We start from the raw sequence: 144,179 nt of genomic DNA on the forward strand, positions 1-144,179 counted from the left end.
TAAACAAGATTAATTAGGTAATGTAAATTGGGCCAGGACAATATTCTCTAGGGGTCTGAAATGCATCTGAGAATCATATAAAAAAAGAGACCTGATTGAGTTCTTGTATCTTTAAAGAAATATTAATTAAGAAACAGTGTTCTCAAAGGCCAATTTATTCAGTTCCTTAGGAATTTTGACCCTCGAGTGCTGGTACAACCTGCTACTTTACTATAAAGTGGTTAAGGAAGACTATCTACCTTCCGAGTTTTCTTCTAGACACACTGCGTATCTTACAGCCTGCATCTGTATTGTACCCAAATATCGCAAGAAAAATAAAGAGCAACTCTGATTTAAAAAGTACCTCAAGGCAATACAAAAAAAATGATTTTAATTTCTGATACATATTAAAACATTTCAGTCAGTTCTTCCTGACAGCATAACACGACAGATACACAAGACCTCAAACATGCTTTAAAATGACATTCAGCAAAGTATTGAAAATTTAATAAATAGCAATAATCACACACAAATACATTTTCCATACTCAATCATTAAGCTACTAAAACAGACAGCTAAAGAATAAATAAACAAGAATTGACAATAAAAAAATATGCGGGGTTTGCAATTCATTCTACTTAAAAGAAGGGGGGTCGATCCGAATGATTTCTTAATTTGCTTTTCGACATGTAGCATGATCCCCCCATGAATAAAATATATTGAAAACCACTCTTACAATAATGTAGTCTTTAAATACAACAAATAAATATGAAACCAGCAAAGCAATTTCAAGTTGTAATAAAAATGCTCCCCCCCCAAAGCTATGGAAATATATAGTCATTGTGATAGCAAATGACAGTATTTAAAGTGATAGTGCTTGTGCACTAAACTCATCTGTGACCTTGATATGATTTTAGTGCAAATCCCTAGGGTCCAATACAAGCATAACCCTGTACCAGGGAAGGACATTACCAGTTGGAACTTCTCTTGTACAATTTTTGTACATATTTTATAAAGTTCAAGATTTAATGCATAGTAGAATATCTTCATCTGTTTAATTCTGTCCCTAAATAGAAATGAAAAAAGAAATGATGGGATTTTACCATTTGGCTTGTACCATATTTGAGTATTAAAGTCAACATTAGAAAATCTATAAAAGTTTTGTTTTTGCCATTAATTTGTCTAGCTCTATCTAAATTTCACATCACTGAAAGTTAAATGTAAGAGAAAAATTTTTAGACGAGGTTTTTCCCTTTGACAAGCTCCTATTATGATGAAATCCATTAATATTTAGACCAATGTTACACAAATAAAAACATAGATGAATATAAGGGGCCTTTTTTTGTACATTAACAACCTTAACATCTGTTATATTAAGTTGTAAGATGTATTGGCAAAAAGCATAAAGAGTTCAATGAAAGGAAGGTATTATTTTGTACAAACAAATGTTTTAACATAGGAGAGAGAGACGGACAGTCGGATGAGTTTCAGCAGCCATACTTCTACTGTGGACTACAGTACCAGGATAGAAACAATTAGGAACAAATGGAAGAACATTGCTGAACAATATGAATACATAATGCAATTTTAGCTGCTAAAATAGTAAACTCTAAAGTTCATAGAGTTACAAGTTGTTTAATTTAACCATGCAGGCTAACATATGGTAATAAGAAATCACCCTGCATCTTTTTTTGTTTTTAAATTAAAACCAGTTTAATTGTAAAGTTACAAAACAATGAACGGAGCAATCCCCGCCTTGTACACAACCCCCTGGCTGCGACTCGTACCTAACAAAGTAACAAAGCCTCATCATCACTCGTCTCCTGTTTCAGCGTTGCTTCCAAGCAAGTGTCCGGGATCTGGGCAGTGTGGACGATGCCGCAGCGCTCACAGGGGCCGTCTCGATTACTTGGCCTTCCTCCAGGGTTTGTCGCGCTGTATGGCTGTCTAAACCCTTGTCCTTGCTCTGAGGCAAGATCGAGAAGAGGTCTGGAGCAGTCGTTCACATCCAAGTCTGAAGCTCCATCAGAAACTGGGATCAGCATTTCGACATCATCATCTTCTTCTCTGGCATGTGCCCCATTGTCAAGCTGTCTCAAAGGACTCTGGTTCTGATTTACGGAGCTGGATCGCCCTAACGTAAAACGTACCCAGCGCAGCCCCTGAGTCATACGACTGAGTGCACTTGTGAGCTGGTGACGGGCCGGACTCACACCCGGGGGCTCCACACTTGTCACATCCCTTCCGTTCTCTGTGTGACCGCCTCGGGTACTCTGAGTCGAGGAGCTTCCACTTGCTCCCACTGTTGCTTCGACTGCTGTTGTGGGAGGGACTTTCTGGGGCAAAGGAGCGGCAACCCCACCAGATGCTCCGGCCATATCTCTTCTCTCATTTTCTGTGTCTGTGTCGTCGGACTCCACGGAAAACAGACTTCTGTGAGTGTGATTTCTTTCAGGTTCTCTGCTGTTACTCTGACTAGGGACGACCTCATCTCCATCTGCTGAGACCAAAGCCAATGACCCTGAATGACGTGATCTTGCAAAATTAAAAATACGATTCCAAATGTTGCTGGATCTGCCTGCCATTGGAAGCCTGATTGAAGTAAATCCAAGCTGAGATCGTACTGCTAGCCTCAAGTTTTCCAAAACAGAAGCCTACAAAAAAAAAGAAAAGATCTTAAGATAGCTAACAATGAAGTGTGAAAATAAAAAACACCCTTTGAGTAAGAATGTGTTATGGTTAAAAATGCTATTATTGATTGCTAGGGTCTATGAAGGATGAATTAAATTCTCTCATCTATACAGGTTCATCTTACTACAGAATCTAATCTATAACTTGTACCACTGATGACTTGGTTTAGAATTTCTTGACACTCCACTTTATATATGCGACTTTAAAGTGATGTTTAATATCAATTACAACTGTTTTATTTTAAAACTGTACATTGTAATCCAATTCTAAAAGTGTACCAAAGTTGAAAAACAAAATTATTTGATACTCTAGCTAGGAAGGTAAACTAGGCCCTTTATCTATTCTACGACTTTTAAATTTTTTTTTAAATTTTTTAAAGATTTTATTTATTTATTTGGCAGAGAGAAAGCAGGAGTGTGTAAGTAGGGGAGAGGGAGAAGCAGGATCCCGGCTGAGCAGGGAGCCCGATGCAGCCAGATCCCAGGACCCTGCAATCTTGACCTGAGCGGAAGGCAGTTGCTTAGCCAATTGAGCCACCCAGGCGTCCCCCAACTTTTTTTTTTTAAACACAGAACAAGTTAGATTTGATTTACAAGACTGAAACTTTCTAAAATAAGTGAAAGTGACATTTCACAGTTGGTTCTCAAGGATCTGTTGAATGAATGAACACTGAAGATTGATTTTTACTATCATAAATAAGAGAATTAATTTATAATACAGCACAGGAAACAAACTAAAAAACACAATTTGCTTATAGCACTACACAATGGTATTTGAGACATGTGGACTCTTTTCAGTCTTTAAAGATTAAGTTTTATTTTCTACAGCTTAGCATTATGCATAAATTATATCTTTATTCTTTGAAAATTTGCTTTTTCCTAGATGAATACATTTATGGATTATTTTAAAGACATGCAACATTTATTTAAAACAGTTTTTAAGCTCCATCTAGTGGTTATAAAAAGGAGTATTCAAACTTGGAACAGACAGTTTTCATTTGTGGCATTTGGTATTTAACACACAGTATTTCCAGGTAAGAATGGTGAGTTGATGTGCTCCCATTTCAATGGTGATATAAGTTCCCTCTGCCAAAATGAATAGCTTTTGTCTTTACCTTCACAGAAGAAAAGAGGGAAAGGAAAGGTGTGACAGCATGTGCTCTTCACCTCTTCAAGATGGTTATTAAATTTACTTGTAAAACATAAACTCAGGAATATAATTTAGAGAAAGCAAAGAAACTACTTTCATAGGAATATTTAATAATCTAGCCTTAGTAAACCACAAATCGTCAGTAAGAAGTTTGAATATCAGCGTACATAGATTTGCTAAACAAATCGAGATTTTCCTCAAATTAAGAAGTACTAATTATAAATTTAAAAAAAAAATGGTTCACATCCCTAAGGAACTTCTTCATGCATGTGGTCCTCACCATTCAGCATTCAAGTTCTGAGGCTTTTGTGTGAGCACTGTTACACCCAGCAATGAACAGAAGGCTCTGCAGACAAGCTGGCCTTCTATGCAACTATGTCCCATCAAGATCAACAATGCTGACTTTCACATTACAGTCTGTCACAGCGAGGTGAAGTTCTCTACTTACTTACAAGTCTGCTTAATTAAAATTAATTTAACAGATTCTATAAGGGGATATCGTGAATGTTTTAAGAATAATTTTATATCCTTCTTCAGTTTATGATGCAGAAGAAAGCCTTCTTTAGAAAGCATTTCTAGGGGTGCCTGGGTGGCTCAGTCGTTAAGCATATGCCTTCCGCTCAGGTCATGATCCCAGAGTCCTGGGATCAAGCTCGGCACCAAGCCCCGCACTGGGTTCCCTGATCACTTCCTCCCTCTCACTCCCCTTGCTTGTGTTCCCCTCTCCCTGTCTCTCTCTGTATCAAATAAATGAATAAAATCTTAAAAAAGAAAAAGAAAAACAAAGCATTTCTATTTTTGAATGGGATAGTAATTGAGAATATTTTTCTTTTTAAAATCTTAAGAAAATTTGAGAATTTGTTACCAAAAGTTTTAAACTTGAAAGTTTGATCTCATAAACTGAATAAAATCTAGCTTACTATTCACAAATGTACTTTATTTTAAAACTTTGTTGAAGAATTCCCTCATAAGGGTAAATTATAAACCTAAAGAATGGTGTAGTATGTAGTAAAGAATTAAACCTTACCCCAGATGAGGTCTGACTTTTGCCCTCTACTTCTGGGACAGGATCTCTAAGCCCTTATAATGTCATCTCTAACGGGATGTCCTTGCCAAGGGTCCTGGGCCAGCCAGATACAGAGAATGCTCTGTCTGAGGGGGAGGTTCAAAGCCACACCAGCAATGTGAGGCAGGGTTGGTGTGCTGGGTCAGCAGATCAGCCACCTCTGCAGTTAATCGTACCTATGTGATGGAGCCCCAGCAAAAACTCTGGAGGCCCAGTCTTGGGTGAGCTTCCCTTGTGGCAATATTCTGTGCACAACCATCATACCCCTGCATTGAGAGAGTAACACTGTCTTGACTTTATGGGGAGAGGAGAACTGGTAGATCCATGTTTGGTACCCTCCTGAACCCTGTTCTATGTGTCTTTTCCTTTGGCTGATTTAATCTAGGTCCTTCCCTGTAATAAACCATAACCGTGAGTATAACAGCTTTTTGTGTGTTTTAAGTCCATGCAGTGAATTGTCAAAACTGAAAATCATTTTGGGAACCCCTGAACTTGTAATTTCTACAAAGATGAGACCTGCCTTGTATAGACTGTGCTTCCTCTAACTCCACAACTGGCTACAGGGGGGTGGGGTACAGTGGGAGACGGAGGGAGAGAATCACCAGCAGATTTCCCCACTGAGCAAGGAGCCGGAAGTGGCGATTGATTCCATGACCCTGAGATCATGACCTGAGCTGAAACTGAGAGTCAGACACTTCACCACCTGAGACACCCAGGCACCCCATTCTTATGCTCTTATGAGCCCTGGTATAACTGAAGCATTGAAAAAGAAGGGAAATACAGGAAAGAAAGGAAGAAACAATTTTACTGACTGATTGATTGATTATAGGCTCCAAGCTCTGCATGGAGCACATTCTGGGGCTCAAACTTAAGACCCTGAGATCAAGACCTGAACTGCGATCAAGATTCGGACACTTAACTGGACTGGGCCACCCACCCAGTCATTACTGAAAAAGAAATTTTTTACAAAGTGCTAATAGAAATTAAAAAAATTTAGAAACATTAATAAAGAATAAGTTACTATTTAAAGAAAAGGAAATGAATTCTTAAACACTATAAGATCTAGCTGTGAAGTTTTCCCTCAAGTCAGGTGGAAATGTTACTTAATTGCAACTACTTGTACTTATTAACTGGTTAATCTAGCATGTTACTAATATATTACTAGCATCCTGATTTTAATATTCATTCTTAATCTTCTAGATGTTTAGTTCAAGAAAATAACTTACCAAACTTTACTTCTGAATTTTAATGCACCAAATCATCCTAAACAGTAAAATGCTTAAGAATTGCATAACTAGGGCGCCTGGGTGGCTCAGTGGGTTAAGCCGCTGCCTTAGGCTCAGGTCATGATCTCAGGGTCCTGGGGTCAAGTCCCGTATCGGGCTCTCTGCTCAGCAGGGAGCCTGCTTCCTCCTCTCTCTCTCTCTGCCTGCCTCTATGCCTACTTGTGATCTCTCTCTGTCAAATAAATAAAATCTTAAAAAAAAAAATTAAAAAAAAATTAAAAAGAAAAAAAAAAGAATTGCATAACTAAATCAGAAGAATAAAAAACTGATTTTGTAGCATTTGTTAAAATACAATGAAACAAATAAAATTTCAAGTTCTCCATATATTTAATCCTTGATTTTACTGCAAATATTAAGACAAAAGTCCTTTATTATATACACAAATATAGAATTCATTTTATGAAACAGAAATCATAAATTGCAACATACTTGATTAGGTGAACAAACAGGAAAATCTTCAACTGGTGGAATTAAACCCTGAGCGATCAGTTGTCCATAGGAGGGAGGAGCTTCTCTTCTTAGCAATTCTGCTTCCACTCTTGACAACTGTGTTTCAAATGACCTTTGAGAGAAAACAGGGGGATAAAAAGGGTTAAAAAAAAAAGGCAAGTTAAACTAATAATTTTTTAATCAACGATGAAGATAATCTGAACCTTAGTATTCTGGCCATTTTTTAAGCTTAGTCCACCAACATTTATTGACTATGCAGTTTCTACACTGAAAATACAAAGATAAAGAAGACAGTCTATCCTCATGGGGCTTTATACCAGGAGCCTGGATCACTAAGTTTTAATGAATTAGGAATCCCCACAAAAGGTAAAGGTATTTAGATCTTTAAACCCCTAAGAATATAAAGGGGCTTTGGATTTTGGTGAAAGTAATTATCAAATTCAATACATTTAGTTTACAGATGAGGAAAAGAGTGAAAGGAGTCATTAAGACACTTTCTGGCACAGCTTGTTCTTAAACTCAAGATCTCAGATTCTTCTCTGAGCTCTTATGCTGCAATGTAGTAAGAAGTCTTCTGACCATTTATACTTGTCCAAAGAAAAGAGTCAGCATGATTACTTTGATTCTGTGCATCTATTTGCTTAGCTGCCTGGGACATGATTTTTTTTTTTTTTTTTTTTTTTTTTACAATTTTACAATATTTACAAATTTACAATATTTTTTACAATTATTTATAATTCTCCTGGAACGTAGGGTCACTGTCTCCATAATAGCCTCCTAAGGGACCTCTTTCTCCACCATCAGCTTCTCCCAGGTCCAGTCTATCCTGCACTACACGGAAGAAAACCTTCCCTGAAGGTCACCCTTTAATACTTGACCATTTCTTACTTAACTGAGAACTCTGACACATGGCTCTTATGGTCGCCCACAACATGACACTGGCCCCGTGTTCCAAGTTTTACCTTTTAGCCCTTCATATGTAGCTTTGGCTCCAGACACACTGAACTATATGCAACTTTCTCAAGCAATGTTGGGGATTCCGACTTCTACGCATTTTCCCAGGCGAATTTTTTCAACTACAATACCTTCTCCCTATCTACATTCTACTTACAGATTTCAAAGGGCGCTTCTTCAATAAAAGCCTTTCCAAATCCTCTCATCAAATTGAGTATCTTTCGCCTTTTTTACCACTTTGTTTTATAGCTCTTACATCATCTTATTCCACCCGCCAGTGACTTTCTGCTAACAGTAAAGTGCCTGTGAGATTATGCCTTGTCCATTTTTCTACTCATCTGTATAGTGCTTTGAACATAATAGGTTCTCAAATGTTTGCAATTGCTGATTTCATATGTATAAAAACACAGGGTAAAACTTTCAAACTGAGAACTGCAGCTTGCAAAGTTTCTATAAAACAGATTAATCTGAAAATAGAAACTGGTAATTACAGATTGGCTTTTCTCCCCTTGTAACTCTAAGTATTTACTAGTTGTTGTTTTTTTTTTTTTAAGATTTCATTTATTTATTTGACAGAGAGAAATCACAAGTAGGCAGAGAGGCAAGCAGAGAGAGAGAGAGAGAAGCAGGCTCACTGCTGAGCAGAGAGCCTGATGCGGGACTCGATCCCAGGACCCTGAGATCATGACCTGAGCCGAAGGCAGCGGCTTAACCCACTGAGCCACCCAGGCGCCCTATTTACTAGTTTTTAAAATGTGTTTAGCCTCTTGAGTCCTAATCTTTTCATAGTCATTTCATAAATCATGAAAGATAATTATTTTCAAAAATAATATAAAACCAAAGTCTATTGCTGATCACGCTCAAGTTCTGTTGCAAACACTGGGACCATGTTTACTGTAGCAGGCACAACCACTACAGTTTCGTCTCGATACTGACCTTCGTTCAAACATTCTCAGAGAATAGAGCTTACAGGTACATCCCAACGCAATGACCAGTAACAGGCCGCAGATAAGGCTCCCTATGACGGCTGCAGTTATGACTCTGGTAGGCACAATCACCGGGCAATTCTCCTCATCGCTGCCATCACCGCAGTCATCCTGGGAATCACACACCCAGCTTTCAAACACACAACGGTTGTTTTTACAGTGAAAATTTCCTGGCTGGCAAAAAAAGCAGTTTTTTTCATCTGAGCCATTTGGGCAATGATTCTGGTAGTTGCAGCGATCAGAACGAGGGTAACAGACACCGTTTCGGGAACATGGGAATTCTTCCTTTTGGCACATGGTGCAATTTATTTCATCCCTTCCGTTTGGGCAATGCCAATACCCATCACAGCGCTGCTGTTCTGTGTAACACCCCCAGTTACCCCCACAGGGTATTTCCCAAGGCAAACAGAAGCCATCTACTTGGTAAGTGGCATTAAATCCCCTTGCGGCATTCACTTTGTCGGCACAAAAATGGACCCTGATCTGTCCGGAAGAAGACACAACTGTAAGAGGTGCATGAGAATCAAAAGCCGTTAAGACTCGCAAAAGCTTGTGTGGATTCTCCTCTAATCCATCGTATATTTTGACATAATCGCCATACCCAGTCCCATCGAGTTTAAAGTCGGTGAAGCGTAAAATGACTTTACGATGATCACCCGTGTCTATTAACCAGGTGCAGTTGCTTCCAGGAGGGTAGAAATCTGGATAATTGGGAGAACTGAAAGTACCGTAGAAATATTTGAGCCACTGCCCACAGGTTGGCGTGTCACAGTCGATCTCATCTCCGAGGTCCAGACAGTCAATGTTGCCGTCGCATTTTAAAGATTCGGGGAGGCAAGTGTAAACCTTGGTGAACCGAGACAGACACTGGAACTGGTTGTAGGCACAGGGCTGAAAGGAAGTGGCCGTCGGGGGGTCGGCCTCCCGCGCGCAGACCTGCTCGTCAGACCCATCTCCGCACTCGTCCATGCTGTTGCATTTCCAGGCTTCGGGGATACACTTGCCGTTGCCACAGCGGAACTGATCGCAAGCACAGCTGGGTTCTTCGGATTTCCCTGGGAGGGCATGGGGAGGACGGAGATGGACAGGGAAAGGGGGAAAAAACCACTCTTTAAAAGATACGAACAGCAAGTGGTATTTTTATAATAAACATTAACTAAGTCCCAATGATTGGAGTTTAAAAAAAATCTTATTTTAAAAAATAGGTTCTAATGGCAAATTAATATCGGCTCAACAAATTAATATTGGCTTAACAATTCAATTTATTAAACACCTATTGTTTGTTCCATGAAGACCTCTGTGTTTTGACCTCAAGTGAAGAGCACACAAACCACGGGTTGCTGGAGGGGAGGTGGGTAGAGGGATGGCTTAACTGGGTGGTGGGGAGTAAGGGGGGCACTTGCTGTGACAAGAGCACCCTGTGTTGTATATAAGTGATGACTCACTAAATTCTCCTCCTGAAATCAACTTTATGCTGTGTTAACATGTTAAACTGGAATTGAAATAAAAACTTGGGAAAACAAAGGGGAGGAGAACAATTTTGCTTTTACAGACAGCTATTTTATTGTAGAACATTTAGTAATCTAAGATACATGAGCCAATAGACTATACTGCCTAAAATTTTAAAATAATTTATTGTATAAACAGCATTAGAATGATAGACATATTGAAATAGAGAAAAATTCACCCACAATAATCACCTTTCCAAATCAATTTTTTCATTTTTCATATTCTTTTCTAGTTCTTATATGTATACAATATTTTGCTATGTATCATACAGCATATACTAGTTTTCAATCCTATTATTTAGACCCAAATTTCTGCTAAGATTATCCTAAGATTAACTTTATATATGGCTGGTAATGTTTCATGTATCATAACACAACACTTCCATTTTATAATTCTCTTGTTTTACATAAATGCTGCATGAATCCCAGCTAAAGATAAAAATTTATCATCAAAATAGTAAGGGGAAAGAGAAAAAAACTTGAAATGCCTATAAAATTCTAATTATTGAAGTGTACCATCCTAAACATACACCAATAACGAGGTAGGGGAAGAAAATCAAACATTATGTACTTATGGTCCCCAAAACTAACAATGTTTAAGATAATACTTACTTCTCCATTAACAATTTACTTATTGGTAAAGAGGTGACAGAAAATGTGCTTCAGAAGCTATGTATTACAAAGAGTGGGTTTTTAAGAAAAAAGAGAAAAAGCTGCATATTTGCTGAAAGACGATTACAAATTTTAGAAGATGTAAAATGATTTTCAGCAAAAAGTATATATAATTCTAATACTCTGATTTATACACGTATGTATGATCTGGCCACACTTTTTGAAAGAAAAGATTCAGAGATTCAGAGTAGTATAGGAAGACTTCTGACACTATAAGTCACAGAAGTGAGATGAAATGTCTTTCCTGTGAAGCTGTAAAGACAATGGTCAGACACAAAAATACATTCTGAGTATCAGAGATTTTCAGAGTATCAGTAAACACTTAAGGGAAAAAAAGTTACTTTTAAAATAAGTGCATTTAAATATTTAAAAAGAAAGTTGACCTCAGATTATAAAATTGATCATTTTATTAGAATATACAAAACACTTTTCTAAGACTGTGCTCTAGGGCATCTGAACCTTCTTCAATGTCAATAGCCTTGAGGCTTAGTCACAATTAAATGGATATTGTTTTAGAAGACTGGCCCCAAAGTGACTCAGTACTTAATAAAACGGAATTCTGTTCATTATCGTTCTTCTTTTTTAAAAACACACCTGAAAAATATGCCAGTCTGAAACCCTTTCTAGAGATACTATCATCGGAATGGAACCTGATCCAGACGTGGTCTTGGGAAGAAATATACGGTGGCGGAACTGTGGAACCACAAGCTCTGTAACTTTCAATGTTCTTGTAGGTTTCTATCGTCAACCAGTCCAAACTGCATCTTCTGGACCCCTGAATATCAAAATCCTGAAAACTAGAAATAAAAAGTCAGAAAAGGCTATTAATAAGGGCAATTTTGGAAAAAATTTTATAATAATACAATATTACTGAGGACTTTACTATAAGCCTCCATATTGATTGATTCTCCTGGGTTTTGCGGGCATACAACCGTATCATCAGCAAACAATAACACTGTTTCTATGTTCCTCATGTTTATATCTCTTTACCAGATTCTCAAATAATACTTCTTCATAAGTAATACCCGATTCCAAAATAATGCTAAAAAACCCCCTCAGGTAAAATAGTTGGCACCTTGTTTCTTTTTCTTCTGTTTGTGTTTAGGAAGGATCACTTCTAATTCAGAATATCCTAATTGTCCTGTATTTGAACTAGAAATGCCACTCCGTAATCTGATAAACTGAAGTATACACAGAGAAAGTCAGCTTCTTCTTAGATTAGACTGGTTCATTTGCTTGCTTAGTAAAAAGTTTACAGCTTTCATTTTCAGGAGAGCAAATAGCACGAGGAAAGTAAAAAAAGTAAAAATGAACAAACAATCTTTATCAGAGAAAAAAAATCTCCAAGTTTGTGAATATATTTTTTTTCAGAAGTTCTGTAAAAGTCAAAGATTGACTTGTAGTTCACAAAATATGGGCATGCAAAAGAAGTCAAAAGCACATACAAATTTAGCTACTGCTATGAAAAAAGAGAAACTAAAATACTATTCTCCAATAACATGTCTCCACCAAGAAAGGAATATGTGAATTTATTTTCTTGCCTCTGTCTTAAACTGTGATAATGAAATTAATTTTCCAAGGATTTTTACATCAGGATATTTCCTCTTTAAATAGTCTGAGTAACTATAACAAAGATTGACAGATAATTTGACTGTTTCTAGTTTTTATTATGAACAATGCTTTAAAGAATCCTTATACAGGTATCTCTACACAAGCAAATAATTCTCTCAGACAAATTTTTCTAGAAGTAGAATTGCTAGGTCAGAGACAAAATTCCACTTTAAATCTGACAGACACTGACAGAAATATTTATACCAACTAATTTCCATTGAGTTTTATGAAAGAACCTTATACTCCATGATTCTGGAAAACTGGGATATTCTTTTTAAAAAACTGCCAATTATTTTGCTTTTCCTTATTTACTGATATTGAAACACTTTTTCCTATGTTTACTATTTCTTTTCCTATGAATTGCTTTGTTATATCATCCTTCATCTATCAGAAATTTTTCTTATTTACTTAAAAATTCTCTATGTGGTATAAACATGTACCTATTAGGGGGCATGTCTATAATGCAAGATATATGTACAGATATCTACCCCACATTCTCTCCAGTAGGTGGTGTCAGTCCTTTTAACCTCAGCCATTAGTCGTGTGCACTTCCCTGAAGACTAAGGTTAACATCTTTTCACGTGCTTATTGGCCATTCTTACATCTTCTGTGAAGTGTCTGTTCAAGTATTTAGCCCATTAAAAAAAAAACTGGGTTGTTTTCTCAAGTTATAAAAATGAATTTTATATTCTGGACTCAAGTTTTTTTGTTAGATATGAATATTGCTAATATTTTCTTCTGGTTTCTATGGATGGCCTTTTCATTTTCTTAATGGTATCATTAAAACAGAGGTTTTTAATTTTAGTTTTGATGAAGCCTAATTTATTTTTCCCTTTATGTTTAGTATTTTTAGTGTCCTCTCTAAAATACCTTTGCCTGAGCCAAGATACTCAATAATGTTTTCTTCCAGTATTTTAGAGTTTTAGCTTTTACATTCCTATCTAGGATTTATCTTGAATTCATTTTTGTGTGTTCTCAGGGACGGGTCAAGATTTCTACACTTACTTCATTTTATCATGCAGGGAACATCCTGGTCTGGTCACCGCGCACTTGTGGAGGTTTGGTTCGGGTTTGCCCTTAAGTCTTAGGTGAATTCTTAATTTTAGGACGTTGTCTTTCCTGATAATGTATGACATTTCCATGGTTTCAATAAAATCCCAAGGTATTTACCAAGGTCCTGAAACTCAGCAGGCTCCAGACTCCAAACTCTGCCTCAGCAGCAGTGCACAGCTGCTGAAATCTTGGAGCAGCTTTTTCTACCAGGTTCCTTAGCGTCTCTTAAGCATGCACAGCTCAGAAAATAGCAAAAAATCTGAGGAGAATTTATACGCAGATAGAATGGCTTCCTACACTGGGGCTCTCTCCTTTCCGGGATTTGCCTTTTCAATTTCCAGCTACTCTGATAGCCTCAACTCCAACCTGTGATACCACCACCTCAAGCACACAAGACTGAGTTCTAGTTACTCCATTCTGCCTGGGGAGCTAACCACCGTGGATCCCTTCTTTCAAGGGCTTAATTCCCTCCGGTTTCTGTCAGCTTCTGATTATTTTCCAGGACTTATGAGTAGTTTTTAAAAAACTTTTATCCAAAGTTGATAATGGTTTATGAGTGGGCTAGTCAGTTTTAAGCCTAAGGAATCCCTTAATACACTTTTATCCACTAAAATGTTTAAGATTGAGGAAAGCAGGATCCTTGCCCAGAACAAAAGAAAGGATCAATGAATACCTATTCACATATACACTCTTGGATTTGGTTTGCTAATATTTCCTTTAGGACTGTTAAAATACATTTAAAAGTAAAATTAATTTTCAGGTTTTCTTTTTTTTAATACTTCATAGGTTTATATAACAAAGACAATGATCACATACCTGTGCCCTGTGCCTGTTTAAAGAATAGCTCTAAGGTAGAAATTTTCAATTTCTTTGTTTTTTGCCTTAATCAGCTTTCCCTAACCTTTTGAGTCACTTTTGAGAATTTAAATTTCTGTAGAAATCATTTTATCTTGATAGTAAAATTCATTACAAAGCTGCAAATAGCATTTTCTTATATTAAAATATTTTTTCCCCCGTATCTGTGGGCTTTATATTTGCTTGGATTTTCTATGGAGATAAGCACAGTAGTGGCAAACAAGGAGAGTTTCATCTCTTCCTTCCTATTTTTCATATTGTTCCTTTCTATTTATCGTCCTGTTGCATGGAGACTTGGTGTTCTAGAATAAGCAGTGAAAGCAAGCATCCTCTTCCTGGCCCTTGGTACTAAAATTAACTTCAATATTAAATTTGATTAAAAATTGTTTTAACAAATACCTTTTATCAGGTTAAAGAATTCCTTATCTATTCATTTAGTAACAACCACCTGGAAAACTACTTAGGTTTAGCATCTTTTTCTGAATGCTGATTCAATTTCTTTAGTGAAATCAATTCTTAAATCATTTTTGGTAATTTACATTTTCTAGAAAATGGTCCAATTCATCTAATTATATGACAGAGTTACCACAAACCATTCATAATACCCTAATATTACCTTATGACTTCAGAAGTCTCTATTATTATACTTATAATTTATAGGCATTTTTGCTCATTCTTACTAGTACCTTTTCTCTTTTCTCTTCAGTCTTGCCTTGAGATTTATTTTCCCAAGGTTTCCAGAAAGCCAGTTTTTTTATTTTATTGAATCATATTGTTTATTCTTTTTTTTTTTTTTAAAGATTTTTAAATTTATTTTTTTGACAGACAGAGATCACAAGCAGGCAGAGAGGCAGAGGGAAGCAGGCTCCCCACCAAGCAGAGAGCCCCATGAGGGGCTCCATCCCGGGAGTCTGGGATCATGACCTGAGCTGAAGGCAGTGGCTTTAACCCACTGAGCTACCCAGGCGCCCCTGTTTATTCTTTCTGTTTAATTATTTTCTGGTCTTCTCTTACTACTTTTTCTACTTAAGATTCACCCTATAGTTTCCTTCTATATGCTTATGTAAATTCTGAGCTCATTTATTTTCCATTCTGCTTATTTTTAAGTCAATGCATTCAAGCTGTAGATTTTTCACAAAGTACTCTATCAATGTGTTCCAACAGTTTTAATATGTAATACTTTCATTATGGTTATTTTCAAAATATTTTATGAGTTCGACTGTGATTTTCAGCATTAGTGCAGGAGTTATTTAGGAATATGCTTTCAAACATAATGTGTTTTGTTGTTACTTCCCTCCAGTTTTTTATTGTGGCTTCTTATATAACTGCATTGTGGTTAGGGAACACAATCTGAATGATGCAAACTCTGGGAAATGGAATTCAGAATTCCTTTGTGGTTTAACACATAATCAGTTTTTTAATAAATGTTCCCTATGTTTTGAAAACAATGTATATTCTCTATTCACGGAAATAAATATAAACATACACATATGTAAAATACATGTTCCTAATAGATCAAGCTTGTTAATTTTTGTTTATCAAATCTTCTGTCTTTACTATTTTTGTTTAATCTAAGGAATTCTGATTAAAGATATGTTTATTAACTTCCACTAACTGGATCAAACTTGGTAATTCTCCATATTTTTCTGCTTTGCATGTATTTTAGGCTATGTTATGAGGTATACAAAGTTTATCATGATTCCATTCCCTAGTGGATTGTTACTAGTAGTTTGTGTCTTAAGCTCAATTACACCTAATGTTAATCTTCCTACACTAGCTTTCTCTCTATCAGTATATCCAAAGCTAATCTTTTTCTATTATCCGTCTCCAAATTGTGTTTATTTTAGGTATGTTCTTAGAAGCCCTTTATAGGAGGGTCATACCAATCAACGAACCAATAAACCTGATCAGACTGTCTTTTAAAGGTTAAATGAGTTTTTTATTGAACACCCTTCTACTGGGGGAGATTCTTCATTTTCCTCCTTTCCTGTGTTCTTTTGTATTCACAGGCTTTGTTTTTGGTTTTCTTCAAGTTTCTTTTACTTTACCAGATACTCAAGATTGCTGTATTTTTTCAGTAGTTATCTTTTAGATGTAATTCAAATACTAAAACAAACTTCTGTTCTAATAAAGCCCAAGTGGGAGTATTCTGAGTTTCTATTCGCCTCTCAAATTCTCAGATTTGGTGGAAAAATTACAACTTTACTTTCACCAATCTCTAACTGAAATTTTGCATTCCACTTATGAATATAAACAACAAACCACGATAGTATTTACGGTACATGTCACTAGCACAGATCATAGATAATTACACATTACATTTCAGCTTTAATAGATATCTAGAATAACTATTTACAGTCAAAAATCACCTTGAAACTACAGTAGCTATTAGAACCATCACTTCCTAATATGTTAATAAGCATATATTACCATAATAAAAACATGTAAAAATATCTCATAGCTATACTTCGATATAATTGGCTCCATTTGTGATAATATGTATTCTGATTTGTGAGTTTAAAAACATTCTAGGAAAGGATCTACTACTAAAGTGTTCACAGCATAAAAAAAATTAAGGAAGGGGCACCTGGGTGGCTCAGTCAGTTAAGCAACTGCCTTCTGCTCAGGTCATGATCCTGGAGTCCCGGGACTGAGCCCCACATCAGCCTCCCTACTCGGCGGGGAGTCTGCTTCTTCCTCTGACCTCTCTTCTCTCATGCTCTCTCTCTCTCTCTCTCTGCCCCTCCCTCCCTCTCAAATAAATAAATAAAATCTTAAAAAAAAAAAAAAAGATTAAGGAAAAAAAACCCTGGTGCACTTGTGATAAGCAGTGGGTGATGTGAAGAATGGCTGAGTCACTGTATTACACACCTGAAACTAATATAACACTGTGTGCTAATTGTACTGGAATTACAATAAATAAAAACAAAATAATAAAGTTTATCACGTCTGGAGTAAATCTGTATTTGGGTTTTGTTGGCTGTTTTTGTTAGTGTTAATATTTTCCATACATTTTGGAAATAGGGCTCATTCTGTAGAAGCTCTTCTGGTTCTCTCTTGCTCCTTTTCATCCACTCTCTTTCTGTTCTCCCTCATCTGTGTTGTCCTACGTGCTGTAGCTACGTTCACCTGGGCCTCCATTCCAGGTGGTTCAGAGCATTACAGAGCCTGTCGTGGAGTCAGCAGGTACCCTGGTTAAATTCCGATGTATAAGGGTACGTCCTCCAGCTCTCTAAGCTTTCAGTCCCCTTCAAGTTCAGGCAGTGGACAGTGATTAATGCAAGTTTGCTTCAGCCTTTTAAAAAAAAAAATTTTTTTTTAAATTAATTTTTAAACTTTTTTTTTTTTTAAGATTTTATTTATTTGTCAGAGAGAGAGAGAGAGGGAGAGAGAGTGAGCACAGAATGGCAGGCAGAGGCAGAGGGAGAAACAGGCTCCCTGCCGAGAAGGAGCCCGATGTGGGACTCGATCCCAAGATGCTGGGATCATGACCTGAGCCAAAGGCAGCTGCTTAACCAACTGAGCCACCCAGGCGTCCCCCCAAAAATTTAATTTTTATTTAAATTTAGCTAACATATAGTCTATTATTAGTTTCAGAGAGTGAGTTCAGTGATTCCTCAGTCTTACATAACACTCAGTGCTCATTACATCATGTGCCTCCTTAATGTCCATCACCAGTTACCCCATCCCTCTACCCCCTTAAGGCTTCTTTCTTGAGCAAAACACCCCGACTCCAGTTCTTGGCTTCAAGCAGGGAATTAAAATCCAATCCTCTATCTCCTCTTGTTAAGATGGCTTTTGTTGATTTTGGTAAGTTTCAAGGGAGAGGAATAAGGTAAAAATGTTTTCATGTTACCATTTTTAATCAGTTTTATAAGGAGAGCTCTAAGTATTGCTTATACATCATTCATATAATTTTAGTCTCTCTCTTTTATCTGGATTTTAATTTTATCTAAACTCAGGAATGGATGTTTTCTTTTTATCAAAAATGCTTTATTTTAAAAATTATTTTTATTTATTTGAAAGAGAGAGCGAGAGAACACAAATAGGCAGAGTGGCAGGCAGAGGGAGAGGGAAGGAGCAGAGAGCGTGATGTGGGACTCAATCCCAGAACCCTGGGATCATGACCTGAGCCAAAGGCAGATGCTTAACTGATTTAGACACCCAGGTGCCCCTATCAAAATGCTTTAAAACATCTGTCTACTCTAGATAATCATACACTTTCTTTGACTTATCAATATAGTAAATTAATTTAGAATTTTCTAATAGACTTACTTTTCTGTCTAAATGAGCTGCATTTGATCATGGTACAAATTGCTTTTGAACAATTTAAGATTACACCAATATTCACAAGTGAAACTTGACTGTCCTTGTGTGTGTGTGTGTGATCTTTTTAAAGTTTGGTATTTTTAATGATAATGATTTCAGTAAGAACTAGGACAATTACTAAAATCACCTTCTGATCTCATTGGGCTGTGTAAATCCAAATTCATTAACTTCTTCTGGAATTTAGGAAATTTTCTTTTAGAAGTATAGCCTATGTCTAATTTTGTTCTGCATTTTAGTATTGTGCTTGGTTTTAGTGTTTCTTTGTAAAATCTGAAGGGTCCAACACATGCTCAGAACCAAATGGCAGTACTCCAGGTAGCCTCCTCCGTGATGGCAAGAATTTCCAAGTCTTATGGAACTGAGCTGGTAGGCGGCAAATTTAATTTTGGGGTTGGATTTTTAGTTAAAAGATAAAAATCTCTAAAAACTCTAGTTTTATGTTGAAAGAAATCCAATACAAGGAATCCCTATGGTTAAAATGCTATTTTGTAAACATGTTTATACTTAGTCATAAGCAACAGAAGAATAGGCCTCTTGTCCGGGTTCCAACACTGGCACTACTGCACAAGGATCATCTTAGTGGCACATACTAACAATCCATCAAGCAAGAGAATCACACTTCTCAGAGAACAGTTTCTATACAAGCTCAGCTTCAGTGTTGCAGAAGATATGGCTTGGGGAAGAAGGGACCAGAGGAAAACAAACCAGATGGCCCCTGTTTTATGGCTTCCACAGAAAAAGGGGGATTAAACACAGTTCTGTTTCTCAAGAGACACTGGTTGTCTCATTAGTTAAGGGATATAAATAAGGAAGATGGATGAAATAGACAAAGGGGATTAAGAGGTACAAACTTCCAGTTGTAAAATAAATAAGTCACAGGATGAAAAGTACAACATAGGGAATGTAGTCAATATATTATAGTAACACTGGTAAGGTGACAGATGGTGACTACCTTACCATGGTGAGGACTGAATAATGTAGAGAATTGTTGATCACTATGTTGTACACTTGAACTAATATAACATTGTACGTTCATTAAATATATTTCAAAAACCCCTGCAAAAGTAAGCTAAACTTATAATCTTACTTTTTAAAAATGTAAGAAGGGATTTCAATCTGTGATCTGCCAAGTCTCTTCTAAATCTAAAATCCCATACCTACTACCTATAAAAATATTACTAATGAAACAATGTTGAAGATGCCTTTCCGCTGTTGCAGACACTGCCTTTGTGACAGGCACGACTTTCTGATTTGTGTTTCAGTTCTAACCACAGTTATTTATTAAGGCACAGTAATTTTTTCTTTTTCTCCCCTTGGGCAAATTTTTTTCCTAATAGCCTTGATATAATTTCCTTAAGCGAGCGTTATCTACTTCCACTGAATCTTCTCTCCTTAGTATCTTATCCCCATACTGTTTTTCTGCAATTTTAAATCTTTTTAAAATGAATCTTAATCTTTATTTATATTTATTAGAATCTTAAACTTTTGTTTATTTCTCCTAGGCATACCTTTCAAAAGTTCTTGAGTTTCGAAGTTATAAAAGAGATTTTTCTAGACACATTATCAGCTTGTTTCAAGTCTTATCTACATACATATAAACAGGTAAACACTACAATCATGTTTTAGCTTGTTAAGACAGAGGACTCTACTAATAAGACTAAGGTTATGGGCTAGATTTCCAAGTGGATTGGTGCGTTCTGTTTATTTGTCCCACAGCCAAAGATTACACTCTTGATCCTAATAAGCCATTTTACAAATATGCACCTTTTGTTAAAAGGTAATCTACAAGAATATGGATGGCTCAGTGGAAATCCATTACAACCAACAGAAAAATATTCAGAACACATACCCTTATAGTACGGGAAGGATGGACCATTATTCCGACCCTTAATATGGTACTAGTAACTATAGTTTATTACATTTTTTAGAAAATTATCTTTTATATAACTGCATGCTGAGTGATGGATACTTGGAAACTGAATTTATATTTTGTAGTATTATATAGTAATTCAGAAGGGTTATCAGAATTACCTTATGGTAATGATTTCCCCTGGGTTTGCCCGTATGAACCAGCTGCAGTTGATTCTGGCAGGATATTCAGAAGGCCAGCCTGGGCTTGTGATTATACCACTTGGTGCTCGAATTTGTTCTGGAGTCTCTCCACAAGCTGGAAGAAGCCAAAGCAATCTTAGCTAATTATTATACTTTAAAACAAAGCACTAAGTAAATCAGTGTTTATTAAAAAAAAAAAACCCAAACAGCCCACACATCAGACATCAAATCATATGCAATAAAATATGCCATCATCAACCTTAAATAGCTTTTATTATTTATAAGATATTTTATTTTCTTCCCTTTTAGTCAAAGTATTTCATTCTAATTAAGTACACATTTTGGGAAGGCATGAAAGTTTTCAAATTGGGCCTTTGAATAACAGTTTAAAAGTCAGGATTATTAGCTTTAGCCATGGCTATTGATCATCTGATTCATCTATCTTTTTTCAAAACTCACCTTTTAAATTCATTTTCTTTATTACAAACTAACTATAAAGTTCAATGTTTACTGAATTACTGTTGTTTAAGAGTACCATTTTGGTTTTTGGACACTTTAAATTAAAAAACTATTATATAAAGAGTCTTCTGAGCAAAATAAACAATGAAAAGCACATATAAACATGATAGCAAGATGCCGGATTGTTACAAAGATAGTGGGTGACTGGATCAAGACCGCAAAGCACTATACCTCAAAAGTACTGCATAGCAGTTCTTTAATTTATTCTGTTAATATTTCTAAATTTTATTACAGGGTGATAAATGAATCCTAAATTATTTTAAAAATAAAGGCTTGAAAAGGTGACTAAAATATCATTATGTGATTAGATATCTGAATATCATGAAGAAATACAGTAACAAGCTTAAGCTCCTACCAGCACTTTCCTGGTTTATTCTCCTTGCATGATCTTGAATTCTCAGAGTGATATAATTCACATCTTACCTATCCAGAGGTCAGCAGATAATGTGACAATTCATTCTCCCTCAATTTAAAAGATAGTCATTGGAGTCCAAAAAAATACATGATGAATGTTGTAAGCTTTCAGTAAAATTTAAAACCTTAGAACCTCTTATTTGATGTAATTTCAACATATTAGATTATTTGATTTTTAAAATAGCAGGAGATTAGAAGCAGCAAATTAGAAGTAAGGAAAATAACTGCTCGGGGTCCAGAGACAGTTACCAGAAGTAATGTGGGCAATTTTCAGAACAAAAAAAAAGTATGTGCTGAAGTGAATAACCATGACGGCTCAGAACATGTATAATACTGCCTATCTTCCAGAAGCTGAGAGAAGACTCTCCTTTCATAATACTTAGCAGTCATACCTAGCTAAAAGAGTTACTGAGTGAGTACAGGAATCCTTGCACGCAAAGTGTAGTATGTGGCTGGAACTTCCATACTTTTGGAGTTCTGCTGTTAGTTTAAAAATTAGTTCACCCCATTAACAGATAGACAAGTATAATTATAACTACAATTTGTAAAAATGGCATTTTTTTTTTGTAACAGAGGTTACAATCCACTCAATTAAGGTTAGAATGCTAAGAAGCATATTATGCAATTTTAAAAAGATTTATCTATAATGATCAAAATAAAGCAAGCTTTATTGCTGAAGGAGTCAATCCTTATTTCCATAGAATAACCCATTCTCTGAAGAAACAGTGCAATCTAGGTTTTGAAAATATACTTTACTGAAGAAAAACTGTTCATGCTTAAAATGCCTCTACCCTAGAATTAGGGTACATAGCCCCAAAAGGATCTTGTTTTCAATCACTTTTAGAGAACAGACCCATAACACAAAATATTTCAAGGATATAATATATCAAAAGCCTATTACACATCTTATTGCTCACTCAGAGTTGAAACTTCCAATTATTTTTGGTTAGCTTTCATTAAGAGTAAAATTTCCCTTATAATTTTTTAAAAATTTTGATGATACTTTAGAGAAAGACTAAATTTATCTAAATGTGAGCTTATCCACAATGACGTGCCAGAGGTTTGCTTTTAAATTTAATGAATTATCATGATAATAATTAAAGAAAAGATATCCTAAGTCATTTGTCAGAACTTTTCCTTTCTTCATTATCTCTTGCCAAAGCATTTGGGAGTAGTATACTAAACAAAAAACCAGGAAGTAATAACTTATGGCAAAGCAGACAATTTGTTAGCCTTTAAATAAATGAATAGAGTACCTTCAGGGGAAAAGCCAGGAAGAATTTCATTAGGTTTTGTTTTAAATTTCTACCCCCTGAATACTGAGAAACCCATAGGTGGTGCTCTTATACCAAAAACTAAGTATGTTATGTTCTGATATGGATGCTCAAAAATACTATTGTGATTATTTTATTTTCATACAACGGCCCAAGAATAAGATACACCAGCCATAAATAAGAATGGATATTTTAAGATTTAGTATTTCACATTTCTAATTCAATAAGTACTTTAAAAACAAAATGATAGTATCATGTTGCTCCTTTAATTGGTTATGAACACATATTTTGACTTAACTTTGCACATTTGCAACATGTGACGTGACTGAGTTTGGCATTTCTTTTCCAATCCAGCCAGTGGTTTTTTATCAACACATTTTTCCATGTGCTTGTTACACATTGGGCATGTAGATAAATATACTGTAGAACAACCATAACTTCTTCCTTTCTCTATTTAAGAAAGAGTAAATTCAAATGCCAAAAGAGTAAGATTAACATTAGAAACCATTAAAAAGTTTCTGTCCCTTTGGGTTAAAAATTTGGTTTAAGGTCTATCATATATAGATAGATCGATAGATCAATAGATCGATAGATACCTATCTATAGATAGATAGATCCTCTAGATCCTCAAAGAGATAGGCCATACTCTTTGGCCTCTATAGATAGGTATCTATCGATCTATCTATATATAGGTAGATTTGGAATCATAAAATCTAGATGCTATCTGTTCAACCTGTCATTTACTGGCTTTGTCATAGTGTAAGCTATGAGACCTCTTTGGGTCTTGGCTTCCTTGTGTGTTAAAATAAGAAGTTGCTACTTGAATACCTCTAAAGTCTGTTTTGGCCCTAAATCGTGCCCATCCCCATCTCCCATCATCAAGATATATTTCTACTACATTTCTGATGGCTTATCAGGATGTACTCATAAATTTTGCCTTGTTTTCTTACTTTTCATTTTCTCTCTGGCCTACTGAAACCAGACTTTCAATTCTTCACTCCATAAAAGCCTTGCTAGCAGGCAAAACCATCACTGACCTTACTGCTGAATCAAAGGGATGCTCATCCCCATCCTATTTGATCCCTCTGGTGTATCTAAGAGGGATTTGTTTTTTCTTGATACTCTTGTACCTTGACTTTGCTGACATCACTTCTTCTGGCTTACCTCCTACCTCTGACTGTTCTGTGTTAGTTCTCTAGCTCTAGATCATCCTCTTTGACCAGCTTTGGCAGGCTGGTGTTTGCAGTTCATTCCCAAGCCTTCTGCTCTTCTCGCTCTCCACGGAAGGTCTCATTCCCTCCTACAATTTCAACTATGCTCTACAGTTCATGGGTTGAAGATCTCTAGTCCAGAGAGTTTACATAATCAAACGCCCACTGGACATTCCAACCTCAAATTCAACATGATCAGAACAATGTATTTCCCAAATCTTTCTTTTTATCATATATTCTGAAACCTTATTATCGTAGGCATCAGTTGGTTAAAGGAATAGTCACTTTACTTTCTTCAAATAAAAGGGAAATTTACCTTAATATTACAGGCAATTTTGGGGCGCATGGGTGGCTGGGTGGGTTAAAGCCTCTGACTTTGGCTTGGGTTGTGATCCCGGGGTCCTGGGATTGAGCCCCGTGTCAGGCTCTCTGCTCAGCTTCCCTTACTCTCTCTCTCCCTGCCTCTCTACTTGTGATCTCGGTCTGTCAAATAAATAAATAAAATCTTTAAAAAAAAATTACAGGCAATTTTAAGGACTTCCAAGCATAGTAAATAACTCAGGCCTTAAGAGCAACTAAAATGAGAAATTTCCAAATTAAACACTGATACTGCCTTCCTCACCTCTTAGGCCTGCTTTATCTCCTAACATCTACCCCAATCTTCCAATTGACTTTTTCTGAGTCCTCTATTTTTTCATTATTTCAGTGTCTTCTAATGATTCCCCATTCCTAACTCACCGTAACCCTTCAGCTCAAGTACATACCATCAACTGTAATTTCAATTTTTCTTAGTTTGTTATATTTACATTAATGTTATTCATTTTATATTTTATATGAAAGATATGCAGTGAGATATTCACTTTGACAATACTTAAGCCTCGATCCCCTCACTTGTAAATAGGGATTAAAACACTATACCTACCACCTAGTGTTACTAAGGTTAAATACAACTATTATGGTAAAGGACTTAGCACACTGCTTGGATTATAATAAAGTGTCAATAAATAACAGCACATGATCCCTAGTCAGACTGGTTGGTAGTAAGGCCTGGAATGCTGTAGTGAGATGTGTTCAGATTAAGTGGAAAGAGGCAGTGACTATTCATTTAATATGTACTGGGCACCATCACGCTCTGGAAAGAATGAGAAATTATGCCACCAATTAACTGGTTATCTGATGACATGGGCAGAAGGAAGGGTAAGGATAAGGTTGGGATATATACCCACAAAACAGTGCTTTAGAAAGTGAATCTTTTTTTGTTTTGCAACGAAACTGTTTCTATAATCCTACTAGTCTGAATGTCATCCTTCCAGACTGACTATACTCCCAATTTGGGATATACCAAACCTGACATTCTTTTACCTACATTTATTCTACCCATTCCTTCTCTAATGCTTATACATAATCATATATATAAATCTCTATATAAATATGTACATATACACACACGTTTTATTTATTTATTTATTTATTTGATGGAGAAAGGGACAGATCACAAGTAGGCAGAGAGGCAGGCAGAGAGAGAGGGGGAAGCAGGCTCCCTGCTGAGCAGAGAGCTCAATGCAGGGCTCGATCCCAGGACCCTTGATCACGACCTGAGCTGAAGGCAGAGGCTTAATCCACTGAGCCACCTAGATGCCCTACATATTTTTTTTTTAAAAGATTTTCTTTTTAGGGGTGCCTGGGTGGCTCATTTGATTATGTGTCTGACTCTTGGTATCAGCGTGGGTCATGATCTCAGGGTTGGGAGCCCACGCACGCACGGGGCTCCATGCTCAGCAGGGAGTTCGTTTAAGATTCTCTCCCTTTATCTCCCACCACCCGCCCCAGCTCACCAAAACACAAACTCACTAAAATACATAAATAAGTCTTAAAAAATAAAATATTATTATTATTTTTTTTCCTTTGAAAGTAATCTCTACACCCAATGTGGGGCTTGAATTTATAATCCTGAGATCGAGAGTGGCATGCTCTACCAACTGGGTCAGTGAGATGTCCTGAATTATATTTTTATTTTTGATTAAATTGTTCCCCATTAGAGAAGCAAATGTCTTCAAGGAGTAAGTGTGAAGCCCAGAGGATATGGATGCAAAGTCTGGACTGATTCTAGGTGTAAGTGTCAGGGATAACTGACTGTTGTTAGCATTTTGATTGCTATTTTGTCAGGGTTATCCTTACAAAGCTACAGAGTGATGTGCACCAACACTACTTTTCTCATCAGCCCTGTTAGTTTAGTGTTTAATTTTGCAGATTGTCAGATTTTCCAGAAATGATTATATTTTAGTCTTTGTTCATTTTGCTTCCTTAATAGACCTCTGAACAACCAGTATCAACTTTTGGTTCTCGGAATAGAAATATCTACAAAAAACATATCTACCTAATTTGCTCTTTAGATGTAAAGAAGCATTCAAGTATTTTGGATGATGATAATCCATTATATCTACCTTTGATAAATTTCTTGTAACTCTAGAAACAGAAACTCCCAAGTTAAGGAGGTTCCAATTCAAAAGACAGCAACTTTCCACTTGGACAGCATCTTCTCCATAAAATTATGTAGTGATTAGGTTATCTGATTAGCTTTAAAAAGCCTATTTAATTCATAGTGGTTCTAAGAGGACAACCGGAATGAAAAATTGAAATTATTATAATGCTAGTGGTTAAGCTATACTCAAAAGCTACACTAAATATATACAGCTTTTAACTTAGCCTGTTTGTTATCAATTAAGAAAGGGAGAATTAACTGAGGAATGAATAGGTAGAGATTCTCTGATGGTGCTCTCAATAAGATTTTGATATAAGTTTTCAGGTTTAGAATACAAAGATCTCATTGCATAATTCAGAAAATGGCAAAACTGAGAAATACTCAAGACTTCTTCAGGTTTAACCTGATACTATTTCTTAATCTCAAAGAAAAGCAAAGAGCTATGGTTTTAAGCTAGATTAATGACTATAACTATCAAATTTAAAGAAATCATTTAAAAAATAGGAAGTGTTCAAACAACTGCTATTTCACAGGACACATGGCAGAGGAGAGGAGAGAATGACTTCAAAATAATGTTAAAGAAACTGCCCTTCAATTTGAGATTTCATGGTTTTAAAGCCCAAGGAAAAAAAGAAGCAGGCAAGGAAATTTATGATTAGAACCGAACTACCTGTAAAAGGAAACAAAACGACAATTTCCTGTTCTACAGATGAAGAACTGGGTTTCTTTTCAAAACTGACAAGAGCTGACACTTTATGACTATAAGTAGCCTAGACTGAAAGTGACATGGTACCTTTTGCCTTTGGTTTTAATAAGCCACAAAACTGAAATGCAAAGAAAAATCAACTATGCTGTACCGACCACTGAAGTACATAAAATACATATGAAAGACACATGAAAAGAGCATGTAGGGAATTGATGCTCTCATGGAAATTGCAGTTTTGGAATGAGATATGCTTATTCATTTAATCCAAGAAATTTATAAATAGTTATGAGAACATACAAAACAATATGGTCCTGAATGATACAGTATACTTTAAAGTCATTATAAACAATGCATCATATGGGCATATGGTATTATTAAACAGACACAAAGAGCCACACTTACAAAAAAACCTGCATTATATAAGTATAGAACAGGGAGGGCTTACCTGACTATTAACACAGCATTTTTTCACACAACAGAAGTAGGCAGAGCCAGAGTAAAGAAAGAGCACATTCCAAATCAGAAAAATTTAATGACCCAGTTCTGTAGAAACCAGTCAAGCCAACGTAAGCTACTATGAAAAGAAGTGATGTGATGCAAAGAAAGAAACTGGTGAGGCACAGAGGTCAGCTAAGAAGCTCCTCCAACTTGTAAACTTTTCCTTCACGTAAGTTCCACTATCTAACAAGAGCAAGAGCATGTTCCGTCTGTTTATAAGCAAAGGACAGCTTTATAGTCAGTGGTGGTCACCATCATTTGACTGTCTTGTTTTTCAGAGTATGGTGTTTTATAAATATTAACTCCATTATGGCTGATAATACAAAAGAAATTCTGAAAACACTTGCAAGAAGAAATTAATTCCAATGGAAATAGAGGTACTTAAAAAAAGTGCCATCTCTTAGATAAAGCAGCAGCAAAGGGTGACTACCGAATGGGACTTAGGATTCGAAAAGGAAGATTCTGAAGGCTGACGAGGAAATCACATGATATATGGAAAAGACTGTGCCTGAACGAGCAATGTCAGGCACTGAGACATGGAAAATTAGGATATGCAGACAAATGATTAGCCTGAAAACCCGACACCTACTGGTCCAGTTAGTGTAGGAGAAGGGAAGCACTTTGAAACTTAAAGATTAAGTATGGTGCACAGACTGACTTGTTGCAAGTCAGAGGTTTATGGTTCATGAGCTGAAGGACTGTGCACACAATCAAAGGGAAGAGTGTGTGGTCAGGCTTGTGGGTCTCATTACTAATAATGTTAATGATAATGCATTAGTAATAATGATAATCACTAATAATGATAATGTGTCAGGTACTTCCTTTTTTTTTCTTTTTTAAATGTTTACTTATTTAGAGGGGTAGGGGAAAGGGGCAGAGGGAGAGAGGGTATCTCAAGCACACTCCTTGTTGAGCACAGAGCCTAATGTGGGGCTCAACTTCATGACCCTGAGGTCATGATCTGAGGTGAAATCAAGAGTCGGATGCTTACCTGACTGAGCCACCCTGGCACCTCTCAGGTACTTTCTTTAAATTCTTAGTATTTAATTCTTAATATTATTTAATCCTTAGTACTATTTAATTCTCTTCTTATTCCTATTTAACAGAGAAGAAAAAAAAAATGGCACAGAGAACTCAATTTTCCTAAGATCACAAAAAAGCTAGTGAAGTGTCACAACTGGGATTTGAACCCAGGCAACAGGCTCCAGGGTCTGCAGTCTTAGCCACTAAGACACACTACTGCCCTAGCGAATTCCCTATGATATTTGGAATAATTATCAGGAAGACAGCAGGAGCTGCCTCAACCCTCAACAGAATTTCAGGGAAGATAAAAGTAGTTTATTTTGTAAAAACGTTCTCTTGGTCCTGTATTAACACAAAGAGAAAAGATTTTAAAACTTGTCAAGACTGATTCTTATTTGCTACAAATCTATGTAGTGACTGAAGACAGGACTAATCTGCTTCTTGGTTTCTTTGGAAGAGTATTTCAGGACCCACCTTTAATAAGAAAAATGTACAGACAGGACTTAATTATAGGCAAGATATCTGGGGCACCGGGAAGAGCAGCAGCAACAAGGGGAGGCAGTGAAGGCTGAAGGAGGTGTTTCAAAGGAAGGAGGAACAGAGAAGGGGAAAAGCAGGAAAGGCTGGAGGACTAACTGAAGGTGGTAGTATTCTTTTATTTTTTTTTAAGATTTTATTTATTTATTTGACAGAAAGAGATCACAAGTAGGCAGAGAGGCAGGCAGAGAGAAAGGAAGGGAAGCAGGCTCCCTGCTGAGCAGAGAACCCAATGTGGGGCTCGATCCCAGGACCCTGGGATCGTATCATGACCTGAGCTGAGGGCAGAGGCTTTAATCCACTAAGCCACACAGGTGCCCCAGAAGATGGTAGTATTCTTAATGTTAAGACAGAGTCTAGAAAGCAAGCGTGTGGAGTATGAAGTCTACGGGCCACTGAGAACAATGGGCAAGTCTCAAGAGAGCAACAGAATCCAAAGATGAATGAAGAGCAAGACTGGTCCTCTGTCAGGCTGTCCTCTACGACACAGCTAAGCCCCAGCAACTTCCACAGAAAACAAGAAGTCCACCATTAGGAAGAAACAACTTCAGTTTGAAAGTTCTCTTCTTGCAACTTGACTGGGTTTGTCGCCTGTCCCAGTGTCCTAATTTCTTTGACCTTTTATTGCCCAGACTCCTTGAACACCTGGTGTCCGAGCCGAGCTCTCACACAGTGTAAATGCCAGAACCGTCAGCACGCTGAGGGTGGACAGCATTGGAAGGAGAAGGCGACTGGACATGGGTGGTGATCCCTTAGATTTACTCCACATTTCATTCCAACGTTTTCAGAAAGTCTGAAAACTGAACTTCCCCTTTTATGGAACCAATTACTGACACTCTAATAGCAATATTTACTAGTCTAAGATGGGAAGGTTTTTAATTGTTATTTAAAAGGTAAGATCAGGAACTCCTGGGTGGCTCAGTTGGGTAAGGCAACTGCCTTTGGCTCAGGTCATGATCCCGGACCCCCGGGATCGAGTCCCACGTGAGGCATCCAGATCGGCAAGGACTTCCTCCTTGACTTCTTCCCTCTCATGCTCTCTCTTTCCCATTTTGGCTCTCTTTCTCCAATAAACAAATAAATAAAATCTTTTTTTTTTTTAAAGGTAAGATCAGTACAAGCAGGAAAATTTATATTAAATCTATCACTCACACTCAGGACTCTCAGTATTTTCAAACCTGTTACTAGAAGTCACATATTTCTACTTTAAGCAGGAAATCCTACATCTAGCTGCTTATAATTAAATGAATATTCATTTGCATTAGCACAGATACTTAAGAATGAATGCAGCAATATATTTATTCCTATTATTTTAAATAATGTTTTTTGAGGACCAAAATATTTCATGTGGTCTTTGACTCTAATCAAGGCAGGTAACCCCTTAGTTTCTTGAGGGCCACTAAAGTTCAGAACAAACAATGATCAAGGGTGACATGGCAGTAAAATAGAATATATATTTTTAAAAAGTTAAAAGAGGCACAAAATATAGAAAAAGAAGGAAAAATAGAAAAAAAGAAAACCCCACAGTTTTTCCACTTCCGAAAGGGTCATAGCACAATATGACTAAGATAAGGAGGGTGCCCTTAATAGAACGATCCAAACAGCTTTATCCTAAAATTTCTAAGTAGTAAGAGTAATTCTGAATTTTGCCAGCAAAGCACAAGATAAGGTAAATGGTGGAAGATTCAACCTTTTATACCTTTTCCTAAGGGCCTGAAATGGCAATTATTTTCCTGTAAGGGCATAGAAACTATTGATAATGGTACCTCTATTTCCCAATTTTAAGCACTACAGAAGACTAAAATGCTAAGCAAGCTACTATTTCTATTTCCTGAATGGGAAAAAATGTTAATTTTGAAGTTAACTGTGATTCTTGTGGGAAAATAGAAGAGGCAAAGCAAAAATCAGCACCTGAGCAAACATAAATTCGTCTTGACGCTCATGATTTTCTAAGCCATTTTTTTTTTATCACCTTTGACATAGTTCTTTTAGTATATGTTGCATCTTTTTCCAGGTGAATTCTTGTCTTAGTGTCTTGTCAAGAGTGATACCCAGAAATAAACATACTGTCCAGAGAGTGTTTAAAAGAGGAGTAAAGAAGAACTCAAGGGTCTGCCTCCGGCTCAGGTCACGATCCTGGGGTCTGGATCAAGCCCCCTACCAGTTTCCTGTTTCTCCCTCTCCCTTTGCACCTCCCTCCACTTGTGCTCTTTCTCAAGTAAGTAAAATCTTGAAAAGAAGAAGAATAACAAATTCCATCTACTTTGTTCTGGATACTGTATTTCCAGCACTGTAGTTTAAGACAAATGAGCTCTAACAGACACGGAGCTATTAGTCCCCTGGAATCCAAAGTCCACTCTGCTCCTCCACCAAGTGACTGGCTTTTGCACAAAAGCTGCATAGTACATCCAATCCAAAGTCAGGCCTTAGCAAAATCACAAATAATTAACATGCTATCACACTTGGAAGAATTATTCTCAAAGTAGGAAGAATTATCCTCAGAGTTACCGAGTAGAAAAGAAAATGTCAAATGTCTGAATGCAACGTGTTATACCTTCGCTGGATCTGGCCTACGCACTCAAGTGGGTGAGTTTCACCTCCACAATCTAAGCCTCACACGCGGCTGTCACATTACCACCTGTTCTGCCCATGGTCCGGGTGCTCATACTTACTGTTCTGACACTGAATTTATTTACTGCTTCTTATAATAATATAAAATTATACCATATAATAATCTTGCTATAAATAAGCAGTTGTTCAACAGACTTGATAATACATGAAATACTATGATTATATAACCTAGAACTATGCTTCATATAAAATACATTACTGTATAATAAAACACTGTAAGTAATACTTAATTATATCCTATGTAATGTTACTTATAAAAGTACAATACAGTCAATTATGATGCTAGCATTACTTTCTTTTCTAAAAGTTTCAGGGAGCGCTCTACTCCAGAAGCTTAAGCGTCTTATAAATAAACTCTCTCAATATAGGCAATGCCTTAAAAATTAATAGTGTCCTAAGTATGTGTATTATTTTTTATAAAATGTGCTTCGTCTTGTATTCTCTACTCACTTTTTCATTTGAAGGACAGTTTCTTGGCCTCACGTTATGTTCTATTTTTTCATATTCTGAAATCCTAAACACCCTAATGGGGTCAGTATCACCTAAAATATAATAAACTTTCTTCCCTTTCTTCATTTAAAACACGGGTAAAAGACACACCACTTAATACCAGTCAAAAGAACTGGTGAAATTCTTTTTAGTAAGTTTAGTAGGAGGTCCAGTATTTGACTAAGTAATTGAAAATAATATTAAAATCACATAGGAAAGGTATAAAGGACCACTTATACCTGCTGTTTTATTCATGCAACTTCTCTATATTTAAAAAATAATTGTAAACTGCTATCAAATAATTATAGTATAGGATTTATTTCTTTTCAGAAGATCTGAAAATTCTACGATAATGAAAGTATTATCAAACTGGATGATCTTCCAGGGATACTTCAAAATACCACATTATAGTATTTAAGCCTAAAATAGTGGCTAAAAACAAAAGACACTTTACTATAGTGCTCCACACTAATGCAAAATATTACTAATTAAATTGTAAGCAAAATAATTGCAATTTAGAAAATAATATATCCTAATTAAAAAGGCCACAACTAATATTTACTTTAAAGGCTTATAGGATCAGCAGTGTGCTAGGTCTCTGAGTACTAAAATACAAACTGTAAAATGCAAATACACAAAGATGACGACTTTTCAAAAAAGATTTATTTATTTGACACACACAGAGAGAGAGAGAGAGAGCGCACAAAACTAGAGGGAACAGCAGAGCAGGAGGAAAAGCAGGCTCTCCACTGAGCAGGGAGCCTGATGTAGGGCTCGATCCCAAGACCCTGGGATCATGGCCTGAGCTGAAGGTAGATTCTTAACTAACTGAGCCATCCAGGTGCTCTGATGACTTTCTTTAATTATTTACTTTAGAGAGCGACAGACCAAGTGCATGGGTGAGTGGACAGAGGGGCAGAGGATGAGAATCTCAAGCAGACTCCCAGCTGAGCAGGGAGTCCCACCTGGGGCATGATCCCAGCACCCATGAGATCATGAACCTGAGATCACAACCTGAGCTGAAACCAAGAGTCAGAAGCTTAACTGACTGAGCCACCCAGCTGCCATGATGATGACTTTCATAGAATAAAAATTCTGACAAAACAAAGCGCAAACAATACTTAAAAACTACTTGAAGTCTATTTTATATACTCTGCTAATTCAGTTAATATAAACAAGGATTAAGAAAGAAACTTTCCTAATTGATATTCTCTTTCTCCGCTCCCAGAAATATGTCTTTGCCTGACAAAGAAGTCCATGTTAAATATAAAGTAGTCTCAAGATAAGCTAACCTCGGTACAGATGTTTTAAGGTAGGAACATTCTGAAGCTGTGTCACGGATGAATTGGGAATAACATATTAATCCTCATATGTAAAAGCTTTCTATTTGAGAAAGCAGCAAGCTCCAACATCTGTTCCTATTAGCAACGAGAAAAGCCTTTCAATTTCAAGGTAGTTTTGCCTAACGTGTATGTAAGAAAGCCAATTTCATTCTCTTATTCTTTGTAATGTCACAACTCTAGGCCATGAATCAAAAAATCAAAAAAGAGAAGTAAACAATTACATTTCTGAACAGTCTGGGGAAAATGAAAGGTTGGACTTCAATGGAAGCATACTAAAAGAAAAGTTAAATTATAGAAAAACATGATCATACCCAAGGAAGTGTTCTCACTCATTGCAGATAGCTATGTAAACTGATACAACCCTTTTTCAAAGCTATCTAGGAAAAGGTTTCTAAATTATTTATCATCTTTGATAAAGTAATTTCCACTTCTAGAAATCTTTGTGAGAAAAGTCTTAGAAATAAAAGACAAGATATAAATTAATATATCCCTTGTAACATGGCTGAGACTAGGGAAAACCCATTGGGAACAATCCATTGATACGTTTAAGAACACTACAACATAGATACTGAATGGAAACTTTATACAGGCATTAAAACAGTGGTTATGAAAAAAAATGTAGTCTGTAAAATGTTAAATAGAAAGTGCAGAAGACAAAATTAGTTATAATTTTAATGGATATGCAATTATTTTTAAGGTATACATAGAAAAAGGACAAATTAAAATATTATGAATTATACTAATGCAGGGTTAAATGGGTAGCTTTCTTAATTTTATTGCTCTTTTTCCATGTTTTCTAAATGTTTAATGAGCCTTGTATAATAAATAAAATCTGTGAAACGAATAAAAATCCTGATTTGGAATTAATTAATAGGGAGGGCATAATCAAATTATTTCTAGAATTATTGATTTAAATAAATATCACAGATGATAGAGTAAAATTCAGCTTGAAGTAGATAAATTTAAAAAGTCAGGTAGATTTAATTTATGCAAAGGTCTTGTTATAAATCAATCTAACCTAAAAAATGTCTCATTCTATGCAGCAGATGAGCTGTTACTTAGGTGTTTGAAAAGTTTAGACATTTAAAGAACATGAGACATTTGATCTAGACATTTTTAAAAAAGAACGTTAAAATTGCCTTCCTACTCTCACGACATAGACAATTAAATTACTTGGCAGTTTCTGGGATGTAATTTCACAATTTTCACATACTATTAGATTTACAAAAATACTATTTGTCTTTTCTCCTTTATCATAATCATATATATAAAATTCTGGACAATGGGAAGTTCTAAATAAAAAACATATAGGAAATAAAATTATATCCAATAATTTTCCCCCATTTAAAATCATCTAGTAAATACTCTTTGATACTTTACATTTTCTTATGCCAAACTCTGTGGTGTAAGAACAAGCAAAAGGATTAACACTTAACTCTCTCAGTAGAGATTTGAGGAGGAGGAAGACAAAATAGAACAGATTAGAAAGAGAAATAAATTTTCCCAAGCATAAGAACCAAAAATATATTATCAATCAGAAATAATTCTCATAGTTCACATGAATTCTCAAAATTCATATGAATAAATAAAACTCAGTACTTGGTGTTATTCATGATAAAATAAGAAAAATGAATACTGTCATTTACTACTTATGAGATACTATAAATAGGCCTTTTATAAATTCATCATCTTACTTAATATGCTTATTATTCATCATAGGATTTACCACTTGAAGACAACATTAGAGGTATGGTTTGCACATGTCTATTTTCTCCATTAAATAAGTTCCTTGAGACAAGAATATTTTACTCGTTGCTCACTCCCACCCTTCTTGGCGTAAGGTCCACATCAGGTGCTCAACACACGCTAAGTGAATTTAATTCATTACAGACAGTGTGTCTATATATCCTGTACTGTCCAGGACTGTTCTGGTTCTGTCTGTAGTGCCAGAATAATTACAAGTAGTGTAGCCTTTCAATTTGAAAGTGGCCTGATGTGGACAATAAACAACTTGGAAACACTAACTGTAGACAAGTTAGAATTATTTCTAAAATTGTCAGTACAATCTCCAAAATGCACAGAATGACGGGACAAGAGCACTGAGCACCGTCAGAGACAGCAGCAGAGGTAAAGAGAACAGGTGAGGAGTAGAAGCCACTTCTGCTGCTTGCTGGTCTCAAGAGAAAGCAAGTCCTACATTTAGAGATTCTTCCAAAGGCTAGTTCATTTAGACCAGCCCCCAAGGCACTCTCATTTCATGTGGGGATGCACAGAAATCAGACGGCTTAGACTGTGCGCAGCATTACATGTTCTACAGCTGCACAGACAGCAAAACCACAATGAGTCTGTATATCTGAAAGCACATTTTGAGACTGTATCAACTTACATTTTTTTTTTTATAAATGATTTTATTTATTTGACAGACAGAGGTCACAAGTAGGCAGAGAAGCAGGCAGAGAAAGAGAAGGAAGCAGGCTCCCCGCTGAGCAGAAAGCCTGATGCAGGGCTCGATCCCAAGACCCTGGGATCATGACCTGAGCTGAAGGCAAAGGCTTTAACCCAATGAGCCACTTAGGTGCCCCTCAACTTATTTTTTAGTGGGTTTCATATTATTCTTCCCCTTCCATATTACCCATAATAATTGGATTTCATACTATTCTCCTTCCACAGAAGAAAGATTTTATAAGAATAACTTTCAGGATAAACAATAAGCCATAATAAGGTTCACTGACCTCTGAAGTTAAGCATTTTATTGATGCATAAACATTTAATTAAAATATACAGTTTGTTATGTGCTGAACTGTTCACTTCCAAAACTCCTATGTTAAAGTCCTAACCTTTTGTACCTCAGAATGTGACTGGATTTGGGGTCAGAGTCATAAAAGAGGTAATTAAATTAAAATGAGGTCATACGGGTAGACCATACTGACTGATCCAATAGGACTGGTGTCCTTATAAGAAGAGATTAGCACACAGAGACACATAACAAAGACCTGTGAAGATACAGGGAGAAGACTGCCACCTGCAAGCCAAAGAGCGATCTCAGAAGAAATCAGCTCTATCAACACACTGATCTCAGATTTTACCCTCCAGACTTGTGAGAAAACAAACCTTTATTAAGTCATCTGGTTTATGGTCCTTTGTTATGGCAACCCTATCAAATGAATGCACATTTCTAAATATATGGCTGAAATGCAGAAGTAGAATAATCAACAGTAAAGAAAATAAACAGGGACGCCTCGGTGGCTCAGTCAGTTAAGCCACCGCCTTCAGCTTGGGTCATGATCCCAGGGTCCTGGGATAGAGTCCATAAGCATGCGGCTACTTGCTCAGCGGGGAGCCTGCTTCTCTCTCTGCCTCTGCCTGCTTGTGGGCATTCTCACTCTCTCTCCCTCTGATAAATGAATGAATGAATGAATGAATAAATAAATAAAATCTTTTTTAAAAATAAAATAAACAGGATTAATATATGAAAAACACACTCTACATATTCTAAGTGCTAAATTTTTAAACTGAATTTTTTTCAAACAGGAATCTATATAATGGTAATTCTGACATTCAACAAACATCAAAGCTTAGTAGTTTTTAGTCTAATTTCAAGCAAACATAAAAATTAAGAAGTAGAATCTAATCTTGATGAGTTGAAGCAAAATTCCGAATACTGTTATCTGTCCAAATTGCCATAACTCTCGTGCTTCATATAAATCTGCATAACTCAGAACACCATTATTTTGTAAATTATTAAGGCATTAAAAAAAATGATGGATGGTAAGAAAAAAAATTCATCCCAAGGGCAAGAAAGGCCAACTGGGATTTTATGTAACAGGGAACAAAAAGTTCACTAAAATGGTTTCAAATTCTACTCAAAATTAACTTTGAAGTACAAATTATTGAATTTTGGTATGGTAGCAAAGAAGAACACTCACAATTATCTGCAAAGGCTATTAAAATATTCCTCCTTTTTTCAATTACACATCAGTGTGAGACTAAATTGTTTTCATATATGTCAAACAGAATAACATATTACCCAAAGACTGAATGCAGAAACAGATGTAAGAATCCAGCTATATTCTTTTAAGCCATTCTTTGAGACTGCAAAATTATAAAACAATGCCATTCTTCTTATTGATGTTTTTGTATTGGAAAATTCATTTTTATAACATTATTTTATTGATGTAAACATGCAATAGATTCATTACCGTTATTTGCAAATAATGCATTTTAAAACAATTTCTCAGTTTTAATTTCAAATACAGTGAATATCAGTAGCTATAACCTACATAAAAAAATTCTTTAAAGTCCGTGTTATGGACTGAATTGGGCCCTCTTTCAAACTCTTTTGTTGAAGCCCAATGTCATTATATTGGGAAATAGAGCCTTTCAGGAGGAAAATGAAGTTAAATGAGGTCCTAAGGGTAGGATCGAATCCTATAGGACTTAGGGTCCTTATAGGAGCAAGACACCAGGAATCTCTCTGCACACAGATAGAAGGCCATGTAAGGACACGGCAAGACAGTGTCCATTTGCAACCTAGGAAGAGAGAGCTCACCAGAAGATAGCCCTGCTAACACCTTGGTCTTGAACTTCTGGCCTCTTGAACTATGAGAAAATAAATATATCCGTTATGTATGCCACTCAGCCTAATGTATTTTGTTATGGAAACCCAAGTAGATTAACATGGTCCTCAGTATTTTAAAAGCTTAAAAGGGGTCCTTAGACTAACATTTTAAAAAATCACTGAATTAGACAATATCATTTGATTGTATAAGTTAAAATGTTTGCATACAATCTTATTTCGTAGTGACAACTTGGAAAGATAATCCTAATTTTCATTAGTATTCAAAATAGAAAAGGGAGAAAATTAAGGTTATCTTTCAAATAAGCTTATTTTTGCTTGACGTGTAAAAATCACACAACTAGAAGATAAGAGAACAGAGAGACAAACTGTGAAAGGGTCTAGGTGGGCTACAAAGGCACTTGCTTCCAGTTTCAGAAAATCACACTTGTCAATGTGTTTGGCTGTGCAAACTATCTCTTAGAAGTTTTGTTAAGTCTATTAACTTTGTGAATATAAAATCAGGCATAAAACAAAAAGAGGAAACTCTGTTTTGCTTCATGTGAGGAAAAAATAACCAAAGTACAAGATGCCATGAAAAAAGTCAATCAGTAGTTTGATAAATACAGAAAGTGTAATTTTTTTTTACCTACATAAAACTTATCAAGACTAAAGGGAAATAATAACATAATGGTAAGAAACTCTATTTCAGTATATGCAAAAATAAAAGATTTTGCTCCCTTAAGTAATTAGGGTTGATAGAGCACAAATGGAAACAAAGCTGTGAAAGGCATGTTAAGAAGGAAAATTATAATAGTTACAGGCTTTTACATAATTATTAAGTTATAAAGGTTTAGATGAGTGGAAAAAATGCATTTACCTCAACAAGGTTTCTGAATTTCATGGTACAAATATGTTGTTTGGTTGTTTTTTTTTTTAAATAACATATAAGTTGTGTACTCCAGACCAACAATTTTATATATAGTTGTACTCAAATATAAAAATCAAGCAAAATGTTTAACTTCTAAGGCTCAAATACTAGAAATAGCATTCAAAATTACATTTTCATAAATTTCATTTCATATAACTTCGTAAGGAAAGAAAATACTAATTCAACTTGAGTTAATTTTTTTTGGCTCAATGTTTGTATGAAAAAATAATTATGCCGTCTGTTTGGAAGAGTATAATCAATCCACGGGCATGCAAGTATCAATTTTATCTTATGAGAATTTCTCCATGTTCCAGTTACTTCATTCCTTATTACATGCTGCAAAAAGCAGTAATAATTTTTATAGCCAAATATCACTTTGTAAGATACCAGGTGGCTTTCAATATTTACCATATAAGTCATGCATAAAATTTAAACATTACAAAAAAATGACTTACCAGTTGACACTCCTGAAATATGCACATTTTCAGAATGTTCTGCAAGAGCACCATTTCCTAAAATTAAACATAATAATAAACTAATTTCCAAGATAAAATTTATAAAAGTTTTTCAGATTCTACCTTTAAAAGAAAAACTACACAGAACTGCTTTGTAATATTCAGAAACTAAATTCTCTTACAATAACCTTCAAAACAATACAACGAAGCCCCAAATTACAGTAGTATCAGGGATAACAAAACATTTTGGAAATCACAACCATGCAGTGTAATATACATGAAGATCAAATATACAGATGTAATTACTATCAGAAAAAAACTGTTTCAGAAGAAAATTCGGAACTACTATTAGAAAAGAGAGAATCTCATTTTTTTGTTTTTAGAGGGAGGGAGTGCATGTGTGAGAAGGGGGTGGGGCGGAGAGAGAGAGGAAGTGGGAATCTCAAGCAGGCTCCTCGCTTAGAAGAGGGCCTGAGGTGGGGCTTGATGTCAAGACCCTGAAATCATGCCCTGAGCCGAAATCATAGTCAGATGCTTAACCAACTGAGTCACCCAGGGCCCCAAGAATCACATCCTTCTTAAAAACAGCATTCCACTAGTAGCATGTTCAGTCAGTCCACAATGTGGCTACTGCTTAAGGATTCTACCTGTTGGTACTTAAAACAAATAATAAAGTCTTGCACTGTCTTCTAAATCTTTCAACTTCTTCTCATCAACAACTCGAACAGTTTTAAGAGTAGGGACAGAATTATACTCTATTTTCATATCTGCCAATTTCCTATACCTCTTCCTACAAAGTTAGGCACCTGGAAACATGAAAATAACTGAAATAAGTTACTAAGGGTCACCTCAAACTCCCATTTAAAGTGCTGAGGATATTTACTCCAATAATAATGGTGTCCCTTCATCTTGTAAAGTCTCCCTCCAGTTATTAGGTAGGTTTGGCACTACAACAGCTCAGGAATCCAGCTGGCAGAGAAAGAATTCTTGCAGTGGGGCAAGGGAGGAAGCTGAGTGGGAGAAGCTTAGAGAGCTATGGCGGGATTCTCTTTGATGGTTGAAAGAGTAGAGACAAGAGCAAGCACAGCAGGTAACAAATTATCTTTTACAACCATCACACTTCCACGATTGCTTGAATATTGTACAGCACCCCCCGCAATGCACTAGGCCCTAAGAAGGCAGACTGTGTTTATTTGGCTCACCCTTGCACGCATAGTTCCTAGAACAGAGCAGGTGCTCAAAGAGCTGATGAATGAATAAATGAGGGAGGTCATGATCATGACGTCAAATCACGCCAATTGATAGAGTGCGAGACATAGCACTGAAAAGGTATTCACTTTTGTAACTGTGTAAAATATGTTATTACCAAAACAAAAATAGCCATCAAACAGCCTTTCAGTTCAACCATAGCAATAGCCTTCATAATGAAAATGTGTATCCCTCCATCATAAATGATACAGTGGAAATGGTGACATAGGTGTGTTAGCTGTATTTAGTACAAAAATGAATCTGATTGTTGTTATTTAAGTATTGTGCATTAATACTACAGAAGCCATGATTAATTTTCCCAGCAATGTTAAATGCTATGCAGACATAAAACTGAAACGAGAAACTCCCACCTATTTCTTCAACACATACAACTTATAATAATTGGTAGCATAAATAAAATGACATAAAAACTGATTCAATAAAACAACTAACAAGATTTGCCAAAGGGCGGTATAAACTGCCCGAAGAGTTGCTACTCAACAAGCAGATCGGCAGTACTGGCATCATAAGGAACTTATTACAAATGCAGTCTCGGATTACTGAATCAGAATGTACATTTTAAAAAGATGCTTCTCCTACTCCCAGAGATTTGTATGCACAATTAACATTTGAGTAACACTGGCTTGAATCTTCTACTCCTATATTATAACCATAAATTACAGCTGTGTAGTCTGTGACCCCAAGGTTTTTCCCAACATCCTTAAGGTAGCATACTCAATTATCCTCAGGAAAGTTTTCAATATTAAATACATTTCATACATTGATTTTTTTTTTTTAATTCAGCAGATAGACTAAAGATAGGCAGAAGGAAAAGAATAACATAATGTAGTATTTAAGACTGAACCCTGGACTGGATTGCCAGGATTCTAATACCAGCTCTACCACTTACTTGCTATGCAACTCAGGTCAAGTTTCCTAACCTCTCTGTGTCTTAGTTTCACCTCTAAAATGGAGACTATCTATTTTGTAGTGCTTAGTAAAATTCTCTAAAATAGAAAGAAAAACAGAATTTAATCTAAATCTCCATCAGCATGCAAATGAATAAGCTAATATAGCCTTGTAGTAAAATATCCAATAAACTGAATTAATTCTATATATATTAACTTGGAAAGATTTGCACATTAAGTTATATGTTTCAGAGTAACATTAAAATATGATCTGATTAGAACTATGATCTAATTTTAACTTTAAAATGATGTATGCATAGTTAAATGCATATGTTTCTATAAGCACATGAGATATATATATATAGATAGATATACTCTCTATATATGTGAAGAGTCTAAGGGTATAGACAAATTGTGGAAGAAAACCTCTGGAATGGGAATTAGAGAGGAAGACCTGGTTTCTGCACTTCAGCACTGACTGAGTTTGTTACAACAGGTGTGGACTGCTTCATAAATTTTATTAATATGATCAAAAAAATAGTTGGAGAAAAGATAGTTCATTTCCCACCATTCTTCCCCCCACCATTCTAAATAAACATTAGTCTGATAGAGTATGAAATAATATCAAATATTACAATTTCATAAATGTATTATTAAGTATTTTAAAAACTGATAAATACCTAAAAACATAAAACACGACACTGGTAGTTTCCCATACATGTATTCTTTTTTTTTTTTTTTTTTCTCCCTGGTGGTCAAGGTTATTTTTTTTTTTTTTTTATTTCCAGCATAACAGTATTCATTATTTTTGCACCACACCCCGTGCTCCATGCAATCCGTGTCCTCTATGATACCCACCACCTGGTACCCCAACCTCCCACCCCCCGTCTCTTCAAAACCCTCAGATTGTTTTTCAGAGTCCATAGTCTCTCATGGTTCACCTCCCCTTCCAATTTCCCCCAACTCCCTTCTCCACTCTAAGTCCCCATGTCCTCCATGCTATTTGTTATGCTCTACAAATAAGTGAAACCATATGATAATTGACTCTCTCTGCTTGACTTATTTCACTCAGCATAATCTCTTCCAGTCCCGTCCATGTTGCTACAAAAGTTGGGTATTCATCCTTTCTGATGGAGGCATAATACTCTATCCCCAGGGGTACAGGTCTGTGAATCACCAGGTTTACACACTTCACAGCACTCACCAAAGCACATACCCTCCCCAATGTCCATAATCCCACCCCCTTACCCTATTTAGAAGTTAAAAAAATCAATGATAATTTCTGTTAACATCAAACAAACTATCCCATTTCTTATAATAAGTATCACAAGAAGTGAGTTACTTTATGTATACTACCACTCTTGAAAGTATTTTTACAAAGATGGCAGTTATGTAGCACAATTATTTCGATATTATAAGCAAACTGCTCCCAAATCAAATTACATTCTCCCAAATGCCCTTCCTTGGGCTCCCAACCGAAGAAAACCCCACACATGTGAGGATGTAGACACACCATCTCCTTATTAAAACGACAGGGTTCAAATGCAGGTCATACTGGATATCCTCGCAGGAGTCCCCTTTAGAGTAACATGCCCTGGAAAAACACACAGTCTGATAAAACATTACTTCTTTATAACATTAGTAGCTCACAAATGGATCAGCAAATTAATTAGAACTCCTAAAGAAACAGTGATCAAGTAAGAAAAAGTTTTATAATCACCTAAATCAGGAAATAATGTATTATGGCTTAAAATTTTTTAGTCCCAGTAACCAAATTACAAAGATGATCAAGCTCCCCCATTTATCATTTTTTCTTTCCAAAATGCAAGATAGTTTTCAGTTTTTGGCTGCAATCAAATGAGAGAGAAAGAATCTTCCAAAAGAGATACTGTTTTAGAAAAGCGGCTATTTAGCATGAGTGAGTCTGAGCTCTGGGGCCAGACACTCTGGAATCATCCCCAGCTCTACTATTTATTCAGTCACGAACCTTAATTAAACTACTTCTCCTAAGACATGGTTTACTCACCTGAATAATCAGATATCATCATTAAGAGAATGCCCAAGTTCATGGTCTGCATCCCTATTACTTGGTAACATTCTGTGTGTTTATTCTTTTTGAGAACGGAAGTTCTTAAATAAATACAGCTAAGATTTGATAAATATGTGTCGCCCAAATCCTAAATGCTTTACAACCCCTCCCTCAGCTATTCCTTGTAACAACAGTTCATTTTAGAGATAAGAAAACAAAAACTTCTGGCAATTTAGTGATTTTTTTCAAAAAGCTAGTAATTGGACGAACTGAAAATTCAATCCACAGACAATAAGAAGTTTGTGTTCCTTACTTTTTAAAAAGAATTCAGAATGAATATAATTCTTGTTTACAAAAGAAATAGTACTTAGCTCTCAGAATTAAAGCCCACTGCCACAGCGATTACAGTTTATAAGTGGGAAAGTCATTGGTTTAAAAGTTAATGAGCATCATTTACAAGTAACTTATGTACTCAGCATCCTGCAATCTCATTTTCTATGTGTCATGAGAACAGTTATCAAACATAAATACATAGCTACACACAAAAGCAAACATCATTCCTATTTTGCTACTATACTGAAGGGAAAAGTCCCAAAACCTAATAGGGCTTTCCAGACTCTCCACACTCTTGGCTCTTCCTAACTACTTCAAAGGCTTCATCTCTTATGATCCACTTTTCTATTCTATTTCTTCTTTCCAGAAACACTGGATTTCTCTTACAAAAGTGTCAGCTATCTTTCTTGTCTTTAGACTTTGCTTTAATACTATTTAATACTATTTATTAATACTATTTATTTAGAGAGGTTATCTCCTGATCTCCCTGTACTAGGTTAGATCTTTCTGTTATAGGCTCCTATAGTATTTTGAAAATTTAACACACTTGTGTTATCTGTGTAATGTCTGTATTTCCCACCAAATCTTAATGCTGGCAACAGGGTTGGGGGGTTGTGTGATGTGGTGATGGGACACAACTTGGGTTTGTTTTGTTTTGCTGATGAGTGACTAGCACAGAACATAACACATATTAGGAGATACTTCGTCCATATCTGCTCAAATAAACGAATGGTAGGTCAGTACGTAAGTAATAGGCATAGTCCTTGTCCCAAAGAGTTGACAATCTATTGAGAAAATAATAAAAAATATATGAAATAGAAACAAACATACAAAGTAAAATTAGCAAGCTTCTTATTCAGGTGGGAAGCCCTAGAGACTTTTCTACTAAAAATAGGAACGGGAAACAGGGGTATCCACTGCAGTTACTACTATTAGCTAATGCAAATAGACCAATTATAAACATAAGAATTGGAAAAAAGGAGGTAAAACCACATCTATCTGTAGATGATATAATTGTGTATCTACTTGGAAAACTGAAAACAGTCAACAGAAAAATAATTTAGGCAATATAAAGTTAGTAAAGTAGCAGGATATAAAATATAGCATACAGAAGTCAAAAGCCTTTGTAAATACAAACAAGAGTCAGAAGATAGAGACCAGTTTTAGTAGCAATAAAATATGATATTTCAAAACCCTGACACAGAAATCCTGCTGTTGTTCCTGACAGAGTAATTGGTAATGGATCAGTAATTCTGCTATGAACAACTTAAAAAGTTGAAAAAAAAATGTGGAAAACAATTCAGACACTGGACAATAGGCAGTATAAGACTATGATTTCTGAGAAAAGGTAAGCAAATGAAGAGGAGCCCTATTATTGCACTAGCTTTCTCCTGGAGATTTTCTGAACACTGCTACATTTCAGGAGAGCCTAAATTCATTGTTCTAGTATCCAGACCAAATTTTTCTAAATTGTGTAAAGGGTATAAGACAACTTGTTGACCCTCGTAGAAGATAACAAGCATTTGTCTCCAACATTTCTACTAGTTTATCAATCAGAGAAGGAAATAGTTTCTCTAACCTTGTTACCAAATCCATATAACTTAAAGATTTATTTCCTCTCCTGTATATTCTTCTGTATTCTCCTATCTTGTATTCTCTATGTATAATCCTCCCCAGGGCACCATGAGTAGCTGCTGACTTAAGGAATTCTCATCCTTCTCCCATCCTGGTTTGGAAAACCAAAGCTACATTTTGTTTCCACTCTTCTGACCTTTCTTTCCTTCTCTCATTCCTTGCGAATATTTTAGTATCCAAATCAGAACTCTTAAAGTTGTTTAGAATGCCTGAATGAACTCGTATAATCTTTGCAACTGTGTCCTTCAAGAAGCTTTTCAAAAATGGCTACTCATCCTTTTGGTCTGAAGAGCTTCCTATGTTGATAGAGGAGACGTGAACATTACCAGTATTAGTATCTGTCCAAGCAATATCTCTATATGCCCTTCTGCTAATTCTTTATCCTACAGATAAGTGTTTCAAAGACCATTTTATTTTTCTTGGCATTTTTGCTCAATCCTGAATTTTCTCTACATTAGTAATATTTATAATCTATTATTGGTTAAATATCCTATCTTAGGAATATGTTCTTCCTTAGTCTGAAATCATTGAACAACCACTTAATTTCTTCTTCATTCAATCCTTTTGGGATTGTTTAGATTTTAATAACCAGAAATTATTTTTGAGATCTTAATAACCTCCCTGGACTATCATTCTTTCCAGATTTTCATGTTGTGAAGTCATAGTAATATTTTTCTAAATTGCTTTTAAATCTGTAGGTATTAAGCTCTGATAGTGCCCAATTTCATCTTTTTTTTTTTTTTTTAAAGTAAACTCTACTGTTAACGTGGGGCACAAATTCATGACCCCAAGATCAAGAGTTGCATGTTTTACCAACTGAGCCAGCCAGGCACTTTTTTTTTTTTTTCCCCCAGTTAGAACACTGAACATAGTTACTTCTTTTGGTCTGGTTAAAGTAAGGTAAAGACTCGCACACTGTTTTAAAACTGAATTGTGTCACCCAAAATTCATATATTAACCCCAACCCCAATGTGGGCTGATAATTATGGTTAAAAGAAGTCATAAAGTGGGGAGCCTAATCTAATAAGACTGATTTCCTTAAGAGATATAAAGAATCTCTCTCCCCATCTGTGCAGGAAAGAGGTCATGTGAGGACACAATGAAAAAGACACCAAAAACCAGGAAGAAAAACCTCATCAGAAACCAACACTGATGGCACCTTGATCTTGGACTGTAAGTTTCCAGAACTGTCAGAAAATAAATTTGTGTTGTTTTACCCTCCTCCACCACCCCCACCCCCCAGTCTGGGGTGTTTCATTATGGCAGCCCGAGGAAACTAATACACACACTTTCCCCAGATGTTTACTAGACCAAGATACCTTCAAAGTATATGAAAAATTCAGTATATTCTTCTCAAGAGAGGCTCTGTAGTGTCTAACAAATACCTATAATGAGATGTTTCATGGAAAAAAAGATCAAGAAACTCCTGGAAGACTGAGATATTTTCCTGCTTGCTTTAATTAATTGTATTTTGAAAGTATTGTTTTAATCATTTTAATTGCAGCCATTCTTTATGTATTTAATAATCTTTTATGAACTGGCCTGAACCTACCCACCCCTTAAAATAAGAATAATAATCATTTATAGCATTACGTTTTAGAAAAATATACTTTTAAATTTTCAAACCAGTCTTAACAGACATTTGTGAGTTCAATGTTTCTGTATGTTTAGAATTCCTGTAGTATTATGTTAATAAGGTTTTATGTTTGAAAGGTTTTCAAATAAGGGTATAATAACAATAAACTATTAGTCAAAGTACAAATGCCAAACAAACCCAAGTTCTTAATATTCAGTGAATGAACCAATCCCTTAAAGAACATGCAAGATAGATATGAATCCTACTGTTGAGAACCTCAGTGATACTGTTCATACAAACCCGGAAAAAATTTTCTTTATTCTAAAATAGCTTAAACCACTGATGTAGGAACTCACAAAATACACTAGAAAGGAACTATAAAGATTATATAAGTTCAAAAGTTCCTACCTGTGACTCCTATGGTTCACAAGAGTCAAGAAAATTTGAAGGGATTCAGAACTCAGGAGAAAAAGCAGAAGAAATTATACACCTATACTTCTTATAAGAGATTGATATACTTCATACACCACAAAATTCAACTTTTAAAAGTGGTTTTTAGTATGTTCAAAAGCTATGCAACCATTACCAATATCACATGACTGACTGTTCTCCTCACCCCCACAAAGCAGCTTATACCTATTAGCAGTTATTTGTCTTTCTGTCCTCCTCTAGCCCCTAACAACTAGTTTCTGGCTCTATCTCTATGGGTTTGCTTATTCTGGACATTTAATATAAACAGAATCATACAATATGTGATCTTATGAGTCTGGCTTCTTTCACTCAGCTTAATGTTTTTATGGTTCATTCATATTGTTCCATTAATCACTACTGCACTCCATTTTATGGTCAAGTAGGGATGACCATTTTATGGTCATTGTAGGGATAAACTACACATTGCTTAGCTACTTATCAGCTGACAAACATTTGGGTTGTTTCCACTTTTTGTGAAAAATGCAGCTATAAATATTTGTGTGTAAGTTTTTGTGTGGACATGTGTTTTCAGTTCTTGAGTATATACAGAGTGGAAATGCCTGGTCTTTTAGTAACACCACATTTACCTTTATGAGGAAATGCCAAATTGTTTTGCAAATGTACACTCCCATCAGCAATGTGTAAGAGTTCCAATATCTTTACAACTTCACCAACACTTGTTATAGTCCCTTTTTATCTTAGGTATCCTTATGGGTATGACATGGTATCACTGTGGTTTTGATTTGCATTTCCTTAATTTAGAGTAATGATGTTGAAGTTCTTTTCGTGTGTTTGCTGGCTTTGTATATTCTTTGGAGAAATGTCTATTTCACAGTTGACTGGATTTGTCTTTTGTTTTTGTTGAGTTGTAAGTATTCTTTACATATTGTGGATATTAACTTCTTATCAGATATATGATTTGCAAATATTTTCTCCCATTCCATAGTTCGACTTTTCCCTTTTTTGATGGCATCCTTTGAAGCACAGTGTTGTTTTTTTTCATTTGAACCAGTCCAATTCACCCACTTTTAATTTTATTACTTGTGCTTTGCTGTCATGGCTAAGCATCCATTTCCTAATCCAAGGTCACAAAGATTTACTCCTACGTTTTCTTCTAAGAATTTTATAGTTTTAGCACTTATATTTTGCCTTTAGTCCATTTGGAGTTAAGTATTATATGCGGTTGAGGAAAGGGTCAAATTCCACTTTTTTGCATATGGCTTAACCAGTTGTCTCATTACAACTTGATTAAAAGATTACTCTTTCCCTACTGAATTATTCTGGCACTCTTGCCAAAAATCAACTGACTACGGATGTAAGCTTTTATGGACACTCAATTCTATTTCATGGATCTGTCTATTCCTATACCAGTGTCATGCTGTCTTCCTCTGGAAACTTTGCAATACGTTTTGAAGTCAGGAAACATGATTCCTCTAAATTTGTTCTTCATTAAGATTCTTTTTGTTATTCTGATTCGTTGAATTTAAGGATCAGCTTGTCAATTCCTTCAAAGAGAATTGAGATTTTGATAGGGACTGTGTTAAATCTACAGATCAACTTGGGGAGTATTAATGCCAATTTTCAACAAATATTATGTCAAATACATACATATGGGGATGTCTTTCCATTTTTAGGACATCTTTAATTTCCAGCCACAATATTTTACAGTTTCAGAGTTTAAGATTTGCACTGTTAAGTCTATCAAATATTTTATTATTTTTCATGCTACTTTTAAAAGATTTTTAAGTAATCTCTACACCTAATGTGGCGCTCGAACTCAAATCCTGAGATCAAGAGTTGCATGCTCTACCAACTGAGCCAGCCAGGAGCTTCTCACTCTATTGTTAATGGAACTAATTTCTTAACTAGATTTTTCAGCTCTTCATTGTTAGTATATAGTAATACATATTTTTCTTATATCTTGCAACCTTGCTGAACTTGTTTATTAGCTCTGATAAACTTTTTGTGAATTCCCTGGAACTTTTCTTAATGTACAAGCATGTCAAATCCATAAGCTAAGATAGTTTTAATTCCTCTCTTCCAATTAAGATGCCTTTTTTCCTTGCCTAACTGCCCTGCCTAGAACCTCTAATATGATGCTGATTAAAGAAGTGAGAGTGGACATCCTTGTCTTGCTCCTGATCATAGAGAGCTTTCAGTCTTTCACCATTAAGTATGATGTCAGCTGTGCATTTTTCATAGATGCCCTTTATTAAGCTGAGGAAGCTTCCTCCTATTCCTAGTTTCTTCAGCGTTTTTATTATGAAATGGTGTTGGCTATTGTCAAATGTCTTCCCCGTGTCTACTGAGATTTCTCTGTGATTTTGTCACTTATTCTATCAATATGCTATAGCACACTGACTGATTTTCCTGTGTTGAACCTCACATTCCTGGGAAGGATCTCATCTGGTCATAGTTTATAATCCTATTTACATATTGCTGGATTTGGTTTGCTAGTATTTGGTAGAGGACTTCTGCATTTATATAGTAAGGGAAATTAGTAGTTTTCTTTCTCTCGTATTTAGGTAATACTGGCCTCACAGAACAAGTTGGGATGTGTGTATACACACATGCACACACACTGGGTGCTACTAGTATTCTCATTTAAGGAAACACCAATATATTGTTTTTGCTTCTAATTTTTTGTGTTTATTAGATATCATAGCTTATTACTCAACAGTAGGTAATTAGCTTGTTGATTACATTATAACATTCCTGAAAAGTGACTAGTGGCTGCTTTACTTAAGGTACCAGGCATAGTACCCAAACAGATAACCCAGTACATGGTAAGCTTAGTACAACAGAAAAGTGAAACTGACAAATAAAGGAAGTTCTTTCTTTCTTGTTTCTCAACAGGCAAAATCTTCTGCAATATGGGAGCCTGTGACCAGGGCTGCAAAGGGATACTGGAGATAAACATGCTGGAAAACTATGATGTCAGCTGTTTTTAATAGTTGACATAACTGAAGTACAGATAGAAGGGAAAGGCAGTTATCTTTTTTAAAAAATTGGCTTTGTTGAGGTTTAATTTACATGCAAAAAGTTCATTAATTCCAAGTATACGGTTTGATGAGTTCTAACAAATGCACACAGTTCTGCAACCACCACTACAATCAAGACACATATTTCATCCCCAAATAAGCTCCCTGGGACCCTGTGCAGTCAATTCCCTTTCCACACTCCTGAAGTCAGAGAACTACTGCTCACAGACAGTCAACATTTACAAGGCATTATCCACTGTACTGAACTCATGAAATATTATTTTAATCTTCTTCCTAAGAATAGATATTGTTATCCCCCACGTTATGGATGAGGAAACTGACTCAGATTAAGTAAAATGTGCAAGATTCTTCAGCTAGTTAAGTGGGAGGGATATGCTCAAATCAAGATCTTAACTCCAACATTAAAAATCGAGTTTTCACTCAAAAACAATAAATATCTTGGCTTCCCTTGAATATCTGTCTAAATGTATTCGTGCATGCAAACCTACTGAGCTGATCTCTTTTAGAATAAGGACATATTTTTTCTTAGGTGATCAAGTGCCCATGACTTTCTATTGTCATTCTGACACTGATTACCCCACCCTTTTAGTTCATTTGTATTATTTTCTTGGTCTTGGTTAGAATTTGAATTTGTGACCTCTGGTGTTATTTTGTGAATCCAAGTTACAGTATAGAAAAATGAATGGAAGGATACAAAATAAACTGCTACCACTCTTACCCTACCTACTTACCCCCATCTCCAAGACAGAAAGGAAGACAGAAATGATAAGCTTTTGTTGCTGACACATTTCTTTGTCTGACTCATTATAGCATATATTACTTTTGCAAGTTAATTCATGTGAACTGAATATTAAGTACTGGAATACTACCTTCTGACAAAAATTAACACTACATAAAACTACATAGCTACTTAGTTTCAAGTTTTTCTTTATAATGTTACAGTTAAGAAATTATAAAGGTGATGCCTTTTTTAATATTATTGACAAAATGGTACAAGAACTATCACTTAATATAAATACTAAAGTATATACATTACCCTCCCCTATAGCAATGGGTCACTTTCAAAAACTTTCTTATACATGAGACTCAGTAATGAGAAGAGTAATGTATGGCTGCAGCTTTCCTATTTTTGCTGACTTCATGGATAACACTATGTTATTTACCAACAGACCAAAGCAAACAAATAGAAACAGTGTTTGCAGATAATAACAATAAAGATAAATGATTTTTAATGTGTCAGGCTATAGGAAAATAACCCTGTACAGGTAGAAATATAAAGAAAGCAGAATTTAAAAATCAGTAACCATTTACATTTTTAAAGTATACTTTTGACAAAGCTTAAAAGAAATTACTAAATTGTTAAAATCATAGTATCTTTTATAAATTTAAGTTTTTCTTGACATCAACTCCATATTTTCTTTTCTTTTCTTTTTTTTTGTATCAAATATCCATACTGCTGTTTTTTACTTACCTTTATTATTTATGCAAGATGAGACAGTGAGTATTTTGCTTCTACTTCTGGTAATATCAATGACCAGAGAACATGACATTATGAATAGTTTTTCATTGAGTGGGAAGATAATTCTCAAGTTTATCAGAGTCTCCCTAGTAGGAGTTGAGGACAGTGTCTAAAATCACTCTGGGTCCTGGAATCATTCATTAGTCCCCCTCTTTCCCTTCCCTTCTGATCTTTCCTCTCTTCTGGTTCCTTTGTCTTCTCTTGATAACATATGTATTCAGATCTTCCTCATTCATAAAAGAAAACCTTTTTCTTGTTAGTGCACCTCTCCATTTCTTTTCTTAGTCTTTCCTTTCTCAGCCAAACCTTTTGAAAGAATTTACACTCACTAACGGAGCTTCCCTACTTATCCTCTGCTCAAGCCCTTCCTCAATCTAGCTTTTACTCCAGCACATCTCTGAGACTCAAGCAAAGATTACCAACGACCCACCCATCAAACACTTCATCCTCAGGAATACGAACTCTGAATCCAGTTTTCTGATAGCTGGAAAAAAAAATCACATAACTAGGAGGAACGACAGTGTCACTAAAAATTCATGGTTTCAATTCATCAAGGAACAAAATCTTTTAATAAAGCCTTATCCATCTCTACCTTCAATTCCCTCAAAAACTAAATGAGTCCATCATTATTCGTTATTCTCCAAACAACTTACTCAACCAGTACTCTCAGTAAGTCATCTCCCCTGCCAACCATTCAGAGGTCTTTTTTGGCATATTATCTTCTCTCTTTCTAGAAACTGCTTCTTTTTAGCATATATGTTTAAAGGTTGAAGTTCTCCATGCTGATAAATCTCAATTTCTACTCCTAATCAGAATCTTCTCTTGAGCTGCAAATTTTTACCCTGATACTCATCCCCTCCCCAACATTCCCCTTATGCCTGTCACAGTGGTTGGTGTTTTTCACTAGTAATAGTGTTTTACACTATTACTAATTCTTGCAGCATCCTCATAAAATAGATATTATCCCCATTTCACATGCAGAGAAACAGAATTAAAGAGGTTAAGAGAATTGCTCGAGGTGGTATTGCCAGGATTTAGGCAGATCTGTCTAGCTCAAAGCCCATACTCCTGAAATAACGACAGAACAACTAATAGGAGGAGTACAATTTGCCAGATGATGGTCTGAGCCATTTCCATGCTTCAGTACATTTAATCTTCAAAATCACCCTATAAAGGAGCTGCTATTATTATTTCCATATTAAAAATTGTCTTTTAACTTCCTATTGAACAGGAATTAAGTATTACCTTAATATATTACCTAGGTATTTCAGACTCGTGTCCGAAACTGAATTCCTTTTATCAACTCTCAGTCTGCTCCTCTGCCTATACTCTCTACCTTGGTGAATGACGCCAGCATCTCTCAGTTGTCCACATAAAAACCATTTCAGATTTCTTCTTCGCCATCCCCTTCTTCTGCTCATGCATTATATATTAAGTTCGATTCTTCCCTATCTTGCTCTATCCTTCCTTCGTGTTACTGATATTTCTTTCCTATTTTATTGCATTAAATAATAAGCTCCACAAGGACAGAAACACAGAGGAGTGTCTAGTCCGCAGCAGACATTTGATAAGTGCAACTGACTCTTGGACAATAGTGGTTGCAGATCAAAAACCTTGAACTGCACAGGTGCATCTACACATGGATTGGTGGGGGGAGAGGGGGTAAATACAGTATAGTACTGTACCTGTATTTTCTCTTGTGATTTTCCAAGTAACATTTTCTTTTCTATAGCTTACTTGATTGTGAGAATACAGTATATGATACATATGATGTACTAAATATGTTAATCAACTATGTTATCAGCAAGGCTTCCAGTCAACAATGGGCTATTAGTGGTTAATATATTGGGGGAGTCAAAAGTTATACATGGATTTTTTTAAAGTGTTTTATTTATTTATTTATTGACAGACAGAGATCACAAGTAGGCAGAGATCACAAGCAGGCAGAGAGGAGAGAGAGAGGCAAACTCCCTGCAGAGCGGAGAGCCCGATACGCTCCATCCTAGGACCCTGGGATCATGACCTGAGCTGAAGGCAAAGGCTTTAACCCACTGAGCCACCCAGGCGCCCCAATATATGGATTCTTGGCTGTGTGTGTGGGAGGGGTCGGCAACCCTAACTTCTTCATTGTTCAAGGGTCAAGTGTATTTGCTGAATGTATGAATAAATGACTTAGCTTGCAAGCTTTCTACTTTTGGTCTCGTAGTTCTCTGATCCATTCTTCACAGTGCTACTAGAGACCCTTTTTAAAGGCATATCTGATATTAATCTTCAGCTTATAAAACTGTAACTGGTTCAACTCCTTATATGTAGTAAGAGCCTCCAGGGCCTACTGGAATCTGGCTCTTCTCTATCTCTGGACCCTTAACTTTTACTACTCCTTGTCTACTTTTACCTCATACATACATATTCTGGTTTTGACACACTGCCAAAGTACAGTCTCTGAAACTGTGGTATTTCTGAACATGATGTTCTCTCTCCCTGAAACAGTCCACTGCGCCATCACCAGTTCCTTGCCTAACTCCTTCAGCTGGGCTTGGGAAACAGATCTCTATCAATTGTGGAGTGAGTTAAGAGTCACTCCTGATGTCCCCACAGTACACCGTGTCAGCACTGAGTTATGAGCACATTACCACCACAGTCCTTATCATCTTGTTTTGGGTTATTAACTGGGCAACTTCCACATCAAATTCTGAGAGTCTTTATAGCAAAGAAAATCTTCCCCTCTTTCCTCTCCCCTCTTTTTCTCATTTTCACTCTTTCTCCCTGCTTTCTTATTCCCCAACAACTATCTTCCAGATTCTGACAGAGTTAGACCTCAGTAAATGTTTGTTGGTTTAATGAATCAAAATTATCAGATTTTGAAATTAAGCATGAAACACCCTTGTATAATTAATAATCTGGTTTCACGTTATAGTTTGCTCCGGCGCTAACAGGAAAGAAGATGGAGGAATATAAATAGGAAGACAGCTATTATTACCACTGTCCTTCAATATGTAAAATATTTGGTAAACGACAGTTCAAAGCTCATGAGCAGCTTCAGTCTACAGACTGCAAGGGATTCTACTCTGCATTAGCTTTAGTAACTTGCTGGGGGGGGAGGGGGGTGTTAGGGGAGACGCCAAACCAAAGCCTTTGATGCTTTTACATTTCTGATCATCAGTGACTCCTGAGTTCTTAATAGCTTATAGCTCATCAATCTAATGAATATGTTTAAAGAATTCTTTTGTCTTTGAGCAAATGGCTGGTTCTTTACTTTACAAAAGCTCATCTCAAAACTTATTCTTTCACGGAATCGTAATATAGTGCCTTGCCATGTGTTCTGTCAATGTGGCATTTCCCTATAGAAGTATCATACACGAAGTTGAGGATTATCCTTTTTACATAGCCATAAAATATTATGCAGCATACACATACCTATCTCTGATATATTGGTATGTTTCTCCAAGTGAACAAAGAAAAAAAATATTTATCTACCTAGTATGTATTAGTGCTATACTATGTACTTCCACAAATTTTAATTTACTTAATCATCAGAACAAATATTTGAGGTATTACCCCTAGTTTACAAATTAAGAAACTAAATTTTAGAAAGAATAAATAACTCACTTAAGGTGATACGGTTATGAAATTGTACGCAAACCAAGGTCTGTCCTATTGTAAAGATCATGCATTTAACTTCCCCACTGTATTTTCCAAAATATAAATGGGTCATATTTTGGGTAATAATTTCATCATGTACAAAGCAGTTTCCTAATATACATCCTTTAATTTTAAAACAATCCCAGGAATAATTGATACTCCCATTTTATGGCCCAGGAAGTTGAGACTCAACATTTAAGTGACAGGACTAAAATCTCATAGCTACTGAGGAGCAGAATGATGTATGGAATACCAGGCTCTTCTCCCACTAAGGCCAGAAGATGTAGATTCATCCTTGATAGATGCTCCTCTGTTAATGATGCTTAAACACAGTGGAACAGGGGAAGGCCAAGGATGTGCACAGACTGACATGGATTCCAAGAGATGAGGGAATTCTAAAACAATAGGTCAGTAATGGTTAAAAGCAACAGAGAAGGAAATACTAAATTCTACCAGAGCTAGAATACAATGTCATGATGATACAGTGCAAAGTATATGAGCCTTGATATCAGAATCTTGAGTTTGACTTTTTTACGTTTGCTACCCATTTCCTTTTGTATGTTTGTGTGGAGTATGTTAAAATACATGCCACGTATCATTTCACCTCTATATGCATCTTCAATACGCATCTCTAAAGATGCAGACAGATACTCTCTCACCCAACTTCAATACTTTCCTTTAACAAAATTAATAACTCTTGTATCATTTAATCTAGCCAGGCCATAATCAGATTTTCTGATTGTCTCACAAATGTCTTTTTACAGCTGAAGCAGGATCCAACCAAAGTCTCAATGTTTCATTGGGTGTGTTTAAGTCTCTCTTAATCTAGAGTGATACTCCCTTACTTTCCATAGTGGACTGGATTCAGAAACTAGATCAGTTGTCCTTTAAGAGGCTGCTATTCTGCGATGACACTTCCTTTTTGTGTCACTTAACTTTGCTTATCTAGCGCAAGGACTGGCAAACTTTTTCTGTAAAAGGGCCAGATAGTAAATATTTTGGGCTTTGTGGGTCACACAGTGTCTGCTGCAACTACTCAACTCTGACACCGTAGCATGAAAGCGGCCACAGACAATACTTAAATGCACCAGACTGGTTGCATTTGAACATTATGAGAAAACAAAACAAGACAAAACAAAAAACAGGCAGCAGGCTGGTTTTAGCTCCAAGGCCACGGTTCCCAGCCCTTGCTGTAGACGGCTGATTTGACACAGGTTCAGTGTGTTTTTGGCTGGAGTACTTCAGACCTTCTGCTGTATGTATCCTTTATAGGTATCACATTAGGAGGCACACACTATCTGCTTGCCCTACTTCTCACGAGACTGAGATTAATCAATACGTATAGATAGGGCAACCTGATTCCTCCATTGTAAGGTTCCCATTTAACCGCCTGTCTAATAGTTTCAGTTTTGTCAACAGACACTAATGATTATAGACTAAATATTCTTTATACATTCATTACCTGAAATTCTGCAAAAATTTTCTCAACAAATGTTATTTGCTCACTTTGAAACATAATTTACACAGAAAAATAAAATACATGTAGTCATTAATATATGTAGCATATAATATATATATATAGCATTTAAAGCCATGATTAGCATATGATAAGCACTCAATTAAATTGGGTATTATTTTTATTTTTGAACAGATTTGAAAATACTCCAACCTTTGACCCAGTAATTCTATTTTTATGACTTAACCACAGGAAAACAATAAAAAATTAAGATAAATATTATAAAAGCGTGACTATTAAGGTATAGATAAGTGTGGACAAAACTGCAGACAATCTTGGGTTCAACATTATGGGAACAGTTTATGAGGAAAAGTGATGTGGAAAAATGCCTCAAATCCATGTCAAGTAATACCAATAAAATTATCAGCCAAGGAGTACCATTTCTACCAGTCAGGTATGAATGCTCTTTTCATTGCACCCTAACTACATGTTGATTTTTCTGTCTTTACTGAACATAACAGAAGTTGATTTTCACTTACTATTAAATTAGTATGTGATATTTATTTGGGATTTCTTTGTAAAATTAAAATTAATTTTTTGTTTCTAATTTTATTAGTTGTCCAATTATCATTTCTATAAGCTCTCTTCTGTCCATCTACTGAGGAAGGAAGAAAATGAACATTTTATGTGGAAAGTATTTGTTGAAGTTATTTAATAGGCTCATAGCAAACTTTGAGGGTAGGCAGCATAAAACCAATAATCCAGCATCTTGCCATTTAGAAATCTCAATTGATAGCAAACCAAAATTTATTCAGAAAACACTAATGATCTGGTATGTGTAGCTCATCTATCAGCACTGCAAGCAGATGAGCTCCAGTAATGAATTTAAAAGAGCAAATGTATCATAAATTAATCAGTTTGCATATAAGCAACATTGAGTTTAGGGAGGTCTGTTAAGTAAAACTACAAAGAAGCAGTAGAGCATAATGATTAAGAGCATAGATTATAAAGCCAAACTATTTGGGTTCAAATCCCAGCTCTTCCACTTACTGATTATGTGAACTTGTTAAAATGGAGATTCTAATTGAGTATCTGGGGCAGGGCCTGAGATTCTGAATTTCTAAGAAGTTCCCAGGTGTTACCAATGCAGCCGGTTCAAGAACGGCACTATCGGGGTCATGAATGAGCTTTAAGGAGATCTGGAATCACAGATTATCATATACAAAATTCTCTGTGAATGTGGTTCTGTGGATTATTTTCTGAGAAAAGGACCCACAATTCCTATCATAATCTCAGAGGTAGGGGTGTGAGTAGGGGAAAGGGCAGGTAGAGAGTAAGAGAATTCACAGGAGAGACAAATGTCAGTTCCAGAGCTAATCGAAAAAACCCCCAAATTGTGATTACAAAAAAGAGAAATTATTTGTAAAGACAAATATTTTATATTTTATACAACAATTATCACTTAGAAGACTATATGAAGAATCACAAACCATTCTAAATTATAGACAATTATATTGTAGGCAATTATAACTTAGAAGATTAAACTGAACAATCTTTAAATTCAAGAACAAAAACACAGGGATATAAAACTCTAAGAAATAAAAAAGATAAGGCCAAGATATGTAATATTCAGTTAAGAGGAGATACACACCTAAACACATACTCGTGAAAACTGTAAACTCCAAAAGGAAATTATTACATGCTTCCAAAGGAACAAAGGAATGAGAATCAAAATGGCAACTTAAAGTTAAAAGATGATAAAGTAATTCTAGATAGAGTTCTGAACAGAAAACACTGGAACCTGAATGCCCTCTTCCCCCTGTCAAACCGTTATTTCAGTGTGAAGACAAAAAAAAAGAAAATTTCCAGCTGTGTACACCTAAATAGACACACACACACACACACACACACCCCAACACATGTTTCTTGGGAAGACAGAGAATACAACTCAAGAAAGTACTTTAGCAAAATTTAAAAAATCAAACTAACTAAAGACTTAAAGAAAAATAATATGAGACAAAGAAAATGGTAAGGGAGAGGGAAAAGAAAACAAGAAATCAAAATAATTGTTAAGAATGGTGATGCAAATTTTAATGTAATTAATTTGGCAAAGTATTTTAATACCTCCTTTTTTTGCTTTATTCTGTAAAATTTCAAACATGCACAAAATAGAATAGAACGTTCTCATGTGTTATCCTTCCATATATCTGATAAGGGGTTAATATCCGTAATATATAAAGAAGTCTTACAACTCAACAATAGAAAGATAATTCAACCAATTAAGAAATGGCAAAGGGGGGCGCCTGGGTGGCTCAGTAGGTTAAAGCCTCTGCCTTAGGCTCAGGTCATGATCCCAGGGTCCTGGGATCGAGCCCCGCATGGGGCTCTCTGCTCAGCAGGGAGCCTGCTTCCTCCTCTCTCTCTCTGCCTGCCTCTCTGCCTACTTGGGATCTCTGTCTGTCAAATAAATAAATAGAATCTTAAAAGAAAAAAAAAAAGAAATGGCAAATGATTTGAATAAACATTCACAAACGGCTAATAGTGGGGGGGGGGGGGGGACAACCAACAAAAAGCCCTGCAACATTAGAAAAATGCCCAAAAAAAGCCACAGTAAAATACCAATAAAATATCACTTCATACCTATAGAGATGCCTGTAAGAAAAAGATGGCCAGAGGTGCCTGCGTGTCTCAGAGGGTTAAAGACTCTGCCTTCAGCTCAGGTCAGGGTCCCAGGGTCCTGGGATCGAGCCCTGCATTGGGCTCTCTGCTCAGCAGGGAGCCTGCTCCCCCACCCCCGCCTGTCTCTCTGCCTACTTGTGATCTCTCGCTCTCTGTCAAATAAATAAATAAAATCCTAAAAAAAAAAAAAAAAAAAAAAAAAAAAAAAAAGATGGCCAATAACAAGCATTGGTGAAGATGTAGAGAAACTGGAACTCTTACACATTGCTGGTAGGATTGTAAAGTTGTACATCCATTTGGAAAACAATATGGCATTTCCTTGGAAAGGTAAATGCAGAATTACCAAAAGACCCAGCAATTCCACTCTATGCATATACACAGGAGAACTGGAAAATGCCCATGCTAAAACATGTACACAAATATTAATAGCTGCATCATTCATAAAAAGTGGAAACAATCTAAATTTTTGTCAACTGATGAGTAGATAAACAAAATGTGGTTTGTCCACACAATGAAATACTATTTGACTATAAAAAGGAATGAAGTATTGACTCGTGGTAGAACATGGACTGAATCATGAAAACAAACTAGATGAAAGAAGCCAGGCATATAAGATCACATATTGTATGATTCCACTTACATGAAATGTCCAGAATAGGCAAATCGTTAGTGATGTAAATAAAGTTAATCAGTGGTTGCCAAATGGGGGTGCGGGGTTAAGGGAAAAGTGGTGGTGATTGTTAATACACAGGGTTTTCTTCTGGTGAAAATATTCTAGAATTAGATAGTGGTAATACTTGGGATAACTCTGTGAACATATAAAAAAACTGAATTATACACTTAAAAAGGTTGGACTTCATTATGTAAAATTGTTATTAAAAAAAAAGACCCATGCAAATATGAACACTTAATCTTTGACAAAAGTGCAAAGGTAGTTCAATAGAAAAAGGACAGTCTTTTAAACAAATGCTGTTGGAACTGGTTTTCCTACATAAAAATGGAGCTTCTTCTTAAAATTTGTACTTTACAAAAAACAAAACTCAAATGGATCTTACATCTAAATGTATAAAATAAAAATAAAACTTCTAGGAAAAAAATAAGAGAAAATCTTCATGACCTGGGATTAGATGAAGAGTTTTAGAAATGACACCAAAAGCAAAATTAATAAATAAAAAACTGATAAATTCAATTTCACCAATTAAAAACTTTTGCTTTGCCTCCTATCCTTCAGATGTGAATCCATCTCTACTATGGTATCTAATTGGCTTATTTAAGGTCCTTTCATAAGAAGGGATTTACTTCTTATAGGCTCATCTCTATTATCTTGCTAAGTGAGATAAAGTTTAACCACACTAGGAATGAAACATTTCTCCTGTCAGCAGGACAAAGCTATTCACTGTTGCTTTCCTGTTATACAGTTCATAAACAGTCTCCTAATCTTAAAAAGCGAAATAATAAGAACTAAAATAATAGAATCTTTTACACTGACCATTGAAATCAACAAAAACAAAAAAGTTTACAAGTACATCTTAAAGTACTAACAGATTAGGGATTAGATCTGATAATCAGACAGGAAGAGAGGGGAGGTTAGTTTATAGCAGAGAGAAAAAAAAGAAGTGGAGGGAGGAAAAAATTTAGGACAATGTATTGATTTCATAAATATGAACACAAAGTCTAAAAAAATTACTAAATGTAGTCCAGCAGATTAAAATAAAATACATCATACCAACTTGCTATGGCTTATTACATAAATGTAAAAATAGCTGAACATTAGGAATCACATGAATGTAATTTATTCCATTCATGGATAAAGGAACTCACATATTTAGGTATTATCTGGCCCTGTGCTAGGTATGTTTCACTTGCATACCTCTTGCTCTCATAAATACCTTATGATCACCCTGGAAATGAAAAAACTTATGTGACAAAATTAAATACTTATTCTCAAAAACTTATTAATATAGGAATTGAAAATATCTAATTTGATTAAAAATAACAGAAACCTATAGCAAATATCACACTTTAAAAAAAAGAAAAAGAAAAATGGAGTTCAGGAACCATTAAATTAAAGATCTAATAAATATCAACAACTGCAGAGTATAGACCTTATCTGGATCCTGATTCAGTGTCTAAAAATTCATGTTTATATGACAACCAGGGCCATATGTACACAGATAGATATTTGATGGTAATTAGGAATTATTAATGTTCTAAGTACGATAATGGCATTGAGGTTTTTATTTTTTTAAGTCCTTACATCTTAAAGATACACAGTAAAATATGAATAAATTAGATGTCTGGATTTGCTTCAGAATCATTTGTGCTTAGGGAGTGAGTACAAGTCTAAATAAAACAAGGCTGGACATTTAATGATAATTTGATGAATCTGGATATTGGGTATATCAAGTTAATTACATTAGTTTCTCTACTTTTGGATATGTTTGGAATTTTCCAAAGTACAAAGTTATAAAACAGTTTTTAACTATCAAACCCAAAGTAAAAAAAAAAAAATCAAACAAAAGCAAAAAGCCGAACACAAGAGAGAATATAAATTATCAGAAAATCTTCCATAGATATTACTAGGGAATACTGTTTTATTACTTAACTTTTAATTGAGACATATACATAATTGCACTAATTGAAAGTTTACAGTTCAATGAGCCATCACCAGAAAACTCACTTTATCCGTGTAAATTACCACTAATGTCAATAAATAGCACATGACCAGCAGCCCAGAAGCTACCCTACTAAACAATCCTCTCAATCACAACGTCCCCTGCTTCTTGCCAATAGGTAACAACTCACCTTGTATTCTAACTTCTTGGATTGTAACCATACAGTACCTTATAATTTTGTGTCTGACTTCTTTTGCTCAACATGTGAAATCCACCCATGTTACCGCGATACAAGTCATTGGTTCTTTTTCATTACTTTATAAGCAAGTTATTCTCAAAATGTGGTCAGTTGATTTCTGGGAATCTCCAAGACCCTTTCAGAGTTTAACAGAATGAAGTTCACTGGGATATGGTGGTTTCAGATTCCATGTTGCAACTAAACTTAAAAACAACAACAACAAGTACCTGTCAAGTTCTGGTGCAGAATCAAAGAATATTCACATTTATCTGAAAAGGCTATTAAAATACTTCTCCTTTTACAGTAACCCATTTACGTGAGGCAAGATTTCTTCCTATACTTCAAGCAGAACATGTCACAACAGACACTGCAGATACAGACATGAGAAATCAGTGGTCTTCTATGAAACCAGACATTAATTTGCAAAAATGCATAGTAGTGCCACTCTTCTCACTAATTTTTGTCTGGGAAAATATAGTTATCATTTTACATATTTTTATTTAGTGTATGTTATTTATGGTAACACATAATGGCTTTCCTACTGTCATTTTAAATTTCATTGTGGTGACCTGAGACCTCAAAGTTTGAAGACTACAGCTGCGCAGTGTTCCCTTATGCTAATACGCCATAATCAATTCATCCATTTCTACTGGGGATGGACAGAGGGGCTGTTTTTCATCTCAGACAATAACAAATAAGGATGCTATGAATAATCTTGTACATGTCTTTTGGTACACATTATGTCCCCACTTCTGTTGAGTTTACACCTTGGAGTAGAACCGCTAGATCACAGGGCATGTTTACATTCAACTTTTAACAGATACTGTTTTCCAAAATGGCTATTAAGCATTTGAGATGTGGTGAGTCTAACTAAGATGGGCTATAGGTATAAAGTTTATACTGGATTTTGAAGACTTAATATAAAAACACTGCAGAATATCTCAGTAATTATTTTCTATTGATTACATGTCAAAATGACAGTATTTTAGATATACACTAGTGAGTTAAAAAATTTACATTAATGACATTTGTCTCTTTTTTTTAAAATATGGCTACTAGAAAACTTGAAACTATGTACCTGACTTCCATTTGAAGCTCACATTATGTATTTTGGACAGTGCTGCTACATGGGGAAATAGAAGTAAAACGGACCAATACCAATACTGTATATAAGAAGTCTGAGATGCGAGTCACCTGGGTGGCTCAGTGGATTAAAGCCTCTGCCTTTGGTTCGTTTGGGTCATGATCCCAGGGTCTTGGGATGGAGCCCCTGCATCGGGCTCTATGCTCAGCGGGGAGCCTGCTTCCTCCTCTCTCTCTGCCTGTCTCTCTGCCTACCTGTGATCTCTCTCTCTCTTTTTCTGTCAAATAAATAAATAAATAATAAAATCTTAAAAAAAAGGAAGTCTGAGATGCTCCTGAGGGGGCACCTTTTAAGGAAGACTGCCCAAAGGAGGTAACAACTAAAGGAAGGCCAAAGGACAGACAGGAGTTAGCCTAACAAAGAAAGTGATACAAAAAGGAAGTTAAAGCCAGGCAGAAGATACAGTGTGTGCAAAGGCCAGGAGATAAGAGAAATATGTTTAGTATAGCAGAGACATAGTAGAGGGTAGGGGAGTGGTAAAGGGAAGTAACAAGAGACAAAGGAAAAACTAGTCAGATCATAAGGGGCCTAGTGAATTAATTATGCCTGTGTTTTAGGAACAGGGCACTACTGTTGGGTTTTAAGCGAAAAAATTACATATTTATACCTGTACTTCAGAAAAGCCACTCTGACTGCTGTCATATATGTAACTGAATCTGGACAAGACTAGAGTGAAGATTAGTTGGGAGCTGTTACAACAATGTAAACAAAACACAACAACAACAAAAAAATGATGGGCCTCTATATAAAGAGAACAGCAGTAGAGAGATGTGAGCCTTAGGCAAAATCACTTCTCAAATGCAGCTTCCACTACACTTACTTCACAGATATTCTGAGGATTTAAGCAAGGCATTTTTCTGTAAAGGTGTTCTGTATTCTTAGTCTTGGTAAAAGATTCTAGTGTCACTAGAACAGGTATTAATTCAAGGAATTGAATTCTATTTTAGAATATACCGGATACAAAGATTCACCTTCCCCAACTTACTAACCTAAAACCTAAATAATGCTTTAATAATCAATGAAATTAAGTCAGATAAGAAAAGGCTTACTTTCTTACTTATGTTTAAAAGGTAAATCCCAACTACTAAACATGGTACTGTGCTCCATTTAATGAATTCAATATTAAAAGATTAGCACCATTCCCCATTTCTCTAGAAATGGAAATATAAGTGAATTAAAGGTAGATATCAAGTTACTCTCATTGAGTGGAATGGATGTGAGTGTAAAACAATTTCAATTCTTCATTAAATTGATACTAGTAGGGCAGTCAGTTATCAAATATTTAAGAGTCAACTAGATAACTCTTCTGTCAGCTTCATTTATTTTGAGGTTTCAGGACCTTCTAAAGTTGTATCTTCTGTAAATAAACTATGCAATCCAGGGGAATAAAGGTAAAAAGGTCACTTACTTTTTCTAAACTTTTCAGAAACTTTCTAATCTACCAATACACCCTTGTCACTTCTAAGATATAAAGCATTTTAATTGACCACTTAATATAAAGCATCTAACGTCTATTCTACCTGTTCCTTTTGCCTGAAATACTCTTAGAACACTGTAGAAAGTTACATTCTATACTTATTTCACCGACAAAAATGACAGCCCTTAGAACTGAGTTCTCCACAGGACTCTCGTTAAGCCTCTCCCCTTATAACCGAAATCCTCATTCTTGTCACGCGTTGTACAGCTGTTCAACACAATATTCCTTCTTGCATTGAGTGTTCTTGGCTTTCCCTTTTCTAGCTTCAATAACAGAAACTTACATTCCTAAGGGTCTAAAGTCCTCCACTGAATTATAGAAGCAAATCACCCTCAACCTCTCCTCCCTTCTCATCACTCTCCCCTGATTCCATGCCGTAGTACTTTGGGAAAGCTCCAGCTTCCCACCCTGAAACTTAATAGACCTAAGTACACTGGCACCAGTATTTTCTCCCTTCCCTGTTGTGACGAGAGGAAACATCCCTTTCTTTTCTATCCTATCAAAAAGGCAATCCATACTCTTCTGTCCACACTATGACTACTACCTTGGTCCAAGTTCCCGTGTCTCTCACCTGGATCACAGCCCAAACCTGATCATCCCATATCTACTCTTGTCTAGTTCACAACAATCCTCCACACAGTGGGCAAAAGTGACTGTTTTCAACCCATAAATCCTATTGTGTGCACTTAAATTCCCTGTATAGTTACACTCAAATAAATCCAAACTCTTTTCCATGGTTTCCAAAGCCCTGAGCTCCTTCCCGCCTAACATGGCTCATCTTGCCACTCTCCTGTATGACCACTGTGCTCCAGCTGCACTGGTCTATTCATTTACCTGTGACACACCAGCTCTTCCACATCAACACTTTCCTGATTCTGGGTCTTTCACATGTTTCCATGGTTCCCAAGGGCAAGGCTCTCTTTTCCCAATCCTAATATGGTTAGCCATCACTTAGGTCTTACAAATGACTCTACAAAGAAGTCTTCCTCTAATCACCCTGTGTCTGTTATTCACTATCTGTGCCCCTTATCGGTTTCTTATTATTATAACTTACTCACTAGACTGTCAACCTTATGAGGGTGAAACTATGTTCATCAGGTTATTGTGCCTTACAGAGTGCCAGATAAAATCAAGTGCTCAATGAACATTTGTGAACAGAATGAATGAGTGAAGAGAGAGGATTAGGTTGCAATCCTGGTTCTACTGCTTCCTAGTGGTTTGATCTTAGATAAGTCATACCCTTTCTGAGCTTCAGATTTTTTCTTCTATAGAAAAGGGACAAATACCTTGTAAGATTGCCAAATGGGACCCACTAAAGATTAACTGGCAATGAATACAGACCAAGCACAGTATCTGCACTTAATTTAATAGATGTTAGTTTTCTTCCCTTCCTTCTATAGCTTAGACAGTGAGAATTCCTTAGGGTAATTCAGTACTGAAACTAAAAATATAGAGATAGGTCTATATACACACCTATTGTTAGATATAGCTAGAAAGCATAATGACATGTAACTGAGCAGATAGATTGGTAACAGAATTTAATCCTGTGCTTTAGAAAATGGGAAAAAGTAGTGTATATCTATCACTCACTCTTCCCCCCAAAAACAGTGGTGGTAGGGGAGGGTGAGGAGAAAAACAGAAGAAACAGGAGGGAAAGGTAACTTTAGAAATTATAGGTCATTACTCAACTTCAACTCCCAAATTCAGAACAACCTTCATTTACTTATAAAGACTAGCAGCAAGAACAAGATTAAAACTCATTCTAGAATAAAAACATTTTCTGTTTGCTTAAATCTATGTAAATCTCCTCTATATCTATATACCCCCTCTTTTACCTTTCATTCTTTAAACTGTAACAGCACTGATAAAAGGTAAGGAAAAAAAAAAAAAAGAAAAAATTTCAACTACAAAAACACCTCAGATCAGAAACACAAAAAGGTTTCACTATTCCCTTAATTTCTTGATAAGCTTTAAATTGTCTAACCACAAAAGTCAGTCCTTTCTTTCCATTCTCTTTAACTGCTGCTCACTTTTCAGCCTGACATCACTTTTATGTTTTTGTCAGAGATTTTACTTTCTAGGAACCTTCTAAATCATTTATCAGACATCATTCAAATCTCCTCCATATTCTTCCTAGAATGTAGCTAGCCCTGTGAAAGCGGACATTTAATATTTTCTGCCTGATAACCGCTTAGAATTTTATAGAATGTGCTGTGTACCTTCATAGTGTCATCAGGATATGGATATAATTTAGATTCTAAACCCAAAGAAGGGTTTATGTTAAGCAATTAATTCAGTTTTATTCAACATATTTTATGTAATCAAGCTTGACTTTTTTAGAAGTAATTGGAATCTGGTTTAGATTTTTTTCTCATGTTCCAGTTATTTCTACAACCTTTCTAAAATTGGAACTTCTAGTCTATCCTTAAACTGGAAATTTATAAAATGCTGCTGAATGTTCCATAAAATTCATGGGGAAAGGCTTCACTATTAGATATAAAATGCAAGAATAAAAAGAATATTTTATGTTATCACAACCTCTAGAACAGTACTGTGTATAGCAAAGACTTTTGACTATAATTAGCTGAATACCAGTTTAAAGAAGAATTTTATCACAGTCCAGTCAGTGCATGCCAGGAAGAGTTCTTAACTGCTATCAAATGCTCTGGTACCAAGTGGCCAGAAACTAACCATCTGCAACTCTCCAAGGCTATTGTAAAATGATCACATATATATATGTGTGTGTGTGCATATATATATGGGGTATATATATGTGTGTGTGTGTGTGTGTGCATATATACACACACATATATATATACCACAAACATTTCAATACCACAAACATTTCAAATTACATTTGAAGGTCTCATCTGGGGCAGTGTTTTTCAAACTAAGAACTGCAATCTATTAGTGGGTCCAAAACTAATGAGTTTAACCAGCAAATGAAGAAAGGAAGGGTGAGAAGGAGGGATAAATAGAACATAAAATGTTGGAGTTCATCACAGGTAGTAAGAGTATTATTTCATAATCTTTGTTTTGTTCTGTATACTGGGAGTAACATAAAATGTATTTTAAGGGTGGGTTTCAGCCAAAAAAAAAAAAAAAAAAAAGAAAGTCAGAAAGCAATGAACTGGGAGACAAACAGAAGTGGAAAAGGATAAGCAACTGGAACTGTTACGATCACCAAATTATGGGCTGGGAGATGAGCCGACCAACCAACACCTTCTGTTGACCAGGAGACTATTTTGGAAATCTCCATGCACTAGCAAAAGCCAGACACCCCCATGTGAGATGGGAAGAAACACCTTCTCTTACAGGAGGCCTAAAACAATGCCCAGCGAGTTCACAGATCCTCCCACTAATGTTTTTATCCCTTCAAACTTTCAAAAGCAGAGGTCAACTTCTACTTTCTACTAACTCTTAGGCACAATAGTTAAGTCACAGGAGTTAAGATACAGCAGCTCTTGAAAGGTAATTATTGGTTCTTGAACAACGACTTCTAAAAAATATTAACTATATTTCACATCACAATTTGATTTCACATAAAGCTTTGACATTCAGCAATGCGGAAGTGTGAAAGTCACACTATTTTACTAAAATGATCACATTTAATAGTCACGTACATAGACCACTGAAATGGCCATGTGAAGACCATGAACACCAGAATAAACAGAATCTTTTAAAAAGATGTATGAAAGATTCCAAGATTCAAGACAGAACTTGGAGCCATTTAATATTGCCATTAATGAATTAAGAGTCATTCTGTGAAGAGTTAGGATTGGAACTGCCTAAATATTGGCCAACCTGCATTTTTTCACTCAGTCTATGTTAAGTGTTACTATGAACACTTGGCTGTTGTTCCTTAGTTTTATTTGAGAGAGACAGAGTGCATACACGCAAGCCCAAACGTGGGGACCGGGAGCAGAGGGCGAGGGACAAGCAGACTCTGTACTAAGCACAGAGCCCGATGTGGGGCTTGATTCCCTGGTCCTGACATCATAACCTGACCTGAAATCGAGAATCTAAAGCCTAACTGACTGACCCACCCAGGCACCCTTGAATACTAAGTTGTTTTAACGAAGATTTCTAATTATTTTTGAGGCCATTTAAAAAGAATAACACTTTTTGGTGCATAAGGGACAGTTTCATAAATTATAGCTAGTATCTGTTCTAAAGGTCTAAGGTAATGAATATTTGTCAGGACGCATCCACCAGTCCTCACAACTAGTGCATATTCCAGTTAAAGAAACCCCACTACTGTTATAGAAGCACATCTCCCACATTGTTATAGGTTTTTTCCCCTCTCTCATATAAACCCACATTTGGCTGGAGAGCCAGAAGAGGACAAAAGTGCAGCTATAAAGAGAATTTCTCTGGTTGCAGGGTGAAGGGTACCTTTTATCTCTGCTCACATAGTTTAATGTTCTGCCTGCCTCACTACCTCCTTTTTTCTTATACTTTGAAACTTGCTGTGGCTTCAGACATCAACCCTGGCACAATTACTTGCTAGTTTTATTACAAAGTCCCCCCAGGGCTGGAAGAGGAGTTTCATTCTTTGCCTCCTAACAATTCCTCACTGAACACAAATTCCAAAAAGATAAATCTTTGGTAAGTACCTACCAGAAAGTCATTTTGTGTACAAGTACAAAAAAAGGTACCAAGACAAATTACGGGGTTCACAGCTTCTTATCCCTGGAGGCAAAAAGACTTCTAGTTCAAACACTAATGACACGGGTTTTAATGAAAGAGCTAAAAGAGCTCATTTATTTATTCATTCTGATCAGACATCATAAGATTCAATTTTGACTGCAGCACAGGACAAAGCAGGACACTTCGAATCACCCTAGATTAAAGATGCCTTCTTGCCTTCTTCTCTCTTCTGGGCCATTACACCAAACCTAGAGCAGAATTATACCCACCTTCAGGCTAGACTAAACAACATAATAGCTTATTGATCTCTGGTGTAGACCCAAACCCACAAGTCATCAGGCAAGTAGGGATCCCAGCCACTTGATGCAACTAACACTCAAAAGTCATGCACAGGGTTTTCTGATCACACACAAGCATACCACTGGCAATGATCACACTAGGTGGACCAAACCTTTCTCTACCCCGAACAAACAAAAATAATAATATGTTAATCAGGTCAGGCAGCAAGCAGTACAATTTTGAATCACACTGAAAAACTATTTTTTGGTTGTCAGTAAGTGTTAATTTATGTTCATTAAATACATTGACTGTAATTTCTCAGGTTTTCAAAGTTACCATCATTCAGTTCCACAGATAAATTCTTTCAAAAGAAGTAATGCTTGCTGGTGAATCACGTGCTGACTTAACTCCCATCACCACACCATGAGTGGATGGAGGGTTTGTGGCAAAGGACTTAGACGTTTTCTAAGTGAAATCCCCAGAGAAGGGTAACTTCTAATTATTTCCTTCTGAAGATATCAAAACCCCATTCTAAAAAGTAAAGGTTAACTGTGTTCACTGAGACACCTTTTCAACGCGTTTCGCTCAAAAACTAAGATCGGTGAAGTCAGAAGTGGAACTCAAGTCTCAAAACAATGAATGCTCTTGCTAATTAATTCCATCTAGCTCTAGTTCAGACCCTGTGGTAATGTAAAGCTTAGTCCTCGCAGACAGGCTTCAGCCGTCTCTGAACCTCGAAGGAGTACATGCAACGCAATCCACAGACTGGTACGAAGCAACAGTGACAACATTAGCGGCCAATGATGGATGAAATGACAAATGAACTCGGAGTCACGGCAGACATCTACGCCCTAAGGGAGAGACTGAGGTGGGGCTGGAAACTATTTTCTGGCCTTCTCCCGCGTGCTGCTTCTGGGGAAGGGACAGGATCCAGCACGCCCGGGATCCACGGAGCCTCGGCCTCCGAGGGGCAGGAGTGGGAAGAGAGCAGCGGGCTGCTTTTGCAGGGAGTGGAGAAGATGGGGGATTGGTACGGTGGGAATTTCTCTGGGGAGAGAACTTCCCGACGCCGGCAGGGTCGGGGGCGGCAGGACCGTCCCGACCACGGCGAGGGCGACCTCCTCTTCCTTCTCACACAGTCATACATCTTTGTGTGTGTGGATTGTGCAAGGGGCCCTCCAGCCCAGGTCGGGAAAGTGCGCCCGCCACCCCCTCGCTCCACCGGGACTCGCTCCGGCCGGGACGCCCAAACCCCTCTCAAGACAACCCCTAGGGTCCGGAGATGGTGAGTGGACGAAAGCATCTTCGCGTGTGGACACCCCTCGGGGCATCCAGCCCTCGCCGGGTCTTTGTCCCGCCGGCGGCCGGGGTCTCTCCCCGGTTCTCGCGGGGAACCCCTTGCCCTGGAGGCCTCGGGGCCCAGGGTCGCCCCAGCTTTGTTCGGTCAGCGGGGCGCAGGGACGCGGACACTTACCGTACACTCCGGCGAGGAAAAGCAAGACCAACGCAGACCTCCACCGCGGAGACTCTTTTGTGCTCCAGCGACTGGCCATAACCACGGCAGATGGAGGGAGCGAGGAGGAGATGGAGGAGGAGGAGGAGCTGGGGCCAGACGCCGCCGCCACCGAGCCCCCGGCTGCTCCCTGCGCGCTCCGCGGCGGCGGGAGGGGGAGGGGAGGGGCCGCAGCCGCCGCCGCCGCCGCCCGCCCGCCCGCGCTCCCTCCCTCCGGCCCTCCCTCAGCAGCGCGCCAGCTCCCACCCCGGGCGGCGCGAGAGCCCTACGCCGGGCGGCCTTCCCGGGGCCAGGGGCTGGTTGAGCGCACACCGGCGCGAGGCGAGGGGGGCGGCGGAAGCGCGACTCCGGCCTCGCACCGCACAGGCTAGCCGGCGCCGCCACCCGCCAGACGGAGCGCGAGCCGGGACCCGCGCTCATCCATGCGATCGGTAATCACCTGGCCCGCCTGCCTTGGTTCCCGCCCCGCGCTCCTCCGGACTTTCCCAGTTTCGGGGCCCGTTTCCCCGCGACTGGAGCCGGAGGAGTAAGACAGTGCCAATCGATGAGCGAGCACGCAAACGCCGGCTGCGAGGTTCCCGAGAGCTGGGGGAGCGGGGGCCCGCAGCGGAGCTCCGCTGCAGTCCGAGGCCTCCTTGCTATCCCCTGCGGGTGGTGTGAGGACTAGTTGGGAGGCTGAGGGCGGCTGTGCTTGCGGGGAGAGAGAGTGAGCGGAGTCTAGGAACTTGGGACATCCTCTCCTTTACCCCTGCGTGCCTCCGCTTAAAATCGGCACGGAACTGGGGGCGGGTAGGTGCCAGTTAGTGCTGCCGCCGTCCGCCCGGCCAGTGTGCACGCGTGCCGCGGTCCTGGTGCTGGACACTCACGGTCAAGGTGCCTGGCGTGAGTCCAGAAAGGCTAGAGTGCGGTGCTCCTCCAGAAGCCGCGGGAGGCAGTTTGACATGCCGGGGGCGGGCGGGGAGCGGAGGGGCTGTGGGAAATCGGCCTGGGGGCGCGGCTGGAGGAGGGGGCACGTCTTTCTGCGCTTCCTAATTTCGCTAAGCACCTTCCCCCATCTCCGCAAGTGAAACGCCTCCTTCCTTTAGCACTCCGAAGCACTTTCTAAATACTTTTGTAGTGATACTGGCACGCCTGGCCTTCCGCCGTCTATTTTTAAAGTGTGTGTCTACACATCTTATCTCCCTTACTGGGTTTATCATTGGCCTTTACGTGCACCCTCCTGGCTATTCATTGAAGACCTACAATGCACTATGCTGTCCCATCGACAGGTTATCTCTTTGTAATCCCTAACAACCTTGTGAGATAAACATTATTATCCACATTTTATAAATAAGAAAATGAGACTCAGGTTAAATTACCCATAACAATATAGCAAATAAGTGGTTTGAAACCATTTTTCTTATTCCAAATTCAAGACTGTTTCCTCTGTATCACAAACTCTGTAGCACAATGCTTAATGCATAATACAGGTAAATGATAAATTTTAAGATACACCTTTTGGAAGGTACATTTAGGCTTTGCTTCTATCCGCTACCGAATTGTCCCCTTTAAGAATTTTTCCCCAGGAAGTAGTATTTCTTTTTCTTTTTTTTTTTTTAATTTTTTATTTTTTATAGGAAATAGTATTTCAAAAGATGGAGAGCTTATTAGCAAACAATAGGATATCCAATAATTAATAAATTTTGTATCAGCTGACATAAAGAAAAAACAAAGAACGACCAAACTCCAAAACAATGTTTTCCGTTCTCATTGGAGAAAAAGGAGCAGCTTCACTTTCTCATTAAACAACCTGCAGTTGTTTTACCTAGTTTTAGGATTCTAGACTCTATTTTCTTGTTTCTTCAGATCTTTTTCTAGAAATTTTGTTGTCATGATGACTTTGCTTAGGATGGGCCACAAACACCATGAAGAGAGACTAGACTGCAACTTCTCCTCTCCACTTTGAAGTACCATTCAAGGAGCAATATCCCCAAGATGCGACATACAGTGTCACCAGTCCCTTCACAGATGCACTCATACCCCTCCGACCCCTACACTTGCTCATCCACCCAAACCTGTCTTCTGGGACTTGCCAAGTTCTCAAACTGGTCTTAGGGTCCATTTGAAAACACTTAATATTTGGCAAGAAATCCAAAGAGCTTTGGTTTACATAGATCGTATCTAGGGATATTTACCATTTACAAATTAAAGCAAAAGTTTAAAATATTTGTGAATTGATTTAAAATTAAAAAATTCATCATAAGTTAGCTCTGTTTTCCAAAACAAAACAAAAAATTGGTGAAAAGTGTGGCATTGTTTCCATCTTTGTAAATCTCCTTGTTGTCTGGCTTAACAGAGGACAGCCCGATTTTCATATCTGCTTCTGCATCCAATCTGTTACAATATGTTGTTTTGGTTGAAGTATATGAGGAAGATTCAGACTCACACAGATACATAATTGGCAAAGGGAGAATCTCATGTACCTTTCCAGGGTTCTCAGATAAAGCTTTGAGAATGTTGATCTAGGTGTCTATCTTAATAGCTTCAAAACCTAAGTATTTTGTTTCTCATTGCAAAGAATTAATAAATACCCATTCTGAGGTATTAGAGGCTGCGTGCTTCAATAATCACCAGCCGAAGATATTTATGTTTCAAGAAGGAACATTTTTATTTGTACAGAATCTAATTCTGATAGAATATCAGACATTTGGTAAGCAACACAGGGCAGAAAGTTATTCAAAATTACCTTTTCTTACCTAATCTATCTAACCAGGCATCTAAATGTCTACTGGGCTAATATGTCAAATAACTCATATACAAAAAAAGCACTTACAAATCTATAAACAAGGGCACCTGGATGGCTCAGTGGGTTGAGCCTCTGCCTTGGGCTCAAGTCATGATTTCAGGGCCCTGGGATCCAGCGCTGTGTTAGGCTCTCTACACAGTGGGGAGTCTGCTTCCCCCTCTCTCTCTGCCTGCCTCTCTGCCTACTTGTGATCTCTCTCTATGCTGAATAAATAAATAAAATCTTAAAAAAAAAAAAAAAAGAAATCTATAAACACTGTATAAAGTGGCAAGTATTGGTAACAGTTCTTTTGCAGCTGGACTGCTGGCTTGACCTGGCCAGGGTTCTGATCTGCATCCCATAGAGCATACAGCATGCTCCTGAGATATGGTTCTTAACCTGGGTCCCTGCATCCACAGGTGGGCTTCAAGGGGTCTCTTAACCCTCCTAAAATTGTATTAAAATGTTGTGCTCATGTCTTTTTATAGGCAGAAGTTTCCTTATATTCGGGAGATTCTTAAAGGGCTGTGTCAACCACTACAAAAAGTTTAAGACAAATTGAATGAAACAACTATTTGAGTTGCCTCTTAATTGCTTTCCCAATGGTTCTCAAACTCAAGGCATGCCCTCAGGAGTGGAGAAGTACATGGACCATTTCTTTTTCCCGTCATATTCTGAAAAGGGCCACAATTCTTCGTTTTATGGAGACATACCTTTAAATAATCCTTTCGTTTTGATTTTAATCTTCCTTTTCCTCCTTGTTTGGTTAACACCATATATGATGGTTTAATTTTCACTCTTGTCACCAATAAAAATTCCTTCCTTCCTGGTGTAGACTCTGCTGCATTTAGTAGCATTTGAAAATCTCATCAACACTGTGAGGTTAGACTGGGGATTTAAGTCTACCACTCTGAGCATCATCTTTTATTGGAAAGAAAATTTATTATCGTGGTTTTTCTGCTTGGCGTGTCGCCAGCAAAGCTAAATCTTTTAACTCCTCCTCAAAGGAATATTATGTTTTAAAAAGAAAAACAAACTTGATGAACACATATAACTAAAAGGGAAAGAAAAATTTTTCAACTTGAAGTTAAATAAATGAGATATCTTTACAAGCAAATTGTAATTTCCATTGGAGTTGTGTAATATAGGATAGCAAATGAGATCCATCAATCTAGGCAACTTCTCTACCAGTTCCCAAGCACATTTATTGTGGTTATTATTTATTATGTTCCTTGCTCTGACAGCATACCCAGCATTGTACCAAGTAGTCAAAGACGTAATCTTGGCTCTGAATTAAAGAGCCCCATTCCACACAGATTTAGTTTTGCCTTCAGAAACCCAACTTCTTAATTGCAAACCCAACTGTAGAGCATGCATGAATATCTAGTGCTAACAACATCTATCTCTTGTAGGCATATGTAACAGTTGTCCCTATCAAGAAAAAGAGAGCAAAGGGGGAATTAACTACAGACGTTGGAACTTATAAATGCTCAGAGCATTTTTGTTGCTGTTTAACTGCTAGGTTTCCAAATGTACTTCCATGTGTTAAGTTCTTCCTATGACTGATTGAGGTCGTGAACTGGAAATGCACATGGAATGGAATCTTAACCTCTAGGCGCCCCCAGAAGTGAATTTGGCAATTGTGTTAGCAACCCAATGGTTCTTTATTGCTTAATTTCAGACATATATAACTTATTTGTTTAAATTTTGCCCAAGTCCAAAAAGGATTTTCAGTCTCCCAGTGTATTTGTAGTAGACTGTAGTTGCTAAAATTTATGTCTTAAGAGTTTAACAGAGCTGACTTAACTTTGGTCGAGTAACCTAACCTTTTATGTCTCTTATTCCCACCTACAAAATCAGGGGGGAAATGGGGTGTCATTAAATTATGATATGCCTTAGACAGGATAATAATAGTTGCTCATATATATTGAGGGCTTACACACAATATACGTTTTATGCTATGCATTTTGTTCTCAGGGAATCCTGTGATGTTGAGACTGTATTATCCTTTTATTTCCCAATGAGTAAACAGTCACAGAGAAGTTCAGTAGTGTTGTTAGAGATCACACCGGTAGTAAATGATCAGCATTTAAACTCAGACCATCATGGGACGCCTGCGTGGCTCAGTTGGTTAAGCAGCTGCCTTCAGCTCAGGTCATGATCCCAGGGTCCTGGGATCGAGTCCCACATCGGGCTCCTTGCTTGGCAAGGAGTCTGCCTCTGCCTGCCACTCTGTCTGCCTGTGCTCACTCTCGCTCCTCTCTCTCTGACAAATAAATAAATAAAATCTTTAAAAAATAAAAAAAATAAACTCAGACCATCTAACTCCAGAGCACACACTCTTAATCATTCTACCATATTCTAGGTAAAGCACTTAATACAATGTCTGGCTCTTAGTCAGCACTCAGAAATGGCAGCTACTGATATTAAAACTATAACTGACATAACAAAAGAAAATGCTTATTTTCTCATATCATACAATTTAAAATGAAGTCTATAGAGTTAGTCTCTCTCTTCCTTTTATTTCTTGAAAGTAGCTGATACTACCTTTAGTTTAAGTTAGACATAAACCTTTTCATTTCTTTTTAAAAAGAAAAGTCACTTTTTTAAAGTTTTATTTCCTTGAATTTTAGAAAACCTCAAGTGAGTATCAGTTAGATAAAGCATAAGCCTGGCTTTTTGATGCTTGTACTAATTTTTTTTTTCAGTGACCTTGTAATCATTATTTACAGTTTCCTTTGAAGATCAGAGAACCTTAGGTTGCTTATTGTCCTACTCTTTAGAAAAGATCTATGACAGATTTTTCTGATCCCGAAGAATACATCAAATCATATGAAACTGCTCAGTTATCAGGCCATGAAAACAGAGGTCGTTTCTACTAAAGAATAGATTACTCCAGCTTCATCATGAAAAGAATATTCTCCTTGGAAATACCCAGGTGGGTTTGCATTTTGAATATGTACTTGCTGTGATGGTAAAGAACAGTCTAATCCTTTCGATTCCTGTGGTCTACTGCCTCGCTTGCACAGCAGGGGACGTGAGAGAAATAGTGTCAAAAAGCATTTCAGTATAAAAATCGTATTCTCGTACTCAATGAAATGAATTAAGTAACTGAAGAAGAGTTAAGCATCTTGGAACATTATGTCCGTTGGTTCTGGTCACCAGGTCACTTAACTCCGGTCACCAAAACTTTTTTTTCCCGGTTTATTATTAGCTCTGCTTAAGTGCAGATGGAGGGGGAGACCCCAATTTATACATTCTCATCTGTGCAAAATTTAATAAGATACTTTTAGCCCTTTCAATGTGGGACTTAAGGGCCATTACTGGCAATTAGCAGATAGCGAACTAGTTCCACGGAAGCTGCTTCTGCTGGCCTGTGAATGAGAAAGAGGACACAGTCCCACAGCAGGCTCTGCTGACTTCGCTGTCTCTGGATGAGATTCCCAGCAGCGCTAACCTGCAGTACTCCTGAGGCTAGGAGGATATGTAGGCGTCAGGCTCCTTAGGACATTTTGTCCTTTTTTTTTTTTTTTTTTCTTCTTGTGGCCTCACACAGGCAGAGTAGAGAGAATCAGGCCGCCTGCCATGCCCATTTATTCTTTCCCACTCTCTTCCTTTCTCTCTATTCAGTGGATGATGTCTTCCAGAAAGTCTGTTCTCAGTGTTTTTCACCCTCATCAGAGCAGTTAATCTGTTCCCTTTAGTCCAGGCTTTAAACCGGTTTTGGCAAGCCACCTCAGGGGCACTCCTCATTAACTCAGGGAAAGCATGTTAAGAATTGAGACACACAGACCCATCTCTGAAGATGGGGGAGCTACTTTGAATTCGCTCATGCCATCTATGGCCTAGGGACTGCTGTGCATTTGCTAACCAGAAGAGTAAACTAGCATATTCGGTTGCTCCCTTCTTCATTGAGGGAGGTGGATAAAGAAAGGAAGAGAAAGGTCCAGCGGGACAGGGACTTTTGTCTGTTTTGTTCACTGCTGTATCCTTAGCCCCTAGAAGAAGTTCCAGCCCCCGGTAGATGCTCAGTAAATATGTATTGAGTGAATGAATAAGGGAGTTGAAGAATGAAACAGATTCCCGGGGAAAAGGAGAAGCAAAGCTGTCAGGGCAATACAGAGAACCAATAATTGCTGTGACATTAGTGCCCATGTGGTCTGCAGAGAAGGCTGCTTGTGTCAGAGCCCACACACAAATGCAGTGAACCATTAATTCTTCATCTTCTAGGAAGAGCCAGTAACCCTCGCTGCAGGATGAAGACCATATCACCTGGTGTGCCCATGTTCAAGCTACTACTCAGTAAGGTTTTGGAAAATTATTCTGGTGTTGAGGCCATAGTTTTGTACAATTTTATTGCCAATGTTTAATATTTCTGGTATACCACAGGTTAAATGGGTAGTTAATGGCCTCAATCAGCCTTGTAATATCTGTAAATTGGGCACTACTTATTTTATTATTAAACAGGACCTTTGTTCTCCATCTCAGCAGAAACCCTCAGAAAAGAAGGCTTTTCAAAACTTTCTTCTTTAGAAAACTGTAAGCTAACACCTGGATTCAGGGGTGCAGATTCCAATTCTATTATCTATGAAGTTAAGCTGAGTTAGTCTAAGTGATGAAATCAGTGTCCAGCGTGAAGTCAGGATCAGAGGGCAGAGAAGGAAACCCAGATGGTGAGAACTTCGCAGTATGAATTCAAGATTTGTTCAAGAGATCATGAATGTCTGGGTCCTCCGTCACTCCCATATTAAAATGCAAGTACAGTGGTGCCTGGCTGGCTCAGTGGATAGAGTTTTGACTCTTGATCCCAAGGTTGTAAGCTCAAGCTCCACACTGGGTGTTGAGATTACTTAGAGAAATAAAATAAAATCCTTAAAATGTAAGTACAAAGAGCACTTTGCAACTTCCGGATTCCAAAGTAAGTTATTTTTATTATTTATCATTTGCTATTTTCAATGTTCTCTGCATTAATATGAATTTGCTGAAATTGATTATTCAGCAAATTAAAATCAATTGTTTAAGAATTAACTAGAATATTGTTGGGATTTTCATAATAATTCACTTCATATTTCTGAATACTTAAAACATTCAAAAGATTGTGAAATGTGGAAGTTCACATTACCTAGCTCAATTATTTAATGGGGGAGCTTCTACTCTGTCAGGCTAGTCATTGTAGATACAAAGGAGCTTATAATCTAGGGGAGAAACAGATAAACCAATAAACATAAGTAACACTTATATCTACCAATATATATATATCAATAAATATAAGTAAACACTTACAATAAGTAACAATATCAAATAAATATTTACTGAGCACCTAATATGTGCCAGTCATTTTTCCAGGTGCTGGGACTGGAAACATGGGCACAAACATGGTACCTGCCATGGAGAGGTACACACGCAGAAGATATACTACAGGGGAGAGTTGGAGAAGTATTTTTTCCTCACAGAGAAAAGTACTTGATTTGAGGAAGGAAGCATTAGCAACAGATTGACAGTAAAAAAGGAGGTAGGCCAGGGGTGACAGAAAACGGTTCCAGAAAAAAATATCAAGTAGAAATGGGAGAGGAAAGTAAGGTGTGATATGGGAATGTAAATAGTTTGGTGTTGTTCACATAAAACTCTGTGTGTGTGTGTGTGTGTGTGTGTGTGTGTGTGTGTTGGGGATAGGCAAGAAATAAACATATAATCATAAATTATATCATAGGAGGTCTTAAATGACATGCCTGTATGTGTAGGTTTTATTCTGTAAAATGCAAGAGATGGGGAGTCTTGAAAGAATTGTGAGCAGAGGAGTCACGTTCCCCTTCTGATGGAGCTTGGAATGGGCTGGGGAGGGAATTTGGAGACAAGTCAGGAGGATATTAGAGCATTGAGGAATGAGATGGACAGGTGAGTGCTTACTGGCCGTAGGAATGGAAAGGAGTTAATCAATGCAATCAATAGTTGTTTGGAAGATGAAAATCTATGACTCCCAGATTTGAAGTTTAAGCACCTGGATGGTAGCATCTTTCCCTGCGACAGGAAATATGGGAGAGGGAGTGAGATGGGGAAAAGAGGACAAAGAATCAGGTGAGTATAACTTTGGGCCAGCACATTCAGGTAGAGAAGTCTAATACACAGTTGGATATGCCATATATCCCAGAGGAGAAAAATGGGCTCAAGATAGAAAACTAACAGCATCGATAGGATTGCTTTTGGAGAGGATGAGTTTTCCTGTAGAGAATATGAAAAGCATCAGTATTTCAGGGAATAGAGGTAGTAGAGGGAAAACAAATGGCCAGAGGGTAGGAGGAGGTGCAGAAAAGCCTAATGTCACAGAAACCAAGCAAAGAATAAGTTAAGGATAAAGGAGGGAGCGCCCGGGTGGCTCAGTGGGTTAAGCATCTGCCTTGGGCTCAAGTCATGATCTCAGGGTCCTGGGATCGAGTCCCGAATCAGGCTCTCTGCTCAGCAGGGAGCCTGCTTCTCCCCCACCCCCCAACACCTGCCTCTCTGCCTACTTGTGCTTTCTCTTTCTCTCTCTCTCTGTCAAATAAATAAAATCTTAAAAAAAAAAAAGGATAAAGGCAAGACAAAGAGTGTCAATGTCAAAGACAGCAAGTAATAAAAGGTCAAGATGTGAAGAGAAACGAATAGAATTGGCTGCAAGAAAGTCTAACATACATATCCGAAGGCTTCCACAGGCCTTTAATTTAGATCCAAGATGAATTTTTGGTGACCCATATATTCTTTTCTTACTTCATCAAGTATTTTAGCATTTCCCTGCCTCAGACCGTTATGTCACAGTATTATCCATTTTGAATTTCAACTTAATTTCCAAGTTCAGGTTGGGCCCCAGTGTTGAAGGGACAGAGTTTCTCTTCCTCACCCAATATTTCCTTATCTCATTATTTCCCCTCTTCCTTTCCAGCCTTACTCACATTCTCTTCCTCTGACCTCAGATTCCTGCTTTCTGACCCTCATCTTTTGCATCCGAAATGACTCTCAGGAAACACCTTCATAAGCGAACCCATCTTGAAGCCAAAAATGGTTTCTCTGCCAGGAGTACACGGGAGAAAATGTTAAACATCTGAAGCAGACATTTCAGGGTGGAGTGTCAGTGGATGGGGGAGAGATTTGGGGCCAGGGAAGTTTTCCCAGTGCCCATCTCAGGTGACCTCTTACCACAAGGCAATCCTTGCCTGAGGTAGAAGATATGGCTGTGCAAGAATGTCTCATTTTTCCTCCTGGAGCCATACTAAACCTTTAGAAGGTGTAAAGGTCACAAACATTTATTATATCAGTAATGTTCTTTTTGGAAATTATATTTTTGGCTGATACTATTTCAATGTACTTAGTTGCTAACATAATAGCCAAAGAACACATATCCTTTATCTTGTTTAATGCCAATTACCCTGTCACTATTTTGCTCAGAGCTATTGGAATAATTTCAAATGTGGTTTGGGACAGACAAGTTCAACTCTACAGAGGCCATGTGTCCATGTCCACTGAATCCGCTGTTTCCTGTTGAATTTTTTTAAAAGCAATATTAATGACTGACTTTTGTACAGCCAAGTAGCTTGATCATGCTTTTAATTTAATTCAGTTGTTAGGGAAAGGGAAACAATCCCATTAATCATTCTTTGAGGTTCAGTTTATGCATGTGGCACAGATACTGCATTTCTTACAACAGTGTCTGCTCAGGTTCTTTGCTTGGGAATAAGGAATAGCTCAGTGAGTGAAAAATTTTATTGTTCTGAACTTTGTTTCTAAAAGCGAAGGTAAATGACAACAGGATTTGCCTATTCTGATATGCAGTGGGAAGCCAGATTAACATTTTCTCAGTGTATCATTTAAAATGTGTTATGCTTTCATGGATATGTTTGTATCTCATGTAAATTAGTTATGCTCTTAATCCTCTATTTACACTTAAGCCTTAGGGAACAAGGTTCCTAATAAACACATCGTGTTAAAGTATTCCTTTTGCAAAAGAGAGAAAGAAGTGGACCAGCCAAAACATATTCTCCCCAGCAAAGGCCCAGTACCAGAGGCATGTGTGGATCCTGGGCAGGAAGTTCCATGGCAAGGTCCCAGGGACCAGAAGCAGGAGATTAGCAATGTCTTCCATGTAGATTCAATTTGTGTTGTGTAAGAAACACAGAAGGAAAGTCTTTATCACATCCCTGAATGGTCTGACTAGAATAAATTGGGTGAACGAATAATAACTATAGTATTTAAGGAAAAGTACTCTCTGAGAAATAGAAGCATTATTCAAAGATGAGAAACTTATCACCAGAAAAGAGAGCTAGGCATAGAAATGTCAGAATAAAAATAATCTACTCAGGACCTAGTGTGATTTTATTTTCTCTGAGGTGCTGTCAAGGACCATTAAATAGGAAAGGCATTTATAGAATCATAAGACTGTCGGAGCTGAAAGGGTCGTTTCTAGTCCAATCTCCTAATTTTACAGGTGAGAAAACTCAGGCCCAATTGTACGGGGTACTAATACTCTGTGAATTCTTGTGGAAGACAGGCCTTCTGGGAGCAATGGGGACCTAGAATTAGACCTCACACTTGGGTGGAGGTGGGGGACGAAAGAGGGACTGGTTTCCAAAAAGGAAGTCCAATCTCATGGGAAAAGCATGGCATGTGAAACATATGGCAGCTGGGAGAAGGTCTTATCCTGGACAAGTAGCCTCAGCTGGAAGGGCTGGGCCAGGAGGAATATTCCGGAAGGTGTGTAGCACACAACTGGAACCAGGAGTCCAGCAGTTGGGGACTGGAAAATCCAAGCAGGCAGGGGATCCTGAGCGGGCAGCTCCAGCCTTAGTTGTCCAGAAGCAGGTGTCCCATCTCTGCCCTGGAAGGAAGGGAAGTCTAACAAGAACAAAACAGGGCTCCAATATCACAAGGATACCTAACTAGGGGGCCAGTTAGGCTAAAAATATATAATCAGCATTGAGTTAGACTGGATGTTCAAGAAGGGTATTTTGCAGGTATTCCTAGTACCAGGGCACAGGGTGAGAGCTGACAAAAGCAATGTAGGCAAATGGTGTATTCCGAGATGAAATGGTTGTGTTTCCAATGGTGTGTTCCAACCCCCCCCCTTAGGTTCCTCTTAAGGAAAAGATTTTTCTAAGAAACTCTGGTATGTAGAAATCTATGGTTCCAGCTGTGAGGAGAAGAGGGCTTCAAGTCCCATGAAAATACATTTAATCACTTCTAACATTGAAGATTCAACTTCATTTAGAATACTTTTGGGCATTATCAGGTTGTTTTTCCTGTTTAATCCATGAACCCAGTCTAGGGATTTTACCTTAGCAATTCTCAAATATAACTGATATTATTAGCAACATAGGGATGGAGAAATAGAAGAAAATTTGCCCTTTCCTTCCTCAATAATAATACTGATCGTTCTCATGTATAAATTTAATAATAGAACTTTGAATCATGGCTCTTTCTTTTGTTTCCAGCAAAAAGAGAAAAGTGAAGGACTATATAATTGGAATAGCAGGCAAAATTTCAAGTAAGTTGGATAATATGTGTTGGCTAAGAATTAGTATTACTTAGTTCAGCATTTACTGAGTTCTTACTATGTGAAAGAGCCTTGAACTAAAGATTAATATGGTGTAATAGTTAATGTTATATGTCAACTTGGGTAGGCTATGGTGCCAAATATTTGGTCAAACACAAGCCTAGATGTTGCCACAAATGTATTTGTTTTGTATGTAATTAATATTTAAATCAGTAAACTTGGACTAGAGCAGATTCTCCTCTGTAAAGTTCGAGAGCCTTGTCCGATCAGTTGAAGGTTTTAGGAGAAAGACTGAGATTTCTTGAGAAAGGAATTTTCCTCAAGATTGCAACTTAGAAACCCTGCCTGAGTTTCATCCTGCCGCCCTGTGGAATTTGGATAACAGTTCTTGCCTGAATTTTTATTTTTTATTTTTTATTTTTTATTTTTTTTTTCTTGCCTGAATTTTTAGCCCATAGGCCTGCTCTACAGATTCTGGATTTGTCAGTCCCCACAATCATGAGACAATTGCTTTAAATAAATATTGGGCTACCTAGCCAGCTATCCTATTAATTCACTTTCTCTGGAGAACCTTCACTAATACACATGGCCCTTTCTTACACTGAGAGTCAATCAAATGCAGAAAAATCTTGAGTATCTCAGGTAGCTTGGTCTGGCTAGTCAAGCAGCATTTGCGTTTTTTAAAAAGTATTATCAGGAAAACAACACATCTTTGTACTTCACATTCCCATGCCAAGACTTGATTAGTTTTGTCCAGATTTGACTCACCATAAATCTTGCATCTGATGAATCTCTGCCATTTTTCCTTTTAGGCATTCTCCAAGCCAAGTTTCAGTGGGGATATGTGAAAATATCTGTGAGGTCATGGCAAATAGGAGAATCTGAGAATTTGAAGGGCACTTTGGTGAGCAGCCTAGTTCACCATGAATTAACTGTTGCCAAGCACTTATTTTAAAAAATAGTGTCAAGTTATGCCATTGATTTAATTATTTGCCACCAATCACAAAATATTTAATTAAGCTAAGGATTTTTAAAAAATCCTTTTTCACTCATATTTGTATGATTTCTTAAGTTGAAGCCACCTAAAAGAATCTCTAATGCAGCTTACTGGTTTTGCAAATGAGGTACAGAAACATTAAGTGAACTTTGATAGTGACTTATTTTCAACCAGCAGCTGGAGTGAATTTTTAAAAACACATCAGATCACGTTACACCTACTCAATAATGTGTGAGGACTTCTCGACTCACTCTGAGAAAAAGCTCAAGTCTTTTCAAGTTATCCAAGCCACTACTTGATCTCTATCTTCCCTCTATGCTCCTTGGTTCCCACTTTGACCTCATCACCTTCTACTGTCTTCCTGGCTCAGTCTGTTCCAACCAGTTACACCGGCCACACTGATGTTCCTTGAACAGACCAATGACTCTCCCACCTCAGGACAGAGATGAGCACTGTTAGTAAAATGTTCAGAAGAGCCTGTTCATGCAGAAAAGGTGTACATTTTTAGTATAATCCAGATGGTAGGCATTTAAGGAGGTGGCAGGAGCATGTTCAGAATGAGGGAAGTCTAGCAATAGATTTTGAAGACCTCAATTTGTAGGAAAACCGAACAAGGAATCTTAGTTTCTCTATCTAACAAAGCTAGACAAGATCATTCATTCGGCAAGCATACTGAGCACCTGTGATGTGACAAATGTTTTAGGCTCTGGGCACAAAGCAGTAAACAAAGAAGGCCCCAGTTCTTGTTCTTATGGAATGCAGATTTTAGTGGAAGAGAACATCAAATAAAACAGATGAGCTAATGTGATATTTGACATCATGATATGTGTTATAAAGAATAATAAATAGGAAGAAAAGGTGAGATAAAGACTGTGTTGGAGCAGGTCATCATGAGGACATGATGGTTGACCAGAGAGCTGGATCTGGGCATTCAGAGGCTCCTCACCCGCTCCTCTTCCTCATCCTTGGAAAATACATTCTGTCTACTATTGCCACGCTAGCGGCCCTTTCAAGGACACAGCCTTGAAAGAGTAAGTTGTATTCAGACCATCTGGACTGAATATATGACTGGACCCAGTTAAGGCCTCTACATAAACTTCTTTGTCTTGCTGCTGCCCAAGACAAACCTCATATATAAGTTCCCATGTCACCCACTATCAAGAGTGATGTTTCTCACTTTGATCTCTCCTTGACCTCCATGTACAGGGGCCTCATTTCAGATTTTACCCAGGAAGCTCTTGAGGTCTCAAGACAACAGATTATCAGATCTAAGAGTGAGGGAAAGGAAGGTTCCACTTTATACAGTGAAAGTCCTACTGAGAAGGTGACAACATTTCAGCCAAGACTGAAAAGAGGTGAGAGTGAGGCACATGGATGTCTGAGGGAAGAGTGAAGTGGGCCGGGTCCCGAGGCTCAATGAAATTACAAAGGAAGTCGGAAAAATAAGGAAGAGAGGGCCTTTGGGTCTTGGGGTCCTTCTCATTTTGGCAAGGAAGAGGAATCAACAACAGGAAATTGAGAAGGAGCAGCCAATGGAAGAAGACCATGAAGACGTCAGTATCCTGAAAACCAAGAGAAAGAGTTTCAAGTTGAAGAAAACAGTGAACTGACAAAAGCTGATAGTAAGTCAGGAAAAATGATGACTGAGCTTTGACCATTAGAGTTGTAACAGGAAGGTCTTTGGTGACCCAAAGACCTGGTGACAGGATTAGATTCAAAGGCATGGTAGGGATGAAAAGCAGAAGAGAATGGATCTAAAAGAACAGAAAGAGAGGAATGGGAGACGGTGAGTGCAGAAACTCTTTTGAGGAACATTGCTGTGAAGGGGAACAGAGAATCGAGATGTTCGAGATATGAGGTAAAAGGGATGCGGAATTAGAAAGGTTTTTAAAACTCATTTTTTAGGATGGGAAAAGTGACAGCATACTTCTATGCTGATGTCATTGAGCCTAAAGGGATGAGGGAAACTTGATGAGGCAAAAGAGAGGGGATGGGGACAATGGGTAAGTGGAGGGGTTGCTCTCACACCGGAGTACACTGGAAGGAAAGTGGGGAATGTGGGCCCATAGCAGATAGATGGGTAGGTTGTGGGGGTAGGAGTTTGAGAACTTCTCTTCTTGTTGCTTCTATTTTCTCAGTGAAATAGGAAACAAAGTCCTCAGCTGAGGGAGGACACATTCTCCAGCGTACTGGAGCTCTTGACTTATTTTGTGGCAGGGAGTGAGGAAGAGGCTTTCTATTGAAGTAAATGTGTTATTGAGATAAGTGGAGATAAGGATCTGAATTGATTGGTTTTAAACGAAATTACATGTGACCTAATCATAGGCCCCTGGCAGGGCATATTAGTCCTGGTTCTCCAGAATAACAGAATATATATCTATATGTATAACCCAGATATATATAGATATATATTCTGTTATATGTATATCTGTTATATATATGTATTCTGTTATATGTTCTAATATTCTGTTACATGTGTATCTGTTATATATACATATATATATGTATATGTATATAAAATCATATCACCACTCTCCCCTCTCACACAGAGGGAGAGAAAGAGAGAATTTTAAGCACTGGTTCATGTGATTATGGGGACTGGCATGTTTGAAAATCAATCTACAAGGTGGGCTGGCTGGCTAGAGATCCAAGGAGAGTTGATATTGTGACTTGAGTCCAAAGACAGTCCAGAGGCAGAATTCCCTCATCCTAGGGGAACTTCATCATTGTTCTTAAGGCCTTCAACTGATTAGATGAGGCCCACTCACATTATGAAGAGTAAAATCTGCTTTACTCAAATTCTGCTGTTTTAAATGTTAATTTTATCTAAAAAATACCTTCACAGCAATGTCTAGACTGGTGTTAGACCAAATATCTGGATACCACGCCTAACCAAGTTGACATATCACAGTAGTATAGTCTGAATTAACAAAATTAACCATCCCTGATAAACCATATTTACCAAATTAGCCATCACAGTGGTAGTCTGAAGAGATAAGAATCAGTGTGCCAAGGACAGGGAGTGGAGGGGAGAGGACAAATGGTATGGAGGCAGCCATGGGGAGCAAGGAGGACACCCATGCCACTTTCAGTTTGTCTCAGTGCTGGCTCAATTAGCTACTTAACTAGAGAGTTTTACTGTCTCCATAAGAATGGGACTGGGTCTAGAATTGGGAATCATGGTAACCCAGGAGGTAGGCATCCCACGGTCTTCAAATGTTAGAGCCAGTTAGGGCATGACGGCTGTGGTCATTGACATTCTGGCCAATATGCTAGATATACTTACCTCATGGAGCACTTTATCTCATGTCTTTTCAACTATAAAACATTCAATAAGATATATGTCCCATGGAATAGAACAAAATAATCCTCTATGTTTATTTTTATTGAGTATGTATTTTTGTATTTTCCCTACTAACTGTTTTTAAAATATAAAATTTGCCTTAGAAAAGTGTCATGTGACAAGCGTCATGTGAATACTGGGCATTTGATTTCAATAATAGCAATAATGGTAATGATCATGAGCAGTTTTTCTATATCACCATGAATTCTATCATGCACTGATTGATGGGACATTTATCTTTCTTTCTTTCTTTCTTTCTTTCTTTTTTTTTAAGATTTTATTTATTTACTTGAAAGGGACAGAGGGAACACAGGTGGGGGCAAAGGTACAGAAGGGAAAGCAGACTCCCCATTGAATGGGGAGCCCAACATGGGGCTTGATCCCATGACGCTGGGATCATAACCTGAGCTGAAGGCAGATACTCAACCGAATGAGCCACCCAAGTGCTCCTGATGGGCCATTTCTAAAGTGAGGTCTTATTCCACCAACTTTACTATGGCAAAGAGGACTGGGTATCTCACTATATAATCTCTATCCTAGCCTAGCATGTCAGACTAGGCCAACCAGAAGTTAGCATCCTGACTTTTTGGAATTATGTTATGCTGTATGCATATTTCTCTTTTTAGTTTTGCGTGATAATAGGTTTGTCATGATATGATGAAGACCACCCATTGACTAAGTCTGATTTTCTTAGAACAAAATCTATGTGTAACTTACCAGTTGCTATTTGGCAAACCTACCAAATAGACGACTGTAGCTGTGAGTTCAATGACCTTTCTCTCCATTTTGTGAATTCTGCAGACACATTCCATTATTTTGTATGGTCGGAGATTTGTTACATTTCACTGATGTTATTGTTGTTTTTCTGTTTCTTTATTTTTAAATTTATTTATTTATTTATTTATTTATTTATTTATTTATTTATTTATGGGAGGGGAGAGACAATCTTAAGCGGGCTCCACACCCAATGCAGGGCCTGACCCGAGGCTTGATTTCACAACCCTGAGATCATGACCTGAACCTAAATCAAGAGTCAGACACTTAACCAATTGAGTCACCCAGGCATCCCCTCGTTTCTTTGGAATAAGCTGTCTTCCTACTCTTTCTGGTAAAGATTGAGACAGAGATTTCACATGTCTCTGATATTATTAATATCTTACAAATGCTACTTGAGTAATGATATATTTTGCAAATTACTTTCATTTAATCTTATAATAACCACTGCATCTTGAATATTTCCTCTACTCTTTATGCATGTTATTGTTAATATTCATAATTTTGGATTTTACAATAGAGGTAACTGATGCTTAGAGAAGTAGAGTGCCTTATGTAAGATATCACAGCAAATAAATGAAAGGGCAGGATTTGAATTTAAGTTTGTTGAACTATGGAGCCCTTCCTCTTTCTACTCTGTCATATGGCCTATACTCATTCATCTTATCTTTTCAGAAATCACACAATTACCGTGTAACTGTTTTATACATTTGGCATGTATTATCTCATTTAATTTTAAACCCGAGGTGGGTTGTATGACTACCCTTACTTTGTAAAAGTGGAAGTAGAGGCACAGCGAGGTTAAGTAACGTGCCCATTCAAACAACCAGGTATTAGTGGATGTTGGATAAGTAAAGGAGATGTTGATATGATTCCCATTTTACAGATGAAGAAAGTGAGATTCAGAGATATTGATGATGTCTTTGTTTTCAAAGGTGGCAGATTTCCAAAATTTACCAAATTCTGTCCAAATTTCATGGCTTTAACAGGAGTTATATAAAAATTACTTTTTTTTCTTTTTTTTTAGGTTTTTTTTTTTTTTAATTTTCAGCATAACAGTATTCATTATTTTTTCACCACACCCAGTGCTCCATGCAATCGGTGCCCTCTATAATACCCACCACCTGGTACCCCGACCTCCCACCCCCTCCCGCCACTTCAAACCCCTCAGATTGTTACTTTTAAAAAACGAGCGTTCTTGGGGAGCCTGGGTGGCTCAGTTGGTTAAAGCCTCTGCCTTCAGCTCAAGTCATGATCCCAGAGTCCTGGGATTGAGCACCGCATTGGGCTCTCTGCTTGGCGGGGAGCCTGCTTCCCCCCTACCCCTCTGCCTATTTGTGATCTCTGTCTGATAAATAAATAAAATCTTAAAAAAAAAAAAAAGAGCGTTCTTGAGGGGTCTTGGAAGATGTCAGAGTTATGTAAGGAGAACTCTAAGCATTTACCATGTGTAAAACCTTAGCAAAGCAAATGCAAGTAAGAGGTGCAGAGGGAACATTGAGAACACGGAAGACCCATTTCACACCATGAAGGGTAACTGTGGACCATTGAGAAACAGTAATAAAACAGTCCAACTAAGCATGCAGAAATCAGAAAATGAATTGCTCTTTGGAAACAAATGTCACTAGCAACTCCAAAGATATTTTTTAATCTGTGAAACAAGTATAAGTCTTTAAGTCCACATCTTTTTTGTTCTCTTGTCTCCATGTTTAGCAGGCAAATCACTTTGGTCAGTGATTTTCAATTGAAATGCAAGCAATAATAACTTCATCAGTATAATGCTATGAAGTTTGTAACCCCAAATTTAAGAACCTAAGAGAGTCCATTCCTGAACTCCAAATTTGTCTAAGATTTTTTTCTTTTTAGAGATAGGTATAACACTTTAGTGTAACTGTTTACTAACAACAATAAGCTTCAGCAATAAAAAAAAAAAAATTACCATTCAGGCAGGACTTGATCTCAGTCCTCATTACCTGGGTGATGCGCTGCAATTTCCAGCGGCCACGGAAATTTGCATCCATTCATGCTCATGTCATATGGAACAATCACAACAAAGTGAGACAAAGGAAAAATAACAAATGTATACTCTTATGGGAGTTCAGATTTCAATTTTAAAACTCTCCAAATATTATAAGCAGTTTTTTAGAAAAGGAATTGATCAGTCTGGTAAAATATTAATGCAGTTGAAGGATTCTGTGTTGCTAAATTTATACCGAGTATTATTGATATAGATATAGATATAACATGGAATGTATTTTAAAATCTCCGATCCTGCAGTTTCTATGTGGAATCAATTATTTTAAATTCTAAATAAAAAATATGACCAAAGTGAACAAAGTTCTCGTTGATCTCTTCTAAGTTCCTTCAAAATGCCTGTGCGTGTCTTTTGTGTAAGTATGACAAAATTCTAAATGCTGTTTTGTTTCCTTATGCGGTTCTTACGGTAGGATATTTATTTTTTAGTAAGATCATTCATCCTATAAATGTTTCTCTTTGTTTTATCAAATATGCTAATAAAATGGATTTTATGTAGGATTTATGGTGTATATTTATAGGAAACAAAGCACAGCGACTACTGCATCAGCATGTTAGGAAGAAAGGTGTTGGAATGGATCACTCTGGATATTTAGCAGGTTAAGAAACCGTATTTAAGAACTTCATTAAGCCTCTGATTAAACATCATATCCCAACTCTTCAGAGTGTGAGGAGGGTCAGCATTGGAATTCGAAGAGTTCAAGGTCAAGTGGAGGAAGAGAGGTCCATTGAGGACGCTGAGAAGTCCTGTCCAGAGAGAATGCCAGAGCTTATCATCAAAACAAAGCAAAATGGGATCACCCCAGAATAAGGACATTTCAAAATCGTACAGTTATTACTTAAATATACTGGATAAATGCTGAGCGTATCAAAAAAATCTCTGCACAAAGAAAGATTCGCAGTGGAATTCCTTAGGAAAAACTACAGTAATTCATCAACATCTTTTGAAAACTTCCCATGGAAGGTGAGCACGATGAAGTTGCAGGGTTTGAAGAGTAGGAAAAGCTTCTTCAGAGGGTGAAATTTGAACCAATTAAGGTAAGTATTGGAGGGAAAAGTGGCTTATGACTTTCTGGGGTCGAGTGTGAGATACTAACAGCAGTGTGGACAGTCACCTCGTCTGACATTCTAGGTGCCGATCTTCACCAATACCTTTGATGGCTCACGGTACGTGTCCCCTGAGCACAGGCTTGGGAGTCTGACAGTGGGCTTCCTGCATGACTCCACCCCTGCCTGTTCCTGGGAGCTAGGCCACTTCCTGCAATATCTTGCCTCTAATTTTAACATGGCTATTCTCTCTTCTCTACTTCTGAAGCTCTACCCAGCAAATTCGCCCCTCGAGTCAGGTAATCTTTGATTCCCAGGAACCAGATCTGAGATGGAACTGAGTAACTCTTCGTCATCCTTGTCTCTGGCCTCTGCCATTGGGAACACCATGGCTAGCTCTGTTCTGTTATTGCTGCCAAATTTCAGTGAATTCCCCCTTATTTGGCCTGCTGTCTTCCTTTCCTTATAGGATGCGGTATACGTCCTCCTGGAATTAACTCTGAGACAGAACAAAAGGCCAGAGGAAGAGATGTGTCAGATTCAGGTAGTCAGGCTAGATTCAGGAAGAAAGAGGAAGTTAAAAGAAAGTAAGGCCAGGATGTGAGCACAGGATAACGTCTTCCATAGAACCCCAGTGTGAGTTTGCCTGCAGACCAAGGCTGCCTTCGAAAGCACAGGGCATTGATGGAAACCAGAGCTGCTCCTACTCTTTGCTTTGTGCTCACCAGCAGCATCTGGGTGGTTCAGGGCCCACAGGTGTGTAACTTCAGCCTGAGGGAACTCCCAAAGGTCAGCAGGGACACACGGTTTCTGCAGAGAGCAGGAGCAGAGAGGTTGCATTTAGTGGAAGTGTCTTAGTGGATTGTACAGCAAATCTCCAGGCCACTGTGAAAACCCATGCCATCTATCTGCCTTGGAATACATTATTCAGTGGGTATTTAATATTTCATTATTATTATTACAATTAGGGTTGTAGTTTGAAGCAGAATTAAATTTTGAGGTAGGGATGAGTGTTGATGTGGTCAATTTTTAATGTGCTATATTACTACCATTTTTAGACAAGAGGGACTGACTGTCTTTTGGGATAGTGTTTTTATTCTCCTGACAGTGTAATGGCTACTCACTCATTCATCAATACTGTTTTCTTGTCAACTATATGCTGCACATGGTGACTGTGCTGAGAGTAGAATGGTGAGTAAATTTCAATTCCAACATTAAAGAGCCTAAATAGAGTTAGAGGAACTTAGAATATGGCAGAATGAGTTTCAGGTACAGTGAAGTGTTTGCGGTGGCGTGACATGTATCAGCACAGAATGCAAGGGGAGTAGGAAGGTAAGTCATCCGTTTCATGGGGTTGGGAAGGTGAAGAAATCTCCACGGAGAAGGTTATCCTTAAAATGTTCCTGAAAAGTGGATAAATGCTCTATCAGTAAATAGAGACTAAGATGCTCCAGGCCAAAGAATTCTTGACAATTATCGACATTAGAGGACTGGGAAGGAAGGAGATCTGGAAAGAAAAAAAAAAAAAAAAAAACCACCAAGATTGAGTGAAAAGATTAGAAGCATGGGATTCAAGAGAGCTATTTTCTGTTAACCAAGGAAGAGTTGTTTCAAGCAGGGTGATGTCAACATGGTCGGGTGATTCAGAGAGTTCAAGATGTTGAACAAAAAGAGAGCAGTGGGTTAGGCTGTCATCGATGACCTTTGCCAGAGGTGTGTCAGGGGAGTAGAAAGTGCAGAATCTTGGCTTACAATTCACGGAAGACTCGGTAAGGGAAGAAAGGCTATTCTTTGGAGTAGCTTACGCAGAGGGGACAAGAGTTGCTAGTGGAGAATTAAAAGCCAAAGGGTGTGTATTTTTAAGCAGGAACTTGAACTTGTCTAGGCCTCTAATGAAACAAGAGAGATGATATTGAAATCCCAGAAGAAGAAATAACTTTTATAGCAAGTTATCAGGGGAGATGGGAAGAAATGGGTTGAGGAACCTAGATAGAGAGTTAGTCTAGAACAACATATCTTCCTTAGAACTTTTGGGGAAGGAGTGAGATTTGGCACAAGCCCAGTTCTTCCCAGAATTCTCCAAAGCATTCTGCAAAGCATTCTGGTCCACATTTTCCTTATTGTTTTATTAGGGTATGCTGAATCATTGGAGTGTTTTCTTCAGGTTTTTATTCTTCCTCTGATATTTAATCAAACGACGGTGTTTGTTTATTAATTATGTTTTCATGTTTTTTATTTTTTTGAAGATGCAGTCTTTCTGCACAAGCATTTGCAAATTAAGGGTTATTAAATCCACAAGAGCTGAAAAACCCTGATTGCCAGCCTTAATTATCAGGTTTAATTCTCTCAGTTGTGTGAGTGTTGGTGTCATAAGGCAAATCCCAAATGTCTGCTTACAGACATTCTTATGCTATAGTCTTTAAGAACTACAAAAACTGAAGCTACTCTCTTTATGTAACTTGCTCGTACGTTTTCCTGAAAATTCAACCCTTAGTTTCTGGTCACTTACAGTCTTTTTCTTCTTTCTTTCCTTCCTCCCTTTCGTTCTCTCCTCAGCTTCCTTCTTCCTTCTTTCCTATCTACCTTCCTTCCTTCCCTCCTTCATCACAGATTTCTCTCCTTTATATGTTTTAAATAATCCTATAATCAATATACCCGTGCTAATTTGTTCCTTCAGACCCACAGCATTTCTTGGTTTAACTGAGGAACAACCCCATTGGCACAGCTGCCACAAGTCTTGATCCTCTTTGATCAAACTGCCGTATGTTCCACCAGCATTCTTTCTTTTAATGCTTTATTTATTTATTTTATGATTTCATTTTTAAGTAACCTCTACACCCAAAGTGGGGCTCAAGCTCACAACCCAGAGATCAAGAGTGGCATGCTCTTCCCACTGAGCCAGCCAGGTGCCCCATTTCTTCTAACACTTTATAATAAATATTGGGGTACCTGGGTGGTTTGGTCGGTTAAGCATCTGCCTTCTGCTCAGGTCATGATCCCAGGGCCCTGGGATTGAGCCACACGTTGGGCTCTTTGCTCAACAGAGAGCCTGCTTCTCCCTCTTCATCTGCTTCTACCCTTGCTTGTGCTTTCTCTGTGTCACATAAATAAATAAAATCTTAAAAAAAACAACTTGTCTGCAACATGGTGGTTGTGTGGTCTTGACAATAATAGTTTAAGTGGAGTGGTGGCACTTTTCACTGTTGGAAAAGACTGGGTTAAGAAGTCATCTTTCTTGTTTAATTTATGGAAACCAAATGCATCTGAAGATTTTTTTTTTACAATGTCTCCAACTTACTTTTTAAGACTTGACCCCCATATTATATTTTATCTTTTTCACATAGGTATATAACTAAAATTTTACACTTGCTAAGGGAAAGCAGTTTCTTTTCCCAGAATATTCCATGTTCTCTCATCCTTATGTCCCATTTTCCTGAAATGCCTTCCTTCATTTTTCCACATTAAAAAAAACTCCAGGGTACCTGGGTGGCTCAGTAGGTTAAGCCTCTGCTTTTGGCTCAGGTGATGATCTCAGGGTCCTGGGATCGAGCCCCGCATCAGGCTCTCTGCCCAGCGGGAGCCTACTTCCTTCTCTCTCTCTCTCTGCCTGCCTCTCTGCCTACTTGTGATCTGTCTGTCAAATAAATAAATAAAATCTTAAAACAAAACAAAACTCCTACTTGCTCTTTTTAAAAAATAATTTTTGTGTTTTTTTTTTAAACATTTAAAATTTTTTAAATTAAAACACCCTCCTACTATTCTTTAGGGCAGGGTTTAAATATCCCGTCTGTGCTCCCGTAGTCTACTGTTTTAATTTTCATCTTATTATGTTGTTATAGGAATTGCCAGTCATCATTTCAAAGAACATGAAATAGGGTTAGGAGAAGGGATTCTTGTAGTTTCTACCCTGCCTTATGCTCCTGATAAAAAACTTTTGCTGACTCCATTTGAAGGAAGAGAGGGGTTATCTCAGGTTTCCATTGTCGTTGTTTACTTGTCGACTTCCTTTGCTATGTCTAAGCTTCTTCATGGCTGGATCTATGTCTTCCCAATTGTTATATTCCCAGGACTTTGCTCATCGAAGGTACAAATGGATATAGAATTAATAACATTTAACTACATAAATAGGTGATCCCTAAGGGAGATCTTTGTTCATGCACAGCAAAGATGAAAAGGAAGCGCCGAGAAGATTAGCTCCCTCTAATAAGCAAGGTTGTATAGTGATATTTTGAAAGTTACAGTGATGCTTAGTAATATGTGGAAGTGAGTGGTTTCTTGTACTAGTTAAAGCTCACTACTGACCTAATTTTTATAACATGTATGTGGTTTCAGGTCTTACAAGTCAAGTACAGCTCAGCAGTTTGGGGGAACTTAAAGAGCCCTATAAAAAAATCTAGGTCTGGAGGTGCCTGAGTGGCTCAGTCAGTTGAGCATCTGCTTTTAGTTCAGGTCATGATCTCAGGATCCTGGGATGGAGCCCAGCATCGGACTCCTTGCTCAGTAGGGAGCCTGCTTCCTCCTCTGCCTGCAGCTCCCCCTGCTTGTGCTCTCTCTCTGACAAATAAAATCTTTAAAAAAATCATCATAGTTAAAAAAAAAAGAAGACTTTGGGTCTGTTCAGCTTACTCTGAGGACCACTCTTTGAATCGTATGTCTTAATGTTTTTAAAAATATGTCGCTTAGCAAGTGTGTGTGTGTGTGTGTGTGTGTGTGTGTGTGTGTGTGTGTGTCTGGGGAGGGAGGGAGGGTGTGGAGAATGGAAGCAAGGAAGGATGGGTGTAAGCAATAATTTTGTTCACTAAAAGAAGATTGGCTACAATTCCTGGACATAGTTCCTTTTTAACTGGCAGGATAAAAAACTACTTTATAATAACACAGACACTAAATAGAGAAAAAGTGGCCTTTATTTTTGGTTATTCTTTAGAATTATTAATAATAGTTCTATTTATAAACACTTATGGATCTGTGTCTACGCCTTCTGCTGTGGAGAGAGCTCTGGAGTAAATGCGTGTTAAAAGATTACGTATTATTTTAAAACACTTTTTGAAAGGTTATTGAAAGGTTAAAAAAAGTAAAGGGACACCTCAAAATAAAGTAATATGGATGGGGATAAGACCTACCATTTTGAGAAATTTCAAAATGCAGAGTTTAAAACTGTGTGGGAATAAAAAAAAAAAAAAAAAAAAAAAAAAAACTGTGTGGGAATGACATTGTAATAGATGGTAGGATCAGAGAATCACACTGTAGAGATCCGAAACCGGTACCATTATACACGAGAACGGAATAAGTGACGAAAGAGGCCTTACAAAGCCGTAGGGGAACAAGCGGGTCAACTCAGGAAATGGTGCAACGATTGGCATCGTTGTACTGTGAAGACAATTGATTTAATTATTCACTGCACAGCATACATTCGCACCCAAAAGTGAATTTCAGGCAGAGAGAATAGTTAGAGCCAACCCATAGATCATCTAGAAGAAAATAGAATTAGCTTCTTATCTGGGTTGTAGAAAGGCAGAACTTTCTAAGTTTAGAAGCAAAAGAAAGCACCAAGGAAAAAAATAAAAAACTTTGTCTTAGTCCTTTAGATAAAAGTTTTGCACAGTCTCTTAAAAAAAAACCACACACCTAGGGGTGCCTGGGTGGCTCAGTGGGTTAAGCCTCTGCCTTCGGCTCAGGTCATGATCCCAAGGTCTTGGGATCGAGCCCCGTGTCGTGTCCGGCTTTCTGCTCAGCAGGAAACATGCTCCCCCCCCCCCCGCCCCCCGCCCCCCCCCCCCCGCCTGCCTCTGCCTTCTTGTGATCTCTGTCTGTCAAGTAAATAAATAAAATCTTTATAAAACAACAACAATCAAAAAAAAAAAAAAAACCCACCCACACCTAAATCCAACCTAGATAAACTGGCAAACCATAGAGTAAGAAAAGTATTTTTAGCAAACTTAACAAAATACCTTTACCATGGGAGGAATATATACAAAAATCTCTTTAAAAATTAACTTCACACATACCAAAGAACTAAAACTGATAAATATCACAAAGTATTTGTCTTCATGAGCAACCAAAGGAATGTAAATTAAAACAAGATTGAAATACTATTTTTTGCATATCAAATAGCCTACATTAGAATTAATGAAAATGCTTAGTGACAAAGAGGGTATAGTGAATAGACATTCCCTTACGTTATTGGTGTTCATATAAATGGGTTTTGGAGATCAGTTTAGTAATGTGCATCAAGCTTAAAAAGATGGCGTATATTTTGACCCATAATTCTGCTTCTAGGAATCTATCTAAAGGAATTAATTGCTGTTATGGGATGCGTTAAGTCATGCGGATAGAAGGTCCAGTATAGGGAGCATAGTTAGTGATACTGTAATAGCGTTTGTGTAATGACAGAGGGTAGCTACGCTTGCGGTGGGCACAGCATCACAAATACAATTGTTGGATCGCTGTGTTGTACACCTGAAATGAAAGTAACATTAGGTCCAACTACGCTTCGGTTTAAAAAATGATCTAATTAAAAAGAGTCTGAGTCACCTGGGTGGCTCAGTCAGCTAAGCATCTGCCTTCAGCTCTGGTTGTGATCCCAGGATTGTGGGATGCAGCCTGGTGTTGCTCAGTAGAGAGCTTGCTTCCCCTCTGTCTCTGCTCCCCTCCCCTACTCTTGCTCTCTCTCTCACTTTCACTCTATCTGAAATATATAAATAATATCTTAAAGAAAGAAAGAGTCCAAGGTTTGTGATTAAAAAAAAAAAAAAAAAAAAAAACCAAAGGAACTAATTGCTAAAGGACTCAAAACAATCCTTATGGGAAAAGATGCGTATTAGTATTTGTATTAATATATGGCAGCTATTAGTAATTACACAAACTTGGTGGCTTAAAATGACAGAAATTGTTCTCTCCCCGTTTTACAGGCAGGAAGTCCAAAGTCATTATTACTGGGCTGAAATCCTGGTGTCAGCAAGGCTGCGCTCCCTCTGAAGTCTCCAGGGGAGGATCCGCTCCTCACCTTTCAACTTCTGGCGGCTGCTGGTTTTCCTTGCTTTGTGGCTGCATCACTCAAAGCTCTGCCCCTTGGTCGCATGGCCTTTTTCTCTTCTGTCTGTACTCAAATCTCCCTCTGCACCTCTCTGTTAAGGGCGTCTGGGATGGCATTTAGGGCTCACCTGGATCATCCGGGATTATCTCCCCACCTCAAGATTCTCCATTGATTTGCATTTGTGAACATCCCATTAGTTACCCCCTAAGGTCACCTTGACAGGTGATCATATCTGCTCTCTCCCAGAGGGCAGTTTGGTGGGAAAGCCAGATGGCAAATCAGCAATTGCAGTCTGCAGGGAAGAGAAGCCGATGGAACTAAGGGGACCTGGTTTTGAGGGTGTCGGGGAAGAGAGGCCCCATTGGCATCTTGAAAGATGAGTGGGCCAAAGGGTGGTGTGGGAGCAAGGAAGTTAACCGTACTTCCATACTTTCTATGTATATGTATGTATATGTATATATATATATATATAAATGTATACATATATATGCATATGTATACATATATATAAAATATGTATACAACATATTTTAATTTTCCTTAAGTATGCTGTGCTCTCTAAATTTGTAGCTGCTTGTATGTCTTTGGGCCTTATATGTGTCATTATCACATCATGGGACACTTGCTAACTTCTTTCAACCTCCAGGTTTCTCCCAAGTGCTTTGTGTTTCCATAGCACATTCTGTTTCCCCTACCACAACTCTGACACCCCATTCCAACTGCCTCCTTGCCTGTGCATTATCCTCCACTCCTTTGTTACTCTGGAGAAATCCTGGTTATGTCCCTCTTGGTCACTGCTGCAGTCCTAGCTTTCTACCTCTTAGTAGAGTACTTGGCACATGGTTGATGCCGATAAGTATTTGTTGAGTGAGTGAATGAGCAAATAATCACAAGTGGTGGGAACTTCCAGTTGGGACAGGCTTCACTTACCAATCCTCCCTCTTTCACTGGATATCTACTAAGTACGCATTTATCAAGGTAGGCTAAGCACAATTCTTGACATATGTCAGATAGATGAAGGTTCAAGATTTGCTTTGATTCTTCATCATTAGTGACAAAGTGTCACCCAACATCCCTTGATCTCATTTTCATTTTTGGTTTTTGGTCTATGAAATTCAGAACTTAGCTTAAAGTACATCTAAGACGGGCACATGGGTGGCTCAGTTGGTTGAGAGTTGGACTCTTGGTTTCTGCTCAGGTCATGATGTCAGGATGGGACATCCCCTTCCGAACCCCTTCACCCAACTCCCCACCTACTCCCCCACCCCCCAAACCCCTATCCTGCACAGGCTCTGAGCTCAGCAGAGGCTGTGCTTGGGATTCTTTCTGTCTTTCTCTCCCCTCTCCCTCCCCTTCTGTGCCTCTCTGCTTGCGCACGGACCCCTGGACAAGTGCTGTCTCTCAAATAAGTAAATAAATAAAATATTTTTTTAAAAAAAGTACATTTAAGATCTCTTCTGCCCTGCATTTCCATGCTTCTTGCTGTTTCCCAGTCAAGTCATTTCTTTGTTCACCTACTCTTCTCTTTTTGGGATGCCTTTTGTCCTCTTGTCTCCCCTGGAGAACTCCTGATAACCTCTTAAGGCAAGGCTCAAATATCCACTGCTCCCACTTCTCCCCTGAAGCTGGAAGGACTCCTTACTTTTCCTTGCAAGCATCCCTGTAATAAAATGTACCACGTTGTATGTAATTGCTCATGTGTTTTCTAGCTCACTCCCCTCCCGGCTCCTACACACTCAACTAGGATGGCAGTTCCCTGAAGCAGGTATGTTGTTTCCATAGAAAGGTTTTAAATCTCTCTCCCTATTCCTGAGTGCAGTTCCAGCATCATCTAACAGGGAGTGCAATTGAATTAATTCTTTTTTTTTTTTTTTTTTCTGTTCTCCCATGTTACACATGAGCATTTTAGGCTATAAGGTAAGAGGGAGGGAAGAATGATGTCAATATCCTAGCAAGTCAGTGGCACCTGGATACCAGCAAGTTCAGTCCAAACAGTTATTCTGTGTAAATATAATTTTCAGTATCTTGTAAACAGTAGATGAACTTGGTTGAGTTGTTCAGGGCAAGGAAAAGACACAGCTTACCTTATAAGAGGAAGTGACAGGTATTAACCTTTTGGAGCTACCTGGATCCATTTAGTAATTTACTTACAGTAAATTGCTTAAATAGAACCTTAGTGGCCTTGAAAGTTAGCACATCTGCCTAAAAGTAAGCAATTTACTCTTCTCTCAGTTACAGGATTAGTCCTTAATGGCCTCTTTAAATCTTAATGACTTTCTCAGAGTGTGGAATGGTGTAGTCTTTTATGGTATTCTAACTTAAGCATTTCAAATCAAATCGCATATATTTATCGAGCTCTATGCAAAGCAATGTGCTTAGCTGTGGGGTGTACAAAGGTGAATAAGATATAGTTGTTGCCATCAAGGAGAGTACTACCTTATTGCAAACACAAGGCTGATGTGTGATTCATTAAATAACAATACATGACTTAAATACAATTCAAGAAACTCCTCAAAAAGATTTCAGGAGGTGGTAAGTCATTAATTGGCAGTAATTATGTAGACTACACACAGTAGTCATTTCTGAAACTGGGGAGAACCCTTTGGGTAAATGTAAGGTTTTATGAAAAAGAAAGTATTTTAGTTAAGCCTTCAAAAGTGTCTGGGAAGGGAGAAGGAGACATAAGCATGAATGACCTATTACCTGGTGGGATAGGAAATGCTATGATGAAGTAGTGGGTAGTAGACTGTATTAGTCCCTTTGGGCTGCTATAACCAAATACAGCACACTAGGTAGCTTATACACAACAGAAATTAACTTCTCACATTTCTGGAGACTGGGTCCTCTGAGACTGGGATGCCAAGAGTAGGATGAGGGTCTTTTTCTGGGTTGTGGACTTCTCACATCGTTGTGAGATATGGGTTGTACCGTCCTCAAATGGTAGATGGGGTGAGGGAGTTCTCTTGGGCATCTCTCTTTTATGAAGTCATTACTCTCATTCATGAAGGTTCACTTCCCAAAACCCTACCTCCTAATACCATCATTATCATTAGGGGCATCAAGATTTCAACATACTAGTTTTGGGGAACACAAGTATTCAGATTATGGAATGAACATCAAGATCAGACAGGGAAGTTGCTGGTAGGAATTTCAGTTTGTGCTAGAGCGTCTAGAGGGAAACAAACACACAACATATAATAACATGGTCTTGAGAAAAATCAGTAGTAAGAGATCCAGCATAAAGAAGCAAGATGCAAAGATCCTTTGTACTTAGATACTAGTTAATTATAGCAATATGACACACAACAACAATGGAGTCAACAAAAATTAACAATTTTGGGGCGCTTGCTAAGTGCCAGGCACATATCCATTATCTCTTAATTCTTTAATCCTCACTACTTTGTAGATTAGTTATATTATAATTCCCATTTTACAGATGAGGGTATTAAGACATTGATCCACAAGTAGGTGGTACCAGTCAAATGGCATAAGGAAATTCTGTTCCAAATAGTACTGGTATTTGGCCAAAGCCCATCTTGGCAGACTCCCAGCCCCATGAGGATCTAAGTAGACAGGCTGTTAGGAGATGGGTTAACACAGAAGGACTGTTAATCTGGCATGAATCATTTACTGTGTACCCATGAGCCATGGATCAAGTCACAGTTACCCAGGGGTGTTTGTGCCATTTAGCCTGAAATTACCCAAGACTTTCTTACTTATATTCTATTTCTGCCTATTCTACTCTTCTATCTCTGACTCTGCCTTGATTGCTGCCACAAGCTTCTGCATTGGTCTTTGGACCTGCTTTCTCTAGTGTTAAAATGTATTTGCCAGCAGATTTTGACTTAACTATTGTCTTGATTCTTGGCCTGTTGGACTGTCTCCAGCAGGAAGTTCTAGTTTCCATTCCAACCCCCAAACTCAGTTTTGTGGGACTCAACACTGTCTTCACTCAATATTCCACGTAGGCAAAACCTAGAAAGATATATTTATGCTCTAAGTTCTTGAAATGATTTGACTGGGAAATGGCAAAAAGCATGGAAATGTAGGGCATTTCCTCACCATTTCCCGAAGAGTAGGATATGGTATGTGGGGATATGTGTGGGTTTAGATGTGAAAAAAATTGTGCTCCGTGTTTGGGAGTCAGTGAGTTTAGCTGGAGCAAGAGTTCTTTGAGGGAACAGAGGAAGATAAGCTTGGCATAGTCTGTTGAGATCAAGATGGGAAGGGACTTTTATCTTGAAATGCTTGCAATGTAGCATTTCCAGCAGTAAGATTTAATGAGAAGATAATTATAAAACCAATACAGCATTGCATTTTAGGTGCTCCAACCTGGACTATGTTTGCAAAATTGAAGTCACACATGGGATCTATACTAGGTAGATTTTTTTTTCCAATTTTAAGGGATGTTTACAATCTAAGTTTACCTTAATGTTTCTTAAGGGGCGATTCATTGGGATATCAGGCTCAGATAGAGAAGATGAAGATTCCGGGGTCATGCCCTTAATCTATTAGATCAGAAACTTCTTGGAGTTGGAGGTAGTAGATTTTTGTTTCACATCTCAAGTGATGGTTGTGCACACTGAATTTGTAATGAAAGGAAGACCAATAAACACCATACCGGCACCATCAGCCTTCACAGAAAAGAACTTTGGTGATTCAGTGTGATTCTGATGATTGTTTTTGTCTCTTTAGCAGTATTGTTGCTTATCTTAATAGCTCACCATTACGACTGCCTTTATATTCTCAGTCACAATCTCTTCAGCTCTTACAATTTGTATTCTCTAATCTCCTACGTTCCACCTCCTCATTTTTGCTGAGTCATGGTTTCTACTACCTTACCTGTTTCTGCTGCCTCATGGCTCATGCTCCCAACCTTTTCTCTGGATTTCTGTCTGCTCTACCTATACTCTCAACGGATAATTGTGTCATTGTCCAGGCAAAAGTTGGTGCACGAGGTTATGCATGAGTCAGTGGTTGGTAGATCTTGGCACAAGATAATGCTCATCGTTTTCATTTGTTCTTATTGTTGATCTTCATGAGTAGTTTGAATATTTGCAGGATTATAGAAGAAATAAAACTGTGATTTATATTTTGCAAGTTATGTAATAAAATCTCATGTTCCAGCATGTTTCCCCAATCTTCCTCTAACACTGCATATGCCCTACATTTAGTCTCCAAGAGAAATAATCTAACTTACTCAGTTAGTCACTTTCCCAAGTAGAGTAGCTGGGCTAGCAGAGGTCTCATGCCATTTTTCATGCTCTGGCTTGCCTTCAATCTCCCTTCAGTCAGGCACCCAGCCTTGTTCCAATTAACTGTGGCCAGGGTAGCAAGGTCATATGGTCAGCTCTCCTTAAAAAGAAGAAACTATGAACCAGTCAAGAACTTAGAACATAAATACATCTATTAGGTGGCCATGTTAGAATTTGGTGATTTGGGACTTATGGGATAGCCTGTTGTACTTTTTTTTTTTTTTTTTCTTTTGCCTACAACCTAATACCTCCTTGCCTTCCTCAAGTATTTGGATTTACTTGGGGTTGGGTCTGGATACAGAAGGAGCTCATGATTGGCTACCTCCCTGGGTATTTGTCACTGTGACCTTACAGTAGAAATGCAAAGATAAGGGCTGAGCATATTCCAAGAGTCACACACTACTACTTCTCTATTCAAGAGAGGCCAGATGCACGATAAAGATTCATGAAACTTTATTCCAAGTGCTAGTTAAAAGCAAAACAATAAAGATGGTTAAGGGATTCCATAGATATCAAAACATCACAGACCTATAGCTTCTTCAGATCAGAGAATCAATTACATGCTCGATTCCTCGAGAAACCATGCATTATTATTTATAACAAGCTTGTCAATTGATTATTATAGACTGTACTTAAAAAAATAAGAAGCCTTGATTTATAGGTACCTGTTTTCTCACAGTGGATATGAAATGCTGGTGTCCACTTGTGTTCACGATACCAGAAAAATTATTCAACCCATCACAATGGCCAGATTACAGAAAAATCTAAATGGATCATTATTTTCCCAAACACTGGCTGTTAAATATATTATATGGAGCATGAAACTCTTATTCAAGAAGCATTGTTTCTTGCAAAGAGGAGATTCAAAGTATATACTCTATAAAGTATTTTCTACTGGCATTATTGTGAATATTTATGATATACAGGAAGTTCCCAACTATTCACTCAACGAATATTTATCAAGAGTCTATTATGTTCCAGACATTATGTGCCAGTCATGGGCAAGATAAAGTCTTTGACTCATGGAGTTGACTTCCCAGTGGAGGAGAGCAGAAGCAGGTAAAGTGACTTCAGATGGTGTGAAGTGGCTTGAAGAAAATAAAGTAGATTAATGGTCTAAAGAGTAAGGGGGTTGAGTACTTTAACCAGGACAGCTACTTTAACTACAATGGCCAGGAAAAGATGCACAAAGAGATAAAATTTGAGTTGAGACTTGGAGGAAGAGGAAGAAGAAGAATACATTTTTAATGCTGGTGAAAGTGTTTACTAATACAAGACTTTGTTATAGTCTAGCAAAGTTGAAGACACATGCTCTGTGACTCAGAAATCCCTCACCCAGGTGTATGCTCAACAGAAATTCTATCCTGTTTGTGCCAAAAATTGTGTACAAGGATTATCTGTCTATTTACATCCTTTGTAATGATGCTTCCATTTGTGCTAGCCTCACAGCTCTCGACATTCAAGGCATGGTGCTGGGACGTGTTGTACATTCTGCTGCTGATTTACTGAAAAATATATTCCTCCAAACACCTACAGTGTTTTGCACTTTGACAGCTGCAAACTCTAAACAACCCAAATGTCCACCTTCAATAGAATGCATGAATAAATTGTGTCACCTTATACAATGGAATACTTTACAGCAATGAAAACCAATGAAAATGAATGACTTACATCTACAAACTCATCATGGAGGAATGTCACAAACGCAATGTTAAGTGCAAGAAGCCGGACACAAAAGAATATGTGGTACGTAGTTCCATCTCTGCAAAGATAAAAAAGGAGGCAAAGTTAAACTTCAGGCTTTAGGGGATGCAAGCTTAGGTGGCAGGGAGGTGATTACTTTCAAGGTCAGGATAGTAGTTACCTATGGAGGAGAGGGGGTTAGAGCTCAAAAACAGAGAGGTAGGAAGCTCTTGGGGTCTGACATTGTCTGTTGACTTGCAGGGCGATACCCTATCCTGATAGTCTGCATTGACCTGAATTACAGTTAGATAGGTCTTCCCTCTGCAGTACTTCTTTGAACTCCACATTGTTATTTTGTGCATATAACTATTTGTTATCTTTCACAGAAGAAAAAAATTCATAAAAGCAAAACCCTGCATAAATGTGTACTACTTGTACAAAAGAATGAAAACAAACCAAAGCTTACTCTTCATATATTAAAAAAAGAAAATAATTATGAAGGTGCAATTTAAAAAATTATTAATGATATTTTTATGTTGTATTTATGTGTTTAGATTATTAAATACACATATGATTTTTATCTGTAAAAGAATAGTCTTATACTTTATTAATTTTTTATTTCCTACTTCATTGTTATTTACCTGTAGAAGATGTTGAAGATTGATTTATTCTTACCTTAAACCATATCAGAAGGTGTTCTGGCTGTTAGATTAACAACAGAAATAGAAACTAATATTTTGTTTGATACCCTTTATGCTGAGAATGCCTTAAGGCACATAATGGAGTAAACACTGGTAGTGAATAACCTTGAGCAAATTTTGCCATTTTATGCATTTAAAACTCTATACATATCAAATAAGGAAATGTTGGCCGGAATGGAAGGGTTTTGTTATTATTAGTATTTTTTCCAAACCTACTTAGGGTGTATATATAATAAAATACCATGCTGAAATAATAAAGGTCAACAATTGTAAAAAAAGATTTACCTGTCTACTTATCTACTTGGTAATGAGGCTCATATTTGTGCTAACATCACAATGCTTACCACTAAGTGTCAGGAGTTGGGATGTATTATACAATGTTACCAGCATTGTATTGATTCCTGAATAACTTAATGCTTAATCCACTATTCCACATGGAATACTTGCTAGGTGTACAGCAATCTCATTACAAAGGAAAACTGTGTATGTTTTTTCTTTGTTCTACTATAAAATCTGTAATTTCTTTTTTCCTGTATATGCACATGTGCACACGTGTCTTCACACACAAAAAATGTGCTGTATTATTAAATAGAGTTTATCACCCAAATTGATAAAATCTATTAACAGCCCTTAGTCATATGTGTCTCTTTTTGGCACCTCAAACAGGGATCCTAAATGTTGTTATGACCAAGGTGAGCTAACCTGCAATCCTCTAGGAGGGAAGAAACTGAGATGCCACAAAAGTCAATGTTACAAAAACTTATTGAGGCTCCCAAGTAAGGCCCAGTGGCAGAGTAGGCATAAAAATGTCAATGAGAAAATCATGAGAAAAATTACTATAGAAGGTAGAAAGACTTAACACAGAGGACCAGCTTGGGTGACAAAACAGATTGTGAAAGAACCATGAGTTTTCTAGGGTCTGTGAGGCAGTATACATCAGAACCTCTCCATACCTACATCCAGGTAACAGACTTGTGTCTGGAAAGGTGTCTGAGTGGCCGATTTTCCCTGCTATTCAGGGAAGTCAGGCCAGAGAAGGGTCTTCCTCCCTTACTCCAAGAAGAACCTAGTGCAGTTTGGCCAGAGTCCCCACCATGATGGTGGTTCAGCCCAAACGTCTTGCTTTGGGATGGACCAGCAAGGGTTTAAGTCCTTAGAGAAGCAACGGCAGAAACAAATAGAAAATTTGGCGGCTTCTCCAAGTACAGACTTCCACAAAACAGCAGTGTTAGAATCACCTGGAAACTGCTTAGAAATGCATGTTGTTGGGTCCCACTCTAGACCTATTGAATCGACATCTCTGAGATAGCATTCTGGGTTTCAACAGCTCCCCCGGGTCATCCTGGGATCATCCAGGCTCTAGCAACAGGGGGAGAGCCACCAGGAGTGGCCCTTTATGTCTCTGTGGGTGGTGACTATGAATTCTGGTACCAATGACAGCATCAGCAATTAGTGAGATTAGGGGCCAGTGTGCTATTTCGATGACGCGGGCAAAGTGGCATTGTGTCAACTTCTGGAGAATTCCAACCTTCATTACTACTGGGTTTCTATCAGCCTGAAGGGAGTTCTGGCTTCTGTGTGATTTAAGAGTAGATCAGTTGCAACTTTGGATTCCAGAAAGCAGTCTTGGGGGATTTTTGAACATTCAGGGAAGGAGGATCCAGGAAGAGGAGAGACTGAACTCTTTCCAATCTCTGGTGAGGAGGTTTTGTTGTTGTATGATGCAGTCCTGGAGGCTCTTTTATACCTCTGTCTATAAGGGGGGGTATCCCAGTTATGCAAAGAGGTATTTTTATTTATTAATTTATACTTTTAGTCAGTTTTGTTTAAGATGTTAAAACTTGAAATATTTTTATTGATTAACAATAAGCTCATTGATTAACAAGGATCAGCATCTTGACTTATTGTATTCTTGACTCCATATTAGCATCTCTAAGATGGCCTTCTGTTTAGTAGATGGTAGCAGGGCAGAAATCAGTGCTCCTTTCTTGGTTTTTAAATACTTTGCCATTTCTTTACCCTTAAAGATTGAAGAAAAAAAATTAATTCTTGTACCTTCATTAGAAAGCCACATCTGATGTTAAAGAATGTTGTTATGGCTAAGCCCAGCACAATTATTTTCTATTTTACATTCTTATTAATTTCTCTCATTTCCCCCCAACTGAGGAATACATTACTTCACCTCCATATTAAAACACGGCAGGAAGCTGTAGATTCTCTGCAAAGTTTGGAAACTGTGGAAATAGCCATACTCATAAATCGATGGTGCATAAAATGTTCACGAGCTGTAAAATCGTACTTTAATGGTTCTTAGCATATAAATGAGAAGAGAATTTGTTCTAAGTAAGTTATTGCTACACTGGCACTTCTTCAGTGAGGTTGTTGGATTCTCTATGTGATTGGCTATATGTTATGGTGTGAAAGAAGTTAATAGTATATTTCTTTATCCAGTCAAAGTCTAGATGGTCTCACAAAGAGTAAGCAATATTGACTTTTTGGAATCATAAACACACAGGAGAGCACTATGAATAATTCTGGCTTTTCATCTATGCATGGATACGTATCTCCACCCCTGGAGATGTTCACTTTATAGGTCTAGGAAGAAAACTGAGAATTTGAATTAAAAAAATATTCCCAGATATTTCTACTAGTAATCAGGCTTGACCACCAATGAAATACTCTATCCATTGTCTATCATCTCTCTATCTGTCATCTATCATTTATACATATGTATGTATGTATGTAGATTATATCTAAAATTTGTCCATAACTTTATAGATTACCAATTGTGCTCTATATTTAATGAGCCTCACAAAATCTTTTGAGGCAAGTAGGTAAATTTATGGACAAGGACTTCAAGCTCAAAGAAGGTCTCAAGTTGAGGTTCTCTTAGTCTGTAATTTGTAGGAACAAGATTCAAACCCAGATCTTCTTGTTTGAGAGCTTGAGCTCTTTTCCTGTATTAATGGGGCTAGAATAATGCTTTGCCACTGATTAAATGTGATCTTTCTTTTTCAGGAGGGTAACAATGCAACCTCTTAAAACTGGGACGACTGAGAGGAGATGGGAAAGGGAAGGCCATACTTTCTTTTCTTCTCCGCAATAACCTAAGCATCCAGTGAGGTGATAACAAAAAATATACATCAGCTATATTTATACTAAGGGTTCTTTCATTGGTGGATGCAAGAATCCCGGAAGATGCATATATGGGTTTCGGAGTGTCTGTGAACCTTTCAAAACACATAAAATTTTGTATTTATGTGTGGCTGAAACATTCTATTTTTTTTTTTTTTTTGGTACTCTAGTATGCTGCATTCCACATTCTTTTAATAATAGCATCACCCTAATTGGTTTTTGGACTATAAGTTCTTCCTCATTGGATACACTCCGGTAGGCTATTAATAAAGGTGCTCATACATCTCCAGCCCAGGTCTAGGCATATGACCCATGTTAAGTTAATTAAATAGTCACTTTTGGGACTTAAATCATGAACCAGGTAATACAAGACTAAAATCGTCTGGAGTGTATCCATTCTGGCAGAGGTGCTCCAAGCAATTCCTATTCCTGGGACCCTTTAGAATTGCCTGATTCCTATTCTTAAAGTCAATTTATCATCTTCTCCTTTGTATCTGTAACTCCCTCATACGCTTTCATAGGTTATTTTTGCTTAAACAAAGTGGTCTGTAGCTTGCAAATAAAAAGCTCTAGTGACTGTGTAACATTTTTCTGGGAAGAAGGTATAAAGCTTTTATTAGACCTTCAGTTCAGTCAGTGACCACAAGAATGTTAAGCATTGCTGGTCTGGAGCAATGGGAAGGGATTTGGCACTGTTCTAGGAGCAGGTGATGACGGGCAGAGGGCTGGAATGTGCTGTCTATAGAATTTGAGTGGTGGGAGCAAAACCTCATTGTACCCTTTCCTGCTTTTGAGTCGCATCTCCATTTTAAGGGTGATGCCAACAGTCCAGGTTGCCCTAAAGTGGAGAGGTCCTTTGGGGAGTCCTTTTGTCCTTTTCATATCTCTTTTGTCTTCCTGTTCTCATGTCAACACGTGCATGAATCTATTTTCTTTCCTTCCTTGTATGAGAAGTGCTTATCTAAATTAGTATTTCTCCAAATGTGTTTGGGTCCACCCATATCAGAATTACACAGGGTCGTGAAAAATTTATATTCTTGGGCCTTTCCTCCTGCTACTGATGGATGAACTGTCCTTGTTACCATGTAAGGCAATTCTTCCACTTGTGTATTGGGTCTTGTCCCTTCTAACCCACCCAAGGACTGTGCCTCACAATTATCCCTGAAATCTCTTGCATCAACAAATTCTCTCTGTCTATTCAGTATACAAACATGTTGTATTAGCTCAAGACTTAAAATAACCTCTAGACCCCTTATTCCCATGTAGCTACTGACCTATATGTCTGTTCGCCTTTTTAGCAAAACCCCTTGAAAAACTCTGTATGCTTTCTCGTCTCACTCTTTCCCTAGACAGCTTTAATCAGGCTTTTGTTCCCACTACTCCAAGAAACTGATCTTTTTAGGATTACTAATGTTATTAACAACCTCAGTCTTGTCAAACCCAATGGTCAATTCTTACTTTCTCAGCTACCTTTCACCCTGGTCTATCACTTTCTTAGTCTCAAACATTTTCCTTCACGGTTTTCAGAGATAATGAGATGACTTTGTTTTTCTTCTACTGCATCAGTTTATTTTCCATTGTTTCCCCCTCTTTTCCTTATTTGTAAACTGTGGAGAACCAAAGGGCTTTCCCCCCTGCTGTCTCAATCTAGTTTCACTTCCTGGGTGAACGTTCTCACTATTGAGCCCCTTTGATCTTTCCTCTGAATGCCAATCTTTAATATTTGATTGTCTCTTCAAAATCTCCACTTGAATATCTAATACACATTTGAACCTTAACTTTTCTACCTATGTCTTCTCTTAAATATGCTCCTTCCCCAGGGTGCCCCGATTCAAGCCAATGGTACCACCAAGCTTTTAATTGCACAGGTTCAAATTCTTAAAGCCATCTTGACCTTCCTCTTTTGTTTTTCATATAACCCATAGCCAATTCATCAGCAAATCCTATCGGTTTATCTTATAAAAGATCTAGGATCCAATCACTATTCATCCATAATTCTCACCCTTAGCCATCAGTAGTCTAGTTTATCGAAAGAGCTTCCTGCCTGGTCTCCTTGTTCCTCCATTGCATTTTCTGTCAATTTCCCAGATAATGATTTGAAATGATAATTTTAAAGGGTGTATCAGATTGTATAATCTCCTATTCAGAATCTTCTAGTGGTTTCTATTCTATTTAAAATAAAATCTAAACTCCCTATCATGGTTTTTGATGCCCCATGATCTGCCTGGACCTATGTCTGAACTTATCTTCTACACACTTCTCATTCACTCTGCTCTAGTCTTATGGACTTTCTTGTGGTTCTTGGAACATGTGAAGATTTCTCCTATTTAAGAAAACTTACCATTATTATTCTTCTTGTCTGGAATGCCATCCCTCCCAGATCTTCAAGTTTAAATCAGATCTCTCATCCAATGTTCTCTCTCAGAGAAGCCTTCCCTGACAGACCTATCTGATTAGCCTTCCCAGGCTTCTAACAAGCTGCTAATGTTCTAATTCTTCACCTGAGTTGTGGACACAGAGACTGTTACTTATAAAATATGTGTTACATCATAAGCACTGTTGTTAATTGATGTCATATTTCATAGTAAAAATAGTTTATTAAATGGAAAGGAGGCAACTATCAGAGAATTATTTTAAAAAATTTCCCCAGGGCTGATGGCCATGTGTTTCCAGATTGGAAGAGCTCAGGGAAATATTAGCCTGTTGGGTGAATAAAGACCCACACTAAGACACATCATCTAGTTGTAGTGTGGAGGGTGGAATGGAGTGGCTGTGAGATCAGATAGGAATAATTCAGAGAGATGGGGCAGGAGCTAGAACCAAAGTCAGGGTTGGAGATGCTTTCCAGAACTTTTCTGCTTTTCAGCAATCTCTTAATTCCTATCTTGATTCTCAGTCACCTTTTCCACTGCGTCTCTTCAAAACTTTCCTTTCGACCCAGGTGCCCCAGGGGTCTTCCCAGTTTCTGATCAACTCCCAAGGACAAGACTGTCTATCGGGGTGAGAAAACCAGGGGCAGCTGACACTGTTGGGTGTTTAGGTTTGTAAGTTCCATTATCCAATCTTCTTGCAAAACTGCAAGAATTTCAAGTATTCCTCATCTTATAAGGTAGCTAAGTCTTCATTTTGAAAATCTTTTCAGTCTTGGTTGCATGGGTATCTCACCACCCCTTAGACCTAAACTTGCACATTACTTGATCCATGCTTAATCTTTTCTTATAACATTTTTTGCAGTCTGAAATTATGTTATTTATTTCATACTTTCATTTCTATATCCCTGAAAAGACTCTAAACAGTGAGACAGCAGCATCTTTGTCTCCCTCACTGCTTTGTCCCCTGCTCCCAGAACTGTGACTGGCATATAGTACCTGTTCAGTAAATATTTGTTAAATGAATAAATGAATCCTGGGATCTCTGCATGATTGTGTTCAAACATTTCCTATCATTTTCTTCTTAAGAAGAAGCACAAAAAAGTGGCAAAATTTAGGCATTTTTATCTTTCAAGGGACTTATACTTTCTGTTTTACACGTTTTGTATTTTACTGTTTTCTCTTTACATGTTACTTTATAATAAACAATAAAGGCAACGCCATTTAAAATAAACATCTCTCAGTACTCCATACCTACTTAGAAAGTTTATTTTCCTTTAATAGCACTTCATTGTCTGAAATTATTTCATGAATTTATTTGTTTATTTTCTGTCTCCCTGTCTAGAATGTTAGCGCTGCAAAGATTTTGTCTTGTCCATGGTTGTATCCCTCTAGATGAGCACACAGAATTGGCACACAGCAGGTACTCAGACAAAATTTCATTCTCATCTCAAACTTACTATTGAATCAGAATTTCTGTGATGGTATAAGGGAAAATTTTTAATAAACCACTGCAGATGATTCTTATGAGCTTTAAAATTTGAGAAGCATTTGTCAAAACGATCACTACCAGATCAATAAATATAGGGTTACCAAGTATTGCTGAATTTAGGAAATGGTTTCTCTTTCTATTCTTTGAACCCAGATCACTTTATTTGAAGAATGCACTGAGAAACAGGGCAACCTACAAAAGGATAAGAAGTGTTTTCTCATTTCCCAATGGTCCTGTCAAAATCAAGTAGAAGTAATAGCTCCCATCAGCTTTTTCTTAACATTCGTAACTAGTGCGTTCCCTTTTATGCTCTTCTATTGAGAATTAAAAAAAGAAAAAAAAAACTGTTGAGTATTTAGGTAATGTAAATTACTTAGTCTAACCTACTTGCAAGCTGTGTGAATTCAGATAGTCCTCATCTTATAATGTGGACGTGAAAAGTGTATCACACCTGGACAGAAACACATTTGTTAAGAGAAAATTCTGTTAGGGAAGACTCTTACCTTCTTTTTTTCACTCTGGGTCCCAGGTAACTATATACAGGGTAGTTGGAGGCCTTATTTATCACCTTTGTGAGGTGATAAAAGGATCATTTTGAGATTTATTTAATCCATAGTCTGCAGTGACAACTACTTGCTACACATATATATATGCCTCAAAGTGAGAGGTTTCTGCTGCCATTCTGCTGATTCTTCTCACTTTGGAAATTGAATGAGCCCTTCTTCCATAGTCTTAAGGGAACAGTCTTGGATTCCCTTCGTACTGTCCCGTAGATGTTTGCTTCTTGAGAGGAACCTTTCTGACCCGTTGCAGTCTCTGCTTTTGTGTTTATCTTTCAGTCAAATCTCTCAAGACTGAGAAGTCTTGATGATGACATCTGAAATGTCTCTCAGAGGAAATGGAAAAGAGGTTTTGCTCCTTTTTCAATGTATTCTAGAAATTATTGGTTATGGTTTTATTTTGCTACTTTCTGCTGGATTCACCAAAATGAAAATGGATATCCCTTGCATTGGTCAAAACCACGAAAGGGATTGGGAGAGTTTTAAAAGATGTCTGCATATTCTTTGACACTTCTCATGTCAAGAGGCGGATGCTAATTCCTCTGTCCTCGCATAAGGAGTGACCACAGGGGCTCACTTCTGAAGAACAGAATGTGGTGGAAGGGACACTATGTGAATAACTTGGCTACGTTAGAATAGGCCTGACTTTCTCTCTTGGAACTTTCACTTTGGAATCCAGCACCACGTTCAAAAGAAGTTCAGGCCACACAAAGTGGCCCAGTTGACAGCTCTTACTGAGATCCTGACCAATAGTCAGCAACAACCACCAGCCGTGAGTGAGGAGGGTTTTGAGGTTTCACTACCCTTTGTCACTGATTTGACTGCAACCACATGAGAATGTGGGCCTACAGTTGGCTAGCTGAATCTAGTCAGTCTGCAGAACCACGAGAGATAATAAGGATGATGACTGTTGTGGTCTGACACCACTCAGTCTGGGGTGGTTCGTGATCTAGCAATAGATAACCAGGAAAGCCAGGATACTCTTTTGGTAAAGCTTCAGTTTGTGCTGGGCTTCTGATCCTTTTACTGTGTTAAGCCTGTACCTTTTCCCTTTTCGAAGTTCGTGATGCAAAATGCTGACCCCTGTTGAATAATGTTTTTAGAGAATCATGTTTTAGGCCCAACAGAGAATTAGGGACCGAAGGAGACAACGGAATGGCACCATGTTTCAATATAAAAAGCAGCGACTTGGGAGCTGCAGAGAATTAGGTGAGCAGAGAACTCAGGGGAAAAAGGTGGAGAAAGAGTTGGTTATTGGACCGAGGACCTTGCCCCAGTAGGTGGTCTCTCGTCTCCCTCTTCCCCCATTCCAACCCAGTGTCCTCCCTATAGCTTGAATAATCTTTCTAAAGCATCAGTCCCATCACTTACCCACTTAAAAGCCTTCAGTGCTCCCTAAGGCATTTTCCTTATAAAAACCAAGCTCATTTGTATGGCCCTCAAGGATCTTTATGAAGCCCTCCCAGGCCACCCCCGTCACTGCAGCCTCAGGATTCCTCCCGCCCTCCTTCCACTCTGTGGCTCAGTTACAGCTCTCACAACCACACATTGTGCACCTTCCCACCACGTAACTTTGCACTTGTTCTTCCTCTTCCCTTCCCCATCTTTCTTCCATAGTCAATTCCTAGTCATTCAAGTCCAGGCTAAGTGCTGGCATCTTCGATGTTGGGGACATTACATACACATTCTGTGTATTCCGTAAGCCCCCGTGATTACCTCGTCTTAGGACTTTCTGCCTAAGATTGTCCCGGTCTATCTCCTTATCAGGCTGTGAGCTCGTTGAAGACAGGATTGTGTCTGTCTGAATCCCAGGGCCCTTTTGCCCAGTAAGTGACTCATGGTAAGCACCCGCATAGCTCCATAATGAATGGATTATAGCAAGACATTAAGTGGGGGGCCGGGGGAGAGGAATAGAGAATGCTAAGCTGTTGTTCCTAATAACTAGAAGGAGAGTGTCTTTGTGATATTTAACACCTGCAATCTGACTACTTATAGGTTTAGAATAAAGTGAAACACGTGGGTCTAAGCTGGGAAATTGCCTTGGGGTGAATTCTAGATGGGAGGAAGATGAGGAAATCAAGTGATTGTCAAATAAACTTTATCATAGTAGACTGACAGAATATGTTCTTTGTACCTAGAAGTTATTTTTCTTTTCTCTTCTTCCATGTTAGGTTGCACAGAACATATCTTTTGAAAAGTGAATTTAACTAATTCAGTCCGTATCCCACACACTTGTGTGTGCCTAATTTCATGAAATGATCTAGCCAGTGGTGTGCCAGAGACGCTCATTTGGCCTCATAGAGCCAACTGTTAAGTGTTCAGGAGTTTTGCAAGTCACTTATTAGGCACAGTTTGAAATTAGCCAGGGTGGGGCTATTTCCATCACATAAACCCGCAAGTGTACAGGTCACACCTCCCCACTCCCAACACCAGCTGCCTGTTAAACATTTACTCATTCATCAATAGATGCAGTTCTGTTTTACTCAGTAGTATTTTTATGCTCAAAGACTGTACAAACTATTATGTCCTTCACAACCTCATGAGCGATGAAAGATGACCTAATGGAGTCTGTCACGTATGTAGGCAGGTGCGCGAGAGAACTAGACAGTTTCCTTCGGATAGGGCCAAAACTCAAAAATTTCAAGTATAATAGAAATATCCTCCTGCTTTTATGTCACATATGTGTTCTCTCTATGGTGTCAATTTGGGGGGCGCTTTCTACTAAGATGACTCAAAAAGAGAAAGCTAGGTTTTTCTGAAGTAGAACTTCGCTACTGTCACCAAAACAATTTTTTTTTTGTCTTTTTAAAAAAAGTCAATGGGGGGGGGAGGGTGTGCCTGGGTGGCTCAGTTGGTTAAGTATCGACTCTTGGTTTTGGCTCAGGTCATGATCTCAAGGTTCTGGAATCGAGTTCCGCATCAGGCTCTATGCTCAGTAGAGTCTTCTGGATATTCTCTTCCTCCCTCTCTCCTTTTGCTCCTCCCCTTGCTCCCATTCTCTCTCTCAGATAAGTAAATGAATAAATAAATAAATAAATAAATAAATAAAATCTTTTTAAAAAGCCTACAGGGAAGGTGCCTCATTAGCACAGTAGGTAGCACGTCAGTCTCATAAAAAGCCTACAGAGAAATGCTAAATGATTCAGTAAGCTTATTATTAAAATACTCACTCCTGCAAATATTCACTGAATGCTGTGATACGTACAAAAGGCTATTCTGGTAGCCACGACAGAGACCACCTCTCATAGAGCTCACAGTCAAACTGGGGAGACAGCAAAAAATAACCTAAATTGTATGACCTGTTAAAGAGAAATTCACAGGGAAGAGGAGAAAATAAATGTGCTGCTAATAAAACTTAAGCCTTGGGATATGGTCTCCATTCTCCATGGATTTGGAAAGACCCTCAGGTGAAGTGGACTTTGGTATGTTTTAAAAACTGAAAAGGGGCCCAAGTTTCTAGACTAGTACATGAGACAGGAACTGGCGCGAAGGGAGGCTGGGGAGGCAGGGAAGGACAGGCTCAGGGAGGCTCTTTCAGAAAGTTAAAGATTTTGGACTTTCTCCTAAAAATAATGGGAGGCCCATAAAGGGTTTAAGCTGAGGAGTGACACATTTTAAAAGATTGCTCTGAACTGCTGTGTGGAAAATGGATTGGTGTTGGGGGTGGGGGCAAGGAACATAAAACATAATGAAACATGGTCCTGTTGTGTATTGAGAGAGCAAGGGGTTATCTAGGAGAATGCTAGTGGGATTATTATTATGAGGCCACTTACATTAGATGTCCTTTTTAATGACTTGGAAGAAGTGATAAAAATAATTTGATTACTCTTGGAGGCAATAATAGGGAATTACCCATAAAAGTGGAAAAAGACATAATTTTTAAAGCTCTAGAAAAATTATAACTAGCTAAGAAGTAAAACCATATGAATAGTGAAAATCTGTATGCACATATATACAGCATCTAAGAATTCATCATATCTCCTGGAACAATGCATTATGAACAGCAGCACATCTCGTCCAATGTTGTTTTGATTCTGAGAGCTCTATATTGTTTGGTTCAGCAAAGCGGCTATTTCCAGTTAGTTCCTAGTGCTGTTACATCCCATTTCTGCCAGAATGACTACTGACAATCTATTTAAAGAGCTCGAAGGAGGATGGCCATCCATATTAAAAACTGGGGATAGTCCACTCTTGCCATGAAAGAACCAAAGAATTCTTTTTTTTTTTTTTTTTTAAGATTTTATTTATTTATTTGACAGACAGAGATCACAAGTAGGCAGAGAGGCATGCAGAGAGAAGGGAAGCAGGCTCCCTCCTGAACAGCAGGCTGGATGCGGGGCTTGATTCCAGGACCCTGAGATCATGACCTGAGCTGAAGGCAGAGGCTTTAACCCACTGAGCCACCCAGGCACCCCCAAAGAATTCTTTAATACCATAATCAATGGGAAGCTCTATAAACAAGATACCATCAAGGGTCTACAGGGAACAGAAAGTAAAAATAATTATTGAATAACCTAATTGGCCTTGAAAATCTTATATAATATTTGTTGCTTCTTTTCACAGATGAAGCATGAAAGGGTGATAAAATGCAACCGTTGAACGTATGGGTCACAAAAGTGTGAATATTCAGCTTTCATTATGTCCACTGGAGACAAAGCTATCCGAATGAAAAATCTGCTTTAAATTGTTATGGGAACAAGCATTAATTTAAGTTATATCCTTGGAGAACATTCTGTTCAGTCCCTCAAATGAAAGATCATTTACCTTCTGTTACATAAGCTTAAGTCGTACAGGCTATAAACTGACTGCTTCCTGTCTTAATTCCACTTATCAAATCAAACTGAGCAGATGGTCATCTTAATGCAGCCCGTTTCAGTCAGCGTCATCAGCAAATAACAACATGGCTAGTTTGGCACATAGGGAAATTAATGTGGCTAATGACTAGTCATTAGGTTTGCAACCACAGTTTATTAATTTTGATTTTTACGATTATTACATTTGTTACTGGGAGAGTAAGGTAATTGTCAGAGTGAAAAGTAGCTATCCACCCTCACCCAAACTAAAAATATTAGTGCTGATACATTTTCTTTTGCTTAAGTAAAAAGATGTAAAACATTGGGAATTGGGGAAAAAAAAAAAAAACAGGTTATGTCTGAGGACAAGTGATATAAAAGCAATTAGTGATGCTGATGGTTTGTGTATGATACAATGAGATTAGATGCTTGATTAGAAATGTGTCTCATCCTGCACAGACATGTGATTTAGAATCAGACTGAGCTGGGCGAAAGACTTTTCCAACGTTGTAGTGAATTGGCCTGTCTGAAAAATAGCTTCCTTCAGGCTTTGTAGATGGGAGGTCTTACTAGGTCATGTCCCTCAGCGAGTTGGCTGCCCAGCACCCAGGCTGGGTTTAAACCAGCAAGTGAGGGGGTGTCATGGCTTTGGTACTCTAGGGGGGTACTTTTCAGGTAGTACTTGGTCTGAATTCTTTGAAATCCTTGGTTATGGTGTGGGAAGGCATAAAGGAGGGAGAAAAGTAGATGGAGGGAGGCAAGATGGGGCAAAGGGAAAAAGACTTTCTAGCTACTGTGCAGCAAAAGCAGTAGACACCTTTGGGGCATGAATACTGGAGCCAGTGAAACCACTTTAAACCCCATATTGTCTACAAAAAGTACCAGCAGATAGGAAGATATATAGGTAAAGCTATGAAAATATCAGCGATAGTAAACTGAAATGTACACAGGAGCCAAGCAAATAACATAAATGTAAACAGAGACCGGGAGGGCCCTATAAAAGTGAGAAGCAGGCTGCAAGTTAAGATATTGGTGTCTTTATTGCCACCAAGCATAATACCCATCAAGTCGGGATGCTTTTTAAGATACAATTTGAGCTAAAAGAAAAAGATGGCCCTATAAAGCACACTGAGGTTGATTTGTGACCCCTAAGATACTGTGCTGAGTTTCAACTTGAGCAATTGCATGCAGGGAGAGAATTTTCTACAACGACTGTAAAAGCCCCAAAACCAGAAATTGTTCCTTCTAATGGAGGCAAGCAAGATAAAAGAAGAATATATCAGAATCATATTTTAAACGCATGCGTGGCTAAAGGATTTTTTTTCCCCTCCAGTAAGTTCCAAGTGTGAAGGGACTGGAGTTAATACCAAAAGTTTATTTTATGTTATTTATCTTGTTCGTGTGTGTGTGTGTGCGCGTGCATGCGTGTGTGTGTGTGTGTGTGTGTGTGTATGGTGTGTATTGCCCGAGTTAGCAGTTTACTAAACTTTTCACAGTTCATTTCTTAGCACAGAATCAGTCATTGTCAACTTAGCTCTTTTTTGTGTGTGCTACATTTCCAAGTTGTGTTCATTCCTCATCATCTATGGTTGGAATTCTTGTAATTTTGCTCTTATCAGTTTTTTTTGTTTTTTTGTGTGTTCCGCCCCCCCCCCCCCCCCCCCCCCCAGTTTCCACTTCCCTTAATTTACCATTTCCAGCTACTTCCTTAGGGAGGGTCTGGGTCTTGGCCAGTTGAGATTTCCATCAAGGGGCCAGTGGTGGGAACAGAGAATGAGAAAGTGAGAGCAACAGACTTGCCTGCCAAGGGTGGTTTAGAAATGGAGGAAATAAACAGGCATGTTGAAATCTGAGTTCATTGGGGACTGTGGGGAGAAAAATATTGAAGCATCCATATACCAAAGCTAGAGGGGTCACAGCTGAGAGATGATTGAGGAATTTGGAGTTGGATAGAGCTAGGTCAGGGTGCTATCCTGTTGTGGATATATACGTTCCATGAGGAACATGCATGGATGGTCCCTGGGCCATGTTTTTGGTCGATGGGTACATCAATGGTGGTTGGAGTGTCAGTCTGGAACTTGGTCAGGATACATGTTGTTCTCTTCACTATTGTTAGAGGGGATTTTCTAAAACATACTTAGGTTTCTGCTCAAACTCCACTATTTGCTGTAAAGCTCTTCAATGTGGAACTAACAACATTTTGCCTTGTTGCAATCAACAAGGTGTGTGCACTTACATTTAGATGTGTCTCATGCAATTTGTTGCTTACAATAAAGTGCTGGAGGTTTTTTTTCCCAATATGAATTAGAGCAGATTGACTCTCCAATTCATCTTTTGTTAGTTTCTTTTGCATTTGAGGGTATTTTCTTTCATGGAAATGACAGGTACAGGTTACAAGTAGGTCTTGAAAAATTACGTATAACCTGAGGTCTGCTAAAATATATACATATATATAACCTGGGTTATATATACATAAATGTAACCTGGGTATGTTAAAATACTTCATGAGCTACTATATTTCTTTATGTGCTGATAGTTATTAGCAAAACATGTATGAATTATTCTAGAGCTAGGCTTCATCAAACTGTGGGGTGTCTATAGGTGTGTGTTGTGAGTGAAAATGTTATCTGCCATGTCTCTCTTGGAGAAAAACATGTTAAAATCTGCTAGCAAAAGCCAAGCTTGATATACTTTCCTGTACAGCCTCGCCTTCTCTCCCTTCTTCGGGTGTACCAGACTCATCACACTCTGTAGATGCACCTCTCCTTGCTTTTCCTTGCCCTTCCTTTACCTACAATGATTAATCCTAGACTGCTGCATTTTCTGACTCCAGAAAACACCTTTTATGTTGTATTCTTGACTTGTCCTCCCGGAAGCGGGAGGGGGATGGCATCAACACAGGAGAACTACGTCCCTGAAGTACTAGAATGTGTTTTTCATTATGATTCCTTTCTCATATATATATATCTTACATATATAACATATATATATTATGTATATATTTCTTTTAAAAGTTTGTTTTTAAAATCCTCTCCCCAAACCATCATATTAATTACATGATTAATTAATTTTCGAAAGAAAGGTTTCTAAATTTTAGAAAATAGAGTGATATGCCTTCATCACATATCCATTCCCATTCTCACCATCTGAGGTTGTCAGTGAAAACAATATGATGCAAAAAAAAATATTTTTCCAACAACTTTTATAATCTTGTACAAATATCTAAATGTATTTATATCTATATCTGTATTTATATCTGTGGCCATGGTTTATTTTTCCCAATATGAGATCCTGTAATATAACTTGTCTACAATATCTGAGACTTTGTTGTAGCTCAGGGTTTAGAGATATAACTCATTCTTTGGAAGGGCTGCCTTTCGAGTCCCTTGGACAGCACTGAGAGTTAAGTCACAGGATGACCAAGCACTGGAGGCCAAAGAGCCAAGGATAGGATCCAAGGTGGGGGATGAGCCAGGAATTTAGAACTGAGTGGAGTTTGGTCAGGGTGAGATTGGGTGAAGGACATTCAGGGATGGCCCATGGCGTCTGTGTGCTGGTCAGTGGGGGGGTGTGTGTGTGACGATTGCAGGGTCGCACTGGTCTAAGGGAGCTTAATATTTATTGATGTAGCTCATTCTTTTAAAGGGCTGCATTCTTAGCCTGAATGTGCTGTAATTTATTCAACTCTTCCCCTATGTTGGCTGTTGTGTTTGCCAACTTCCCCAGTGCTGTAACAAATACCCTTGTTTATATCCTTAGGTGCTAAAGCTTTTGTCTCTGTAGAGTCCCAGAAGCAGGGCTGAGGGGTTAAAGGCCTTGTGTCTGTCAAATTTCTTTCTATTGCTAGGCTTCTCTCCAGAGTAGCTGCGGTACTTCTCTTCCCTTGGATGTTTTTTTCAATAACAGAATATATTTTTAAGTTACATAGGTCACTATCTTATCTCCTTACACTGGCGTTCACACTTTACATTTGTAGATCAAAAGCCTAAAGTTGAAGCTTTTTACTATAAAGAAAACCTCAAGACTTTCTTTTTTTTTTTTTTTCCCTGTTGATAAACATATCCATTAAGCCACCAGGGCAATACAGTGAGCATCTTGGAGCTAGGTAAAGGTTAATTTCATTGACTTCAGCAAGATAGGAGAGACTGTGAGACGCTAGAATCTGGAGAGCCCACCCAGGTGGGAGGTGAGCAGGAGAAGAAATCCAGCTGCGGGTTCTAGGAGAACATCTGGTACAGATGGTAAGTCATGGAATGAGGAATCTCTCAGAATAGCAGTAGTCAGAGCTGGTGGCACCAGAGAGACCTCAGGCTGAGCCCAAGAAAAGGGAATTCAGGAGCAGAGGAATTTGGAGACCCAGTAAAATAGTAAGCAGGTGGTTGGCATTGGGGACAAGTGTTAGAAAGAAGTAAGGACCCAGCCACAGGGTTGGGCAGCAGGGAAGCAAGGATCCCTGGGAGAGGTTCAGGTTCTCTAGATCACACAGACCTACTTTCAAATTCTGGCCCTGATGCTGACCAATTCTTTGACTTGGTATAAATTATTTTATCTTCATGGGTCTCAGTTTCTTCACCTGTCTTGCAGGTCAAAGGCTTGGTTTAGTGGGAGGCACATGTTATATACATATACAATGTTTGTTGGCATTTTGAAGACTGCTGAATTTTTCCCGTGACAGAAGGTACATTAGCAGGTATGCGTGAAATGAATTGGCAGTTGTAAACCCAGTCTCCAGGGTGCCATGAATACCTTGCCTTCCTGAGTAGCGGTCCAGTGGTCCCATTGGATCTGGAACTATATCTAAATCTATGTCCTCATTTCCTGTAGTCTCCTGCCAAGAGTTTTCTTGGGTAGTTGGTTCGAAAAACTATAGGATACTTTGAGTCTGCCATTTGCCTAACTTCAAATAACACCAGTGCCCAGAATGTCTTGATGTGGGGCTGACTTCCTGAATTACCTCTTCTTGGATTTCTATTTCAACTACCCTCTCCCACCAGTACCTAGTTCTGGTCTATTGATCTATTTTCATAAAGACTCAAAATGATCCCCAGTCAAGCATACTTGAGTTATGACCCAGGCCAGTAAAGAGGCCAAAGCCAAAACCAGACTCTGATGTTGAATCTTCGGATGTTGAACCCATACCCCTGGAAACTCTTTTGCCCATTGATTCCTTTGGTTATTGGGTAGGAAGTGGTTGAGTCTATCACTTAGAGGACCACAGACATCGGGAACCATTCAGAGGTTGGCATTATCAATGTTTATAATTGGGCATTCATTGCTTGAAAGCTATACCAAGTGTCTCTTGAACTGATTAGACTGAATTGACCCTAATGTACTAAGAACCAGAAGGTACTTCTCAGGAAAGTATTTTATGAATTTCTGTTGCTTGCTAACAGCAAACAAATGAACAAAAATCAATGACGTGACAACGATAAAAGTTAAGAACCAGGCAGCGCAATACTTGCTATTTTTTGTCTGCTAAAAATCCATTTTCCTTTCTAAAAAACTCTCTCGGTTTCCTTTTGGAACCCCCTCTAACTCCCACTCAAGTCCGCTGGATGAGCTGGTGACCCAAGTCTAGGCAATCAGCATATTTTAGTTGTTAGTCACTGCACTTAGTTCAGTAGTGAACTGATCCAATGATATTTTATCCCAGGGCTTTCACTGAAACTATGAGGAGAGAGACATTCTCCTTCTGCTATGGTTATTTAAACTGGTAGAACATAAGCCTGGAGGTGTTGATGGTCATTCTGCCAAGATATGGGAAGGGCCCATTTAGCCAGGCTCTGCCTGAAGTCACATTGCCTCTGGACTATTTTAGTTGCATGGGTCATTAAATGCATTGTTTTGCTTAAGCCACTTTCTGTTTTATTTCTGTCACTTGCAGTCAAAAGATTTCTGACAAAATTTGATGGGTTCCTGAAGTTTTTGAAGTCCAAAACTAAACTCAATGCTACTGAACTGAAGATTCCTCTAAATTGCTAAAAAGCCAAATATCAAATATGAGAAATGAATGTAGTTTCTGTGCACAATAAAAAGAATCCTGAGCTAAAACATTACAATATTCCTTCCAATGTTTAAAATGATATACTATGTAGCAGAAAGAAGATAGCAATCTCCAGTGTATTATTATTACCTTTGAGCATTGAAGATAAATGCCATAAATTCATCTGAGGTCAGATGGTTAACCAGATTATTTATAGAGTCCCTTCTAATTCTTTATTCTACAGAACAAACTAGGTAGACAATGGGGTAGAAAATGGCGGACATAGTGCCATCACATGGGATTTGAAAAGAAGCCACAGGCTATATGAGTAGAGTGACATTGAACACTATATGTAGATATGAATTTGAATTTGAATTTGGATTTAAATTCTGGTTAGATGACCTAGAAAACTCCTCTTAACCACTCAACATTTTGGTTTTGTCATTTGTAAAATGGGGACAGCGATACTTCTTCCATCGTTAAAGACCAAGTGAAATACCATATACTAAATCAAATGTACTTGACACATGGAATTCCAGTTTTTGTCTTAAAGTTCTATGAAAGTGACTTAGTTAAAAATAAAGATTCGGAAATTACCTGTTATGTTTTTGTGAAAATGACTCCCTCCTTCAAACTTGGAATAAATCTTTTTGTTACATCTCTTGCCCATAAGACTCCATTTCTCCCCAAGTAGGTACATTTTTAGTAGAGACCAGAGTTTAGATTTATTTGAGCAAAATATGTGGTAACAATGGGAAATTGCTGTTTACCAAGGATTAATTGGGGAAAAAATGCATAACTCTGACTCAGGGTGAGAATACAACCATTGAAAATGCAGACACTAAGACAGTGCAAAGAAAGCTAAAGCATTTGTAATGCATAATGTTGAAACGGTATATGCTGTATCGATTTCACTATTGAGTGGGTGTTTTGCTTTTTGATATCCTCAATGTTTTTAAAGCTTATGTAATGTGAATTATAGATGATACCAAAATATTTGCTAGGCCCCAAATTGCATTTTTTCTTTTCATTAGATTTTTATTTTTGTTGTATATGCATAATTTGATGATGTTAAAACCATAACTCTTTGTTGGTAGTGCTCTGTTAGTTTTACTAAGTAGTAACCTGGGCTGGCTCTCATTTACAGCCGTTGAATGTTAAACAGCATTGAAAAATGTTAAGTTGTTAGATAACTGACTAGTTTCCTCAAAGCTCCTCGGGGAGGCCAAGAATTAACCAGGCTTCTTATTCCCTTTTTCACACTCCAAAGGGAATATGCTAATTCACTCCTAACTTTCCAACAATGGTGTAACCTTCTGCTTCTCCTGATTTCGCAACTCACTCAGGAACTCATGCACAAGCACTGTGTAAGCTGATATCATTCCATTGGGAGCTCACATCTTGAACATCCTGAAGCTGTGCCCTCCTGACCTCAGAGCCCTGAGTACAACCTAACACAGAAGAGGGGCTCCATGGGTGGTTGTGGAATGAATGAAAAATAACCACCGCAATCCTCTGTCATAATGTTTCTGCTCACAAAACATCCAAATTGATGGAATCCGAAGGAGATGGAAAGTAATGCTGTATGTGGGAAAACATGAATCCAGGCCTGTTAGTTTTTCTAGTAAGGCCTGTTGATCCATCTTTCAGGAACAAGTCCTGTGAGACTCTGTGATTGGGAACATGGTGCTTTTCTTGGATGCGAGACAGCATCATGATCCTTCTGTGATTGGGGCACCTGGGTGGCTCAGTCGATTAAGCATCTGACTTTTGCTTTCCACTCAGGTCATGATCACGGGGTCCTGAGATCAAGCCCTGCATCGGGCTCAGTGCTCAGCTTGAAGTCTGCTTGTCTCTCTCCCTCTGCTCCTCCTCCTGCTCTCTCTCTCTTTCCCTCTCTCTCTCTCTCTCTAATGAATAAATAAAATCTTAAAATATTCTTCTGGGATTTGCATTCTTTTTTCTGGAGGCATGATGTCACTGTTTTGTTTTGTTTTTAAATTTTCCCCATTCTTTGCTGACCCTCTGATGTTCATCTGATTTCTTTTTTTTTTTTTTTTTAAATTTGGTCCTATGGTTCTTATATTTTTGTTAATATAAAGATCTCAGATACTTAAGCTTTTAGGGAAAAAAATCCACATGGAAACATTAAAAAACCATCACTCTGAGTTTCTCCTATGTCTTTTCAAAGCCACACAAATTTGTCGTTTTTTCCAGGATTGGAAGCATAGGCTCTGAAGATGGCTACCGCTGTTGACTGACTTCCTGTGGGCTAGGTATTTTGCACACACTTTCTTTTTTAATCCTCACCACAAGCCCACGGGATACCTCGAGGCCTTGTTATTGCCATTCTACAGATAAGAATATAGAGGTTTATAGATGTCAAAGTCCTTTTCCCTCAAGGACAGTATTTTGGCCTTTAACAGAAATGGAAGGAAATACTAGACAGACAGGTGCTACGTCTAGACAAAATACTTCACAACTGGACACATCATTGTGGTCAACTTGCCATCTGTGATATGATTCATTACGAATATATTTAAATGCACTTATTTTATAATCCTGTAACTATCTCTGAGTTACTCCGGGGTCTTGTATAGCCGTTTCTGTGTAATTTGAACTTTTCATGCTTACCTTCCCTTTCTTCCTGTATTACTGCTCTCTTTCGAAAGCATTTGGGTCTCAGCTCAGTTGTTACCGCTCAGATCTGCCTTCTTAGATGACTCTAGATGATTCTAGATGACTCCCATCGCTCTATCCCAATGTCCTCTATCCCAATGTCCTCCTTCATTTTCTTCATGACTTTTACTGCTATTCAAAATCACATTTTGGGCGGGGGGCGCCTGGGTGGCTCAGTTGGTTAAGCATCTGCCTTCAACTCAGGTCATGATCCAGGTCATGGGCTTGAGCCCCAAGTTAGAGTCCCTGCTCAGTGGGGAGTCTGCTTTTCCCTCTCCTTCTACCCCTCCCCCTGCTTGTGTTCCCTCTCTCTCAAATAAAACCTTTTTAAAAAGGAAGCAAAATCATATTTTTAAAAAATATTTAGAAATATAGTTGGCATACAGTATTTTATTCAAGAGCGTAACGCAGTGACTCGACATTTATATACATTACAAAATGCTCACCATGATAAGGGTAGTTACCATCTGCCACCCGAGAAAGTTAATACAGCGTTATTGACGAGATTCCTGAATCACCTTTTTTTATTCCTTTGGACCCCTAACTGGAATGGGAGTTGCTTAGGACAACTGTCTTTTTGTCTTATTCACCACTGCATCCCCACTTCCTAGAACAGTGTCCAGATGAATTATTGCATATTCTTCAGGATGTAGATAGACTAAGGTAAAGGACACCTTACATGGTGGGATTGGCAAGGGCAAGATGCTGGCAGCTCCAGTAACAGACAGAAGATATTTGGCAGCCCCCTGTGTGCCAGCTGCTGTGTTGTCCTTCCAGCTCAGCCCACTCGGGGGGTATAATTAGCTTGTTCTCTCTAACCGAGTGCCCAAGTCCCAACATGAAGAGATGTTTATCTAGGTCCCCTACAGCCTTTGCTGGTTTGTGTGAAGCCCAGCAACTTCAGTGGTTACTCATAACTCCTGTGATTAAATCGACCTGAGTTAATCCCGGGGATTTCTGTTTCAATGTAGGATATTTGCAGATTGCTGCGAAAATGACCTAACTTCCAGATCCCTGCAAATGAGCTCCATACCGATCCAGAAAACAATCTACAATTCACCAGGCACCCTGCTAATTATTTTAATACCATTTAATTTCATCTTCAAACACAACTAGAAGTAGATGCTACTATTATCCTCGTTTTTCAGCTGAGGAAATTGACGCTTGGAGTATGGGACTTGGCTAGGTCCCACAGCTCGTGGGGAAGAGATGCAAATCAGGCTGACTCTTCCCAAAGTTGATACTCACTGTCTAATTGGTGAAGATTTGACACCTCATTCTGATGTGGCCTGTAACCTGTTGGGAAATCAGGTTTACCTGCTATGAATGACTCCTCACAGCCTGAGATGTGCCTGAGGGATGTTGCCAGAACTTGGTTTAGGAGCTCAGGAAAAAAATCAAATTTTGAATCATCATACTCAATTGCTGAAAATTACAAGTCTTACACAAATCAGTTTTTGAAAAGAGCTGATCTTAACAGATTATAACTTTGAATTATATACATATTTGGAGACAGACCAATTTGGGTTCAAAGCCCAACAGTTTTTAAAACCTGTGTAAACATCAGTCATTTTTTTTTTAATCCTCTGAAGACTTACTATGGGTTCTAATACCTATTTCTTCAAATTCCTGTAAGGAGAGTGGCTAATCCAGTGCCTGGCATGTAGAAGGAAGGGCAAAAGATGATTTCCTTTACTTGAAGTATTATGCTTGGGAATTTTTTAGTTGCGAAGTTTTATTTTTCCCTAAATTTGATGTTCTTCCAGTGTTCCTGTTAAAATGTTATTTCTATTCTTTTCATTTCTTGCCTCAGGTATAGTTTAATATCCTAATTTATTTCCTAGGAGTCGTGCACCATTGATTTGGAAAATCTCTTGGCCATAGAGTGGCTGATAGTTTTACTTTTTCTCTTCATTGAATCTTCTCAGCCTTCATCCCTGACCATAGTCTTTGTGTAATGGCTTACATTTCACCACTATTAACCCTTCATAAATTGATGCCATAGCTTCTTTTGACATCATCCTTAAAGAATCCTTCTCAAACCACACCTCTGAAAAGTTGGGGCATAAGACTTTGAGAGAATGTTCTAAATACCTTAGGAAGTTGGGACTGGTTTTAAATCATTTTTATAGTCACAGTATAGAAACATTTGTAGTAAGAAGTAGAAGTAGAGACATTCAGAGGCTTGGATATGGCCTATCTCAGTAATGAAAACAAGGGCCATTAATATGGTTGGAGCATATAAATCTGAGAGTGAAACTATTCGGATAAAAAATAGCTGGCTCTCTAAGTCTAAGCAAGGCAAGAAACTACCTCCACCATGAGAAAGACAAATGTGAATTGTCTATAATATCTCCCTTGGAATAAGATCACTTTCTTTGTACTTGACAGATGACATCTCATGAAATTATCCATAAATTTTGTTCTGTTTTTAAGGCAAAACAAGTTGGGTAGTTTGCTCATTTGTCACAGATTTTGGGCATGGGTTTAAAATTATAATTAACTTACTCTTGAGGCTCCTGGGGGGCCTCTGTCCATTGAGCGTGCAACTTAGTTTCTGTTCAGGTCAAGATCTCATGGGTCCGGTGATGGCGCCATGCCCCCTCATCAGGGAGTCTGCTTGAGATTAGCTCCCTTTGCCCCTCCTCTCACTCACGTGCACTCTCTCTCTCATAAATAATAAACAAATAAATAAGTCTTAAAAAAAACCCATTTATTCTTATTTTTACAAACTTTGGTCTTCCTATGTTTTTGGAAGTTGACTTGCTGGCCATTTTGTATTGCCCAACTCATTCTTAACTTATAAGGAGTGCAAGGGGCTGCTGTGTGCTAGAGCCTGAGTCCTCCCATCCCTCCACACCTCGTCCTCCCTAAAGATATATCCCTCAGTCTGCTTTCTGTGTTCTTTTCTTAGCTGTTGCTGTGATTAGGGCAGGCTCTGAGGCATCTGTGTGGGACAAGAACTACTAAAAAGTGCTTATAACCGCCTTTGATTGGTGGTAGGTAAGCACTGTTACCTCCATTTTATAGATGAGGAAACAGAAGCACATAGATGCTGAGCAAATGACTCAGAGATGTTGAGTAAGTAGGTCACACGGTTAGTAAGCTGCAAACTAACTGGAGTCAAACTCAGGGTGACCAGTTGTCCTAGTTTTTCAAGGCTGAGGGGTTTCCCGGGCTGTAGGATTTCAGTGTTGTAGGATCTCAGTGTTAAAAGGAAGGCAGGCCCAGGCAAAACAGGACAGACAGTTGGTCACTCTAGGTGTCTGACTTTAGAAACTCTATACTCAAGCTTTGCGCAGTGGCAGTATCATAGCCAATGAGGTTTATCCGAGGCGCTATTATTGCTAATAGAAACTCTATACTCTTCATCCTTTTGCTTCAGACCCTAAAATATTTAGCTCTCCCTGAAATATTGAGCCCACCATCCCCTCCAGTAGTCCTTACTCACCCACTGCCCCTCCTTCTTCTGCTAGTTAAAGCAGCCAACTGCTCACCATTGTATTCACTGTGAGACTCTCACTACAAATTGCAGCCCCTTTACCCCCTTTGTGGGCACAGGAAATCAAAAGGCTGACAGCTCAGTGTCTCTATGGTTTCCTGGGCCTCTAACCCTATTGGATCTCCAGACAGAGAATTGTTATTCTTCCTCCTGGTGACAACTCTGTTGAGAAACTCAAAATTGTCCTCATTTCAAAGATGACGAGGTCTGTATAGAGAAAGAAAGCTAACGGTTTCTAGGCATTTAAATCCCTCTATCCTGTTAACTTCAGATGGTGTCAGGGATGCCTCAGCTACTCCAGGCAATGTCTCTCAGCAGAGGAGGACCTGATGCTGAAGGCTCCCGGCCATATTCTTCTTGGCAAGGACTCCTCCCTTTGGGCTCCTCCCTTCAGTTGATCCTATTATCTGTGACAGCTTCAAGAGATAGCAGCCACTGCTTCTAGTGGCTTCTTCGAGGGATGGTAACAACTTTAACAGCAGCTTTTTAAAAATTTTGCTGAAGTTTTTTTTTTTTTTTTCCCCCCAGAAAGCTCCATGCTTCCTCCATAGCTAATAATGGAGTTCTATGCTTAGTAGGTGCTGGAGTCCTTATCAGGTCCTCTAGTGAAACTATGGTGCTTCACCATGCTTTAAGACAGTGGTTTTCACTGCAGACCCTTACTCATTAGTGGACTAAATCAGTGTCAAAGGTCAAGACCAGTCATTTTGAAAAAGAAATTTTAAAAGACCAGACTATTATGGAATAGAAAAATAAGAATATATTGTATGTAGAAATAGCTAATATTATTTCATAGAGGTTATGCCATTTTAAAATTCATATATATATACATATATATATTTATATGTTTACACATTTAACATACACAAACCAACATACATATGTAGGAAACTATGTACCTGTGATGAAAAATGTATGCCTTATTGACTTAGATTACAATTATTAAAAATCTTTCAGAAAGATTTTTAAGAAAGACAGTCATCAGACTGTTTCTTAAAGCAGTAAAACATCACAAACTACCAAAATGTTCAACAAGGGGGAACTATAATCTCCAAGCACATAATATCTTCAACATATCACTCCAGAGCTTAGCACTGGTGCCTTGTACATAGGTACATTTTTCAATAAATGTTGATTGTTATTGTTGCTGAGAGATTAAATGTGTTCTGAGGCACTGCATGATAGAATTTAATGCAGTTACTAAAATTGTTTCCAATTATTTTGTAAACATATGAAAAATGCTCATAATATAACGTTAGGAGAAAATAATAAGTTTCAAAGGATAAATATATCATTGTATGTATGTGTATATAAAGAAGATTATAAGGAAAAACACTAAATGTTAACTATGCCTGTTTCTGGTTAGTAAGATTATGGGTGATTTAAAAATTCCTCATTTTTTAAATTTTTGTTTCCTACAGTGAACAGGTCTTATTTTCCTAATCTAAAAAAATTTGATTCATTTGGCATTGCAGAAGATAAGTAAACTTACTCACAACCACATGGTATCATAGCTTTGACTGCCTGAGAGGTCTGTTCTTGGGGCCTCATGGTGAGGAAAATTTCCACTGACTCCCCCTTGTTTTAAGGGAATCAGCCACGCACACTGTACAGAGGGATCTCTTATGGGTATATACATTTAGTCAACAAAACTATATTAAATTCCTTTGTGTGGGCTCTTTAGCCAAGTTCAAGGGATTCTGAGATGAATAGAGTACAGGCTCTCTTGCAGTACTTCACATGGGGCAGAAAACAAGTGAATAACTCATTCTTGTACCATATAATATGTGCTCAAGTAAAGATGTGACACTGTACTCTACGGGATGCGTCTGAGCTCTTCACTCCCTTTTTGCAATGTCTTAAGCTCCAATAATTTAAGGGCTTGGAAAACCTTCTAAATATCTCTTCCCCTGTTTCCTGTTGTTTGCCTAGGGCCTGGGGAAAGCTTTGCAGATCAAGTCCCGGTAGCAAAAGTGGTCATCTCACAGTCCCTCAGGAAGGCATGTTCACTAGAGGCAATATAACACAGTGGTTAAGAACATTGGTCTAGCATTTAGCATATGATGATATGACATATCATCATATTAGTCATAATATATTATTATATTATATTGTGTGATATTATATTATATTAGATAATTATATTAGATAATATAATATCATTGTTCTATGACCTAGGCAAATCACTCAATTTACCCAAGTCTCATTTTTCATACTTGTATAATGGGTTAAGGATAATGCATACATCCTTAGTGTTTGGGGATTAAACTTGGGACTTGGCATGGTGTCTGGCACACAGTAGGGCTCATTGTATAACAGCAATTGTTTTTCTGGGTTCTAATGGTTCTAAATTGTTGTCAGGGCCTGTGAAACCAAGTTGATGTTTCTCTTCTGAGCATTTACTACATATTATAACCACCAAAAAAGTTCAAATTTCTTATCTATTACTTTACTTTTCAAATAGTGTATGAATTTTGCCTGAGAGGTTATGTAGATTGATAGCTTGGGATGGAGAAATATCTTAACTGAGAATTTGACAATTGCAAAAAAAAAAATTCCATATATATTTTAAGTAAGTCTTAAAGATTTGGGGAGAAGATGACCAACCATGATTGTCTGCTTGCTGATGGCAGCCCTAAAAGGCAGTCATTTTTAGAAAGGTAGGGCCATTACAGTAGATCACCAGTTCATTGTTTCCTTTGTTTCTCTTGGAAGATGCCATCTTCTGTCACTCCTCCACAATTCTGAACGTTTGTGTCTTTATGGCTCTGACCTGAGGAAGACTTGATGCTTATATCCCTTGAGTAAGCAAACAAACAAAACCATACAATAATAATTTGTGGAAATCTTACATTTTGTTTCATTCTTTGAACAGCTACGAATTTATGATAGAAGATTCATTTTCCTCCTATTCTGATACTGACTCTTCCCACAAGTATGTGCATTAATCAGAAAATTTTCAGTTGTAAGTGAAAAGTCCAGAGGTAGTTCAACTTTGAGCACAACTTGATCTGATAGACCAAATGATGCCCCCAGGAAGGCCTCTCTTCAGCTCTCTGAACTTTCTCCTTCTCTGTTAACATCATCCCTAGGCAAGGGGCAGAGAAGGTGAGATTGAGCAAAAGCCTCAGACTTACACAGTCCTCCAGCTTAGCAGCTACAGCTAAAAGTGGGTTATCTTTCCTGATGGCAAGTCTTTGGACTGACTTTTACGGCACAGGTTGGAGTCAGCAGGTGTGCTCACCAAGGGAAGGGAAAGTGTTATCCCACCTGATCCCCAAATGAGATTGGCTACTGGGCAGGCAAAAACAAAAACACATGAACCACCTCCCTTCCTCCCAAGAGAAAACAAAAAATGAATGCTCACTAGATCGTTAACTGAATTCATTTATTTAAAATAAGCACAAAATATAGAATAATGGCACTCACCAAGGTACTCTCTCTTCCATTTATGATTTAACTCACTGACATTGTTATGCCCCCCCAAAGTTGGGTCCGTGATTAAAGGAGCGAGACTGATATAAAGCGAAGGTCAAGCAAAGCTTTATTTTGCACCAGGCATCAAGAATCAAACTGACAGGCGAGGGCTGCACCTCTTACAGAGAGGGCAACCTTTCTCTATTTCACAGACTAGCTTTTAAGGGCAAAGGCCATGTGGTTGGGCCTGGCCACACACAGGTGGCCAATGAAACTGTAACACACAGAGAAAGCTGCACAGTCATGCTAGGTGACCAATCAAATTACAATTTACCCTAGTAGACATTTGAACCAGCCTATTACCTTTGTCAGAATTGGCTCCCAAAAGGTGCCCAAAGGGCGGGGCCCATACTCCTTGGTAACTACGGAGACAGTATGCATCCCCCCACTGATCCGGATGTCTCCACCTGGTCTGACCCACCCTTGTATTTGAGCTTTGGGGCTGGTTTCCAGGACTTGTTTTTAAGTAAGTCCCCTGGGGAAGGGGAGCAGGGACAGTTTAAGGGTTAAACAACAAGGTTATTGTTTAACCTTAATGGAAGCCTCTTGTAAATAGGTCCTTACAGATCTATCTTCAATTGTTAATATACAGATGACTTCCATACCTCTGTCTCTATACTGAACCTCTCACTTTGACTCCAGAGCCAAATATCCCACCACTTGTTTGACATCTCAAATTCATCGTCACACCCCCTTCTCATTCAGAAATAAATCTTTCTCACACATACATACGCAGACACACAGAACATTTAAGTGTGTGTGTGTGTGCATGCATGTGTGAAAGGGGGAGAGAGAGAGATGATCTGTATGAATGGTTGGTATTTTTAAAAGGACACTGTTGACATCGAGCTACTTAAATGAAAGAACATTTCCATATCAACCGATTCACTGGCAAAACAAAAATTCACGACCAATGTGTGGGCTGATCAATGTGATCCTTTCACCAAAACAATCATTAAAGGCATCATTACGGTTCGATGCTAATAAGCAATGAGAAACAATATGCTTTTCTGCTGGGTCTTCGTAAGAAAATCTGTTCATGTGTTTCTGGACTTTTGTTCAAACTGAATGTGCTGCCGATTCCTTCAAGGGAAGGTTATTCAGTGTCACCCTGGCCCAGTCTCTGGTATGTCAATCTGCTGGCAAACCACAGATCATCAGGTCCCACAAATGAGTTGGGTGAAATAGAAATGCCAATTAGAACAGATGTATACTCCTGTTTTTATTCATCAACTTAAGGAACTGTCATGATTGTCACAGTGTACATATTTAGGTTGGTGAGTTTTAAGTTTTAAATATGAAGATGTCTTGTTTCCTGTGAATCGTTATGAGTGTGGTTCCAACAAGGGCAATGCCAGGCTGTAGACCCCAGGAACAAGGGATGAATGGGAACTTCTGTTGGGACAGGCCTCCATAGAAGTTGCAGATCTGAATGTAACTGTTTTGCAGTGCTCTGGCTTATTTAATTTCTCAAAATGCAAACTAAAAACACATTTTTGTAGGTGTTAAGCATTTCAACTTTTATTCTGTATTTTGTTATACTCTTGCCTAAAACCAAATAGTGAAGGAGGAAAGTCAATTTACCCGGATACGAGGGCTTTCCTTCCTTCAAAAGGATACATTGTCCAAGGTCAAACTCATCTCCCACCAAGACCAGCTATTTTCTCTCAGTTTCTTCTTTCTGCTCATAGCTTGATGATTTTTCAAATGTTTGCCTCTGTCTCAGCACAGTGGTCTAATATTGATTGTGCTTTTGTTTGTGAGGATGTGATGTGAGAATTAATCATGTTTGTGCTTAAAATGGAAAGACATTCACTTCTTAACGTTTGAGTATTTTCACACTTAGGAATATCCCGTCATCGGCAAGATATATGGTGTTGGTATAATTTTGAGAATGTTTGAGCTAAGGATGGTGAGGCAAAAATAGTTGCTTCTATGCCTGGTTTGAGTTTGGAGAGGAAACAAGTTTTAACCGAGAACAATTCAAGTCCACAGGAAGAACTCTAGAGATGGAAAGTAGCATCATTTTTTTTTCTTTAAATGTTTCCACTGCTTTTGTTTTAAAAGCTGCTTCCAAGAATCAGGTAAAGAACAATTGTTGTTCATCTTTATAAATATATAGTACTAATAGTATGGTAGTAAGAGGGCAGTTTCCCCTTCGTAATGGTTTTTAATATTGGTCTATTATATTCTCTAAGCACTTTCCTTGCAATGGTTTCATTTATTCCTTAGTGCTTTGGGCCATCAGGGGTTCCTGCTCTGGCTATAAAGCATGGTACTTAAATGTGCTCGAGCCCTCTCCGTAGCTTCTCATCTACTTTCTCCACGTGTTGTCACAGCCTTTCTCTTATTTAGAAGCTTTTTTTTTTGGCCTAATATTATCGCTGCTATTGCTACTATGGAATTTTGCTGATGTTGGAAGTCATCATTGTCAGACCAGGAAAAGACATTGTTTGAATTTCAACAGTTCAGATAGACTTCATATCGAAGCGATGTGATTATACAAAAGTGTTTGATGAAAAATGGGGTCATGGCAAGGGACACAGCTTCAAGTTCAAGGAAGACTTGTGTGTATCAATTAGTTTATGAGGAGTTTGGCAGCCTTGACCCCAAACAAGATTATGGGGCATCCAAGGAGGTGGTGGTAGGATAGGTAAGTGCCCTCCCCTCCAGAAGCTGGGTAGCTGGCACTATATTATCCCACGCTGGAAGATTTTCTTCCCACCTATTCACAGGATTTTGTAAGTTCAATCAGTGAAGTGATTGGTGACCCATTTCACCACAGTGCTTAGGTGGCTTCCCATTTTGGTTCTTATTGATATGGTTTTGCTCAGTCTCTCATTATGCCATAACTGCACAAATAAAAGTTTTCCACATGGTCTCCTTGCCTTCCAACTGACCCCTAGTCAAATCCATGGTTTGTGTGGCTGACCAAGTTATCTTTTTAAAAAGCCAACAATTTATTAACACAATGCAAGATTCACTTAACTTTATACAGCCTCTATGACATGAAGGCCCTTATGAAAATCTAGCGGGGACACAGACTCAAACACAGAAAATTACGAGACGATGTGATATGTGTTTTATCTGATTAAAACTTTTTCAGGCTTCTTTACCGTTCATAAGAATAAAGTTCAAGTTTTCCTCTAAAATAAAATATCATTCACAATTTGAATCTATTCTAGTGACACAGCTTCATCTCTAGGCCCTTCCTCCATGTTCACCCTATGTGTCAACCACATAAAATGTGCTGATGTCCCAGGACCTTCACCATTCCCTACAACTGGTGAATTCCTACAAGTTCTTCTAGATTTAGCTCAAGTGTCATTATCTCCTTTAGGACTCTGACTTCATCCCTCCAAAGCAGTTAGTCATCCACTCCTTTGGGCTCTTGTGGAAAATTTTATATATCTCTTTTTTTTCTCATGGCTTATAAAATAGTTTGTTTCATTGTAATATTCACTAAATTGTGAGATTCTGGGAGGCAGGAAGTGTATTTTATTCCTTTTATTTTCCCAGTGTTTAGTTCAATGACTGGCACAGACATGACGCACAATGTATTTCTTTGGAATGAGTAAATGAATGAATGAGTGAATGAGCTATGAAGCCAGCATTTGAAGTTACCATTGGATGTGGTTTACAATCAACACTGTTGAAACACTCTGTATTGTAAGCAATTATCTTCTGGTAGAACACCTGGTAGAAATCTATAAATATGTTGGCCAACAAGTCAAAGTGATTAGTGCACCCAATTTACCGCAATTAGGAGGAGGACCACACTTCATAGAATTTAAAAGGTGCACCTGTACAACATAAAAGGGATTATGACTACTGCAGTAATCATGAAAACATATCACTCTTCCACTAATTAGTTAAATAGGCCACTAACATTGGTATTTTATGAAAATAAAGTCAGATAAAAGTAAAAGATGAAAAGCAGCCTCCAGAAAGCAGATTGGAGGAGAATCACCAAGACAAAGACTTTTTTAATGTAGATATAATTTCACATACATATCCACTCACACCAATGCAATCATGTTCATGTCCTGTAGGGCATTATTAGAGCTAACAGAGGAAGCTGGATTAGACCAGGTCAAATTCCATGGAAAGCAATGTGCATACAGCTTCATTTTGGAGTGAAATCTTCATCAATGTAGTATAGTGCCTAAGAGCTTGAGTTCTGGAAACAGTTTGCTTGGGTATGAGTCTCAGTTCTACCTCCTTTTGGCTATATAATATTTAGAAATTTATATAAACTCTTTGTTTCTTGGTTACCTTATCTATAAAATGAGTCTAGTAATACTATCTCACAGGATTATTGAGAAGATATAAGATGATAAGCACTCAAAAAATACTAGCTTTCATTACTATTCATCAATTTCTTCTTTGGGTCTTCTTTCTTCTTTTGGGTCTTATTATAGCCTATCTTTACCACTTTTTAGCATGTATTCTCACTGGGACTTAGTTCTTCCTTGTTTTCCATATTGTATACCTTTTGTATGTCCTGTAAAGTTGTTACATCCAAGATAATGGCATTTTGTTTTATCTAGGAAATGATAATGATAATTGGTGGGTGCAAGAGAAATGCCAACTCCATTAGTAACCAAAGTCATAAGATGATTGTATCCCTTTACTGTTATTGTTTGCTATGTATTTCTCAGAAATCCTTTATGTTGCCCACAAAGGCTGTGAATCAGCTATTATCACTGAATTTAGGGCTAAAATATGCACGTTTAATTATAACTGAGTTAACAAAAGCTAAGTGCTGAGAAAAATTATTGAAACTTTTTGTGTAATGGTGATTACATTCCCAACCTCATAATTAGGATGGGATATGATAATTATTGTATTGATTAGAGCTATATCCTGCTTTAGTTTGACAATCAGAGCCAAAGACATAGCAATCTTCCTTCAAATATATGAAAGGACTGTTCTGTTGAATGACTCACTACAATATTTCAAGTAATTTCTTTTATGATCAAACTTGAAAAATAAATAACTGTGCAGAGAAAATAAATAACTATGCAGATGATAGAGTTGATAAAAATAAATTCAATTAATGACTGCCAGCAAAACAAGGCATTGTACATATTAGGAAATATAAATTAAGATATTTAGGTCTTAATACTTACTATTTTAATTTGAAGCATTGAACTGTTGACTACGTACTGCTAGTTTAGAAGGCTTTACTCCATTTTAGATGGGCTATTTATACCCAACTTTAAGTGGGCCATTTATGTAAAATTAGCAAAGAAAATATGTCAGTAGAACTGATTTTAATGTGTTGCTAACTAGTCACATTTCAAAATTATTTTCTATACTAATCTATGAGTAAAGATCCTAAAGGACTTCCTTTTAAAGAATATCATGAAATACTACAATTGGAACGTAATTTAAGGAGAGCCATACAGCATTTTCTCCTTGTAAGAATCAAGAATAAAAATCTGCTTCACATGGAGTATTCATTATTATCGTGGTGACTGCTTCTTTGACCAACAGGAATCATCATAGACCAAAAACTTTGTCAGCTGTGTCCTGAACAAAGTTATTGTTTTGTCAAAATCAAGTGAATGGATGAAAAAATTAAGGGAGACATTTAAAAAACTAAGTTTATGATATCTGTGCATAACACTATGGTTCCCTATTGAACAGGTCTCATATTGAGAAAGCAATCAATTAAAAAGAGTTCCGGGTAAAGATGGAGCATTCAACATACACATCTAAGTTTCAGTCTCTAAATTCCCACTTAATGACAATAAATGGATTTTTTAAAGAGTATATGAGTTAGTTTTTGGAGCATAAGAAAATACTACAAAATGTGGTGGCTTCCGACAATAATCATTTATTTAGCTCATGATTCTGAGATCAGCACTGTGACCCGGACTCAAAAAACAGATTTATCTGTTCTCAACAGGGCTTCCTCAGTCAGCTGCAAGTCAAGTTCAGCTTTGCTTATCTTGACTGGGCTTTCCCCTGGGGCCTCCAGGGGCTGACTCAGGCTACCATCCTCCATCAGGCCAGATTGGGTTGGTTGATGTGGAAATGGAGGGGGGGCTCAAGAAACTGAGTGGAAATGTGTAAGATCTCCTGAGGTCTACCTTTAGAATGGACACATTGTCACTTTTGCTTCATTCTATTGGCCAAAGCAAGTCACAAGTCTTGTCTAAATTAAAGGGGTGGGAAAATTGGCTCCATTTCTTAACTGGAGGAGTTTCAAATTTACATTACAAGGAGCTTGAGAATGAGAAGGAAAAAAATTAGAGGTATTTATGAAAACAATCTGCTACAAAGTTAAACCCACAAGGACAAAGAGAACAGAAGAGAACCATTATGACATTTTGGAAAATGGAAAGAAAACACATGAGTCACAATTGACTTAAAGACACCTAGAAAGTTGAATTGTAACCTGGAAAAAAGCCAAGAAGCAACCCAAGGTCCTGGTATAATTTACACATCTTCTAAAGTCTCAGGAATTGGTAAGTCTGGTATATACACTAAACATTTATGGAAGCGAAGGGTGAACAGTAAAGGTAGAGATAAAAACAGGAGGAGTCATAGAAATTCTCTTTAAAAAGTCCTGTAGTTAGACCCTCAAAATGGATTCACTAGTCTTCCTAGTCATTAATTGTTCCCCTCTACAACCTATCACAGAGAGAACAGGAGATTTAGGTTTTTTTTTTTTTTTTTAAAGATTTATTTATTTATTTGTCAGAGAGAGAGAGCGTGAACACAGGCAGACAGAATGGCAGGCAGAGGCAGAGGGAGAAGCAGACTCCCTGTCGAGCAAGGAGCCCGATGTGGGACTCGATCCCAGGACGCCAGGACCATGACCTGAGCCGAAGGCAGCTGCCCAACCAACTGAGCCACCAGGCGTCCCGGAGATTTAGTTTTTGAAGAAGGTGAAACCAAGGATCTCTGGACTTGTTGACACCCTAGGCACAACTGAGCCCTGAGACAACATGGTAGGCAAAATAATGGCCACCAAAGGTGACAGCACCCCAGAACCCATGAATATATTGGGTTATGTGGCAAAAGGGAAGTAAGGCTACTGATCAATAGACTGAGATGGCAGGTTATCCTGGATGAGCTGGGCAGACCCAATACAATCACAGTATCCTTGTAAGGAGAAGAGGGAGGCAGAATAGGAAGGATCAGAAGTGGGCAGCATGAGAAGGACTTGACTGCTGTTGTTGCCTTTGAATATGGAGGAAGAGGGCACAAGCCAAGGAGTTTGGGTAGTCTCTAGAAGCCGGAAAGGGCAGATTTGGAAATGGATTCTCCCTGGAGGGTCCAAAAAGAAACCCAGTCCTGTTGACACTTTGATTTTGACTTTGACTTTGACTTTGACTTTATTCCAGTGGAACCCTTTAAGATTCTAAACTCTAGAAATGTAAGGTAATCAGTTCACATTCTGTTAAGCCACTAAATATGTGGACATTTGTTAGATCACCAATAGGAAACAAATATAGGTGTTTACTGACAATGGAAGGACGGAGTAAGTATTTATGTATTAAATGCTGAGAGTGCTACTGGTCTTGGTCTGTACAGTTTCCAGAATGCTGGAAGCCAGGCCTTTACCCTTTAGGCAGGAGCCTGGAAGGGTCTTCTCTGGGGGACCTGATCAATCCAGACAGATTACTTAAGGGTGCTGACATCTGGGATTGGCCATAATAGGGTTCGGTCAGATCACTCTACATTAAAGCCTACAGTTGAAAAGCACCACCAGGTACTCGAGCTTACTGAAGTTTTGAGTGTCTGAGAAAAGCATATAAAAAGAAATTCACAGACCAAAACAGAGTCTGAGGGATACAGAGGAAGCTTCTTGAGGAACTAGTATGAAGCAATGATGAAGGGAACAGTAAATAATTAAGCATAGGTTGGTGGCAGAGGGTGGAAAGGAGGTCATTCCCATTAGAAAGAAGCACACGTTTAAATCCCTGAAGAGAACCACATCTTGGCGTGGCTTTGGTTAAGTCAGTCTGAATGACTAGAGCTTAGAAAGTGAAAGAATAGGGGGAAAGCAAAGCCAAAAAAGCAAAGGAATAGTCTGAAGGAATAAAGCATCAGAGTGGTTGAGGGCCAATTCGGGGGCTCCTCTCTGTCCACAAGCTAATCACAAAGAAAACATTAATAGACATACAAATACACACATGCATGTGTATATAAACTCATCATACATATACACAATGCATCCATATATACATAGGTACATAATATGTATATATACACATATAATACATACATATATATTTATGTAAATCTCAACTTCTAACTAGTATTTGACATTCTTTATGTTTTCTGATGGTTGGGTAGGAGATGATGATCAACTTTTTGCACATTGAACATGGGTGGGGAGGAAAGGTTGTAAGAATTATTGGTTCCTTTCTTTGGAATCCAGGCAAAGAAGGGCCAGGCCTTTACAGGAGGCAGTGGAAGAATTTAGAAATGAGATGTAGTTCAATTGGCAGTTCTGTTTACTATTCCCCAGGTCCCATGACTGTCATGGCTGATGAAAGATATACGACAGGTCTATTGGCTATTGTATCTTCTCTCTTAATGTCATAGCTCGTGTCATATCCATCTATTCCCAGGATGACTAAAAAGCAAAAATTCAATCCCATGGCATTTCTGGAGCTGGATGACATGGAAATATGGGCTTTTTATTTGGACTGGTTTTGCTAGTTTTTCCCTGAAAGTTTTCACCTTGGGAGCATCATATTTGCAGAGAAGGGAAAGGACCCCCTCTTTGGCAACACATATGACAGTGAGCTAAAAAAATAAAACAGAACTTGCTTTTGCAAAATGAATAAAGAACTTTAAACTCACAAAAAAGGATTAAGCACGTTGGAGTTTTAAGTGGTCTACAAAAGGGTTCCTAAATAGTCTAGTTAACATTTGACAATGGCTCCACATTA

The 144,179-nt window shown here is 38.0% G+C and overlaps 1 protein-coding gene, 1 long non-coding RNA gene and 1 pseudogene across 3 annotated transcripts; 2 read left to right on the forward strand and 1 right to left on the reverse strand.

Annotated features, from left to right (window-relative positions):
• Positions 1-353: 353 nt before the first annotated feature.
• On the reverse strand, positions 354-72,287 carry LRP12 (LDL receptor related protein 12). 2 transcript variants are annotated; one of them, XM_032316279.1, is made up of 8 exons: positions 72,085-72,287; positions 39,710-39,766; positions 20,621-20,756; positions 11,336-11,538; positions 8,512-9,616; positions 6,601-6,733; positions 1,767-2,633; positions 354-1,045 (listed from the first exon to the last, which is right to left on the reverse strand). In XM_032316279.1, the coding sequence occupies exons 1-7, from the start codon at positions 72,161-72,163 to the stop codon at positions 1,767-1,769; spliced, it is 2,580 nt and encodes an 859-aa protein (XP_032172170.1). In that variant the 5' UTR covers positions 72,164-72,287; the 3' UTR covers positions 354-1,045. The 2 variants fall into 2 exon arrangements, with proteins under 2 accessions (XP_032172170.1, XP_032172171.1); XM_032316280.1 differs by lacking the exon at positions 39,710-39,766 and having other exon boundaries at positions 354-2,633.
• On the forward strand, positions 31,803-51,353 carry LOC116575133. Its single transcript, XR_004279622.1, has 3 exons — positions 31,803-31,891; positions 46,939-47,035; positions 50,766-51,353. It is a non-coding gene; the product is annotated as an uncharacterized LOC116575133 (long non-coding RNA).
• A 59,288-nt stretch (positions 72,288-131,575) lies between the features above and the next one.
• On the forward strand, positions 131,576-131,706 carry LOC116575643 (annotated as a pseudogene).
• Positions 131,707-144,179: the final 12,473 nt, after the last annotated feature.

Source organism: Mustela erminea, chromosome 16 (assembly GCF_009829155.1).
Source record: "Mustela erminea isolate mMusErm1 chromosome 16, mMusErm1.Pri, whole genome shotgun sequence".
Lineage (NCBI taxonomy): Eukaryota > Metazoa > Chordata > Mammalia > Carnivora > Mustelidae > Mustela > Mustela erminea.

Excerpts from the sequence above, each read along its gene's own strand:
- LRP12 (XM_032316279.1), bottom strand. The coding sequence starts at position 72,163 with ATGGCCAGTCGCTGGAGCACAAAAGAGTCTCCGCGGTGGAGGTCTGCG. Across the intron at positions 20,757-39,709 it reads TATTTCAGGAGTGTCAACTG|CTTGTGGAGAGACTCCAGAA; the intron begins GTAAGTCATTTT and ends GGCTTCTTCCAG. Across the intron at positions 11,539-20,620 it reads GGGGAAATCATTACCATAAG|TTTTCAGGATTTTGATATTC; the intron begins GTAATTCTGATA and ends TTTTATTTCTAG.